The 144,179-nt window shown below is 36.6% G+C and overlaps 1 protein-coding gene and 1 long non-coding RNA gene across 2 annotated transcripts; one reads left to right on the top strand and one right to left on the bottom strand.

Moving 5' to 3' along the window:
• Window positions 1–365: 365 nt before the first annotated feature.
• Window positions 366–1,649, bottom strand: LOC149579635 (uncharacterized). The gene is made up of 3 exons (XR_016359324.1): window positions 1,543–1,649; window positions 1,186–1,296; window positions 366–523 (listed from the first exon to the last, which is right to left on the bottom strand). It is a non-coding gene; the product is annotated as an uncharacterized LOC149579635 (long non-coding RNA).
• Window positions 1,650–43,038: 41,389 nt separating this feature from the next.
• On the top strand, window positions 43,039–106,577 carry LOC149579634 (uncharacterized). Its single transcript, XM_089802355.1, has 23 exons — window positions 43,039–43,095; window positions 43,147–43,362; window positions 43,510–44,151; window positions 44,734–44,957; window positions 45,141–45,221; window positions 45,414–45,548; window positions 45,797–45,915; window positions 48,256–48,558; window positions 48,885–48,996; window positions 49,238–49,343; window positions 49,459–49,569; window positions 73,363–73,526; window positions 73,673–73,790; window positions 97,677–97,901; window positions 102,516–102,706; window positions 102,861–103,028; window positions 103,125–103,230; window positions 103,527–103,664; window positions 103,828–103,992; window positions 104,113–104,325; window positions 105,531–105,725; window positions 105,816–105,887; window positions 106,014–106,577. The coding sequence occupies exons 1-23, from the start codon at window positions 43,039–43,041 to the stop codon at window positions 106,125–106,127; spliced, it is 3,975 nt and encodes a 1,324-aa protein (XP_089658481.1). The 3' UTR covers window positions 106,128–106,577.
• The last annotated feature ends 37,602 nt before the right edge of the window (window positions 106,578–144,179 follow it).

Here is a 144,179-nt window from a genome sequence, read left to right as displayed (position 1 = left end):
TTTGCAGTATCATCCATAAACTGGCATCAAGTAGAAAGTTGAACACAAAAAAAAAAAAAAAAAATCTCACCAGCGTTGAGATAGCTAGCCACAATTTTCAGCACATTTCTTTGGACGAAAAGTTCCTTGATAGTTGCATCCATCTAAGAAGACACCATTGACATGATAAGAAGGTCAGTACCATCCAATATTCTGACCATTTACCCATGCTTGGCCTTTACCCATTGTGCTCAAATCCAATCCTACTGGATCTTCACTAGCTGGTGCATCAAATGTTGCATGTATAGTAATAATTTAAATTTTAATGAAAAATGTTAAATAAAGTATACAAATTGTAACTGTGCAAACCTTTTCATGGTTCCTGTGGTTGCTGACACAATCGTAGATTTAACATTTAACATCAGGAGCATACCTTGTACCATGTTAGTGGCTATCTCTGAGGGACAACTACTCCTTTCATCCATTCAATAGAGGAATGCCCATCTATTGTATGGAGATCCATTGATTCACCTTTCAAACCAACCTGCATGCATAAAAAATTAGATATGCATATACATAGAAAAATATTACAAAATGAGCTAGAGCTGTATTATCAATCATAATAAATCACAAGATTCCAAACAAGCATTTCTCCCAGAAATCTGTACCACACATTTGTAATCCATTCAATACCATTCACCCTTTTACATTTGAACTCCAAAAAAACATCCTTTATGTCAAAAACTAATGCTCATATTCTTGAATATTAAGGAAGAAACTTAAGTTGTTCTAGAATCTGAAGAGAAAAAAATTAAAAGACACCTAGGTCCACTGGTCACAGGTAAAATGTGTAGAATCATCATGTTATTATAATTTACAAAGACATATATAGAAAAAAATATGGTGTTGTTGGGATGTTTGGAAAGAAAAATAATCAATTTCAGTTCAAATTGTGATATATTAAGCAAAGTACAAATATCACCAACTTAGTAGGAAAACACAAAATGACATATTTGATCCAAAATTGATGACTTCAACCGTGTTTTATTACTTATCCATTTGTGCTCTTGAAAACATGTATCATATCTAAATAATTTAATCAATAATTAAAAATTTAAATGTATATAAACTATTCTTTTCTACTCCAAATTATAGTATCCTATTTAAGAAAACAAAATAACAAATTTGCATTACCATGGTTCATACCTAGTAAGACCACTTTTGTATCGACAAGTCTTGTGTTCCCTCCTTAAAGCCACTAAGGGTAAGTGGACCAAGAATCCCTATATTCCAAGATTCAAAATGGGGTCCAATATTCTATAACATAAACAGATAAATCAGGAATTAGTATCTAATGTGGAAAAGCATTATACTATTATAGTGACAACCAGTAATAATATATCTGATTTCATTTCACATAAACAACTAGTGACTAAATTCTTATACATGAAATCAGACATAAAACAAGATACTAGCTTCACTACACCTACTATTTTCACTTCTGCATCTACCAAATAAGACAAAAATATAGAATCAACTACACATATGTGGTTTGAAACAAACCTGTAAACTAACTGTCATACTCAAGAGTGCAATTATGTTTGTTCCAACCCTAAGCTTCACACCGGATGGATATCTCACTTTAGGGTTTTCCTTGCTTCCAAATTGAGAGCTTGTCAAAAGCATAAATCCAACATGAAAAGTCCTCCCAATTCTCAATTTCTATGTCTCAACATCCAAAAACCAAAAACAAAAACACAGACCAAACTAGCAATTATTAATCCACTCTGATTGTTTGAATCAACAACACTAAATTAGAAAACACACTTTGAATTTAGGGATGTTGGATGATCTTATAGCTGCAAATTCTCCATTGATGAAAATGTGCAATGCATCACGTACTGAATCTATAGAAAGAATTGAAAGACCACCATTCTTTATAAAAGGCTCATCTTCACCAACTTCAACACTATACAATACATGATACAACAAACGCATTAATATGTGAAACTGCCAATTTGTGCCCAGCAAAAGAAAACTCTTAGGTTTGAATTGATTCAAGATTCTTGTTTAACAAACTAGATTCGTCAGGTTTGTATTCATTTTCTACTTGTGAAGATGATGAATTAGTAGGTCAGGGTATTCATTGATTCCATATAGATGTACACTTAAAACTTTTCTTATTTCACTAATCTTTTGTAAGATCGATGGCCTTAAGATAGAAAAAATTGCCTTAACACAGATTCATGGTAACGTTGTAAGAAACACACACACCTAAGACATAATAATAGGTCCACCTTGAGACTCAAAGAGCCCTTCACTCTTCATTAAGTCCACAATCTTTGATGTAAAACTTTGCATTGCCATCTGCAGCACTCATCACTTATTCAATATGAGAAACTAGATCAAATATTATGCATTAAAATCCTGTAAAGATACAAGGCATTTATAATTCTTAAAAGTGTCATCATTTCATAGAGAAGCACCTTGAAAGGCTCGTTATCCGTCCTGAAGCTAATGCTAGGGACAAACTTTAACCAAACTAGAAAGCCCCTGCAAATTGATCAACAGCATTAATATCCACATTTAATAAACCATGTTGGGTGTTTGAAAGAAGAGAACCTCGCATGTAATGTAGATTAGTTACAAAAAATTATACCCAAAATTCCATTTGGCACAGATATAAGGACCAATTTGAAGGCTAACATATAATCCTTCCTGTTGCACTGTCTTCACAAACTTTACCAGATCAAATCTCCCCTCAAAATAGTACTACAAAAGCAATAAAGTAATACAGAGTCAAAAATAACTTTAGTAGCTTTGGAACCTGCAACATACTGTGAATCTAAATGCAGCCCTATACAACATGATGTCTTCCTCTCATCAATTGCAATCTACCCCTGCCATTTCATATATAAAAGCTCCACTTATCTTCATTATCTTTAGACCTACATGATGTCTTCAAATCGCTACTACAACATGTGAGTACCTAAGCCAAGTTATGCAAATCTAGTAACTACTACTTAAGGAAACAATTATGGTTTATCCTCACAAAATGATTTAAATATCAAAAGAAGTAAGTATGTGGTTAACGAGTTTCCAATCACTTCTTGGCTATCTAATGAGAAAGAAATAGGCTTTAAAATATACAAGCTCACAGCTATGATTTTAATAACCCATTCATGAGGCTTCCATAGACCTATACACTTAGTAGAAGTGTGCCAAATAACAAAGAGGTAGTATGCAACAAAAAATAGATTGTGCACAAACATAATAAAATGCCTGTTGCCTTATGAATTCAAATTCAATTGTTGAATGACACTGAGAACTTTGTGCACATGTTATAGAAAAACTTGAATGGTGCAAAGGCTTGTGCAGCAGACAAAGGTCTGCACAGAGAATTGAACAATGATCAAAAACCATTCACCCTGTGTAATAGTGCTAACAAATTGTACAGATCATGTAGAAGCTTTATCATTAACACACAAATTGAATTGTTTGCCTGAGCTAACACAAGGCACACAGAAAATTCTAATTGAAAGCATAACAAAAGGGCAATAGATACAAGCGTTGAATTTGTTTGATGTGTATCTATTGAAAAATGTTCTAGAAATTTGCTAAAAGATAGATCAAGCCATACACAAAGGAGAAGCCTTGCCTTGCTCCATTTCTTCACAAGAAGAGCAATAGATACAGAAAGCCTTACCTTGCTCTATTTCTCCATTTCTTATTGAAAGCAGAATAGAAGGGCAATAGATACAAGCCTTGAATTTGTTTGATGTGTATCTATTGAAAATTGTTCTAGAAATTTGCTAAAAGATCAATCAAGCCATACACAAAGGAGAAGCCTTTCCTTGCTCTATTTCTTTACAAGATGCCCTTGGAACTAGATAAATCTAATTTGGTCTCATGAAAGTAGAACCTTATTCCGAGCTACATCATGTAACATGCACATGGATATAATACTTGATATGTTAAAAAATGCAAAGGATAAACTTTGTTGAGGTAAAATATATCAAATTGGAGATTAAATTTCAAGATAAAAAGGAATTCTAGAACTTTTTATTTTGGGTTCATGAAGCTTAGAGCTCAAATGAAACCATGTGGCTTTTACACTAATCTAGATTAATACAAAGATTAAATGGATATTCACATAGGTCTCCCACCCTAGCTCATAATATCTTGCAAGAGGAAACATGCCCATTAATAGAAAGCAAAATGGAGCACACCAAATTTCATGACTGTTCCAATCTCCATAAATATATATGCCTACCAATTTACATTGGTTTTATGGTCACAATTTGAAACTTATAGCTGATGAACCCTCTAAGCATGTGACAAAATGACCCCTTGAACCTACCTAACACAAAGAGCTTCTATATGCGAAGGGAATACCTTAGCTGGGAGGGGGGTTTTCTACAAGCACAAAGGTTGCATCTAACCTTCAATGCAAGCAATAACTATCCAGTTGCCTATATAAGCTTTGATGGCCTCTTTGCCAATTAAGCAACTAAGGAAAACCATTTCATGAAGATTCACTTCACTGATGAACAACAATCCAAATATCCAACATGTTAGGAAAAATATGGAATTGAAATGAGAAATGGATATCCTGGTGGCCAACTAAAAGTAAGGTGAGTGAAAAATCATATACATCAGGTTAAAGTTTTGGTTGTCTCTTGAAATATTGAAATATGGTCAACCTCTAATCCATAAACATTGAAACTTGTTTTTGTTGTTTAAATTTGAATTTGCTAGTTAAAGTTGAAACTCGTTTTATCATCATCACCAATATACTGTGCTACTATAGAAGCAAATTGAGATGTATCTGGGAATAATGATATTAAAATACAAGTTGGTTTATGGAGATGCCAACATGTAGCACACGTCCCTTATGTTGGTTTTATTGGTCATGTGTAAAATTGTACCTAACTGTTTGGATGTATGCTAGCTTTGAAATTTTAATAGTTTGAAATTAAAAGCACTTTTCTCACACATAGCAGTTGGATGTTTACATCTTGTGGAGCTCAGGTAAGAAAAAAATATAGGAACTAATTGTACGCATTTTAGATCTCATGTTGCAAATATAAGTGGAATGCCCTCTTCCAATAAGGAGAGCATTATGTGGTGTTGCCCTATCTCTAGGGCTTATCCTATTAATGAGTACATTTCCATTACAATTTGGAGTATTTCTATCATCCTTAGCCAGTTCTGTGACATCTAATTTCAGAGTTCTGATTTGAGAAAATTGGAACATTTTTTTCTGTTGATTTTTTCCCAGACAGCTCATATTGTTGAAGAAGGCTACGCACCCAGATAGGCCTTTAGTCAAAGAGATCTTAGATTCATTTGGAAGATAATTTCACAAGCTTCTTAAAAGGTGGTTATGGTAAATATTTGCAGCAGCACAAAGGAAGTAATGGCTATCTAAAGTTGGCCTTGTGATCCTATTCTTCATGTACTATTTGTACACAAAATTAGTACAAATTATATATATGTTTCCTCCCACATCTGCATCCAAAAAAAAATCCCTACTTCTGGAATCCGCATTTGAATCGGTAACTTAGCAATAAAGGATGAAGTTGTGTTTGTTTCCCAAACCACAATGGTGGAATGGATACCCCTCCTATCCTTCACTCACAAAATCCCTCCAACGATCCATGCTTGCCAAGTGTGAAGGTCTAAAATACAATAAGGGATGAAGTTGAGTTGTGCTCCACATCACAATGGTGGAATGGATACAATAAGAGATTCTATTGAGTTTGTGTCCCACATCACAATGGTAGAATGGATAGCCTTCCTGAGTAGATTGTGTTACATCCCATTTTTCCATTATGGTCTTTTTTGGGGATTCAAGAACATGAATGTTGAATGATTAAAATGTTGGTTAATCATTATATTAGGAGGATAAATTATGTCAAATGATAAAATTATACCTTTGATGATCTTGTTAATAACAAGCATTATATTTTACAAAAAATGTGTTGATATATTTATACACACGTTATGTTATCCGACTACCATATATCGGGTTAATGCAGTGGATGCAGGAGAAGTGCTTTCCCTGAGTGAGAGAGAGAGAGAGAAAGAGAGTATCTCCAGGAAAAGGGAAGTAAATCCTGCAAAAAATCCATGATCATCAAGAATATGAAATCACACATACTCACACACTGGCAATTGTTTTCTATGGAATTAATATGGTTAACTGTTAATTTGCAAACTGTAAGTGCTTTTTTGACTTCTTATCAAGGTTTGAACTACTCTCCAAATTCTTGCAACAGCATAGAATAAAATTTTGAGCATGTGATTTACTTTGGTACTAAGCGATCCTCCCTATACTACATCTATATCTTCTTAAGAAAAAATAATGTGTGGTTATAACATTTTTTAAGTCTAAAAGGATGCTTTTATGTTTATGAATCTAAGAAACAAAATCATGCATACTTGTTTACGCATATATATTTGTCTTCAAGATTTGAGTAATATATAAATAATGGAAAATCAAATACAACGAACAATCCATTATCTAACATAAACAAAATCAGCCCTTTCAAAGTGAAACAAAGATATCTATAAAAGAATAGAAACTCACCGATTTCAGATTGCCTTTATGTGCTCCAATATGAAGAGGAGTCCAACCCCTGTCATCTATTTCATGGGGGTTGGGCATAGACTGCCTGCGGGTCAACCTTTGAAATGAAAACTGCCTTTCTTGAGGCATAATACACCCAACTCAAATTTAATTTAGCAAAGTGTTCAATTAGATCTCTCATCTTATCGTCTGGAAATGGAAGAGATCTACTAAAACCCCTGAAACTATTATTTGTGACTTTTCATTTTTGCCTAATTTAAAAGATGAAGGAATTTTTCTAATGACACGAACACCACTGCCTCAAAAGCAAGCAAAAGGGAGAAATTGGGGAACACAAGCGACAAATGCAGAAGAAAACAATGTGAATCAAATGCCAAATTAAGAAAACCCTCACACCATGCTCATGCTCTAGCTCCACCTCCTTCGCGCACACTCCATGAAACAATCAAATTGAAAATGATTTTTCATTTCAAAGTTAAGCCCATGTTGGTCAAAATTTTGACCAATACGGGCTTAGATTTTTAAAAAATGAAAATTTTCCTTTACAATCTGACCAATCTAAACCTTTTTGATTGATGGTTGAAATGTTTGGTCGAAAAATGAGGTCAAATGTAGTAGTGACTGAAAAAAGGAAAAGCACTTGGTTTACGTGCATTCAAATCTACTGCTTCTTAAACAAAGTGGCTAAGAGGGGACACAAGGGACTGAGATAATAAGCCCATAACATATTGACTTGGATCTTCCACTTCCCACTTTGCTGCACTTGATGTTGATGATGACTATGGGAAAATTTGTGGGCATTGGAGTGCTAGTGCCAATGCCAATGCTGGTGGAGCCCTATTTGTGGTTCTTCTAATTTACCACTACCTATATCATCTAATATAGATGGTGATGATATTTTGTAAGTCCCATATTTATTTATTTTAAATGATGCCTCACTGTTGACAATTGACATTATTATTATTTAATTTTAATATATATTATAACATTTGAGTTTCACTAATATATCATTAGTATTTTGAACTGAAATACTGCTACAAATATGCATATTTTATATTTTAAATGTTTTTGTATTAACAAACTCAACACCAGGTTCTTTTTGATAAACTCCTCAAACCAGACCTATGAACCTAAACCCAAACCACTACAAATTCCAATAACTCAGATTTTAAGTAAACAATCTTTGAGAAATTATTTCTTTATGTTATGGCCTCATCTTGAGCATTGTTTGCTCTTGTGGGTTTATGCATACATTGTAGGAGTATCTTGCCTTTGTTTGACTTGTAGAAAATTATCTCCCACTCATCAATTGATGAGCTTAAGCGGCTTTCTAATGAATGGCTCATAAGGCACAATATTTGGTGAAGATTTTGCAAATGGGTTTGCAAGCAAAGTGGGTTTAACTAGAGGAAACTTCGTAGTTAAGCGCACTCGAGCTGCAGTAGTACTGGGATAGGTGACCTCCCAGGAAGTCCCAGTGCTTCACCTCTGTGAGCATCACCTAGATTCAATGAGTGCTAAGTGTTCCATTTATTCTCATGAGAGATGGGTTTGGTGAACCAGTACTCATCAAATATGGGTCAATGAGTTTGACTCAAAACTCACACAGTTAAATCCTAATAGTGATATCACAATTTGACTTGTTGTGGAAAAATATCTCCTACTTATCAATTGATGAGCTTAAGGGGCTTTCTAATGAATAGTTCATAAGGCACAACACTTGGTGAAGGTTTTGCAAATGGGGTCGCAAGTAGAGTGGGTTTAACCATGGAGGAAACTCCATAGCTAAGTGCGCTAGAGCTGGAGTAATACTAGGATGGGTGACCTCCTGGGAAGTCTTAGTGCTTCACCTCTATGAGCATCACCTAGATCCATTGAGTGCTAAGTGTTCCATTCATTCTCATGAGAGATGGGTTCAGTGAACCACTACTTGTGAAATATGGGTCAATGAGTTTGACTCAAAAACATGGTTAAATCTTGATAGCAATATCACAATTTGACTTGTGGAAAAATATCTCCTACTTATCAATTGATGAGCTTAAGGGGATTTCTAATGAATGGTTCATAAGTCAAGACACTTGGTGAAGGTTTTACAAATAAGGTTCCAAGTAGAGTGGGTTTAACCATAGAGTAAACTCGGTAGTTAAGGTGCTCAAGCTGGAGTAGTACTGGGATGGGTGACTTTCGGGGAAGTCCTAGTGCTTCACCTCTATGAGCATCACCTAGATCCAATGAGTGTTAAGTGTTCCATTCATTCTCATGAGAGATGGGTTCGGTGAACCACTACTCATGAAATATGGGTCAATGAGTTTGACTCAAAAATCACACAGTTAAATCTTGATAGCAATATCACAATTTGACTTCTGCAAAAATAACTCTTACTTATCAATTGATACGCTTAAGGGGCTTTCTAATGAATGGTTCATAAGGCATAACACTTGGTGAAGGTTTTGCAAATGGGGTTGCAAGTAGAGTGGGTTTAACCATGGATGAAACTTCGTAGTTAAGCGCACTCAAGCTGGAGTAGTACTGGGATGGGTAACCTCCCAAGAAGTCCTGGTGCTTCAGCTTTGTGAGCACCACCTAGATCCAATGAGTGCTAAGTGTTTCATTCATTCTCATGAGAGATGGTTTCGATGAACCACTAGTCATGAAATATGGGTCAATGACTTTGACTCAAAAATCACACAATTAAACCTTGATAGCAATATCACAATTTGACTTGCTGTGGAAAAATACCTCCTCCTTATGGATTGTATCTTATCAATCACTGTTTTGAACATATATTATACATTTTATTAATGCTACCTGTTTATCCATAGGCAATTATGGATTGGAGTGACAGTTGCAAGAAAGCAGTCTTGGTTCATTTCATTATAAAAATAGTTCTTCTTTGGTTGGATCATAATATTCAACTAGCAACCTATGATCATTTTTTCCCATCGACATTCTCAACAATAGAAAATTGTGCAGAATCTTTGTGTAAGTCACTTGACTTTATTTGAATGAAGTTATTATGTAGTTGATCAGATTATTATGTGTTGTTTTTCAATTGATTCTAAGTCTTTCTTATCTATTTTCAATAGTAGTAGTTACATAGAGGGGATGCAGGGATATGCTGATAAACTTAAAAACATTTGGAAAATGCTTCTGTATAGTGAGTAGCTACCTTTGCTCTTTGAAGAGCTATCCTTGAGTTCTGTTTTGTGTTGCTGATGTCATAGACACACCTACACAACCATTTGTGGAGCTTTAGCACAAGAAAATTTATCATATGCAAGGCTTCCTTAAATGCAGCACAACACAAGATAGAATGCAGATATGAAAATGCTTCTTGTTCTAAAATGGTTGCACAAAGTGTTGGATCTGAGTAGCCCATCTACAATTTCATTTTTTTCACACAGGTTATAGCAAATACGATTAAAAATTTGGGATAAAGTTCTGGATGCTTGCTGGGAGACACAATTCGATTTAGATAATATGAAAAGAAGATAACAAGTTCCAATCTTAAAGTCAATATATTAGATCAAAAGATCAAAGCTTGTTGTATAGATAATGATTCTTTTCCTATGTCTATGTATATACATGAGAAAAGATGGGAAAAATTTACAAGAAAGTACCATGAAATTTTCAAATTCTTTTTAGTGGTATCTCCTTTGGGTACTTTCTTTGAGGGGTCTGCTGCAGGTTTTGTATTTTTCCTCATGGTATTGATTCTATTTGTTGACACATAAGGCAGTGATCTACAGTATAGTAGATAAAAGCATTTACCAGCTACACTTAATGCATTAAGAGAAGATTTATTGCAATTCAAGCGCATGCAATAATTTTTATGAGTTGTTTGATTTGAAGGGACATTTGACATTAGATATTTAAGTACTATCTTCCATCCTACCATATATCTTTGGTCTTGGCCTGAAAAATAAAAGAAGATCCAAACTACTTACCTGGATTCTGCTTCGAGTGACCAGCTAGAGAAACCAGAGATTTGATGAAGATCCACATTTATCAAACGTGTAGCTTATTTCCTCCAAATAGAGCTTTGTTTCCTCATCTTGTGAGCAATTCTTTGTTGCTTCATGACCACAATCTTTGAAGTAAAAAAGAACTTGTTCGACATAGAGCGGATGCTTACCATCATGACAAGTGCTTTCACACAGGTGACCGCATTGGAGAAGAGCCCTACAAATCCATCTGATCTATATTGTCCACATCATCTAGAACAATGAGCACCCTAACACATTTCAGACGAGAGGCGAGAATTCCCTTCCCTTCTTCTATATTCTCAATTGATATATTTTGAATACCAAGATCTTCTACTAATTTTTGCTATTTCTTGTGCAATGCACTTGTTGAATCAACATCTCTCATATCGAATAGAAAACTAGACTTTTCCATATCTATGTATTTATTATTAAATAATTGTTTGGCAAGTGTGGTTTTTCTAGAGCCACCCATGCCCCAAATTCCCAAGATTTGCAGAGTGTGATGGATTTTTTGCAGGCTAAAGTGTTGTTCTTTCAAAGTCTAAGAGAGCTTCATCTAGACCAAGTAGATGTTTGCCAACCAAAAATTGAACATTTTTAATTACTGATAGAACATGATTAACAAAATTCTTGAGCACTCTACCAAAGTCACTGAACAAAACAAAACAGAATAAGGAAAATTTCTTTTACCATGACACCTATTCTGAAAAGCATAAGAAAGAGCAAAAAGAGGCACCTAGCGTAAACAGAAGATGACTGATAAGAAAAGAATGAGTGCTGAAAACAAACTAATTACTACTTACTCATCATTATTTATGATCTTGCCAATATTGTATGAAACTCTGCTGATCACGTCCTTCCACTCCTCAACCTTTCTTGAGCTATATCAACCCTTCTTTTTATGCTGCAAGAGTGCTTCAACATACAGTCCCTTGTCATATCAGATATTACTAGGCTGAAGATGGTAGAAAATAGGAATGATTGGGGTACCAATTTTAAACATATATGCAAGTTCAACCAAACACTAGGGGGGTTTTGCTTACTTCTTTGAAAATAGGGCTATGTGGAGCAAAGCACTTTGCATCGCTTCTTGAAGTTCTTTGGGCAAACAATCCCCCAGTTGAAGCTCTTCTTTATCAAGGAAAACCCTCAAACCCATGATAGAGAGGGTATTGTAAAGAGTGGTTGCGAGGGTGTGTTTGACATCGGGGCCATGATGGTTGATAAACACATCGTAGGGAAGCTTTTTACCTAGCTTTGAGGATGAGGAAGATGGAACGAGCTCTTCAAAAGCATTTGTAGGTGGCGATAAAGTAGCCTCTTGAAAGTCATTTATAACCAGAGTAGAGGGAGATTAATGTGGCATGGAATGGGATTGATTTGAACAGAGATTGAAAGAAGAGGAAAACAGGGAAGAAGAAGTAGATGGAGATGAGGCAATTTGTTCAGATGCATTTCTGTGCTCATCATCAGTACATGTGCAGAATAGAGGATTGAAAGAAGATGCATCTTTAATGCACAGAACAAAAGGAGGGTCGCAAGGATGTCTTGGATAACAAAAATATGTTTCCTCGCTCAAACAATCCGATTCTTTGAAATCTAACAACAAGTTGTGATTGCCACAAAAATATAGTGCTCCTCTTGCTCGCAATACAGAAACGCACAACCTATTTTGCTTAGCTAGATATCCAAGATTTCTATCATCATTGGATCTTATGAGGGAAACAATCACAATGTTATTCTCTGAACCCTGAAACCCCAATATTAAAACATCAAACAACCACATTGACAATGAAATAGGGCATCGACCTTTTTCATTTTCAAAACAATATGAAGCCTGTGTTGGTCGAGATTTCGACCAACACGGGCATGGATTTTAAAACAAACATATTTTTCCTTGCATAGTGCGACCAATCTAAACCATTTTAATAGATGGTCAAAAATTCTGGTCGAAAAATAGGGTCAAATGTACTAGTGGACAACTATTCAAAAACTATTCAAAAATTTATATCTACTTGAAGAAGTCATAAATTTCAGCACATAGCTTGAAAATGTATGCCACTTTCACATGCAATGATATGTGTGTGTGTGTGTGTGTGTGTGTGTGTGTGTGTGTGTGTGTGTGTGTGTGTGTGTGTGTGTGTGTGTGTGTGTGTGTGTGTGTGTGAATGTGAAATGGTGGGATTATATAAGATGTCCCCATGACCTAATATTGGTCAAAACTCATGTCAATAGGTACAAATGAATCTTAAAGAGCCTTGTCTATGACAACTTTATGAATAGGGGATATGCATAAAATCTTTAGAGAATATATATATATATATATATATATATATATATATATATATATATATATATATATATATATATATATATATATATATAGGGGTTTTTTTCCCCATAAGTCAAGGAGATTGTATTGAATTGGCATTTGAACTTCTAAATTGGCTCCTTGTAGAGTTACCTTTATTCTATAGGCATCTACTGCACATTTCAAGATCCTTTTTCTTAATGGCAATAGTTGAAACGTGGCTATCAATATGGTGGATGTAGTTAGCGATGTAATCATGGACCTTATTTGTATAATTCAAATTATTATTTGAAGCATTCCCTAGACTTGAAGTATTTCCTTTACCATGAATATGTAATGACTATATTATTAAAGAACAACATGTCATCTAACATTTTGTTCACATTGATGTATTTAAACTTGAAGGTGCTTATTACATTTTTTTTAACATCTATAAGGTGTAAAATTAGCCATTAGGCATAAATTAATCACATTTCATAATATATTCTTGTGAAAATCAATAAATATTTTATTTTAAAAAAATTAGGCTAAGCAACTAAATAAATAAATAGAATATGAAACTAGCCAACACTAAGGGTTTAAGGTGAAAACAATTCTTTTTTCAAAGCAACAGAAATGATTAAGGGGCTTCATTTTAACTTTACCTTTGGTAACCTAATCTTGATTTTACTATCAAGTTTGAAATTAAAACACTCCAATAGACTAAAATATGTTCCATACTCATTCTAGGTTCAATAAATCTATATATACAAAATGATCTCTAAATCTATGGATCTAACCTAATATTCATAGTTTTGAAATTTTATTTTAACATTAGTTCCAATTTTTTTAGTAGATTTAATTATTTATTTGATTGTCTATATTGTTGGAATTCTTTTAGAATAATTGAGATGGGGGGGGGGGGGGGGGTGTGTTGAATCAATTATTCAAGGTCCAGATGTACAAATAAAACTTAACTAAAACTGATATGTTACTGTCAAATCAACTTGTAGAAATGTAAAGCATGAAACACAACATATCCATCAAGACATTTGACACAATGATTTAATGTGAAAACCCAATTTGGAAAAAATCACCAATGACATCCTACTCCTTTTTCACTCTTCTAAAGTGATGTCCTAGTAAAGGCCAACCCTATTAAAGGTTACAATACACACTATTAAATGTGACCCGGTTAAGGGATTTTAGTCACCCTACTAAAAGTGAGCCTTGTTAGAGGGCTTTAGGCTATTCACTTGGAATACCACCTTGTTAAAGGATTTTCCAATGACTGTTAAGTAAACCTTACTCTAAAGGATTTACTCTAGGCTGATACAATTGTTAGAAAGTAATATTAATGCTTTGATCTGATACAACTTACAACCTTACTTGCAGATTATAGATCTCTATTCAGTGCTCAACTATGCTTGGCTTTCAATCTTTGTAGCTCTGACAACTTTTTCACCCTTCAAGAATTCATCCTATTTAAGCCTTCTAGCTTAGTACACCATTGCAGACTTCTTCACTTGGGTCACTTAATGAAGCAAAATCCCTTTTCTTCTCCTTATTAGATTTTTCACATAAAACTCTCTAACTCTTTGCTTCATGACCAGACATTCCTACATATAGGAAATTAGAATATTTTCCCACTCATTATCCATTATCAAAATTATGGTTTTCGATGGATTAGGTAGGATACAATGTATCTACCCCATATCTTGTCTTTTCTAAAAACTTCTCTTAGAATCCGTTTGAATACGCCTCCAAAATGGTTTACATACGCCTCCAAAATGGTTTACATAAGATTCTATGTCACTAGCTCATCAATCTTATCTTCCTCCTAATTCACAAGTTTCAAGAAAACAAACTTGTTAGCTTTTATTGAGCGAATCTCTGATCTTCATCATAATGCAACAGCTCGACATTATCAACCTTCTAATGTTTGACACATACTACGTTACTCAACATCAACTATAAAATCACTCGACATCAATTGGATTTTACTAGTGCTTAGCATCAACTAAAAATTACTCAGCATTTACTAACTTGCTCAACATCCACTAGAATTTGCTTTCACTCGGCTCTAACTAACTTTTTTCTTGTCTTGAACTAACTTTTCTCAACAACTACTATCCACTTGGTCAAGCTTGGCAAAAGAACTTTGTTTAACTTTATTCTTCTAAATTTTCTAAGTGTAGCCAATCATTTTGTAACCTCAAGTAGATCATCAATACATTATGTTATCACTAACTTAATTGATTCTTGTACTTCAATACATAATCATAACTCAACCTTTCCTCTAGGTACTTTTGTTACATCTTGTTGATCAAATCTCTTCATCAATCAACATATAAGCAATTTTCTTACCGACATGTAGCAAGTTTGACATCAGTGACAAAATAATGATTGAAACACATAGTCTTCTTCAACAATCTTTCTAATTAAATGATCTTTTCAATCAAATATCAACAATCTCCCTCTTTGGCATTGATGAAAAACCAAACTGATCAACCAGTCAAACAAATGATGAACATCTTGTTCCATTAGATTAGCTAGGTTAAAATAGTAAGACAATACCAAAAATAAAACTTGTGCTTGAAATTTCTCCCTCTATCGGTAGCTCCCACTTCTGATTAGGTTACAAAGTATAACTCCATCTTTTTGTTCTAATCCTTCTTGTTCTGATTACTTTCTGCTTTCTCCCTCTTTCTTTCTTTTAATCTTTTGATCTTCTGATGGTGTACTCCCTTCATTGTTCCTCTTGCACTTGATTAGTTTAATGTACTTTCTCCCTTTTTGACAACAATGCCAAAGATGTATACTCAACACTTGGCATCTTTAATATATGCAGATATAGGCTTTTATAGGTTCTTCAATTTTCTCCTTTTATCACCTTGCTTGTGACTGATTTGTAATTACTTTAGGAAATTCCTAAAGTAAGATCCATTGCATCAATTTGTATGAAATGAATGTTAACTTGTTTGAGGTAGGGTACTCCCTCTATCTTTTAAATAACCTTTGATAGGGGTATCACCCCTAGTTTACCTCTCAAATACTCATAAGCATCCTTAGGTAATGCTTTTGTGAAGATATCATCAATTTTCTCATTTGTGTTAATATATTCCATCTTCACTTCTTTATCTTGAACCAATTCCCTTACATAATGATACTTGATTGCAATGTGCTTTGTCTTTGTATGCATCACAAGATTTTTTGATATATTGATAGCACTTGTATTATCACAATAAAGTGTCACTGGTTCTGTGATTTCTTCCTTCATTCCCTTAAGTAGCTATTTGATCCATAAAATGTTTGTGCAATTAATAACAACAACAACATACTCTACTTCAATAGTAGATTAGGAAGTACAACTCTACTTCTTGTTAGTCCATGTAACAAGTCGTTTGCCTAAGAAGAATGCTCCTCCACTGGTGCTCTTTCTGTCATCAATGTTTCTAGCCCAATCAACGTTAGTGTAGGCTTTCAGTTCAAACTTTTCATTCTTCTTATAGTATAAACCAAACTCTTTTGTTCCTTTCAAATATCTCATTATCCTTTTCATAGCCATCAAGTGATTCTCTTTTGGATTAGTAGAGAATCTTGCAACTATCCCCATAGCTAATGCACTATCAAGTATGTTGTGTACTACATATTGCAATTTGCCAGTCATGGATCTGTATAATGTTTGATTTATCTCAACTGAATCATCATTATTTGATAGCTTGAGTACTGTCACCATAGGTGTGCTTACTAGTTTTGAATCCTCTAGTCCAAATGTCTTCAATATCTCTTTGACATATTTTGACTAAGTGTTACATACACCATATTTCATCTGATAAACTTGTAATTCCCACAAAGAATTTGATCTCACCAAACATTGACATTTTAGATTCTTTCTTCATCTAATTTGCAAAATCCTTACACAAAGCATCTTATCCTCCGAATATGATATAATCAATAAATATTCTAGATAACAAAATACCTTTTTCTTTATCTATCTTCATGTACAAATTGTTGTTATCATCTATTCTTTAAAATCTAATTTTAACAAGATAAGTATGAAGTCTTCCATACCATGCTCTTGGTGCTTGTTTCAATCCATACAGGGCTTTGTGCAGTCTACATACCATGTTTTTATTATTTTTATCAACAAAACCTTTTGGTTGTTCTATGTAGACTTCTTCTTCTAATATGCCATTTAGAAATGTAGACTTGACATCCATCTGAAAAACTTTGAAACCTTTGTATGTAGAGAAATCAAGAGATAGACATCTGCACCTAGGACCCCTCCACAAAATGGAATTGTTGAAAGAAGAAACAAGTCTATAATGGACTGTGCCAAAACACTCATTATGGAGAAGAATGTTGCTCTAAAATGTTGGGGAGAAGCTATAAGTATTTTTGTATACACCTTGAATCGGTGCAAATCAAGAAAGGTATGCATTCAACACCTTTTGAACTATGGTATGGATATCCACCTAATGTGAAATAATTTAAGGTATTTGGAAGAAAATGCTATATTCTTAAAGATGTTAGGAGTGGAAAGTTTGATGCAAAAAGTGAAGAAGGTATATTCTTTGGTTACTCCACAAGAAGTAAAGCTTACAAGTGTTTAAATACTAACACTAACAAAATTGTGGAAAGTGCAAATGTGAATTTTGATGAGTTTACATAAGTACATGAGGCTAAATCAAAAAAGGTACCTAAAGAATAGAAATCATTTGTATACTATTATGAAGGAATGCTTATTGAAGAAGATGCTACAAATCATGTTGCAAACTCACAACAATTATCAACAACTGCTGAGTTGCATTTAGATGCCAAGTTGCAAAATAAGGAAAATGCACAATCTAACTTTGAGATTATCACACATCAAAGAGATGCTGAAACACCTGACAAAGATGTACACAGTGATACTGAAGCTGAGAGACATAATGTAGTTACAAGAACTAAGCCTAGATTGTCCAAATATGTCAAAAGACATCACCCTACAAATCAAATCATTGCAGACAAAGATGCAAGGCCAATGACAAGAAATAGATTAAGAAGTGAATTGTGTTTGTTAAGCATGAAGGAACCTAAGATAGTGAAATATGCATTGGAATATGATGATTGGTACAAGGCTATGGAAGAAGAAATTCAACAGATAGAGAAGAACAAGACTTGGAGTCTAGTTCCTACACTAGAAGAGATGATTGACACAAAATGAGTATTCAAAAACAAGTTAGATGGGAATCGTGAAGTGACAAGAAACAAAGCAAGAATAGTTTGCAAAGGATATGCACAAGAAGAAGGAATTGACTATGGTGGAACATTTTCTCCTGTTGCAAGAAAGGAAGAAGTGGGAATTTTGCTTGCTTATGCTACATACAAATAGAGGTTTCCCTAAGTTAAAGAAACCATAAAATATAATATGCAAACAATGTTAGCTAGGCAATATGACAAAGTCAAGCTTTAAAAGTAAAGCTTATACCTCTAAGGAAATACTTGAAATTGTTCATATTGACTTGCATGGACCTATTGAAGTGCAAAGCTACAAAGGAGATAAGTATATAATGCTATTTGTTGATGATTACTCTAGGATGATGACAATCATGTTTCTAAAACAAAAATCAGATGCTTTTCAAATGTTTAAGTGGTACTTGGCAAGAGTGAAAAAAGAAACAGGTAAGAGTCTGAAATGTTTAAGATTAGACAGAGGAGGAGAATTCACTTCAAATGAGTTTAAGATGTTCTATAATGTCTCTTTTCATGTTACTGATATTAATCAGATTATCAAAATCAACATGACATGATCTCTTGTGCCAAAGCCATACATCATCAAATTTTGCAATAAGACAAGTAGCATCTTCTATATCTAGATAAAACAACTTACTTCTAGTTTGATTACCTTTTCTAATCAAATTTCCATTTGTATCATATATCTTGGCTGATTTATTTTCAAACTCAACTTTGCATCCCAAATTATTCAATTGTGATACACTTAACAAGTTATAATTCAATCCTTCAATATAATAAGCATTATCACGTGGAATCTAGCCTCTGAGTTTGATAGACCCTTTTTCTTTTATCAAACATAGCACATCATTACCAAATCTTACACTATTTCCATAATAACAAGTTAAGGTAATGAATTTATTTTTGTCTCTAGTCATGTAGTGTGAGCATCCACTTTCAATGATCCATTTATCATTCTTTTTCACACAAGTCATAAGTGCAGTTGCCTCATCCTCATTAGATTCGTCCTTCATTGCAACATATACCACTTCATAATCATTTTCATCAGAGTCATGTTCATCAGCAATGCAACATGACTTCTTGCCTTTGTCTCTATAGTCTCTTCCATCATCTTCTGTTCTATTTTTATGCTTGTTTCCTTCTATGTAGTTCTTCTTTTATGTACATCTTCTAGCAATATGACCAACTTCATTTCAATTGAAACAAATGATAGGTAACTTACCTTTGAACTTTCTTTTTCCTCTATGGAATCTTCTAGCCAACAATGCTTCCAATTGTTCTCAGTCTTCCTCATCTGTGTTACTATCATCGGATGCATACTTTATCTTTCTTTTCTTCTTCTTTTGCTTTACCTCCTCATAATCCTTCAATAAAAATTTTTCTTTGAAAGCTAATTCAATACTTTCTAGTCTGTAGTTGTCAAAATTAGATAACTCAAAAGCAATGAGTCTTCCTACTAGACCTTCAAGGGTTAGATCATTTCCTGATATACATCTTAACTCTTGGATTTTAGATACTCTAATGGCGCACATAAACAACAATGTTTTTAAGACTTTACTTAGCACAATATCATCATCTATTTTACCAATAGCACCTTTTATTGCACTAACAACCTCTTTTATTCTAGCAACATATTGAGGAACATTCTCACCTTCTTCCATTCACATGTCATCACACTTACCTCTGAGGCTCTCTAACTTGGCTCTTTGAATGTTTTTGTCTCCTCCATAGATGGTGTCTAGGGCATCCCACATCTTGTTTGCACTGTTAAGGCCTTTGACATCATCAAATTCAACATAGCTTAGGGAAGAGGCAATCTCCAACATTGCCTAATTGTGTTCTTTCTTTTTCTTCAAATCTTTAGTAGTTAGGGCTCCTGCTAGATCAACATGTTCTACTGCAATGCAAGATTGTGCATAATCTTTGAATCCTCCAAGGTGTAGCTTCATCAAATTCTTCCGTGAGGAAAGTTATCTCTGTTGAGCTTGGGTACCTCTCTTTTTGACATCTTGATCTTTGTGCTTCTAGTACCTTAAAACTAATCCTCTTAAGCAGATGACCTGTAATGCCCCGCCCGAAGATCCTTGGAAATAAGGATGAAAAACAAGTTAGAACAATTTTTTTTTTCAAGTGTAAGTGCACATGATACAACCTACACAAATTAAAAGATCACAATGGAAGACTAAAAGACAACCAAGCACCAACGGATCTCCAAATGCCACTACCAACAAGAACACAACCACGAAAACCACAAAGACCTACCAAGCTGAAAGACATAAGCTGACTCTTGGAAACTGGCTAAGTCTAAAATCTTAAAGCCCTGAAAATTGGCTAAGTTTGAATTTCTGAAGCCCTGATTTTTCCTAAATCTACACCTTAGCTCGTAGAGGTATGAAACCCATCTCAAATGAATCGTCGCATATATTAAAATATATCTTAAATATACGTCAACTTATACTTAAACGATATATTTTAAACCCCGAAGGACAACAACAGAAACCCAACAAACTAAATTTCAAAGGAAACCTCCTGAATTCAAAATGCAACAACATAGCCTTGAAGAACACCCAAAAGGGTATCTAGATCAACTCTCCAAAATGATCGAAACACTAAAAAAAATGCCTGCTATTGGCACGCGCAGGTTTTAACCAAAAGGCGTGCGACACTTTTTACTAAGGGAGGGTGACACTTCTCCCTTACTACGTGCGACACTTCTCAAGAAGGCATGCAATACTGGAAAAGTATCAAGCAACATTTCTCATGAAGCTGTGCGACACTCTTCCAGTGTCGTACGACACTTCTCTAGTAATGCATGCGACACTTTATAGTGTCGTATGACATTATTTCTATGGGCGTGCGATACTTTATCAGTGTCGCACAATGCTGAACAAATGTCACCCATAGAAAATAAAAACACTTAAGGAAACTCAAAAATGGGAAAAAATGACAAAAGAACCTCCACACCGGGGAGTACCAGATCCACAACTCGAGGCCAGAACACTCAAACTAGAATTGAGTAACTGAAATACAGAAAACAAAATCTAACCATCTATCAAACAAGGAAGGGAAAGTACAGAAAGGAAACATCACATTCAACTGAATTAAAAATCGCAATAACATAGAAAACATTGCAATGAGCAAAAAGAACCAAGTACACGATTCCTCCCAATCGTCAATGGCATCATAGGACCATCGTGGGCCCTAGCCATCCCCCGCGCATAACATCCCAAGCCATCAATCAAATCATTGGTGCTGTCGTAATAGGGACGTCACTACTAAACATGCTACAATGTAAGTAAATAAAATCTAACATGCTAGTAGTAGGCATAAGATAAAACTGTAATCAGATAACACCATCTACTACATGCTAATCATCATAATGAGGAAAGCGTTAAAACTAACATCATCTAAACATGATAACATCATAATGAGAGCATAAATCACAAGAAGCATACTCCGTATACCGAAGTACCAAGTGACACATCCAGCTACAGTCGTACTAGGACAATAGACTGTATCTGTACACCAATCCCTAGCAGTGGTGAGGGTAGCTACGCCTCCCAACCACGTGGCACCCATAGGTCCACACCCGCCGTGCTAATGGAGATAGTGATCCAACCGCAAACACACAAAAACACAACAACCATGGCTAACACTCACGCCAAGCAGTATGATGACTGAAACCAAGACATAGACAATGCATAAACTATAGGTCCTGGTCAAACACCTCAATGGGCTTACTATGTAGGGGCTGACATCATGGAGAGTCGCTTGGCATCGACAAGCCCAAGCTCGGATCGTGTGTCCTCAAACTTAATTGGGTGCTCACACATTGTGTCCTCGAACTTAATCAGGTGCTCACACATTTTATTATCTTAAATTTTATTACCTCCTAGTGTTTTTCTTAATTATCACTTATATAAAACTTCCTTTGCCAACCCATGACGTCATGATCGTCGGGCTGCAAAATAGAAGCCCCCTCCATATGCTACCCTACCCTACCCATGCTCATCCAATGATGAGTGCCCGTAGGCATGCAAATTCCCAACCCAACCCCAATGATCATAACTTTCGAAAGTGCTATGGAAGGTCGAGGCTCGCAAGACATCCAACTATGTACGCGCACGTACTCGTGTGTGGCGCACCACCATCACGAAGATCAAATAAAAGGACTGGAAGAGAACACAAAGCAACAAGTCCCTCAACTGTAAACCAAAATTGAGAGGATGGATGCAACATGCATCTCAATGCAACAAAAGATGCAAAAGTGGTCTAACTGGTATCCAAGCAGATCACCCAGGTCCACAAACCACAATGTGCCAAGAAAACTTGATAAAACAGGTCAACATGCAAAATGAGGTAAAAACCCCAAATTTTGAAAAAATTCCAAAATTAAAACCCATTTGGCCCTTGGGTTCAAAAACCCCAAAAATCCAAAAATAAATGAAAATAGACACCATATGCAAAAACGGCCAGCATAGCGACCCAAAAACCCAAAACCCCATTTCAAAAATAGGGAAAAATGTTCATACCCAACCAACCGGGCAGAACTAGCAACTAGAAACAGAGGGGGACACTAGTTCTCAGCCTCCTAACATATTGCTACAAGAAGCAGAAGCTGAAACGGAGCGAAAACTATAAAACGGGAAGGCCCTACCTGAAGGAAAAAGAGGCAGAAACCAAAACCTGCACAATAAAATAAATCACCCACCAAAAAAGTTGAAAATGATGGCAAAGCATAAACTCCTCAAGCCGAATCCAACAAGACCAACCTCGCACAGATCCCACGCTCACAGCTCCCAGAATGAGCAAAACAAGAATCCTTCAGAAGAGGGTTTCCAAATTTGCTCTATAATTCTATTTTCAAATTGTGAAAAGTGATTTATGAAATCACTTTTCTAATACTTATTCACTTTTTGGGTGAATAGTCAATTCTAGAAAATAGCTAGTTGGAGTAGTTAAACTCTGAATTGACCCAAACAAAAATAGGTTATTATCCGCAACGGGATTTCACCTAAGGCAAAGCTGCCAGAAATTAAATTTGAAAAGATTAAAATCCGAAAATCCCAAAAACATAGAAAAACACTTAACACTTTCGCGACAAATGCAAACTTCTAAATGCACAGACACACTCACTGGTCTAGTCACATAATGCAAATGAGTTCAGATTTACTAATCATCGAAAGGTTTTGATCTAAATAATAACAATAAGGGTACGTCGACCATATAGGAACGACATGGGTAAATATGAATAGCTGAATCACTAACTCCATGTGCCACTACCAGGGATATAATTCCTGCACACTAAAACACACGATCAAGTGCAATGGAAAATAATATCATAGCCGAAGCAACATGTATTAAAATACCTATTTAATCCATTTACATCACTCACATTCGCAGAAAGCGTGAAGATACAATAATGAAGTAAATAACCAAAGCATAGAATCCATCTCATAACATAATCAACAAATAGGTCCAATACATCATATAACTAGATATCATCATAGATCTACTATCATCTCAAAATGGCATCCACATGCAAATGTGATAAACTGAATAGTATAGCAGTAAAGCATCTATGGTATTGAATCCAAGTATAACATCCGACCCTCGGGTCATCATAAGGTACAAAATAATAAGAGTATCAAGTATCTCTCAAATCAAAATAGACAAGACATAGACTGCAAACATGAGAGGCACTACATCCTCCCTCACTAGCATAGGCTTACTCCTGGAAGACAGCAAAAAGATAGGGGTATAATTCCCTCAGTCGTGTAGCATCCTCCCAAGTCGCAGAGGTCTCATTGCTCGGGTCCCATTGGACCCTTACCTGCTCTATGTCCTGACCTCGCAAGGTCAGCCTCTGGTGTTGTAGGATACGAATGGGCTCCAAAGTAAGCTGCCCATCCGCTACCTGCAAAGCATCCTAATCAAGCACATGGGTCACATCTGGAATATACTGTCTCAACATAGAAACATGAAAAACATCATGGATGCACGAAAGGCTAGGTGGCAATGCTAGACGATAAGCAACAGGACCAATCCTCTCGAGGATCTCAAAAGGTCTGACAAAACGTGGCGCCAACTTAGAGCCTTTCCCATAATGGATGGGGCTCTTCCTTGGCCGCACTCTCAAAAACACCCTGTCACCAACAGAAAAGTGACGATCCAACCTATGGACATCTACATACTTCTTCTACCTATCCTAAGCAGTAACCAAATGCTCCCTAATGTGAACAACCTGCTGCTCTATATCCTGAAGCATCTCTGGACCCAAAAGAACACGATCCTCCAAACGATCCCAACTCAAAGGGGTACGACATGGTCTACCATACAAGGCCTAAAAAGGTGATATGCCAAGAGAACTATGATAACCATTGTTGTATGCAAACTCGACAAGGTACAAATAGTCCTCCCACTTCACCTACCTATCCAAACATACATGTGAAGCATATCCTCCAGAACTTGATTCACTCTCTCTGTCTGACCATCGGTCTCTGGGTGATAAGTTGAAGTGAAATTGAGCTATGCGCCCAAGGCATGCTAGAGAGATGTCCACAGTGCAGAAGTAAACATTGGATCTCTATCCGAAATGATCCGACGAGGAATCCCATGCAAATGAACAATATCTGCCAAGAAAACATGTGCTACAGAAGAAGCTGTGTAGGATGCTCTCATGGGTGAAAAATGTGCTACCTTGGACAACTTGTCCACTGTCACCATGATACAATCATGTCTCCGTGATGACATAGGCAACCCTGTGATAAAATCAATGGATATTGTATCCCACTTCCATTCTGGAATGGCATGTGGCTGCAAAAGACCCGCCCGATGCTGATGCTCTGCCTTCACTCTCTGGCACTCAAGACATCTAGCAACAAAATTAGCAACATCGCATCTCATCCCTACCCAGAAGTACAACTGCTTGAGATCAACATGCATCTTCTTGACCTTGGGATGTGCAGAATATGGTGCACGATGTGCTTCTGACAAAACTAAGGTACAAAGATCACCCAAAAAGGGTACATAAATATACCCTGAGTGTCGCAATAGTCCATCAAAATTTAGCATATAACCTGAAAATCTCCCCTCAAGGGTGCGTCTAGACTCGATCTCCGCCCTCACCTCCTGATACCAAGTGTCACTAGGAAAAGCCTCCAAAATACGGCTTCGCAAATCCACTCCCAATGACAACACTGATACCCCATGTCGCCTCCTACTCAAGGCATCTGCGACAACATTCTCCTTCCCTTTGATGTAATGAACATCAAAGTCATACTTGCATAGGAACTCCATCCAACGACGCTATCGTGCATTCAAGTTTGGTTGAGTAAAGATATACTGCAAGCTCCTATGATCGCTATGCAACTCAAACCTATGTCCCAAAAGAAAATGCCTCCAATGGACAAGGGCATGCACTACGGCTGCAAGTTCCAAATCATGAGTGGGGTAGTTTAGCTCATGGTCCTTGAGTTTTCTAGACTCAAAAGCAATCACTCGACCATCCTGCATTAACACCACACCCACGCCTTCCAACGAAGCATCTGTGCAAACCATGAAATCACCTATAGGATTAGGCACTGCAAGGATTGGTGTACTGGTCAAACACTCCTTAAGAGCATTAAATGCTACTTCACACTGGTCTGACCAAACAAACTTCTTCCCTTTCCTTTGAAGAGAAGTGATGGGATGGGCTACTCATGAAAAATCCTTCACAAAGCGACAGTAGTAACCCGCTAATCCCATGAAACTACGAACTTCTGAGACATTAGTGGGTGCCGACCAATCCATGATAGCACAAATTTTCTCCGAATCCACTGCAATTCCATCACCAGTGATGATATGTCCCAAATACTTTACCTCTGACTGGAAGAACCACATTTACTCAAGTTTTCCTACAACTGATGGTCTCTCAAGCATTGCAATACCTGACGCAAATGGACCTCATGCTCCTCCTCAGTCTTTGAATAGATCAATATGTCATCCAGGAATACAATGACACACTGATTAAGGTAAGTACGAAATACACCATTCATCAAACTCATAAATACTGATGGTGCATTGGTTAACCCAAAGGGTACAACCGTGAACTCATAATGCCCATATCATGTATAAAATGTTGTTCGATGAATATCAGCCTCTTGGATACAAAGCTGATGGTATCTCGACTTCAGATCAATCTTTGAGAACACTCATGCCCCCTTCATCTGATCAAACAAGTCATCTATCCTTGGCAAAGGATAACGGTTCTTCACCGTCACCTTATTCAACTGTCGATAGTCAATGCACAAATGCAAAGAACCATCCTTCTTCTTTACAAAGATGACTGGTGCACCCCATGGGGATACACTAGGATGAATATGGCCCTTGGCCAATAATTTCTCCAATTGCAACTTGAGCTCACTCAACTCCTGAGTAGTCATGCGATAAGGAGCTCGTGAAATTGGTTCTGCTCCTGGTACAAGATCGATCCAAAAATCAATGTCACGTTGTGGTGGCATACCTAGAATTTCATCAGGAAACACATCTGCATACTCGCGAAGGAGTGGGTGATCATTAAGTGTTACCGTAAGGCTCTCGGCTTCCTCAAGATCACTGAGAGATACAAGAAACAACTGACAACCCTTTCGCACACTCCACTTTAGCTGATTAGCTGTGATCATACGAAGCGAGACTAGTCACTGAACTCCCAAAAGTTCCACCTGCCCACCTATGTCATCCACACACTGTACCACCTTATGATGGAAATCAATATTGGCTTGATGGGTGGCTAACCAATCCATGCCCAACACAATGTCATACGATCCTAGAGGTAGAATACGTAAGTCCATTGTCATGTCCCCTTTTCAAATAATTAAAAAATAATAATCTTTGCTAAGACAGGCAAGCCCAAGAAAGTGAAGTTTCGGAAAAAGGGAGTTAATCTTTGGAAACCGTTGGACTAATAAATGATAATTATTATTAAAATATGTTTCATTAACCTCTCTTGGACGTGAGTTACATTTATGCCCTTTTTAAAGAGGTTTGGAGGCATTTTGGGGGAGATTCCAGACTTGATTTTCGCTCATTCTTTGTTATTCTTCAGAGGCTGCCAAACCTGTGGAGAAGGAGACCCAAGAACGGGAGTTTGCAGGTTTCCAAGGAGACCCAAGAATGGGAGTTTGTAGGTTTCCAGGAAGGCTAAGGATGGGAGTTTGAAGCCATTCCATGTGCATGCTCATACAGAGTTTGCCTTTGTGCTGAACAGTGTAGATTTGTGGGTTTTTGGGTGTGTTTTTTGCATGAGTTTGGTGTTTTCAGTTGAGCATTTCATATCAGTTCTGGTTGCTGCTGTATTTCAGACTTTAAGCTGTTAAAATAGAGCTGAATATATGTATTGGGACGTGATTAAACTTCTGAGATAGTTTATTAGTGTTTTTGTGGTGTTTCCGGGCATTTTGTGTTAATTTCGGGAGCCCGATGAGCATAGTTTTTGTCCTACATTTGTGAGCTGTTGTGTAAAGGCTATATAGATCTAGAAATGTCATTTTGTAGGCTGTTATGCTGCTGAAATTTCTGTAAAAATTTCCACTTTCGGATTTATTAATAACAGGTGAAGCTGTGAAGCTTTTTGGCACTATTTTCGGCATACCCGATTTGGGGTTTCTTGAGAAATTGGGTGGATCTTTGTGATAGCAGTTGTTTGATTTTGAAAATCTGATTAGAAGTGTGAAATACCATATCAAATCTGAAAAGGGGACATTACAGTGGTATCAGAGCCATGATCTTGCCAGCCTGAGGGTTTGTAGAAGTTTGCAGGTCAGTTTTGACAACTACCCAGATCTTGCATTTCAGTTTTGAGAACTACCCAAATCTTGCATGTCATAATTTATGGTTGCATGTTGCTTATAATCAGCTACATGTCAAAATTTATGGTTGCATGCTACTTCTAATCATTTTCATGTTAGTTCTTGGTGAATTTGGTGGTTGTAGAAGTTTGCATTTCAGTTTTGACAACTACCCAAATCTTGCATGTCAGTTTTGTCAACTACCCAGATCTTGCATGTCATAATTTGGTGGTTGCATGTTGCTTCTAATCAGTTGCATGTCAAAATATATGGTTGCATGCTACTTCTAATCATTTTCATGTTAGTTCTTGGTGAATTTGGTGGTTGTATAAGTTTGCATGTCAGTTTTGACAACTACCCAGATCTTGCATGTCAGTTTTGACAACTACCCAGATCTTGCATATCATAATTTGGTGGTTGCATGTTGCTTCTAATTAGTTGCATGTCCAAATCTATGGTTGCATGCTACGTCTAATCATTTGCATGTTAGTTCTTGGTGTTTGAAGAAGTTATATCCTATTGGGGTTACACTCTACTTTATCCAGAATGGACAGGTATAATACAGAGTCTCAGAGGACACGATCTTGGACAATTGATAGCTAGAGTCAAAATAGTAGAAAGGATGGTTATTTAGACATTCGAGATAAACTTATGAAAATAAGCCATGACATGTCTAAACAGTTGGTTGAGCACCACCGTATAAATGACATGTTATCTGACCCAGCTAAGGTGGATAAGTTGACTGGATTTCTATTTGGCATATTTTCTCACAGGACAGATGACACAATTCCCAAGAAGTTGCATGAGGAGTTTGAGAAACTAGCTGATAGCCAGGTAGAGGTCTCAGATTCTACTTTGCCACAGGAGGTGGTGGGAAAGGATATCACACAGATTGATAGTAACAGTCAACTTGATACTCAAATTGAGACAATTGTTTACAGGTCGTCAAAGGGTGATGCCACAGGTATTCAAGATGGTATAGTTACAACAGGCAGTGACTACAATGTAGTGGGTTCAGATGATGATTATGAGGATGTTGTTGTGCAGAATGGTGAGATACCTGGTAGAGATGAGCATTCATGACTTTGCTAAGAAAGAGTACCAGGCACAATTAGATGCTTCATCACATGAGGTTGAGGCTGGTAGTACTTCACATGATTTGTCCAGCCAGCTGAAGGTGAACCAAGATAGTATTATGACTTCATTATCTCATCATGACAGGTATGTGGAGTTAGTTGGTATTGGTCATATTACTCATGTGAGGAGTTTTCTTGAGTTACCAGTTGATTCTAGTTTACGGATATGGACTCAAGATTGTTATATTGGCATTTGGGATTCAGTTGACTGGAGATCTTTAACACTTTTTGGTAGTAGTGTTTGTTTGGGTGCTATCATGGATTTGATTAGCAGATTACACAATGTTGTCTTTTCTTGTGCCAGTATCTTGTCTGATGTTGGTATTAGTTTTTATACACCGGTGTTGGGCTTTGTTCATATATCCAATCGACCATACTTACTGGAATGTGTTGATGATCTTTCATATTTGGCAGTGTGTACAGATGAGTCCCAGGATCATATTGGCATTGATGACATCCAGAAGGATGTAGTGGACAATTTTGAAGACTTAGTTTCTTTGGGTACAGAGGAGTTGGACAGCAGTGCTACAGTTTTTGATACTCTGTATGTTGATATGAGCTTTAGAGTTGATTCACAGGACATGGATGGTAATACTCTAGAGACTAGTAACTTTAAGGATACTCCTTTAGACAGTGCATCAAAGGAGGTTTGTAGGAGACAGTCAAGCCAATGCCATCATGTGTCTAATCAGTTGAGAGTTAGTGACCGAGACATTGCTATCACTTGCCAACATTTTGATGCTGCTCGTCAGTTATTAGCAGTTTATGGATGGGGTTCTCCTACTAGTGATGAGCAGGAAGGAAGTTATCTTTCCTTGACAGAGATCCACTCTTTATGGGAGGCTATTCAGATTTTGAGACAGAATTATATGCAGTTGGTAGCTGACAGAGATTATCTTATGGAGTGGGGTAGTACAGCATATGATGCATTGTTGGCCAAGGAAGATGAGGTGAGTGAGCTTACTGAGCAGCTTGAGGTGACTTCTGAGATTCTTGAGAGTACACAGTTGGCTTTCAAGGAGTCACAGTTTCATTTGGCTAAGGTGACCATGGAGTTAGAGTGACTACAGTCTTTATCTGATTCTATACAGTCACAAGCTATGGTGTTTGGTGATTCGAGGATGTCCATGGCTGAGATTGTCAGAGACAGTGGAGATGGGGATGCATCCATCCTTGATACTAACATTGGCATAATAGGTTCATTCCCACTAGAGTCAGGTTTAGTTGAGTTGGGTATTGTAGCAGATTATTGTATGCCTGACAGGGTGGTGGCCTCTAGTACTGAAGGCACAGAGACTAGAGATGTATCAAAGGTCATGTGTGATGTTGGTGAGTCGACAGTTGGCATGGTTCCTGCTAGTAATACTACTCCCTTGGTGATATCTTTGGAGGTAGTAGTCAATTCCAACATGGTTGATGATCAATTGCAGTTAGTCTCATCTGGATTACAGTCCGAGCCACTGACTGAGATTGGCGCATTCTATCGGCATTACACTGTGAGGTACGCTCATCAATTTACCTTTGATGACCATGTTGATGAGATTATGATACAGAGATGTACTTTGGTTCCTAGTGCTTATCATCAGTTATGGAATAGTTTGATGCCTCGAGATGAGAGTTGTGATGGGCACGACATGGCGACAGGTTCTGTAGTTGATAGCTTGATAATACATGACTTAGAGCAGGAGTTTTGGAGTGATGCTTCAGCAAGTGTTGTTATTGATTCTACTCCTTTGGCTATGACATCTCCTGACTTAGCTAGTGATCAGTCACAGTGGGTTCTATCACTTGTTCATGGTGAGCTGTTGACTGAGGTTGGTTTTTTTAATCAACATTATATTGCAGGGTATGTACATCAGTTAACAATTGATCCTTATGCTGAGGAGTTGATGGCAGAAAAATTTGGTTTAGGTTCCATTTCTTGTTGTTTATCTTGTGATGGCTTTTCACCATCAGGGGTGCATGGGAGTTATGGTTATGAGATAGTGGCCAATGATCTACAGAGTTGTGTTGACTGTAGGAGTTGTACAGTGTGTGGATTCTCCATACTTGGTATAGTTTCATTTGAGAGCATTCACCATTGTTGCAGAGTTGGATTGTACATTCCATATAGGCCAGTGGAATGCATTGATGGTATTTACTATGTTGGTAGTCCACTTTACTTGGGTTTTGATATTCTAAGAGTTTGTGTCTCATGGGTTTTTGACTGTGGTAATGGTGATTTTGGAGTTTGGTTGAGCTATAATTGCCAATTTGATTATGGATTCCTCTTGGTCATATTGCAGAGGATCTTGCAGGAGTCTGTGTTAATTGGTAGTAGTATAGTTCATGACTACATTTGGGATCCAGGAGGATTGATTGGTTTATTGTTCAGCCATTGCTTGAGGACAAGCAATGTTTGGGAGGGGAGGACTTGTCATGTCCCCTTTTCAAATAATTAAAAAATAATAATCTTTGCTAAGACAGGCAAGCCCAAGAAAGTGAAGTTTCAGAAAAAGGGAGTTAATCTTTGGAAACCGTTGGACTAATAAATGATAATTATTATTAAAATATGTTTCATTAACCTCTCTTGGACGTGAGTTACATTTATACCCTTTTTAAAGAGGTTTGGAGGCATTTTGGGGGAGATTCCAGACTTGATTTTCGCTCATTCTTTGTTATTCTTCAGAGGCTGCCAAACCTGTGGAGAAGGAGACCCAAGAACGGGAGTTTGCAGGTTTCCAGGGAGACCCAAGAATGGGAGTTTGCAGGTTTCCAAGAAGGCTAAGGATGGGAGTTTGAAGCCATTCCATGTGCATGCTCATACAGAGTTTGCCTTTGTGCTGAACAGTGTAGATTTGTGAGTTTTTGGGTGTGTTTTTTGCATGAGTTTGGTGTTTTCAGTTGAGCATTTCATATCAGTTTTGGTTGCTGCTGTATTTCAGACTTTAAGCTGTTAAAATAGAGCTGAATATATGTATTGGGACGTGATTAAACTTCTGAGATAGTTTATTAGTGTTTTTGTGGTGTTTTCGGGCATTTTGTGTTAATTTCGGGAGCCCGATGAGCATAGTTTTTGTCCTACATTTGTGAGTTGTTGTGTAAAGGCTATATAGATCTGGAAATTTCATTTTGTAGGCTGTTATGCTGCTGAACTTTCTGTAAAAATTTCCACTTTTAGATTTATTAATAACAGGTGAAGCTGTGAAGCTTTTTGGCACTATTTTCGGCATACCCGATTTGGGGTTTCTTGAGAAATTGGGTGGATCTTTGTGATAGCAGTTGTTTGATTTTGAAAATCTGATTAGAAGTGTGAAATACCATATCAAATCAGAAAAGGGGACATTACATCCATTGTGGTGGTGAAGGTTCCCAAACTCAAAACACAACTTCTAACCAATGAGTCAACAACCACTTTAGAACTCGTGGCTGACTCTACCTGACGCATTGCCACTAGCCCACATCGCTGAACAAGAGATGATGATATGAAAGAATCAGAAGCACCAGAGTCAAACAAAACTGAAGATGAAATACCATGCAATGTACCTGTAGCCTCAACTACCATACCTTGATGCTCAGCTTGACGGTTGTCAACTGCCGCAAAGACTGTGATTCCTACCTGCATCTCCTACAGTAGGCTCAGATCTCACTGTGCCCTTACCAGGACCAGTGGATGGCCTAATCGAACAATCATAAGATTTATGGCTAGGCTGGCCATAAGAAAAACAATTTCCTCCAAAGCTAGCACCTGATCCACGACCTCCCTGAGTAGCACTAGGGTAAGGTGCACTACCCCTGCTGGAATTCTGTTGACTGATATGAGGAGGACGATCCTGCTAAGATTTGTGTCCACGGTTCTGGTTATCTCCTTTCTTCCCTGAGGTGCCAGAAGCTTGTCCACCCTTCTTACTCCAAAGCTTCTTCTTACTCTTACCATGATAACTACCCTGAGAGGGTTCTGATTGGGATTGGCCCTTGCCTAAGGACTGAGTGAACTGAGCATCCTGTCTTGAATTTTGAGCACTTTGGTTTTGAGAACCAAATTTACCACTGTAGCCCCTAGCCACATTGCTCTCAATGATCCTTGCCTTCTCCATGGCAAGAGCAAGAGCAAGTGTCCTCAGTTAATGAGCACGAACATCTCCAATGATGGAGTCTCTGAGACCCCTAACAAAATGTTGGGTGATGAGTGCATCATCATGCCTGTAGCTCGAATACTGTTTCAAAACAAGGAACTTCTTCTCATACTGATCAACTGTCATAAAGCCCTACTTAAGCTCATGGAATTCATCAATGCGAGCTTCATGATATTGAGGGGAAAGAAACTTCTCTCTGAACCTTTCCTCGAAGATCTCCCAGGTGAGATCTGCGACATTGATACCAAGTCTTTCACTCTCTTCACCCCACCAAATGGAACCATGTTCCCTTAGCTGTGTGATCGCACAACGGGCCTTTATGTTGCTCCCATAAGGTAGTAATGAGAAACAAAACCCCATATCAAGCAACCAAGTCTCAGCTTTAAGTCCTATTCCCTGGCCATAATATTCTGGTGGTTTGGACCTCTGAAGTTCCTGCATCATCTCAATCTGAGTGAGATCAACATCATCTTGGCCATGGCCCCTCCAACGGTGCCTTCTACAACTAGGTGGTGTACGAGAACGATCACGCTCATGTTCTTCCTCTCTATGCTCCGAACGATGGGACTCTCCATGATGAGATCCCTCTTCCTAATTTTGATCCTGTTGGCGCTCCTCAACACGAGGGCCCCTCCGAGTAAGAATTTCCTAGAGCACTGGCATCATTGCCCCCAAGAGAGCCTGATTAGCATTGTTATTACCATGTTCTCCCCCTCCTCCTTGTTGTTCCTCTTCATGGTGTTCATTTCCACGGTTACCACTACGGGTACCACTTCAGCCACCAGGTCTACGTGCAGGAGGCATCACTGAAGGAAGCAACAAGATAATGTCAAAACAATCAGGTCACAGCATAAGAGTTAAACATGAACCAAAGAGATATCATATAATAAAACATAATATAACAATACACAACGAAAAGCAAAACTATAGTGGAAGCATAACACAGAGATCCCAATGTTGCAACATGGGCTCTGATACCAGATGTAACGCCCCGCCCGAAGATCCTTGGAAACAAGGATGAAAAACAAGTTAGAACAATTTTTTTTTTCAAGTGTAAGTGCACATGATACAACCTACATAAACCAAAAGATCGCAACGGAAGACTGAAAGAAAACCAAGCACCAACAGATCTCCAAACGCCACTACCAACAAGAACACAACCACAAAAACCACAAAGACCTACCAAGCTGAAAGACATAAGCTGACTTTTGGAAACTGGCTAAGTCTAAAATCCTGAAGCTCTGAAAATTGGCTAAGTCTGAATTTCTAAAGCCCTGACTTTTCCTAAATCTACACCTTAGCTCGTAGAGGTCTGAAACCCATCTCAAATGAATCGTCGCATATATTAAAATATATCTTAAATATATGTCAACTTATACTTAAATGATATATTTTAAACCCCAAAGGACAATAACAGAAACCCAAAAACTGAATTTCAAAGGAAACCTTCTGAATTCAAAATGCAACAACATAGCCTTGAAGAACACCCAAAAGGGTATCTAGATCAACTCTCCAAAATGATCAGAACACTAAAAAAAATGCCCACTGTTGGCACGCGTAGGTTTTAACCAAAAGGCGTGCAACACTTTTTACTAAGGGAGGGCGACACTTCTCCCTTACTGTGTGTGACACTTCTCAAGAAGGCGTGCAATACTGGAAAAGTATCGCACGATATTTGTCATGAAGCCGTGTGACACTCTTCCAGTGTCGTACGACACTTCTCTAGTAATGCGTGCGACACTTTATAGTGTCGTACGACATTATTTCTATGGGCGTGCGATACTTTATCAGTGTCGCACAATGCTGAACAAATGTCGCCCATAGAAAATAAAAACACTAAGGAAACTCAAAAATGGGAAAAAATGACAAAAGAACCTCCACACCGGGGAGTACCAGATCCACATCTCGAGGCCAGAAAACTCGAACCAGAATTGAGTAACTGAAATACAGAAAATGAAATCTAACCATCTATCAAACAAGGAAGGGAAAGTACAGAAAGGAAACATTACATTCAACTGAATTAAACATCGCAATAACATAGATAACATTGCAATGAGCAAAAATAACCAACTAAGTACGTGGTTCCTCCCAACCGTCAATGGCATCATAGGACCATCGTGGGCCCTAGCCATCCCCTATGCATAACATCCCAAGCCACTGATCAAATCATTGGTGCTGTCATAATAGGGACGTCACTACTAAACATGCTACAATGTAAGTAAATAAAATCTAACATGCTAGTAGTAGGCATAAGATAAAACTGTAATCAGATAACACCATCTACTACATGCTAATCATCATAATGAGGAAAGCGTTAAAACTAACATCATCTAAACATGATAACATCATAATGAGAGCATAAATCACAAGAAGCATACTCCGTATACCGAAGTACCAAGTGACACATCCAGCTACAGTCGTACTAGGACAATAGACCGTGTCTGTACACCGGTCCCTAGCAGTGGTGAGGGTAGCTACGCCTCCCAACCCATAGGTCTACACCCGCCATGCTGATGGAGATAGTGATCCAACCGCAAACACACAAAAACACAACAACCATGGCTAACACTCACGCCAAGCAGTATGATGACTGAAACCAAGACATAGACAATGCATAAACTATAGGTCCTGGGCAGACACCTCAATGGGCTTACTATGTAGGGGCTGACATCATGGAGAGTCGCTTGGCATCGACAAGCCCAAGCTCGGATTGTGTGTCCTCAAACTTAATTGGGTGCTCACACATTGTGTCCTCGAACTTAATCGGGTGCTCACACATTTTATTATCTTAAATTTTATTACCTCCTAGTGTTTTCTTTAATTATCACTTATATAAAACTTCCTTTGCCAACCCATGATGTCATGATCATCGGGCTGCAAAATAGAAGCCCCCTCCATATGCTACCCTACCCTACCCATGCTCATCCAATGATGAGTGTCTGTAGGCATGCAAATTCCCAACCCAACCCCAATGATCATAACTTCCGAAAGTGTTACGGAAGGTCAGGGCTCGCAAGACATCCGACTATGTACGCGCACGTACTCGTGTGTGGCGCACCACCATCATGAAGATCAAATAAAAGGACTGGAAGAGAACACAAAGCAACAAGTCCCTCAATTGTGGTCTAACTGGTATCCAAATAGATCACCCAGGTCCATGAACCACAATGTGCCAAGAAAACTTGATAAAACAGGTCGATACGCAAAACGAGGTAAAAACACCAAATTTTGGAAAAATTCCAAAATTAAAACCCATTTGGCCCTTGGGTTCAAAAACTCCAAAAATCCAAAAATAAATGAAAACAGACACCGTATGCAAAAACGACCAACATAATGGCCCAAAAACCCAAAACCCCATTTCAAAAATAGGGAAAAACGTTCGTACCCGACCAACCGGGTAGAACTAGCAACCAGAAACGGAGGGGAACACTAGTTCTCAACCTCCTAACATATTGCTACAAGAAACAGAAGCTGAAACGGAGCGAAAACTATAAAACGGGAAGGCCCTACCTGATGGAAAAAGAGGCAAAAACTGAAACCCGCACAATAAAATAAATCACTCGCCAAAACAGTTGAAAACGACGGCAAAGCATAAACTCCTCGAGCCGAATCCAACGAGACCAACCTCACGCAGATCCCACGCTCACAGCTCCCAGAACGAGCAAAACGAGAATCCTTTAGAAGAGGGTTTCCAAATTTGCTCTACAATTCTATTTTCAAATTGTGAAAAGTGATTTATGAAATCACTTTTCCAATACTTATTCACTTTTTGGGTGAATAGTCAATTATGGAAAATAGCTAGTTGGAGTAGTTAAACTCCAAATTGACCCAAACAAAAACAGGTTATTATCCGCAACGAGATTTCACCTAAGGCAAAGCTGCCAGAAATTAAATTTGAAAAGATTAAAATCCGAAAATCCCAAAAACATAGAAAAATAATTAACACTTTCGCGACAAATGCAAACTTCTAAATGCATAGACACACTCACTGGTCTAATCACATAATGCAAATGAGTTCGAATTTACTAATCACCGAAAGGTTTTGATCTAGACAATAACAATAAGGGTACGTCGACCATATAAGAACGACATGGGTAAATATGAATAGCTGAATCACTAACTCCATGTGCCACTGCCAAGGATATAATTTCTGCACACTAAAACACACGATCAAGTGCAATGGCAAATAATATCATAGCCGAAGCAACATGTATTAAAATACCTATTTAATCCATTTACATTACTCACATTCGCAAAAAGCGTGAAGATACAAGAATGAAGTAAATAACCAAAGCATAGAATCCATCTCATAACATAATCAACAAATAGGTCCAATACATCATATAACTAGATATCATCATAGATCTACTGTCATCTCAAAATGGCATCCACATGCAAATGTGATAAACTGAACAGTATAGCAATAAAGCATCTATGGTACTGAATCCAAGTATAACATCCGACCCTCGGGTCATCATAAGGTACAAAATAATAAGAGTATCAAGTATCTCTCGAATCAAAATAGACAAGACATAGACTGCAAACATGAGAGGCACTACATGACCCTAATACCAATTGTTGAAATTCTTTTAGAATAACTAAGAGGGGGGTTGGGGGGTGAATCAATTATTCAAGGTCTAGATGTACAAATAAAACTTTTCACAACTTAGTGAACCCATAAAACATTTTTAATCATGCATGCATTCATTGTGTGTTAACTAAAACTGGTATGTTACTATCAAATCAACTTGCAGAAATGTAAAGCATGAAACACAACATATCCATCAACACATTTGACACAATGATTTAATGTAGAAAACCAATTTGGAAAAACCACCAGTAACATGCTACTTCTTTTTCACTCTTCTCAAGTAATACCCTGTTAAAGGTGAACCTTATTAAAGGTTACAATACTGATAGAGGGCCACACCACCCTTACTCACTCACAATCAAGAAAGCAACAATATGGAGACCAAAAAAATGCTTCACAAGAAATTTTATTATACTTGAAGATCCTTACAACACCCACAAGATGATATCAAGCTTCTCCTTGAGCTTCTCCTTCCACAACTTCTACTTCTCAAGTTTCTACTCCTCAAGCTTGATTACAAATGATAATAAGCCTTGCTTAAATAGGCACTTCTAACCCAAGACATTAAAAACACAACCAATGTGGGATAAAGGGTAAATACAACTATCTTTAAATAAATATTAAATTCTCACCCAAATACAACTAAGCACCCAACAAATATTAAATACATGATTTATCCAAAACCTTCTAGAATTTCCACCTACACACCTCGATTAATGGAATGACATCTATATTTCTTATTTTTCTATTTTATGCCACCTATGCACCTCGAAAATAGAAATTCCTCTTTTTTTTCTTTTTCTCCTTTTTCCCCTTATATTTATTTATTATTTCTCCTCTAATTTTTGTCACTTTCTCTCTCCTCCATTTTTTTTTTTTTTTTTTCATTTTTTTTTTCCAATAATTTTCCCACGCAAGATGCTCCTGCATCAGACTCCTCTGGTAGATACAAAAGTGTGTCCCACACTTTGACGCCAAAAGAAAAATCTACCACCATCTTCATCTTCACCAAAGGCTTCCACCTCAATAGGGACAACAAAACCACCATGCAAATCTTCCACACCAACATCTCAACCATCCAATCAACAAGCTCATGCATAAGAACAAACTGAACATAATGCTTCATTAGCAAACTCCCATTCACATCAACAACTAGTGAATCCACACCAGCAACAACAAACCCCGCATCAGCAACAACAAACTTCATATCAGCACCAACATGTAGATCTCCATCAATACATGCCAAACTCTCAAAACCAACAACCTCATTGCTCACAACAAGATGCTCTGCAATACATAACTCACCTCCAACAACTGGATCAACCATGACCAAGTGTTCTGCAACATACAAGTCACCACCAACATCAACTAGATCATCCACGATCGAGTGCTCCATAATCTCCATTTCAGTCTCAACCATTTGATCATGAAAACCAACCTCCATCCCAACATTAGCAAGGTTAGGAATATCCTCAGCAACAACCTCTTGTTGCTCTGTAGGTTCTGCATCAGACTCCACAAACTGATCAGCAAAACCATCCTCTTCCACCTTGACCTTCTTTGCTTGATTAGCCAATCTAGCATCTAACCGAGAAATCATCTTAGAAAAATTCCTCTCCACTATATCATGGATTTTCGCAATCATCTTAGGGTCCAATCCTCTTGGAGCCATCTCCCAAGATCTTCGTAAACCCTCTGCAACAAATCCTTCCCACGCTCCTTGTGACAACCTTGAATTGTTTGCAAGTCAGATCGCAACCTGCCACCTCGCACGAACAATTAGGAACCACATCACAAGTCTAGAACAACAGATTTGTAGTCCACCAGCTCTGATAAACTTTGCCCAACCAAGGTCCTGGTACAAACTGCCTCACACTTCGGCGATCTGCTTGTACACTCAGGATCTCCTGCTCTGATACCACTGATAAAGGGCCACACCACCCTTACTCACTCACAATCAAGAAAGCAACAATATGGAGACCAAAAAAATGCTTCACAAGAAATTTTATTATACTTGAAGATCCTTACAACACCCACAAGATGATATCAAGCTTCTCCTTGAGCTTCTCCTTCCACAACTTCTACTTCTCAAGTTTCTACTCCTCAAGCTTGATTACAAATGATAATAAGCCTTGCTTAAATAGGCACTTCTAACCCAAGAGATTAAAAACACAACCAATGTGGGATAAAGGGTAAATACAACTATCTTTAAATAAATATTAAATTCTCACCCAAATACAACTAAGCACCCAACAAATATTAAATACATGATTTATCCAAAACCTTCTAGAATTTTCACCTACACACCTCGATTAATGGAATGACAACTATTTTTCTTATTTTTCTATTTTATGCCACCTATGCACCTCGAAAATAGAAATTTCTCTTTTTTTCCTTTTTCTCCTTTTTCCCCTTATATTTATTTATTATTTCTCCTCTAATTTTTGTCACTTTCTCTCTCCTCCATTTTTTTTTTTTTTTTTTTCCATTTTTTTTTTCCAATAATTTTCCCATGCAAGATGCTCCTGCATCAAATACACACTATTAAATTTGACTTGGTTAAGAGATTTCAGTCACCTTGCTAAAAGTGAGCCTTGTTAGAGGACTTTAGGCCATTCACTTGGAACGCCACCTTGTTAAAGGATTTTACAATGACTGTTAAGTCAAATTTATTCCAAAGGATTTACCCTAGGCTGATACAATTGTTAGAAAGTAAAAGTAGAGCTTTGATTTGATACAACTTACAACCTTACTTATAGATTATAGATCTCTATTTAGTCCTTGACTCTGATTGGCTTTTGATCTTTGCAGCTTTGACAACTTGTTCACCCTTCAAGCATTCATCCTATTTAAGCCTTCTATCTTAGTATGTCATTGCATACTTCTTCACTTGGGTCACTTGATGAAGCATAACCCCTTTTCTTCTCCTTATTGGATTTTTCACACAAAACTCTCTAACTCTTTGCTTAATGACCAAACATTCCTACATATAAGAAATTAGAACATTTTTCCACTCATTATCCATCATCAAAATTATGGTTTTTGATGGATTATGTAGGATACAATGTATCTACCCCATATCTTATCTTTTCTAGAAACTTCTCTTAGAATCCATTTGGATTCACCTCCAAAATGGTTTATGTAAGATTCTGTGCCACCAGATCATCAATCTTATCTTCCTCCTGATTTACAAGTTCCAAGAAAATAAACTTGTCAACTTTTATTGAGCGAATCTTCACTCTTTGTCATAATGCAACAGCTCGACATTATCAACCTTCTAATGCTCGGCACATACTACGTTACTCGACATCAATTGTAAAATCACTCGGCATCAACTAGATTTTACTAGTGCTCGACATCAATTGAAAATTACTCAGCATCTACTAACTTGCTTGACATCCACTAGAATTTGCTTTCACTTAGATCCAATTGACTTTTTTCTCAGCTTGAACTAACTTTTCTTAGCACCTACTATCCACTTGGTTAAGCTTGGCAAATGAACTTTGTTTAACTTTATTCTTCGAAACTTTCTAAGTGTAACTAGTCATTTTGTAACCTTAAGTAGATCATTGATACATTATGTTATCTTGACTGATTCTTGTACTTCAATACATAATCATAACTCAACCTTTCCTCTAGGTGCTTTTGTTACATCTTGTTGATCAAATCCTCCTCATCAATCAACTAAGTGATAGTACTTGAAACATATAAGCAATTGTCTTACCAACATGTTACATGTTTGACATCAGTGACAAAACAATGATGAAACACATAGTCTTTTTCAACAATCTTTCTAATCAAATGATCTTTTCAATCAGATATCAACATATATGAGCTTGTACTTAAGACGCCATTGGGGTTTATGATCGAACTAACAAACAATTTGATCCCTCCTTTTTATTTTAGTTAGACCTTTAGTTTAATCTAATAGTTTTGAATATGAGGGAAGATACAAGTGAAAATGATTATGCTACTTATGTTTAGAAATGCTAATGCACTGTTTTATATTATGCTTTATTGAAATGCGAATTATCTCCTCTTGATATAAGATTTTGAGTATCCTTGAAGGATTTTAGTTTGTCCTTTTGTACAACATCCCAAGTGCCACAATTTGAATATTTCACACTCAAGTTGATGTCTAAAAACTAGTTGAAAGGAAGTCATCATGGACTCACTATTAAGCTAGAATTATAGATCACAATAACAATCATAATTTAAAACTAATTTAGTTTGATACTTTACAAATTTAATGTTAATAAAAAGTAATGCAAATGTAGTATAAATTCAAATCACAAATAAGTAGATACTCTAAAGTCAAAACATATAAAGTATATTTCAACTCTTATACACAATATACTACTAAAATTCTAACTCTAAAATTTAAAGAAATAATCAAAATGAATCTTTGTTGTTTCTACTTATGGAAATCAATGAAAAATGATATGACATCATAGAACTTAAAACATACAAGATATCTCATACAATTACACTACACATGTATTCTAATAAATAGATCTTTAGTACTCTTATTTGAGTGGATAAAGATAACAAAAATGACAACCAATGTGATCAAAATTCATTTTAAAAGAAGCAAGATCAACAAAGAATTAGGAAATAATAAGAAAAAAGGATTAAATCTTCGTTTAAAAGTTAATAAGAAACTATCTAGTCTAGTAATTATAAATATCATTAAAACTTCCATTTGATTTTAATTCCACCAAAAAATAAAAAAATGAAGCAATGCTATCTTCCTTATACTATTTAACTTTTTAGACATCTAAAAAGTAGTAGGAGATAAAATAGGGAATTGTAAATGTGATAAAATTGTAGTTTTGAAATTTTGTTGTGACATTATTGGTCTTCAATTATTTATTGGATTGAGCTTGGTGGTATTTAAGGCACCATTAGGGCCTCTGGTTGAGTAGGAAGCAATTTGATCCCTTTTTTATTTTAGGCAAGCCTTTTGTTTAATCTAATAGTTTTTAATGTGTTGGAAGATACAAGCAGAAATGAAAAATTACTATGCTACTTATGTTTTAAGATGCTAATACAATGATTTATATTATACTTTATTGAAGTACAAATTAGTCTCATAATTATAAACATCATTAAAAACTTCAATTTCATTTCAATCCCCCATAAATAAAAAAATAAATAAATTGAAAATGAAACGATGCTATTTTGCTTATACTATTAAACCTTTCAGACATCTAAAAGGTAGAAGATAAAATAAAATAGGGAATTGTAAATGAGTAAAACCGAGCGACAACTTTTAACAAACATGACCGTTGATATTAGAAAGCTGGACCCCAGAAACTATAGTCTACAGCTGAACGAGGTTATAAGAAATTATTTAATTTGAAAATCGTCAAAAAGAGCCGTTGCAAAGGAATCCGTAGTGCCCTGCTCTTATTCATTACAGGAATTGAATAAGGCAGAGTACACTTGCATTCAACGAAAAACTTTAATTGCAGTGGCAGATAACACGGATCGAAGCCAAGTTATTTGGTTTCTGGGGCTTCACATTATATCGGCTTTCGCGGACAAGAAGAAGAATATGTTCACTGAGGGCCTAGATGAGACTGCTCTCAATTGGGTCCGAGAGGTAAGTATTCAAAACTATCCAAATTCCCTCTTTCTTGAAATTTTATTTTACCTCTCGTTAAACAGGGTATGGAATTTGGAACACCCAGTTTATTTTTCATTCAATTGGTTGATATGCTGATTAAAGGCATTTGATCGAGGCCAACAGGGTGTGGATGTCCAACCCACTTTATATTCGTCTGAGAATATCAGCCCCAACCTTTCGTCTGATCCCTTGATTTATAATGCTTCATCTATTGGTAAGGCCGGGAACTGGGGACTTCCTGCCACAAAATTTCCACCAATTCATTACCGTTCAGGGCTTCTTGACCCCCTTCATTTTTCCTCACATTTGGAGGACAGCGTTGTGTTGGACGTGGATGATGATGAGAGTGTCGGTTCTGCCCCCGAGCATGGCCTTTATTTTTCCTCTGGTGAGGATGGGGATTCCGTGGACTCTGATCTGCAAGAAAACGCTCTTTTGCATCACGATTATCGAGGCAGTGCTGGGCATGGGGTTAATATGACTGGGGTTCATCCAAAATCATCGCAAGAGACCACATATGAGTATAACTGCCGGTATAGATATGATCGACTGCAGAAGTCGAGTCCAGATCCTGTCTATGTGTTGGAATCTAGGAGTGGTCATGGTGGAACAAAGCTGAATGTAGACCCTATTCAACATGGAGAATCTTTGGCCGCATCTTCGGAGGATATTGGAAGTCCTAAGCAATTGCCCAGGGAGAATGAGGAATACTCTACTTTCTATCAGGAAGAGAAGTTTGCAGAAAAGAGGCACGAAGATAAAGAGGTTAGCAGTGGTTATCCTTCCTTTTCTGTTTTCTGTACCTATTCCTGTTGGAGATAAATGTGAGTTTGATTACATCTGATTGCATTTGTTTCCATTAGAAACTAAGGATTGCTGTTTTAAATGTCATGAAATGCTTGGTCACGTTGGCACTGTATACAATTACAAACTTCCAGTTGCTACTTGAAATGCACACATAGAATAGGTTTTGAGGTGGATCAACATCTGTTCTTGATCATGTGGTCATTTGTTTGCAATCACAAACATGCTTTACCATTCTGAACGCCCTGCCAATGTATCAACTGCACACAAAAACTTTGGCTTTGGTTTAATGTTTCTAAGGACAGGGAGCCAATGACTAGATCATTTCAGTGAGGTCAAGCTTTTCAACTAAGAATGATATTCTGTAATATTTCCATGAGAAAATGATCCAAAGTAGAAATCATGAAACCAAAGTTCAAACCATGGCAACTGGAGTGTGGTGTGAAGATCAAGCACTTTTATCATTTTATCTGTTAATTATGGTTAATCCATTAATTTTCATTTGATTATGATTTGCTAGGTTACTTCTATGTTTTTTTGTAGGAATTTCACATTCCTGAACCCCAACCCAGGAGCATGTCAGAAACAGGAACACCAAGTGCACCACCAATGTTTGCACCCGAAACTGAAATAACTGAAGAAAGTGCTCTTAAGATAGACTCAATTCATAGCTGGAGACAGAGGTCAAGAGGGTCAAGCCCACTTCATGGCGTACATACAGATAAAAAGCATTGCAGTGTACCAGAGCCAAACGAAAAATGTATAGGGTAATTAATCAGAAATACTGCATTTTTTCTTCATCATATAATCATAGAATCTAAATGACCAGGTTGACGTGTTGACATGCTCCAAATGAGATGATAAGCATAGAGCTTTGAGTTGAACGGTTAGAGTTACAACATAGTAACAAAGAAAGATAATCTTCTCAATTGACAGTTGTTTATTTTCAGGTCTGCTTGTGAGGAAGGGGAAGTGCGAACTTCGTGCAGACAGACTAATTCCTTTTTAAGTCCCCAAACCTTTTTTGTCAGGTCAGTTGCTTTCTTTTCAAATTACATTCCTTGCTACTAAAGCCATCATGGACTCTTAGAAATTAAATACATTTAATTCATATACATGTATAGCATGCGTCACTGTCTTTGACTGGACTAGTTATTAACTTCACTGCATAATATCATTTGATTTGTGGTGCTTGAGAAGGTGATTATGTTTTTGTATTACAGTGGCCATGGTGCTTGGCAGGCTTTCCTTGCTTATGAAGCATGTATCCGACTGTGTTTGCGTGCATGGGCCACAGGCTGCATGGAGGCTCCAGAGTTCCTTAATGATGAGTGTGCTGTTTTGCGTAATGCTTTTGGGTATGTTGCATTCTTGGAGAGTAATTATGATGAATAATCTTTTTCTGCAATTGTTTCCAACAAGCACAATCACATTATATCACAAGTCATAAAATGAAGGTTTTCTTTGAACTGTCCATGCGTTGTGGGTTTAATGATCATCCCAAACTTGCAATGATTGTTAATTTCTTAATTTATATTTATGGGGGTCTAGCAGATTGCAAAGAGTCTTGTTAATTTGCAAATTTATTTTTCTGGCATTCTTGCAGATTGCAAAAAGTCTTGTTGCAACCAGAAAAGGAATTATTGATGAATGGACCTATTTCTAGTTCTGAGGAGACTGCTGCACCTAGACTCAAAAAATCTGTGGAGAAAATTAAGGTGGAAGGTATGGCTTTGATCTCACTCAAAGCTATGTTGGTTTGCATGGGATTGCAGTGGGTGTTGATAGACATTTTTTTGTGAGTCCTGTTAGGGTATTATGCTTTTTATTAGCTCAGTAGGGATTGAAAGGGCCCTGATCCCTTGTACATGGAGAAATAAGCAATCGGAACAACAGAACAGCGTACAACAGACCACATCATAACACACAAAGCTGGCCAAGCAAAGCATTAATAGGGCTTTTGAAAGGAACCCAAAAACCTTCAAGGGTTATCGAAAGGCCTCTCATCCTTCAAGGGTTTTCTGAAGGAACCTAAACCTTCAATGGTCATAACAGGGGCTAAAAAACCAACTAAAGAAACAACACCTCTCAAATAACCAAGAACAAAGAGTAGAGGGATTTTTCTAAGGTTTTCCAAACCTTCAAAATGTGAATAGAATTGACACCAAACATTACCTAGCTGCATCTGGCATTAAAATCCAAACAGTGAACCATCTCCTTACCAACCCTTCCTCCACCTCAATAGAAGGTAGGGGTTGAAGAGAAGAAGGCAACAAAAGGGGGAGACCGAATAGGCTCCAAACCAGTCTTTGGGCAACCAGTATTAAGGTAATTCCATATTGAGCAACCACTTCCCTCCTTCCAGCAGCGGATCCCTACCTTAATAAGGAGCAGTATAGAGAATAGCAGGGGCAAAATATGCCATTCCCACAACTTAGCTGCCATTAGAAACCCCACCTCAATAGGGGCTTACCAGAGCCTGACCAAAAGAAGCCTAGCCAAGTGCCGGAGAAGCCCAACAGAAAAAAGGAACAACAAAATTCCTAATGAAGCCATACCCTAACCAAAAACACGTTAGTTGAAAACTTATAGCCTCAATCTGGCCGCCAAGAAGAACAGAACCAGCAACAACACCAACATAACACAAGCAAATCATAATATCTAATAGGAAAGTAAAATGATCATGAGGGATACCTAGAGAAAAAAGCTCTTTAAGATAAATATCTGAAACAGCCATAAGAGCTCAAAAAGATAGAACAAGCACCTGCACTGCTTTCCCCATAGTATAATAAGAGAGGTATCCCGAGCTTGCTCACCATTAGCAGCATTCAAAGCTTCCAAGTCCAAAGGGGGAAGGAAAAGTTCAAACCTCAGCGTCCGTGGAGTTCACTAGAAATAACTATTTCTTAAAGGCTCTGAAGAGGGGAGCCATCTTCAATAAAACTTCCCACAAAGCCTTGAAGAATAAAGAGGGAAGAACAATTTATAAAGCTGCCTCTGCAAGCCCAAACAGAGACCAAATCTGTCTGGAATCAAATAGGGGGACAACTCCTAGAATTTTGATACAAACTCCCTTCATTCTCAGAAATTTCAGACCCAGTATTTACATCCAAATGCATCATTAACCCCAGATAAGGATAGGAACTTGAGGCAAAGTCACTAGCTCCATCTTCAACACTACATTGAAGAGTACCTCCAGAATCAGTCCTCCTGCAGCCATTCACTAACTTTTTGCAGATCTAACCATATATAACCTGACAGCCAGCTCTACAATCACTTCAACAGGAACACTAGAGACCCATGCATTTTCTGGCTGCCCCCTAGCAACCATCTCGCTAAACATCAGAGGATTAAAAATTGCTACAGCGGCAGAGGAACCCACATATCTCCCCTTCTCTCATAGCAGCCAGAGCAAGACAGAAAAGGAGGCTACCTCCATGAATCATCCACATTGGAAAACACAGAAAAGGCATTGTTAATCACTATTGTAGCATCCAATTTACTATTTACATGAATGTTATTGGAACCTAAGAACATTGATATTTATTAAGTTCAACAATATTCATTCTCCAAAATCCTATTCTTAAAAAAATTTGATTCTTTTTTTATACATGATAAGTTGTGGAGCAGCTTTATGAAAAATTATGTGTTTTCCTTATGAGTGCGTTCAATATTTGGCTGTTCCCAGGCTTGGGCTATCAAAGAGATGTGAGCTGTTCAACCCTCATTTAAAGATTTGCTGGTTTGCATGAGTTATTGCTAGGGATTTCCTTTCTCTGACTTGCTAAGCATTACAGTATGATAGCATCAGAAATATTAAATCCACAAGGACATTGGATCTAAGAATAATCAACACTATTTATCCTCTTAAAGTCCTATTCCTAATCAGTTCGGATCATTTTCTTTCTTTTCAGATTTTAGTGTTTTTTGTATGATAACATCCAAGATTTGCCTGTAACTTGGGTCAGGAAAAGGATTTTACGATCGAGAGATTTTTAATGCTTTTAAGATATGTATCATTTAGAGGGTGAAATCTAATCCAACTGTATGCTGGTCTGAAAGCAGTGCATAAAGTGAAGATTAAGTTCGGGGTGCCTTCCAAATGCAATTTTCCATGTGCCGGACCAATCCTTGAATGTTTTAAATCGCTGTGTAAACATTTTTCTAACATGCGATCATCTCTTTCGGCTGGATGGGCAGCAATGAAATCAGTTCATGTTGTACCAAATGAACCTCTCCATTCGACCTACTCACAACGTGGTGCTGCATATATGCAAGCTGGAACACAGTATGTACGACAATTATCTGGAATGATAGAAGCGGGTGTGAATACACTTTGCAATACCACACCTTCGGAAACAACACAAGGTACCATTTTCTCATATTACTCTGTAGCATGAAATAAATTTCAGCCTTCATGGAATGCATTGTTCAAAGTCCTGCTTTGCATGGTTTCTTTCCATTTTGTTTTTGCACTTGTGCAATACATTTTTCTGCACAGATCTTCCAAGGTATGTACAAATATTTAATCACACAGTTTAATGAAATTTAAAATGCTTTCTTTCTTATTGTTTCTGAAACATGATAATATATTTTGGAGCATAAACTGCACTTCAATTCATTTACTTCTGAAATGATCAATTAGACTTATCCATGATATTCGGTTGGTGTTGTTTGTAATGGTTTTTATACAGAAACCTTTTCATGCTTGCTTCAGCTGAAGAGCCTAATTGAAGAAGAAACTTCATTGATGCAGCCTGGGTCAGCTGTGTGGATGCAACCAGGATCTGGTGATAATCATACATTGTAAGAGGACTCGCTTTCTCTCTAATTTTTTCTTACAAGCATTCATTCCTTCGTCAGCCTTTTTATTTATTAAACTTTTCTAAATCACATGTCGCATATTCTTTCATATTAATTTGAAAACATGTATTAATTCAAGTAAGTTTCCAAAGATTCAAAAGGAGTATCCGCCTTCACAACTTGCATCATCTTCAATTGTTCCAAGATCTTTGCTTTATTTTATGGTTTGTTTTTCTGGAATCAGTTTTCCTGAGAGCCAAGGAGATGTTCTTATGGTGGAGGTTCAAAATTGCAAGGGGAATGCTTATGGTCGAAGTTGGATAAAGATTACTTCTATAACTGATGATCCAGTATGCCTTCTCTTTCATGTTAATCTTTAGCATTACATTTACTGAAATCTTTTGGAATCCAAACCTTTTTATCCATTCATATGTTTTTAAAAGAGAAGTTTTGTCTTTCTTGCAGAATGATAAAATTCGTTGGTGGCCTTTATACAATGAAAAACATGAATGTGTTGGGAAGGTGCAACTCTCCATAGCTAATATAAGTACCTCTGGTGAAATGAGGTCAACAAAGGTACACAACAAATTCTAGCAACTGCATTGTTTGATCACTTATGCATCTGTTGTAGGAAAATTAAAACCAAACATTATGGAGGGATCATATCAATCAAGCTCAATGGTTTGTTAGATTATTCTTTTCTTCATGAGAAGTTTGCATTTATGTGTTAATATAAGATCAGCAAATTTGTTTATTTTTAAAGAAAAATGCCTAATCTTTAGTAATCTTCTTATATATCTGGAGTTATGATGATTATTTCAACAAGCAAAACGGAAAGATAAAACATTAAGTTTATTCTTCAAAAATAACAAACATCAATCTTGTCAATCTAAAATATCTAGAGGATTACATTGGAGGCTTAGGAGATGGAGAATTGGTGAAAGATAATTCCTTTTGTTGGCTTATTATTCAAGTTCATCTATATAACAGCAATGGGGTATGGTATTTGGTAATTGGAAATTTATTGGAAACTAGTTTATCAGTAGTTTTTATTTTTGTCTTTAGTTCACAATTGTTTCTTTTAGAGACATCTTTGTAAATCTATATAAGAAGTTTTCATCTCCTTTGTTTAATACAAGTACAACATCAATTTAACATAACATGGTATCAGAGTGGGTCAGTGGGGTTTTATAAAATTTGGTGAACTTTTCAATAAACATTTGAGCCTCTTTTGATTTGGAATTTTTTTCTAGAAATTTGTTCAATTTTTTGAACCAAAAATTGTTAGAGGTATTTATGAAATTTTGTGGGTTGTCTTCAAAGATTTTTGCTGAAAAATTGCAAGCTCGGTCGAGGATTTTGATTATTGCTTCTTGGTTTGGGCAAAAGCCTTTGATTTTTGAAGGTCTTTGATTTTCAAAGGTTTCATGTGTTTGCATGTGAGTTGTGCATGTGCTGTTTTACCATGAAAAATCTCGTGTTTCATCGCATGAATGTTTCTCTGATGGGTTTTCATAATTTGTTGGCCTTTGATTTTCAAAGGTTGCATGTATGTATTTGCAAGTGAGTTGTGTATTCTTGCATGTGCTGTTTTACTACGCAAAGTATCGTGTTTTGCAGCATGAATGTTTCTCTGATGGGTTTTCATAATTTTTTCCCTTAAATTATCTGATGAGTTTGCATAATTTTTTCTCTCAAAAAAATTATGATTCTGTAATTTGCAAATTTGCATAGGGTTCTTTTGTGGGTTTGTAATTTTTTTCTCAAAAATTATGTAGTCGTTTTGTAATTTTTTTCTCAAAATTTATGTAGTCGGTTTATAATTTTTTCCTCAAAAATTATATGTTGGGCTTTATTGTTTATCCTAAAAAATGAAGCTTTGCGTTCTATGATCTGTCTGAGATTCTGCTCTCTAGTTTCGATCAATTTTTCACTTAAAAAATCTGCAAAGTTTGCTGGGCTCATCGATATTTCCTCAAAATCATGCTAGTTGTTCTCAGTGTTTGTCTATGTCTCTAGGGAAGAGCAACTTTGTTATCAAATATTAGGTTGGATGATTTTGTAATGATTTTTGGTCAGATATTTTGCTAATTCTAGAAGGACTAGTGGAAGGTTTTCATCTCAGTAACAGAGTTAGTGAGAGGCTCGTCTCTTTTTGCTAAGCATTCCGAAGAATGGGGCACCCTTCTCTGTTCTTTTTGGGATGAATTTTGACTACTCTTGGTCATTGATATTTTGTAGATCCAAGGAGGGTACCCTTAACTAATTATAGAAGCTTATCTATTATCGTAATACCCTCCCTTAATGGTTAATCAACTTAATCTATCCACAACACCATGAATTTGACAAACTTAATAGGACCAAGAGGGCTTCGTGAGAATGTCTGTAGTCTAATTCGTTGTAGGAACATACTGCAAGTTTACTGTCTTCTCTTCAACCAACTATTGTATGTAGTGACAATGAACATCCACATACTTGGTTCGTTCATGAAAGACTAGATTCCATGTTAATTTGGTAACGCCTTCGTTATCAACAAAGTGGTCGGTCTTATTGGTGACATTTGCATATCCCCAAGCATTCGACGAAGTCAAACAATTTCACAACCTGCCTTGATTGTCATTGCTTGTTGCTTCTTACTGGTCCATGTGACGACACCAAATCCCAAACTGAACACATCCAAAAGTTGACTTTTTATCGTCAAGAGAGCCCACCCAATTTGAATCTGTGAACCCACTAAGTCTAGGATTAGAACTTCAAGAGTAAAGAAGTCCAAAATTTGTAGTGCCCTTCACATAACGAAGCACATGCTTTGCCGCCATCTAATGATCAGCCTTGGGAGCTGTCATAAAGCATGAGATGTAGCTGACTGCTAGGTTGATATCAGGCCTAGTAGCAGAGAGGTGGATGAGGCAGCTTACTAGCTACCTATATGTAGTATCATCAACGAGAGGAGAATCAGACTTGGGGGATAACTTGAGACCTTTCTCCATGGGTGTAGATGCATGTTTGCAATCCTACATACAAAATTTGTCTAACAAAGCCTTGGACTATTGCCAAACCTCAACGCTTAGGCAATAATGCATGAGCCCAAAGTCAGTCATATCAAAAGACTGGCATAAATTTTGTTTCATTCCTTGAATCAAAGATGCTGAACTGCCGGTGATGATGAAATCATCCACATAAATTACGAGAAGGATGATGTCACTATCAGTAGCCTTGATGTACAAATTTGAGTCTGAAGAACTTCTATAGAAGCCTTGATCACTGAGGTACTTATAAATTTCATGTACCACACCTGAGGGGCTTGCTTCAAGCTATAGAGTGCCTTCACCAATCTAAGAGTTTGATGGTCTTTACCAATAACCTTGAAACCAAGAGGCTGTGTCAGGAAGATCTCTTCGTGAAGATCACCATTCAGGAAAGAACTCTTGACGTCCATTTGATGGACCTTCCAACCAAACTGTGCGCTACCATGGCTAGGACTAATCTAATTGTGCTCATCTTGCAGTAGGGGCAGAGGTCTCCTCATAATTGATATCTTGACACTGAGAAAAGCCCTTAGCAACTAAATGAGCTTTATACTTATTCAAAGTACCATCAATTTTTGTATTTTGATTTTTTAAACCCATTTGCAATGGGTTTCTTCCTTGGTGGAAGATCAGGAAGGACCCAGGTGTTATTCTTCAGCAACCATGGCTAGGACTAATCTAATTGTGCTCATCTTTGCAGTAGGGGCAAAAGTCTCCTCATAATCGATACCCTGACGTTGAGAAAAGCCCTTAGCAACTAAACGAGCTTTGTACTTATCCAAAGTACCATTAAATTTTGTAAACCCAATTGCAGTGGGTTTCTTCCTTGGTGGAAGGTCAGAAAAGGACCCAGGTGTTATTCTTTAGCAAGCTCTAGCGTTCAGATGTCATGGCCTATTCCCACTCTGGAATTCCTTTAGTCGTGGAATATGTTTGATATTCAAACACACTGTGAATGTTGGGCCATGAGAGAAAAGTTAACAAACTCTGTAGGTTTGCTCTTTCTTTGGGTAGTTCTCCCATTAACGAGCTCATCATCACGAAGATCAACAAGTGTCTTAGCTCACCACTTAGGCCAGGGAGGAGAATGATCGACATTAATATCAGGAGATGCTCTACGATCAGGTTCCTCATCTGAAGAATTTGGATCAAACTTAAGTGAAGCATCTAAAAATCTAGGCGATCTTGTAGGAGTACAGGGATCATTACAGCCGTAGGAGCTCTTGGAGCCCTCCCATCATGAGCCTTCATAGGCTGGTCTATTGGATTAGGAACATGAGAAACATGCATGGATGGTCCTCAGTGCTCATCAAAGACTACAACAAAACTGTATAGGAGACAAGATGTTTCAGTGTCAATCAAGTGGCAGGCTTTGTGAAAACTACTGTATCCAACAAGCATGGGTTTTTGACTCTTGGCATCCAACTTATTGCATGATGCATTAGAGATCCAAACAAAAGAAATAGAGCCAAAAACCTTCAAGTGACTGATTCTGGGCTCGTGACTTGACCAGGCCTCTTCTGGAGTCTTACCTTTGACTGCCATTGTGGGTGATCGGTTCAAAAGATAAACTACAGTGTTAACTGCTTCTGCCAAGAACTTCTTTGGAATATGTTTGTGTTCAAGCATGGATCGAGCCATCTTGGTGATTGTTCTATTCTGACGTCCAATTATACTGTTCTGTTGTGGTGTGTGAGGTGTAGTTAATTGACATTTGATGCCTTGGGTATCCAAGAAGCTAGAGAATTCATTAGAACAAAATTCCTCCTCATTGCCTGACCTAAGTGTAATAATAGATTTTCTAGACTCATTTTCAACTAAAAGTTTAAACTTCTAAAATACAATAAATGCATCTGATATCTTTTTAAGAAAATATAACCACATTTTTCTACTAAAATCATCAACAAACAACAAAAAATACCTGGACCCAAGAATAGGAGTGGCACACCATGAATCACCATTGGTGAAAGGTGTGCGACGTTGCTTCCCAACTTGGCATGCATCATAAACTCCAAGCTGTTGAGTGTGAATCTCTGGCAAACCAAGGACAAGCTCTTCCCGAGCAAGTTGAGAGAGATAATGCAATTGAAGTGCCCATACCACTACTGCCAAATGTGTGCTAATAGAAGATTGCTGAGCAACCATAGCTAAGTCTTGAGAATCACCAGAATCATTAAGTCAGAAAAAGCCATGATCCTCAAGACCCAGTGCAACATAGATTGAGTTGCCTTATCAATGGTGGTACACTGAAGTGAATTGAAGGTGACATCCAACTGTGGAGAATGTCGTAGCGATTGAATGACTAAGAGTAGATTAAGTTCCATCCCTAGAACGTAATACACATCAAGGAAAATGAGATTCCTCCCAGTAGACTGAATCTAAATGTTGTCTTTGCCAACAGCGGTGTACTCTTCTCTGCCACCAAAAATATTAGAATCTAAATAAGGCTAGTAGTTAGTGAACCAATCTTTGTGGTAGGTGAAATGACGAGAGGCACCTAAATCAATATACTAGGCAGACGACTTTACATGATCTGAGGGTCTTTTAGCCATGAAGGCGTAAAAGAAAGACTCTGTCTTCTTAGTGTGCTCTACGTTTTTCGCTTTGGGCTTTGAACTTGATTGCTTAGATTGGACAACTAAGCATTTCCGACATTCAACCTTCATGTGACCAAACTTGTGGTAATAGTTGCATTGAATGTTCTTTTGGGACCTTCTGAAGTGAGAGAAGAGAACTTCTGCTAAGACTTGCCTTTATCCTTCTAAAAATATTTAGCAGCAAAGGCTTGAACTATGGAGGTGGAGTTGGAATTGCTACCGAACTGTTGTTTCCACCGCTTAAAGCTAAAGGGGGAGCTTTCTGAAGCTAGAGCAGAGGACTTCTGTTGGGACTTTCTTTTATCCTTTTGAAAGGATTCAGCAACAAAGGCTTGCTTTGTGGAGGTGGAGCTAGAACTGCTACCAAACTGTTGTTTCTAGCGATCTTGCTAAAGTAGGAGTGTGTAGAGATCAATGAATTTTTGATCACTTGGGTAAATTCCTAAGAGCGATGACCACAATGTCCTCTTCCGCCATTTTACAACCAATGGCGAGCACTTGATCACTAATTTCCTGAATCCTATTCAGGTGAGCTTGGAGCAATGTTCGCTCATCCATGATAATAGAAAATAAAGTGCTCTTCGAAAAGAAAGCTCTTTTTTTCTTAAGTCTCATGAAGATTCTTGAGATGTGTCGATATCTCGGCAACTATCTTGCTGGATGAAATTTGTGAGAGCTGATCATCAGCTACAGATGATTTGAGAAGCATCAACACCTCTCGATTGTTCAGATCCCATGTATCCTAATCAATACCATGGGTAGTCAGACCCTTTTTAACACCCAAAACAATTTGATTAGTATTTCAATATTCAACAATTGCTATTATCCGCTACTTCCAAGTGCCATAATTTGGACCATTGCATTTTGAATTGCTCTCGAGAAAAATATTAATCAAAGATGCTATAGCACATTTTTCAATGAAAAAATGTGGAAAAATGTGAAAGCATGTACTTCGAGGCAAAAAAATGGAAGACCCCAAAAAATTGAAGAGATAACCAGAGAAGAGCTCAAAAAGCCCAGAAAGAATATGCTGTCGATTTTTGGATTTGTTGGCTAAAAAATCGAGGCACTTAGAAAAATTTGATAAGCTAGTTGAGCTCTCAAAAATCCCACCAAGAATTTGTGATCAGAAAAAAATTTCGAGCCCTAAAATTATGGTTTTGAACAGAAACATCCTAGGCTGAAAAAAACTTGAAATCAATGGTGAATCTGCAGTAAAAAACACAGTTTTCAAGTGTGAATATGTTAGTAAGGGTTTTAAGAAACCCTTGGTGTCACTCCTAGCCCTAGATGTATAGAAAAAGTGGATGAAAATGACCATAAAACACTCATGTTTTTCCAAAAACGACTAGAAAAAAATGTGAATATTGATGGTCAATATTCTTGGACAAACCCTAGTTTGAAGCAAATATTTCAAAAAAATAATTTTGAAAAGAGGGTATGATAATTTCAAAAAATAACTCATGATTTGAGAAAAAAATAAAAGAAGTGGCTTTGATACCATACCATGAAGTAATTGGTAAAATACTCGCTTGTTATTAATAGAGACTGAGAGGTCAATATATACAAAAGAATTGAATGATGTTAACTTAGGGAATGATAGTAAAGAATTGAAACATTCTATTCTAGCTAAAAGAAAGGTAAAGAAAGCTAACAAATAACTACATACTAACTAATACTAGAAAAGTACTGATATTTACAATAGATTCTAAATAGATAACCATTAACTAATAATGGAAGCTTATCTATTATCGCAATATATTAGAGTATTGTAATGTTTCTTTAATGGTCATCTTAGTTAGTCTTCAGTTTATTAAGTAGTTTCTATATTCGTCTTTAGTTCACGATAGTTTCTTTTAGAAACATTGTCTTTGTAAATCTGTATAAGGAGTTTTTCATCTTCTCTTTTTAATACAACTACAGTCTCTAACATCAATTTTCCATAACATTTATTACCACCTTTTAATATAGTTCATGGTGGATGTCATGTATGTGACGCAATGACAACACCATGTGAGAGATTTTGTGGTGACTTTCTTAGACTTGTGTGTTCACCCTTTGGATGAGCCATGGTGAATATCATTGGAAGGTGACTATCTCACAATGATGGACATCTGTGCATCTTACCATCGTTGTGAGGTGATGATCTCGATGATGGTTGACATATTGTGAAATGATATCTATGAATGGCCATAATGTTGAACATCACATGAGGTGATATCCATGGATAAGCCATATTGGTGGATATTACTGTTTAGGGGGAAAGGGAGACACTTTAATAGGACTATAGATCAAAGCTTTTCTTGGCCACTAAGCCATTCAAATATGTATGAAAGGGAAAGAGGGGTATTTCCCAATATGATTCCACTTATGATCCAATAGATAAGCTAGAACCCAAAAGAAGGGTGCCAATACTAAATTCAAATTATAAAGAGGAATGCAATACAAGTAAATGTAATCTTTGGCCCTTGATATAATGTTTAAAATAGAATTAAATGCTTAAATAAAGTAAATTTAGATGTTATGTGTATACAATTAGCCCAATTAAGATATAGATCTAGGGTAAAAATATGAAAAGAAATAAAATATAAAGGGCTCATCTTGAAATGCATAGAGGAAGTATTTTAGCTCCAAAACTCATAGATCTGAATTGTTTTTGAATATTCGTCTGCGGATCTCAGTTTGCGGATATCAAAATAAAATGACGAAAGGAACAAAACCCAAAATCTCCACAAAAAAGGACATTGAAGGAGGTCTAGGTCGACTTGGAGGGGTGCCCTACAACTAGGATGACGTTGTCCAACAACTTGCAACTGACTTCTCCAAAAAGCTCCCAAGAAGTAAGTCTCAGATCTTTAAGCTCCAACTGGTATCCTGCAAATAAACACAAAAAAGAAGGGTTTTGTGGTTGGGGTTGTTACAAGATTCAAGAATTGGCAGATTAACGGATTTCTAGATGATTGATTGATTAACAAAGGAACAAATGTGTTCTTTATAAAGAATTATAAGGACATTGTTTCTAAAAGAAACAACGTAGACTGAAGACAAAATTAGAAACAAAATTGAAGATAGGATAGGAAACATTCCTATCTGGACTGAAGAAAAAAGAGACAGGATAGGAAACATTCCTATCTAGACTAAAAGACAGACTACAAACAAGTAGTTGACCATTATAGAAAGTATTTAACTAAGGAGATAATATCTTAATAAAGATATTATAGATATTATCTTAATACCCTCCCTTAATGTCAACGTACATTTGTCAGAACATTCTGAGATAACTGAGACCCTCCCTAGATCTACAGAATGTTGAAACCAAGAAGCTTTGCCAGAAAAGAGCTATGACTAAAAACAAATTGCAATTACAAAACTCCATTTTTGTGGAAAAAACGGTAAAACCTAGAATCTCACGCAACCTTGCGTAGTATATAGACAACATGAAATGGTTTTTAAGGAGAAAATCAACAAACATAGAAAAATAGAAACAGATTCAAAAGGCGAAAAATGCAGCTTCGCCTTGATCAGGAAGCTCGACAACTTGTGCTGTTGGCTTGGTCGGAGGTCGAACGAGTCTTTCTGCCTAGAACAAGCTCATCCAAATGACGATATTCGAAGATGGTTAACATGTGCTGCTTCCAGTGGTTATAATTGCGGCCATTGAATCATAGACTGCCCTCCAACATCAGATTAGTCAAAGATGCCATTTCGAAGAATTCAGGTACAAACTTCAAGACTGAAATTCAACAGGCATGGATTTCAAGGCAAATTCCAGAAGACCCAGAAGAATCAGAGAGTGACCAAGAAGAGAGCTTGAAAAACCTAGAAGGAATCTGTTGTCAGTTTCTTGATCTGTTGGCTTAAAAATCAAGGCACGAAAAATGAGGCACCCAGAAAAATGGACGACAACCCAGTTGAGCTCACAAAAACCCACCAAGAATTTGCAACCAAAAAATTTTTCCAACCCCAAAAATTAGGGTTACGAGTAGAAAATCCAGTTGGCGGCCATGGAGGTCAAAGTTGTAGGGAAAAAAGCCGTTTTCTGGTTAATAAATATTGGGCTTTCTTCAGGAATGGATGTACATGGACGGACGTTGCTAAAGAGGGCAGAACTGATAGCAAAGATTGGTGTAATAGGCGCGCATTTGGAGAAAAATGTCTGCAAAAAATGGCGCTCGGTTCACCAAAAAACGTAACTAAAACAAACTTGCCATTTTTGTTGATGTTTGGTTATGAATAGAGGAGCCGTGATCACCAAAGACTCGCAATGTGTAGCTTAAACCGAGCCCCCATACCAACAGAAAATACGAGTAATAACTGATGCGAATTTAGAAGTTGCAATTTGTAGTGTAGACATTCTCATTGGAAAACCCTAGAACGGTTATAGAGAAAAATGATTTGTAGTGTGATTAGCGATGAATTTCTCACAAAAACGGAAACCCTAGATGGGTTATAGAGAAAAGCTCAAAAATAAATTTGAAAAATTTGAGCAAATAATTTCGAAAGAAAATATAGATTTTTCAAATTATTTTTGGAGTATTGTCTTTGATACCATGTTACAAGATTCAAGAATTGGCAGATTAATGGATTTCCGGATGATTGATTGATTAACAGATGAACAAATGTGTTTCTTATAAAAAATTACAAGGACTTTGTTTCTAAAAGAAACAAAACTGAAGACAGGATAGGAAACATTCCTATCTGGACTGAAGACAAAAGAGACAGGATAGGAAACATTCCTATCTAGACTGAAAGATGGACTACAGACAAGTAGTTGACCATTATAAAAAGTATTTAACTAAGGAGATAATATTTTAATAAAGATATTAAAGATATTAGCTTAATAGGGGTTTGATGAGGGCTTGCCTTGGTCAAGCCCTAGGTTAAGGAATTAACCGTAATTCAGAAATGTAAATGTAAATGACTGAATGACAAGATAAATGTTAGGATTCACCTTGCTTGAAACCCTTGTCAATAAGGATTTTGTATGTAAATGTATTGTAGATCTTGAACTATGAATGCTTCAATGTAGATCTCCTCCTTTGATGGTCAACAATAAGCTTGATCTTGAAGAGGAAATGCTCACAAAGGATCCTTCAATGTTAGATAGAAATCTTCTTGCTTGATTGCTTGAAAATCTTCAATAATTGAACTCCGTGAATGCAAAAGGTAGAAATCTTGACTTGAGAGTTAGAGCTTGGATAAATGAGATATGATATATGAAATTGAAGCCTCCAAGTCTTCTTATATATGAGTTTTTGGGTGGGAAAACAATACAGGCTGATGGGAGAGCGAAATAAAACTAATTAAACCCCCAAGGCCTTTCGGGCCTCGAGCCTTGAAACTGTCGAGAACTAGGTCGACCTTTCTAGTCTAGGTCGACTTGGGAGGACCTTGTCTTAGAGGTCAGGTCACGGGAGCGACAGGAAGCTTAGGCAAATAGTAGGAGAAACAGGGTTGAAAGAGGAAGAAAGAGGAGAAAAAGGGATCGAGCATGGGCACATCCATGGTTTGAAGAGGGTATTATGAAGAGGGAGCTAAAATGTCTTGAAAAGGCAAGTGCGTCCATTTTAAGGCTGTGCATTTAGTCCCCACTTTAGTGGGAGTATGAGTTTCCTCAAACATACGGTAAAGTAGATCAAGAGAAAAAGAGAAAACCTTATCATGATTTAGGAGGAAAAGAAATCATCAAGCCCCCAAGAGACTTGAGTTTTTTTCACATACATAATCATATGAAGAGAGATAAGCACTATGAAGGGGGTGTAGTTACTTGCCCAATAAGGTTTGTGTGCCTTATTGTGAACCACACAAGAAGAAGAAAAAGGGGGAAAGGTCACCGCAAAAAGGGGATGACATTGAATAGTCTACCAATGTGTGTGGCATGCTAGTCAACCCATCGAAGATGAATCAAATGGTTTAGAGAGAGCTCCAAAAAGAGACCAAGTTCCTAGAAACTAGAAGGAAAGAGAGAGAGGGGTAAACATGAAATAACAATGCATAAGTTTGGGTATACCTTCGAAAGCATACCAAGCACTAAAGGCTGAAGTACTGTAAGCTATACACAAAATCTATATTTTATTCCATGGTCAAGGATGAGCAAAGTGTATGCCCCCTCATTAAAGTGATTGCAAACACCTTAATGAGAGTGGTGACTTCAACGGAAGCGTACATGCATCCACTGAATAACATTTCCACTATATGCCCCCAAGAACAGAAACATATCGAGGGAAACAAGCGCATAATTAAAAAGAGAGCATGAAGGGATCTACTAACTTTGGGGTTAGTAAGAAAGATCATATGATAACATGTAATATTATATCAAGTATGAAAATATCATCATTATCCAAAGGAGGTAGAACTATGACACAATGGAGGAAAAGACACATAGAGTTATGAAGAAGAGTCTTTTTGGGCCAATAACACGAAGACCAAAAAGAATCGGTACTAAATAACACGGAGACCAAAAAGAATCGGTACTACCATATTATAAGCAACCAAGAATACTATACAAGTTCACTAGTACGAACAATAGGACAAGTATGACTTAACATATAACAACATATAGAAGAAAGAGATACAAATAGAAGAATGTAGACGATAGGGTGATTACTTTATCCTCTTGAGCTCAACGAAGCAACAGGGATCGTCTAAAGTAGTCAAAGCAAAAACATATAGCAAAAACACATGGGAGAAAACACAAGAACACAAAGACTACCAAGATAAATGAAGTCCACCTCAAGCATTCCATGTGCCCACGCTATCTCGGTCTAAAATTTAGGGGAAGGATGGCGACTCAGGAGAGGAATGACATCCATTATAGTAGGGATCACAACAAGTTCTAAGCAAGGACTTTGGAAGTCACTATGCTCATTACTAGAAGTGATTGTAAGCTGTATAGAAAGCATGTTATGCAAATCATTATCCATATCTATTAGTTCTTCATCACTACTAACATGTTCATCATCTAAAGTATCTTCCATAACTAGATTAATAGAATCTAAAATATAAGCAAAATCATCATGTTTATCCATATGCATAGTGTTACCTTGTTTAGCTTCGACTCATGCATGGTTTGATCAAAGGAAGGTAAAGGTTGAGATGTAGGCTAAGAAGCAAGAGAATGAGCTTTAGCTTGACGGTTCTTGCGACATTGATAGGCATGTTGATTACGAATAGTCTTATGAGATATAGTAGGACGATTAGGATTAACTACCATAGGTTCTGAAGAAGGAAAATCAACAGGTTCAGATATAGTAACCGAAGGAATAGAAGTAGAAGGTAAAACTGATTCTGAAGTAGGCAAGACAAGCACAGGTGAACAACCCTTAGGAAGATTTAGTTCCATGATCTTGGCTACTTTATGTTTTTGATAGTTTTTATAGAGATGGTCATGATGAGTAGTGGTTTTTTTAAGGCGAGATGGCCCAATAGAAATCAATCTCAACACAATCTCTAGGACACGATGGTTTATAAAGAATATTAATAATGTCTCCATCATGAGGAAAATTAAGGCATTTATGAATAGAAGCTACAACTTGCATGGAAGAAAGCCATGGGATACCAAACTTAACTTGAAATTGATTAGAAGTAGGAACAACAATAAAGGTAGTAAAAACAATTGTCCTTGATAGAGTAATAGGTAAAGTGATAGAACCTTGAGGACGATAAAGAAAACCATTGCAAGTTTGAATTCATGCAAGAGTTGTATCATAAGTATCTCTATGCAACCCTTTGTTAAAAAGTTGTTCTTCGATGATAACATTCACAAGAGAGGAAGGATCAACCAAAGTATTACAAGAAGGAATATGAGAAACTCTAGTAGTGATGTAAAGAGGACCATTAGGTGCCTTAAACATATCAAACTGACTAAAGACAATCAGAGGTGTTTGTCTAGGTTCAAGAGGAGAAGAAATCAGAGGTTGAGTTGCTCTAGCAGGAATGATTTAGAAGGAATGGGTAAACGAGAAGGAATATGAGCAACTCTAGCAGTGATGTAAAGAGGACAATTAGGAGTCTTAAACATATCAAACTGACTAAAGGTAATAAGAGGTGTCTCTCTAGGTTCAAGAGGTTGAGTTGCTAACTCAACACGATTTAGAAGGAATGGGTAAAGGGTTTGAATAAGTAAAAGGAACTGTATTATATGAAGGTAATGAAGAAGGAATAGAAGTAGGAGGAATACCCACGGGAAGTGAAAGGCTAGGAAGACCAACACTTAGAGGAGCAGAAAGTTGTGTAGAAGTAGTCATAAGAGGTGGAGCATATGTAGGTATGCTAGAAAGAGTGGTAGAAATTGGAGTAGAAGGTTCAACAGTTGTGGAAGGAGGATTTCCTAACTCTTGAGCACATTTCGTCAAAGACTTACATGAATATTAATAAAGTGAGATATACCATGTAAGATATAAAGGTTATAACTTATTATCATCATCATATTTAACTAGCTTCTTAAGAGCTTCAATAGCAGCAACACTATTGGGATTCTAATTCTTGAGCAAGCCAAGTTTCCAATTTATCCAATTTATTAGAAAGCTTATCAACTTGTGAAGGAGGAACTCTTAAGGCATCATCTTCATCATGGGATGAGTGAGAAGAGTCATGCTCCATTATAGAATTAAGATCATGAGAAAAGATGTGAGTATCATCATGAGTCTTGGGAAGAAAAGGTGAATCATGATCAAAGGAGCCCATGAATCTACGACTTCGCCTAATGGGAAAAACTTAATGAGATCTAACCAGGCAAATGTAATAAAAACATTAAAAGAGAGATCTAACCACATACAAGGTAGTCAAATCTAACTCTATGATAAAGGGGTTCACTAAGAAGGTAAACACCTAAAATAAACTATCTGACTCCAAAAAAGAAGAGGCACAAATTGGGTTCACCAAAATGTTTAGTTGAAGTCGAGGCCAAAGAAGAGAGATTGAGAGATCTAACTCAAAAATTAAAAAAAGAGGGGACTTGTCAGGTTCACCAAAATGTTTAGGTAAAGCCGAAGCCAAAGAAGAGAGATTGCCAAAAGAGGAATATCTAACTTCAAGAAAGAGGGTATTCACGTTGGGTTCACTAAAAAGTTTGGGCGGAAAAGAGAGACACTTTAATAGGACTATAGATCTCTGCTTTTCCTGTCCACTAAGCCATGCAAATATGTATAAAAGGGAAAGAGAACTTCCCAATATGATTCCACTTATGATCCAAATTAGATTATCTTAGAACCTAAAGGGAGAAGGACGCCAATGCTAAATTCAAATTATAAAGAGGAATACAATACAAAGAAATGTACTCTTTGGCCCTTGATAGGATAATGTGTATGCGAAGTTAAACTAAATGCTTAAATAAAGTAAATCTAGATGTTGTGTATACAATAAGCCCAATTAAGATATAGATTTAGGGTAAAGATATGAAAGGAAATAAAATATAAAAGACTCACCTTGAAATGGGTAGAGGAAGCTCCGAAACTCGTAGATCTAAATTATTTTTGAATATTGTCATTGGATCTCGGAATAAAAAAATGAAAGGAATAAAACCCATAAATCTCCTCGGAAAAGGACAATGAAGGAATATGTCGACTTGAAAGTGTGTCCTACAACTAGGTTGACATCATTCGGTGACTTGCAAGTGACTTCTCTAGAAAGCTTGTGAGAAGGAGGTTCTAGATTCGCCTCAGCAGGTATCTTGCAGAGAAACACAAAAAAGAAGGGTTTTGTGTTGGGGTTTGATGAGGGCTTGCCTTGGTCAAGCCCTAGGTTAATGAATTAACCGTAATTGAGAAATGTAAATATAAATGATTGAAATACAAGATATGCTAGGATTTGCCTCGCTTGAAACCCTTGTCAATAAGGATTTTTTATGTAAATGTATTGTATATCTTGAACTAGGAATATAGGGTATCTCCACACTTTGCAATGGATCTAGCATAATCCCATTATGGTGCCATAAATGTAAACGTGCATCAATGAAGAAGATGATGAATGCTTTAATGTAGATCTTCTCCCTTGATGGCCAACAATAAGCTAGATCTTGAAGAGGAGTTGCTCACAAAGGATCCTTTAATGTTAGAAATCTCCTTGCTTGAATGCTCGAATTCCTTGAATGCAAAAGGTTCCAGATCGGTAAGCTTCAACTGGTATTCTGCAAATATACATAGAAAATAAGGGTTTTGTAGTTGGGGTTTGATGAGGGCTTGCCTTGGTCAAGGCCCTAGGTTAAGGAATTAACCGTAATTGAGAAATGTAAATGTAAATGATTGAAAGACAAGATAAATGTTAGGATTCATCTTGCTTGAAACCCTTGTCAATAACAATTTTGTATGTATGTGTATTCTAGATCTTGAGCTAGGAATATAGGGTACTTTGCAATGGATCTAGCATAATCCCATCATGGTGCTATGGATGTAAACATGCATCAATGAAGAAGATAATGAATGCTTCAATGTAGATCTCCTCTCTTGATGACCAACAATAAGCTAGATCTTGAAGAGGAAATGCTCACAAAGGATCCCTCAATGTTAGAAATTTCCTTACTTGAATGCTTGAATTCCTTGAATGCAAAAGGTAGAAATCTTGACTTGAGCAAAAGAGCTTAGATGAATGAGATATAATATATGAAAATGAAGCCTCTACGTCTTCTTATATATGAGTTTTCTGTGGGAAAACAAGACAAGCTGATGGGAGAGTGAAATAAAACTAATTAAACCCTAGAGGCCTTTCGGGCGACAAGCCCCGAAACCATCAGGGACTAGGTCAACTTGGGAGGACTAAGTCGACCTAGGTTGACTAAAATGAAGCCTCTACGTCTTCTTATATATGAGTTTTCTGTGGGAAAACAAGACAAGCTGATGGGAGAGTGAAATAAAACTAATTAAACCCTAGAGGCCTTTCGGGCGACAAGCCCCGAAACCATCAGGGACTAGGTCAACTTGGGAGGACTAAGTCGACCTAGGTTGACTTGATTGCAGAGGTCAGGTCAAGGTAGCCACATGAAGTTTAGGTAGATGTTAGAAGAAACAGGATGGAAAGAGGAAGAAATGAGGAGAAAAAGGGATTGAGCACGGGCACATGCATGGTCCGAAGAGGGTATTATGGAGAGTGAGCTAAAATGTCTTAAAAAGGCAAGTGCATCCGTTTTAAGACGATACAATTACATTTAGAGATATCTATTAACCATAATGGTGGATATCAAGTGAAGTGATACCTATGGATAAGTCGTAATTGTTGATATCACAAGAGGAGATATCTTTCGACTATGGATGTAGCCATTATGGTTAATTATCACAATAAGATGATGTACATGTAATGATAAGAAGGATTTCTCCCTAGCTAAGAAGGAGTGTTGATGTTTGCATTAGGAGGGTAGTTATTGAGAAGGATTTCTCCCTAGGTAAGAGGGAGTGTTGATGTTTGCATCAGTAGGGAAGTTATTGAGAAGGATTCCTCCCTAGCTAAGATGGAGTGTCAATGTTATTGTAGCTTATTGTTGGATTCCTTTAGGCCAACATAGATAACATAATGGTTATGATAATGTAATTATTTTGATAAAATAACTGCGATTATATTGATGATATAATCATATAATTAGTATGTTATTATTGTGGAATAATAAATTATAAAACTATTATATTATATAATAATATATTTATTATTATGTTATATATAATATAATTATTGGGCCATCTAGGATGAGTGGGCGATCCTTGGTAAAGGGAGAATAATTATAAAAGGGAGAATAAATTTTCCCCTCTAATGGTTGAATACACACAAAATAAAAACATTGAGGCTATTGATCTCAAGATAGAAGAGGATATGATGGTCATCACACTGACTAGCTTAGCATTATCCTACAAGCACTTCATCAAAACTTTCAATTTTATGCCAACCAGTGTAGATCTAAAGTATGATGAACTCTGTAATAGGTTCCTGGAGAAGGATAAATGATCTAAAGTTTGATAAATTATGAAGTAGCAACTAGTCAACCACTTAGGAACATGTGTTTACTACCAAAGCTAAAGGCAAAGGCAAAGGCAAGTGAAAAAGACTAGGAAAATTTGAGGAGAGTTCCAAGAAGGTTATCACATGTTATTGTTGTGGTAAGCTTGGTCATATGAAGAAGGCCCCTGTTAAAAAGCATATTGAGAAGAAGTTCGACCCCATGTTGTAAAACATTTTGAGTAGAAGTTTGTTTTCTTTTCACTTATGTCCAAAAGAGTAGTAGATCTTGTCAAAACATCTATGTTAATTTTAGATCTTCTTGACACTTCACACATCGGAGAGATTGGTTTAGGGAGTACATGGCTTGCTCAAATTTAGTGATCTTCAATAATGTTAGTATACAATTTTCAGCAAGGGCAACGTTTAGATTACCTCTCGTGGAGGAAACCTAATGTTTATCAACGTATTCTGTGTTTTGGGCATGGAGCTCAATTTCAAGACATGCCTTGCTCAAATTCAGCGATCTTCAATAGTTTGTATACAGTCTTCAGCAAGGGCAATGTTTAGATTAGATCTGGTGGAGGAAACCTAATGTTTCTCAATGTATTCTATGTTTTGGGCATGGAGCTCAATTTTCTCTTTGTGAGACAAATCATGTGAAAAAATCTAAAGTTGGATATCATGTTTATTGCACATAAGTGTCATTGTATTGATAAGGAGTTGAAGAAAACAATTGTAGTTGGCTTCAAAGATCATGGATTACTTCACCTTGTTAATACTAGAGAGTCTCAAGAGCTTTCAAGGGCTGAGAAGAGTTCTTCAATTATTTCTCTTTGGCATCAACAATAGAAACACCTCAACTTATACAATTTTCAGCAAGGGCAATGTATACTATGTTCTAGGCATGGAGCTTAGTTTGGATATCATTTTAGTGTTATAGTGTTTGTGTATTGATAAGGAGTTCAAGAGTATCGCAGCTGGCCTCAAAGATCATGGATTTGTGCTAAATATGTTTTTTCTATTTGGAGATAATTTCAGTAGGAAAATATGGATGTTTTTCCTAAAGGAAAATTTAGATGTGTTTGATGAACTCTAGAAGTTTAAAACAATAGTTGAAAAAGAGTTAGGATGTTAGATCTATACTCTTTTAATTTGAGTGAATTTTTTTCCAATGAGATCTCCAACTTCTGTGCTTCCCTAGCTTACATTGCTAACAAGAACAATTACAGAGATGGCCCAGTTCTTAGAATATGTTCCTAAGAAATTTTGGGCAGTTCTTAGCAGTGTAGGCTAGGGAAGCATAGAAGTTGGAGATCTCATTGGAACAAGATTCCCTTCAATTATATGACCCAACAATATAGATCTATCATCCTAACTCTTATTAAAGTGATGTTTTAAAACTTCTAGAATTCAATCTTCAACACCTATCATTGATGTTGGATGTTTTCTTCTGTTTATAGATGATCTTAGTAGGAAAATGTATGTTTGTCCTAAATGCAAATCAAATATATTTGATGAATCCGAGAAGTTTAAAACGTTAGTTAAAAAGGAGTCAAGATAACTCATTACTCTTATGTTAGATTATTGGGGGGAATTTTATTCCAATCAATTCTTTGATTTTATGCTCCCCATGTTACACCACTTAGTAGAATGTTGTTGTTGACAGGAGAAATCATACAATTATGAAGATGGTCTTGTTTATGTTGGATCACATAAATGTTCTTAAGAAATATCTAGTAGAGGTTGTGCATATTGTAGTGGAGGAAACCAAATATCAAACATCTGAAAGAGAGCATCCAAAGTCTTGCAACTTGTCATGCAGATGTTTGTGCACCTACAAATATTGGATTAGTCCACATGCACTAGGTATTCTTCTATTTAAAAGTAGACATGTTTGATGAATTCTACAAGTTAAAAGAATTAGTTGAAAAGGATTTAGGATGTCGAATAATTGCTCCTAGGTCAGACCATTTAGGGGAATATAGTTCCAATGAATTCATTGATTTTTTTGCTACCTCATCCTACACCCCTCAATAGAGTGATGTTGGAGCTGTAGAAATGTTCCAGAGATATATTTGGTAGTGTCTATGTATATTGCAATATACCTTCTAAATTGGTCATCAAGGCCCCAAAGGAAGCACGGTCTCAGAGGAAACCAAATATTAGCCACCTAAAGGTTTTTGGATGGACAAAATATGTTTGGATTTTAGATGCAATGAGAACTAAGTTGGATCCCTAAAGTCAGAATTTGATGCTAACATGATAGAGCAACAATCATAAAGCTTACAAACAGAATGATGTGGACACTAATCATCTCACATTCAGTAGAGATGGCTGTTGATGAGGAAAGTGAGACCTAAAGGGAGGGATTCTAATGATTTTGAATTCGGACTAGTGTAATCTCCTAGACATGACATTGTACCCCCTAATTGTTGTCGGGATAATAAGCATCAACATCTAGGTTACTTCATTCCAGGCATTGTACAATGTCATGTCTAGACTTCATTCCAAGCAACCTAACTCATGATAATTATCCCAATTTGGAAAAACGATGGTTCTATTCTCTAGTCTAGGTCGTGGGAAAAGCTCAATAGTGATGTGTGGGACAGTGAGCTTGTTGAGGGTAGATCATCTAGAGGCAAGAGAAAGAATGTATTGAACTTTGATTTTATGGACACCATCTAGAGTGTTTTTTAGCCCCAAATTTATTTAGAGGAAAAAGGGATGCCTCAATGGGAAGAATCTATGTTGAGTATCATGGTTTTCAAGAACAACACTTCGGTTTTGTTAAATCTCATGCCAAGGAAGAAACCTATTATCTCCAAATAGGTCTATAAAGTGAAGTAGTAAAACAATAGGGAAAATTAAAATGGTGACGACTATAAAGAATAGAGAAAATTAAAATATATACAAAAATTTAAAATATTTATACGAAAACATGGATAAAGCATGTACTTATACATAATAGAACCTTAAAATATAAGAATCAACATAATTCCGATGCTAGATTTGTGGTTAAATTTTGATTTTATGGACAACATCTAGAGTGTTTTTGAGCGCCAAACTTATTCAGAGGAAAAAGGGATGCCTAAATGGGAAAAAGCTATGTTGAGTACTATGGTCTTTCTAAGAACAACACTTGGGTTTTGTAACATGGAATGGGCCATCTCAACAATAGTACGATTGTGCCATTCTACAACACTAATTTGCTGAGGAGTGTGGGATGTGGTTAACTAACATTTTATACCATGTGTATGACATAAGTTGGAGAATGCAATAGAACAAAGTTCCCCCTCATTATTTGACCTAAGAATGATTATACTACAACTAGAATCTTTTTCTACCAAGGCCTTAAACTTTTGAAATACAATAAATGAACCTAATTTTTGTCTAGGAAAGTACACCCACATTTTACAATTGAAATTGAATACAAAAAGAAAGAAATACCTACAACTAGTAACAAAAGGTGTATGCATTGCCCCACAAATATGGCCATGAGTCACCATTTGTGAACGGTGTCTTCTTTTGGTTCCCATTTTGACAAGCTCAACAAGCACCATGATGCTGAGTCTAGATCTCAGGTAAACCAACTACAAGTCCCTCTCGAGCCAACTGAAAGAGAAAGTACACATTTAAGTGCCCATATTGTTGATGCCAAAGACTGGCAATGGAAGAAGTTCTAGCGGCCATGGCTAAATTCGAAGAATAATCAGTATCCACAAGTTGAAGAAGACCATGATCCTCAATGCCAACAAATACAATAGTGCGAGTCTCCTGATCAACAATCAAACACATGTGTGAATTGAATACAACATCCAGGTGAGGAGAATTCCACATGATTTGGCTGACTAAGAGAGGATTTAGTTCCATGCCAAGAACATACACATTGAGGAATATGAGATCTTAGAATGTACTTGAACACCGCCCTTACCGACATTGTGTATTCATCTCCTCCAAAAACAATTGAGTTAGTAAAGCGAGAGAAGTCTTTAAACCAGTCACATCAATGAGTAAAGTGACACGAATCACCTGAAGCAATGTACCAGGCGAAAGGCTTCACATGATTTATAGATCTTTTAGCCATCCAGGCAGATTCCTTCAACGTGTGATTTTTTCTAAGATCCTCCCTGCTTCTTCTGTTCATAAGCTAATCGTTGATGACAATCCTTCTTCATGTGACCATGTTTTTGACAGTAATTGCCCGGAGGTTGACTTGAGCCTTTCTCTTGCAAAGGATGACCTTTCGTTTTGTTTTTTGGCTGAGAGTGTACTATAAAATATTTCTTTGTAGAAGATGAGGAAGAACCACTACCAAATTGTTGTTTCCAATAGTGAACTTGCAAAAGCTTGGTATAGAGGTTTGGAAACTTCAGATCAACATTTGTGGAAGTAATGTTGAGAGTTTCAACAAAATGTCCATTAGACCTCTGACAACTATGTCTTCTTCCTTTACCTATTGACCAATTGCCTCCAACTAATCATGGATGTCCTTAATCTTCGTCAAATGTTCTTGTAAGGATGATCTCTCATCCATCATGATGGAGAAAAGTTTATTCCTTAAAAAGAATGCATGACTTTGATATAGAGGTTTTATGCAAGACCTTTGGGGCTCCTGAATCTCAGCAATCTCAACATTTGATTTTCTACAAGGAACCTGTGGAAGTTGGTCAGCTATAACATAACATTTAATGAGAATGACGACTTTATGATTATGCTCATCAAACTTTGTCTGATTTGGATCCGTTGTAGTTGGACGCTGAAGGATGCCCAAGGCGATCTTATCAAGGCAACAATATTTAAAAATGGCCATCATTTGCTACTTCCAAGTGGTTGTAGTTTTTGCACATTGACCTTTCAACATGATGTTGGTCAATGGAGCCATCTTCATGTTTTTCGAAACAAAAAAAACAAGAGACTATGAAGATGGTGATTGCTCAAAATTCTAATACATTGAGATAGGTATTGTCTTATCAAGGCAATGATATTAAAAAATGGCCATCATTTGCTACTTCCAAGTGGTTGTAGTTTCTGCCATTGAAACACTGACCTTTCAACATGATGTTGGTCAATGAAGCCATCTTCATGTTTTTCGAAACACAAAAAACAAGAGACTATGAAGGTGGTGATTGCCCAAAATTCTAATGCATTGAGACAGGTATAGGTTTCAATATTGCTGGCAAAAAAATCAAGGCACAAATTTCAAGACAAAAATGTCTAAAGACCCCAAAAATCTAACAAAGACCTAGAAGAGATCTTAGAAAAACCCATAAAGTATTTGAAATTGAAATGAGAACTCCTCGACACAAAAAATAAGTCATAGAAAATGAGCTACTCAAATTTTTTTGAGACCAACCTAGTTTCGAATTTACAACTACTTTTTAAAACCAACATGAAAATAGAGAGTTTTGAATGAAATCCTAGCCAGTTACCAAGAAAGCCCAAAAAAATTGCAGACAAGTTGCAAAAAGAGAAGTTGGAGAAAAATGACTGTTGTCATTCGTAGAGACGACTTTGAATGAAGTTGCAAATGGTGGATTTAGAGCTGAAAAAAAAAGAGACTCATTTTCTTTTCAAACCTTTGTGAAGATGAGTAATGGTGATTGTTTTTCCAAGCTAGTTGTAGAGGAATCACGTGGAAGAACATAAAAACAATGCCAAGAGAAGAACGCTAGGCATAAGACAAATCGTAGGCTAGAAGAATGTCACTTTGAAATGTATGTTTCTTTTTGCAACTCAAAAATGACATGCGACTTGCATTTCCATCCAAAAAAAAGGCACCCTTAGAAACAATGTGAGTTGCGTACTGAAACTGACGCTCCAATAGACATGATTTGTAGAAAAAAAATAGCCTTGACAAATAAAGAAACCCTAGTTAGGATTGAATATTTTCAGCAAACAAAAATACCTTTTAACAAACCAATAACAAAAAACAGATTTTTTTCAAAAGATCTTTAAAAAGTCTTTGCAAGTTCTTAGTTGAATTTTTTTTCAAAAAAATACTATGGCTCTAATACCATATTACACAAGTAATTGGTAAGTTATTGATGTATTAACAATGAGCAAAGACGACTCAAGAAAGAAGTATCCACTATTTACAAAATAAGCATAAGATAAGATTAAATGCGATCTTTCACCTAAATTTACAATAAAGTACATTATTGAGCATTAAATAAATAATAAAACATTATTTTAATAGTGGATTGACATAGTTTGTTTTTGTATCTATAGAAGAATACTATCAAATGTTTTTTTATTACATGGAAATTGGTGCGGACAAAATTAGGTTGATCCATCTTTAATTTGAACATTTGATCATCTTAGAAGTAGAATTGAAACTTCATTTGAATGGAATTAATGTAACTAGCTTTAAATGAGGTTTCACAAGGATGAAAAATGAACTAGAACATTGCATTCCTCCATCTTCAATTTGTTGCTATAAATCTTATATTTTGGTAATTCAAGGAAACTTTCTTGTCGGATTGTCTTTGATGTTGGAAGGATGATGTTCTTACTAGTAGAATTGAATCTTCACTTGAATTGAATTTATTTAATTAGCTTTTAATGAGATTTCAGAAGAAAAAGGAAGTAGAAAATCAAATATGAAGTTCAGTAGTTTTCTATTGCATAAAATGTCTTTCTCAATATAAAATTCAACTTTTGAATTTATATGGCATTTGAAATGGGTCACATACCACAAAAATTAGCATTATACTAAAAAAATACCCATGAAAACCCTCATTTAAAAAATAATTCATTGTCATCAATAACTAAGAAATAACTCACGTTTTTATTGATACTTTTATATTTGTCATTGGTTGAAGTGTGGTCCTGTTGGAGAAACCTTAGCATATGACTTGGTACTTGAAGCTGCAATGCGGATGCAAAGTTTTCAGCCAAGAAACCTACGTCTGCATGGACCATGGAAGTGGTTGCTGATAGAGTTTGCTTCATATTATGGAGTATCGGACTCATACACTAAGTTGAGGTATCTTTCTAAGACTTTCACTTTGTTTGAATGCATAAGTTTGTTCATTAATCAATTATTTGATTAAATATGTAAATTTAAAATAGTTTACCTATTAGTACTAGTAGTGATGCTTTAGGCATCTAATTCATTTTTTTGATATGTAGGTACCTTTCATACATTATGGATGTGGCCACTCCGACAAAGGATTGCTTTGATCTTTTATATGAATTGCTTGTCCCAATAATAAAAGCTCGGGATGAGAACACTTTAAATAGACAAGAGGTAATTTTGTTAATATTTCAAGCTACAAGTGGTTGCTATTAAGATTTCGTACTTGCTCAAGTACATTAGCATTTTTATTTCCATTATTAGAGATCAAGAAAGACCCTGTTTTCTAGCAGATAAATAATAAGAATAGAAAACATTAAATACATAGAAAAAATCTTAAAGGAGGCACATCATCATTCATTTCTCCATATTTACATACAAGGGGCTTTACATGTAGATTGAACACTTGCAAAAGGAAAGGTTACGCTTTGGGTAGAGCTTATTGATTTGAAATCCCATTAGAAGGAGATCCTAGTTGTAGCACACGAAGATCTATGGTGTTGTGTTTGCTACTCTGTTCATTCTTAGTGGTGTTAGGGCAGAAAACATCTTTTGGTGGGTTGTTTTCCTTCAAATCACGCATGTTTGCCTCACCATAGAGCTATGGTGGTTAAATTTTATATGGTGAGTGTCAATCACTTGGGTTTCTTTGTTGGTAACTACTCCTCATTCTTAGTGGTGGTAGGGCAAAAAATTTCTTTTGGTATGGTAAGTGAAATTTTATACGGTGAGTGTCAACCACTTACTTTTCTATGACGAGTGTCAATCACTTGGGTTTCTTTGTTGGTAGTTGTTAGGGCTGATATGGAGATTGATAGGGTTTCCTAGGAGGACATTTGGATATCAAATGGTAATGCAAGGTTGTTTGTTGCCTTAGGGTCATGTTTTTTGCTCTTTATGTGCTTTAGTGGTCTTACGGCAGAAAACATCTTTTTGCGGGCTGTTTTCTTTCTAGCTAGGCATGTTTGCCTCAGGATGGAGTTATTGTAGTTCATGTCCATATGGAAAGTGTTTATCACTTGGATTTCTTTACTAGTAGTTGTTAGGGTATATATGGAGATCAATTTTGTTTCCTATGAGAACGATTGACTAATCAAATAGTTGTGTCAGGTTGTTTATCACTGTTCCACGAAAACCGATCCATTTTCTATCATTACAGAGCTAGAGAGGAGTAAAGGGAAGTCAAAGACTTAGTATCACCACTCTCATTGTTGTGTGAAGGAGAAATACAATCTTTTGGAGAAATACCTGTAGTTTCTAAGCAAGTTTTACTCCTTGAAGTGTTGCCTGGATCTTAGCATCATTATTGGAACTCCCCTATCATCTATTTCAGTCCATTGCCCTGATATCTCCATTGATGTTTCTAGCCACACACCCTTATCCAAATGGGCTAGAATTCTCTAGCGGCTCCATCAAAATTGATTTTAACCTATGTTACCCAAGGACATGTCCCCGTCCTGAGAACCCCCATCCTTATCCTAGAAACATTTTGGGGACTTGGACGGCTAGGGGACATCCCCACCTCATCCCCCTTTTCTAAAAATTCCTAGGAAATGTTCCACAAACTTGGGGACTTGAGTAAATTCTTTTGGGGACGTCCCTACATCCCGGGGACGATTGGCGATGCCTTGGAAGTCCTTGGGACCTATGGGCATCCCCAATTTTATAGGCAACATCAACACCTATAAAATATTTTCTTTTTTAATTTTAAAGTGGGCCCCTCCTTCCAAGTTCACCCTAATGTGGCTATTACTATTTGGTAGTTAGTTCCTGCTATTTGGGGCCTTCTGATTAATATTTGACAATAGTATGTTAAGAATCATAGAATTTATATTGTTGTTACAGTCATGCTACATGCTCAAAATTATATAGCAGACTATTTGCAAGGTGCTGGCAAAGTTAGAACATGCATCCTTATGTCATTTTCTAGTAATACATCAGTGCTTGGTTGATTTGGGTCCTTTGTGGAAGATACGATGAATATTGGAAGTTGCATCAAGATACTGTCTTACTGTAACAAACCTATATCATGATCAAAATTGTATAGAGGACCTTTTTATATTATATTTTCCGGAGATGTTGCCAATTTCTCTCCAATATTTCTTGGCAAATATCAGAGAGAAGTCGGCAACTTCTTGGGAAAATATCGGGAATTTAAAAAATGACATTAATTTAATTAAAAATGCATTTTTTCACAAAATTCAATAAGTAGATACATGTATTGAGTTAGTAAATGAGTAAACAAACCAAACAAGCTTATCTAGATATATATAAATGCTGATGTAGTCACAAACTCTGAACTCAGAAACAAGCTACAAATAGTAAATACCAAATTGTCTTTGTGAAAATACAAGCAAATACAAATGTTAAGTTCAATATGAAACTAGTCTAACTCTACATCTTCCTCTTCTTCATCCCAATAGTTCTAGTAAAAACTATGGGAGAGGGAGGGGGTCTAGCAGCTCTAGCCATAGCAGTCATTTGTGGTGGTGTTGGCCTTGGTAATGACTCCTCATCATCCTTATCCTCATCCTCACTATCACTGTGCTCACTGTCACTGCCCTCACTGTCACTGCCCTCCTCTTGAATGTCGTCTAGTCCCATTGCAAAACCACCCTCCTCCATAGCCTTCTCTCCAACTCATATATTTCATCCTCAGTGAACAATGAAGGCTGCTCCTGCGTTGTCCAATCGCCAAAAGGATCTATGTCATCCAGATCAAGTGGCTCAATTGCTATTGCCATTACCTTTCTTATGTGCAACTTGAGGTTATAATGCACAAAGACAAGGTCATTTAAGCATTTTTGTGCCAACTTGTTCGTCTTCTTTGTGTGAATAGATTCAAACAAGCTCCAATTACGCTCACAATTAGATGAGCTACAAGGCTGACATAAGATGCGAAGAGTTGGGACATTACCACCCCAATTTTGCCACCAAGCATCTGCAAGATAAATATTAAAGAGTTAGAAAGCAAGATGAGGACAAGTTTTTGTAGCTTATTTATCTACTTAACATGCATGTGAGCGACTCCAAATTCCAAATATTGTACTTGGGGTCTGAGCGTGTCTGCCCCTCTTTGCCAAGGCTGAGGAGAATAGTTTGCCTGTTGCATTTTGATACACTTCCATCTTAGCCATAATGAGGACTCTCACCGCAATGTGAGGTACCATCCTCTGCATTGATTCACTAAAGCCCTCCATGACCTCTCCATTGGGATCCGCATATGATGGAGAGACGCAGTAACAAGGTTTGAGAAAATACCCTGCTACATGAATGGGTTGGTGGAGCTGATTGCTCCATCTCTATCAATAATATCTCATAAGGGCTGAAATTTTAGGCTCTCTCCGCTGTACTTATTTCTTATAGCCTCTTTTTCCCTATCCATGGCCTCATAAAGGGACCCCATTGGGGTTTGTTCCCCATCTACCAAGCGGAGAACTCTAACCAAGGGCTTCACCACCTACAATTGAAAAGTAGAAAACAATTATTAATCAGAGGGTAGGGTTATAAATTAATAATGAAAGACTTGATTAATAATTACAAAAAAAATCAAAATTTGAAGTTTCCAAGTTACCTCCACAATTTTTGTAGCTTGATGAAAAAACTGGATGTCAAACACAATTGCATGCAACACTCTACCCGTCGGCCCTCTTTGAATAACTTGATTGTAGCCATTTTGGACACACAAACATCTGCCTCAAAGGATTCATATGACGAACAACACTTTGCAACATTTAAAAAATCGTTGCAAATCTTGTGACCGCGGGTCTAACCAACTCCTTGTCTTTGGTTTAGTCTCTCATCAAGTGAAGGACCCAAGCGTGATTGTAGATATATTTTGTTATCATCCTTGCTTCCTTTACAACCGGTTTCACCCAATCCAATTTCCCTATATCCATTAAAAGAAGGTCAATAACATGTGATGCACAAGGAGACCAAAAGAATGTGTTATGCTTTTCTTGTAAGATCCTACTCGTTGCCACATATGCCACTACATTGTCAGTTATGATTTCCACCACATTTTCAGCCCCAACTTCCATCACAACATTCTCTAGCATTCGAGCCAAAGTCTTAGCTGTCTTTATCTTGTCCGAGGCATCCAAGTATTTAAGAAAGACTACTTGATCCTTGCAAGAAACTAAAAAGTTGATGATGGTACGGTTTCTTCCATCCGTCCATCCATCTGGAAGTATGGTGCAGCCAAACTCTTGCCATAGGCATACGATACCTTTGCTCTTGAACCACATCTTTACCTCTAGAAACAACATCTTTCAACAATGTATGAGCACAAAATTAAAAAATAGATTAAGTACACAACTTTGATTAAGAAAAATTACTTTTAACAAAAACAAGTAAATTGTAAAACTGTAAAACTTTAAAAGTATTAAGTAGCTCCCACTTAAGGTTGTAGGAGTAGGTCTTGTAGCCCTTTCCCACTACTGTACAACCAGTCACAAAATTCAGAAAATATGGACTTGCTGAAACATTGAAGGAGAGCTTGTTAAAAAACCAAAAATCAGCACATTGAATGTCAAGTTGCTCATGCACATCACGGTTCCATCCAGTATCCTCCAATGATGGTTGTTGTAGTTCAAGTATTTCTATGCACAAAATAACCATCAATAAAAGAGATTTGTGGTCTACTAGAACCAATAGATGTGGAAGTTGAGCCCGAGGACTTGCCATAGGTAGGTGTGTTCCGTATGCAGATCCATGGGCCACGAAAAGAGCCCACAATACCCTCAACTGCTTCTTCTTCTTCATCAAGGGTGGCTGGGATACCTAGTCACATGCCACAACTCACATCATTTCATTATGAATCATGATAATTGTTTTAGCAAAATCATTAATCGTGATTAGAAAATAATAAATGATTCTTAAAAGGAAACATACACATACCTTGCGATTCGTAAATGGCTGCCCTCTTTGCCCTTTCCTTTTTCAACTTCTTCTCTTCTTGGGCACTAAGCAAAGCAATCATCTCCCTTTTTATTTCCTCCGTAGTCACATCACAAATCTTTGTGTCACGCTTTTCTATATCAGCAAGGTGGTACTTCAAATGAGATATGCCTCCACGGATTTGTTTTTCACATTTCATGCATATGACACTATTATGCTCTGCATATGACATGCTACGGGACTATTGGGAGATGCTGCAGCTGACCTAGATGTAGAGAAAGCCATATTTGCTGGAAAATTGAGAATAAAACAAAAAATGTATTAGTCTTTAGGTTTTGAAATTATTGAGAAAAAAAATTATAAAAAGATGTTGTGAGGTCTTTGTATTACACTCTAAAACTGTCAAACATATTAAGTTAGATGCAAGATATGCAAGTATGGGAAGAAAAAAATAAGTTATAACTCAAAAGAACAAATAATTGAGAAACTTACTTGTAGATTTGGATTTGCTTGGAAAGAGCTTTGAATCCAATCCTAATCCATTGGAAATCGCTAGAAATCCTTCTCCTCCACCCAAGATGCCAAACATAGAAAATGAAACAATGAAATGTTGTTTTTTGTAGTTGCAGGTTTATACTGGATGTTGCCCACGAGAAAAGACCAAGTTATCATGAGAAATTGGCGATATATCGCCGACTTCTTACGGCAATAAGTTGACAATCTCGGCAGCCTGATCTGGCGATAAAAACTAGAGTTTTCTTGCTGCTTGAAACTTCTCGCAAGAAGTTTACTTATCGGCTATAAAACAACGATATTTTAATCTATGGTAGTGTGTTTCAATTCGGAAGGTGAGTTATTGTTCTTGTTGCTATTGAAAATGAATTCTACATTATGTTCTTGTGTATATTTGTAATGTCCCCATTTTAGCAGTTGACTAAGTGTGTGTGCGTTAGCCTTGTTCTACATGGTCTCGAGGGCTAACGAAGGGTTTAATGGGATCCTGAAATGTTTTGGCCTAGTCATTTCCAGTTTGGGCCAAAACGAAGTTGATTTACTCAGTTTCAGGCATACTTACTATTTTTAGTAAGTCGGCAGGACACAGTGCAGGTCAATTTTGGTGATTGGATTCGATACTCCTCAGTGAAAGCTTTCCGATGAGCTATCACTCGCATTATTCGGAGTCCGATTGCTAATACATTTTAATGCCTGAAGTTTTATTAAAGTAACGTCTAACTTAATTGTAAAATATTAAATTGTTATTTTAATATTTATTTTATGGTGATGTGTACCCAAGGGAGACATAAGGGGTATTTTAATATATGTTTTATATATTACACATCTTTTATCCCACATTGCCCATATGAGTTGAGCGAACCCTTAAAAATAGAATAAAAAGAAGCATTTGTGGCTTCATTAGGCAGGTTGAATATGAGAAGAAATTGGCGTGTGAGTTGCAACTCCGTTCTTGGCATTTGAGGACGTCTATCCTCTCTTGTAACATTCTAGACGTCATTCCCTTGGGGTTTGGCCTTTGGAATTTTTTGTTATTGGTTTCATTATCAGGTAGTTTAGTTGCATTTCCGGCTACAGGCAGATTTGGTATTTTGCTCATATCTTCTTCACTACTTGTTCGACACTTATGCCGCTTTGAGGGAATGGTATTACGAAGGTAGTGGACTGATTGAAGGACAAAGTATTGTAGCAGCAAGTTCGAAAGCATGGGCTGGAGTATTATGTCAATACTGCTGAAGTAATTAGTGAGTTGTTAAATCTGCCATGTATTTGGTTTTATGAATTCTGAAAATAACATTTTATTAGCAGCAGTTCATTTCCACTTTGCATATTATTGAAGTTTCTTTCTTGTTTATGTTGTATGATACCAATTCTATGCACAAAACACAACAAACAAATAAACGTTTGATTTCCGGAGTTATAAGGGGTTTAAAACATTAAACGGAGAAATAAGAGGTTGCATGCAAACTGTTTGACAAAATTCCTTTCAGCAAATTGGTTTAGTTTTTTGGGACATCCAGGGGTGCCCATTACAGTGGTATCAGAGCTATAAGTCCTGCCATCCTGTGGGGGTCTTATAGGGAATTTGGAACAGCCGGATAGAGGGAAAAAGTAAGTAAAAAACACAGGCTAAGCATTTATGTTTGAGCATGCGACAGGGGTCTTATAATTTCCGCGATACCAAAGCAAGACAAAATAGGATTTCAGACTTGCAAAGCAAACAGTCTAGTACATCCGTACAGGTGGACATTGAATCCAACCATACAGACACAGAGGAGATATTCTTTGATCAGGACAATAATATGGATGACAGGAATACAGGATTAGGCGGAGGCGGAAATGCTGGTCTAGATCAGGGGGAGGTACTGTTCAGACAGTTACTGGATACATTAGAGCAGGGGCAGCGTATGCAGTAAGAGCAGAATAGGCGAATGGACATGATGTTGCAGCTCATGGCTAGACAGATGGGTGTCAATATTAATCCAGGTGATGCCAACAACAGAAACAATAACAACGAGGGAAACAATAACAACGGGGGAACAATAACCATGGAGGCCAAGGAAACAACAATGGTCTTGAGAATAACATTAATGGTAATAATGGACACGACAACAATGGGAATGAGGCTGATAACTTTAGACACGTTGCACGCCCAGCACGGATTGCGAGCTCGAGACCTCTTCTACCTACTTTCCCACTCAGAGATCCGGTTCAACCAGTAAACGAACCGCAGATTACCGAGTTACAGGATCAGTTCAGGAGGGACTGGGAGGCTAGTGGATCGGAGTTTCAGGCGGATATTTCTCTTAGAGATTATATGGACTTGAGGATGAGACACATGCCTAAAGCAGGAGGGAGGAATCAAAACTTTGAGCTGAGGAAGAAAGTTGGAAAACTTTCTTTACCTTATTCTGATGCTTCAGGGAAGATGACTGCACGAGCTTGGGTGCAGAAGGTAGATACATACTTGCAGCTAAATCCTATGCCTGAGGAGGAGGCTATCAAGTATGCGGCTATGCACTTGGATGACGTTGCACATGAATGGTGGCATCATGGCATGGTGACTTTGGGGCATAATCAGATTACATCCTATGAGGAATTCACCGAAACATTGATTGGGAGATTTGACACTAAGGATCCCGAGTTACATTTCAAGGAGCTAGCACAGTTAAAACAGTCAGGTTCTGTGGATGCTTACATAGCCGAGTTTCAACGCTTGTCTATACTTGTTACTGATATCTCTCCTAGGAGATTGGTGGTGTTATTTTGTGATGGTCTTGCTGATCCATTACGAGGTTGGGTGAAGGGACGTGATCCACTCACCTTAGCTGAAGCAACTAAAAAGACACGAGATTTAGCCCCTTCGGTATACAAAGACAAAAAATCGTTTCAGAAAGAGTATAGAAAACCCAAAGAAGGATCAAAAGGACTAGACGATGAAACCTTGAATGAACTTCGAAAGAAGAAGCTGTGCTTCCATTGTAGAGAGCCTTGGGACTTATCTCATAAATGTTCTCTCAAGGCTAAGGCAAATCAAATGGAGTATTTTTCAGCAGAAGAGTCAGAGTCAGAAGGGGAGGATCAGCACTCCGATTCAGATGAGGGTAACACTATAGAGGAGAGCAACATTGCTAAGGATGATAGATCGTTGGCACGCTTGACAGGGGCCCAAAAGGCAATCACATTTAAGGTCAGGGGTACTATCCAGGGGCAGAAAGTGATCTCTTATTGACACTGGGGCTACACATAACTTCATAGATGCACAGTTGGTAGCCAGGAGAGGGTTACAGACAGAGGAGCATGATGGGTTTAGAGTCATGGTGGCTAACAGTGATAAGTTATTATGCACTCTGAAGATATCTAATCTTCGCATCAGGTTTGGAGATGGCTACGAGTTGGAGGATGAGTTCTATGTTGTGGACATGGGAGATTATGATGTCATCCTCGGCATGACATGGATGGCTTCACTGGTTGAGTTCACACTCAATCTAGCGAAATTGGAGATGAGATTCCAGCATGAGGGTAGAACTGTGGTACTTAGAGGACTTTCAGATGGAGGTTGCAGAGTAGTGTCCTTGAGGAGAATGCAGAGACTTTTTCGTCATGAGGACATAGAGTGGGCGGCAGAATGCTACATTATGCCAACTTCACCAGAGCCACAAGAAAAGAGTCATCCACCAAATATCCAGAAGATACTTGATAGACACGCTAAAGTATTTAGCGATATTCCTCATGGGGTTCCTCCTGACAGAGGGATGGAACATGTTATTGAGCTCGAGGAGGGAGCCAAACCAGTTATGATTACTCCCTATCGTCATCCTAAGAAACACAAGGATGAGATAGAGAAGGCGAATAAGGAATTGTTGGAGATGGGGCATATCAGGCCCAGTAAGAGCCCCTTTGCTTCAGCAGTAGTATTGGTAAAGAAGAAGGATGGGACGATGCGCATGTGCATCGATTACAGGGCATTGAATAAGAAAACAATTAAAAACAGGTATCCCATTCCTAGGATTGATGAGCTGATTGATGAGTTGCATGGGGCATGCTTCTTCACCAAAATTGATTTGCGATCCGGATACCATCAGATCAGGATGAGAGCAAAGGACATTGAGAAAACAGCCTTCCGATGTCACTATGGCCACTTTGAGTTCATGGTTATGCCATTTGGTCTAACCAATGCACCTGCTACATTTCAAAGTTGTATGAACCAGGTATTCAGGAAGCAGATGAGGAGATTTGTCTTGATCTTCTTTGATGACATCTTGGTCTTCAGTAAGACCTGGGAGGAGCACTTACATCATCTGGAGGAGGTGTTATCTATTCTGGAGAGAGAGTCATTGTATGCCAAGGAATCTAAATGTGAGTTTGGCATGACTGAGCTCCTTTACCTTGGGCATATCATTAGTGCAAATGGCATTCGGATTGATCCCGAAAAGATTAGAGCTATTGTAGAATGGCCTACTCCCACAAACCTTACACAGCTTAAGGGATTCTTTGGTTTATGTGGTTTTTATAGGAGGTTTGTTAAGGGATTCTCACAGATTGCTACACCCTTGACAGATCTTACCAGGAAAGGATCCTTCGTGTGGACAGGGGCAGCACAGAGGTGTTTTGAGTATTTCAAGCAGGTAATGTCTTCATGTCCAGTTCTAGCTCTACCGGATTTCACGAAGCCTTTTGAGCTTCATTGTGATGCATTAGGTGATGGGATTGGAGTAGTATTGATGCAGGAGAAGCATCCCATTGCATTCGAGAGTAGGAAGCTCCGGGGAGTTGAGAAAAGTTATTCTATCTATGACCGGGAGATGTTGGCCATAATGCATGCATTGGCCAAATTTCGATCATATTTGGTAGGTGGATGTTTTGTGATCAAGACTGATCACAACAGTATTAAATACTTCATGAGCCAGCGTGATCTTAATGACCGGCAACAAAAATAGGTGACTAAATTGCAGGCTTATGACTTTGACATAGAGTTTGTCAAAGGTAAGAAAAATGTGGTGGCTGATGCCTTATCTTGGAGACCTCACTTATGTGCTCTGGCAGAGATTTCAGGAGATTGGAGAGATCGGATTATAGCAGAGTATGTCGGAGATGCTTGGGCTTCTGGATTGATTTCAGGTACCATACAGGATGATCGCTATGAGGTGATAGATGGATTGATCAGAGTTCAGGACAGGGTTTATTTGATTCCATCATCACATTTGAGAGAGGCGATACTGAAGGCATTTCATGATGCACCCACAGCTGGATATCCGGGGGTCTTCAAGACCTACAGGCAGATCCGAGAGCGGTTTTCATGGAAAGGGCTCAAGGATGATGTTCAGAGGTATGTCAGGGAGTGTGTGGTTTGTCAACAGAATAAGGGAGAGCACACATTTCCTGTAGGTTTATTACAACCCTTGCCCATTCCTGATAGGAAATGGGAAAGTATTTCGATGGACTTCATCACTGGTTTACCACGAGTACAGGGAAGGGATTGCATCTATGTGGTGGTGGACCGCTTGACGAAGTTTGCTCACTTCTTTGCTATTCCATCCACTTACACAGCAACACAGGTGGCAGATCTTTTCTTTAGAGAGATATTTAGGTTACATGGGCTGCCCAGATTCATTGTCAGCGACCGGGATAGTAAGTTTATGAGTTTTTTTGGCAAGAGTTGTTTAGGTTGTGTGGTACAGATCTTACACCTAGCACTAGTTATCATCCGCAAACAGATGGGCAAACAGAGATTGTGAATAAATGGGCGGAAGGATATTTGAGGAACTATGTAACTACACAACAAAAGGCTTGGATCAGATGGTTGCATATGGGAGAGTATTGTTATAACACCACTTATCATATGTCCATCAAGATGACTCCTTTTATGGCACTCTATGGTTATGAAGCACCTAGCTTCATGGATTTAGTTTTGGGGGACAGTAGAGTGCCCAATGCCAAAAACTTATTGCAGGATAGTCAGGACATCCTAAAAGTGCTCAAAGAGAATATACAACAGGCCTAGAATCAACAAAAATTGTATGCTGATCAGCACCGAATAGAGCATAGCTTCGAGGTAGGGGATATGGTTTACTTGAGGCTACAACCATATAGACAGTCATCGCTCAAGAAGAGCGGAGCTGAAAAGTTGAAACCTAGATTTTATGGTCCCTACAGGGTGATTCGCAAAGTGGGCAAAGTCGCCTATGAGCTTGAGCTTCCAGAGGGCAATCGAGTGCACAATGTGTTTCATGTGTCTAGGCTTAAGAAAGCCATCGGTCAGAGTGTAGTGCCTTCTGCAAATTTACCCCCTTTGGATGAGGAGGGAAAGCTTGTGTTAGTAACCGAGGCTATTCTGGACACCAGAGAGAGGAAGCTTAGAAACAGGATAGTGAAGGAGTATTTGGTCAGATGGAAAGACCTGCTGGAGGAAGATTCTACGTGGGAGAGTGAGCAGGTTATTCAGCAGGCTGGACTGAGATTGCTTGAGGACAAGCAATTTCAAGGGGGGGGACTGTAATGTCCCCATTTTAGGAGTTGACCAAGTGTGTGTGCGTTAGCCTTGTTCTACATGGTCTCGAGGGCTAACGAAGGGTTTAATGGGATCCTGAAGTGTTTTGGCCTAGTCATTTCCAGTTTGGGCCAAAATGAAGTTGATTTACTCAGTTTCAAGCATACTTACTATTTTTAGTAAGTCGGCAGGACACAGTGCAGGTCAATTTTGGTGATTGGATTCGATACTCCTCGGTGAGAGCTTTCCGATGAGCTATCACTCGCATTATTCGGAGTCTGATTGCTAATACATTTTAATGCCTGAAGTTTTATTAAAGTAACGTCTAATTTAATTGTAAAATATTAAAGTGTTACTTTAATATTTATTTTATGGTGATGTGTACCCAAGGGAGACATAAGGGGTATTTTAATATATGTTTTATATATTACACATCTTTTATCCCACATTGCCCATATGAGTTGAGCGGACCCTTGGAAATAGAATAAAAGGAAGCATTTGTGGCTTCATTAAGTAGGTTGAATATGAGAAGAAATTGGTGTGTGAGTTGCAGCTCCGTTCTTGGCATTTGAGGACGTCTATCCTCTCTTGTAACATTCTAGACGTCATTCCCTTGGGGTTTGGCCTTTGGAATTCTTTGTTATTGACTTCATTATCTGGTAGTTTAGTTGCATTTCTAGCTACAGGCAGATTTGGTATTTTGCTCATATCTTCTTCACTACTTGTCCGACGCTTATGCCGCTTTGAGGGAATGGTATTACGAAGGTAGTGGACTGATTGAAGGACAAAGTATTGTAGCAGCAAGTTCGAAAGCATGGGCTAGAGTATTATGTCAATACTGCTGAAGTAATTAGTGAGTTGTTACATCTGCCATGTATTTGGTTTTATGAATTCTGAAAATAACATTTTATTAGCAATAGTTCATTTCCACTTTGCATATTATTGTAGTTTCTTTCTTGTTTATGTTGTATGATACCAATTCTATGCACAAAACACAACAAACAAATAAACGTTTGATTTCCGGAGTTATAAGGGGTTTAAAACATTAAACGGAGAAATAAGAGGTTGCATGCAAACTGTTTGACAAAATTCCTTTCAGCAAATTGTTTTAGTTTTTTGGGACATCCAGGGGTGCCCATTACAATATTTCAAATTTTTATGTTATTATTTAAATATTACATGCACATTGACAATAATTCCAATTAGTGAATGCGTGCATATTGAGCATTGAGTTTGATTATTGAAATGTTGTATGTTAATGTTCTATGATGTTTAAATGGCATGGTTTATCCATGTCTTCATATGAATGTAATATACATGCAAATTTTGCTATATATATATATATTATATTTTTCCTATATTTATTTTTCCGTCCCCTCCCATCCCCAAAATTGGCAAAAAAATTTGTTGTCTCAAAAACTCGTCTTGCCGTCCTCATCCTGAAAACTTAGGGGAACATAGATTTTAACACATGCCACTTGCAAGGCTTCACAGTTCATATCCTCTCTCAGTTTAGATTGAGTTTGCAATATTTCTTATTCTTATGCATACTATTTAAAAATAAATAATAAAATAAACATATGAATAATATATATAGAAATATATTAATACAAATATGAATATTAAAGATATTAATATAGGTCATAATTATATTCATTTTTATATATGTAAACATATAATTGTATATATTATATTATTGAAGTTTTTATGGATGAACCTCCAAGGACTGATCAACAAGTGTATTGCAATACTTATTATTCTTATGTATATTATTTAAAAATAAATAATAAAATAGATATATGAATAAGATATATAGAAATATATTAATGCAAATATGAATATTACGGATATTAATATAGGTTATAATTATATTCAGTTTAATATATGCACTGTAATATATATATTATATTAGTGTATTTTTTATATTTTTATATATGGACAATCATATTAATATATTTTATAATTAATCTGTACGAATAGAAATGTATTCAATATTCTTTTTATTTCATTGTATTTATTTATTAGTTATTAAAGAAAGCTTGGAGATAAATATTTTATATGTTTCTGTATGGACAAACCCAAGCCTCCATTTTTTTTACCAAACTTGCAAACCCGAATTTGAACTTGTATAATGCATGATGTTTGCAATGAAAAATGTTCCATATAGATTCTTTCCTCAAAAATTTACCCTCATATTAGATTTATGCATCAAATGGAGCAAGTTGTCCAGTCTTAGAAAAGCTAAGTTCCCGCCAAGTCCCAAGTCCCTAAGACCTTTGAGATATCGGAAATTTCTCTATGTCACCAAACCCCTAAGAATGTGTCTGGAACTATAGAACATCCATGTAGTTTCACATCTTAAAACATGTTGAAAATTTCAGGCCAAAAAATTGATGCATTTGAGTCTGAAAGGCTGATTGACACTGTAGTTCAGCTCTCTATGGTTTACATATACTTACTGTTGGTCTTATTGCAACTCAGATCACCACTTAATGCTAAGCGTAGGTTCACTCATTTGCAAGGACGATGCTTCTCTATTTATTCTTATTGGGTATTTAAAGTAGAAACAATGGAATTGATGAAATAAGTATATATTTTTCCAAGGGGATGAAACTCTCTTATGTGGACATGTATTGCTAATTATCCTTTTCTGGCAGTAACCAAGAGTAGAAGGGAAGAAGGATAACACTCCTTATAAAGAGAAATTGGCAGATTGCTAGAGGATGCCTGACATCTTATATGCCTATCAACCTTTCCACTGTGGCAATATTTTATAAATGATGGGAACCTTTTTTTGGTGCAGTCATCCAAACCATTTTAAGCTTTCGATTGTTTTGTAGTCCTATGTGTGAACCTCTACTATTCTTTAATAGCTTATACAATTCAAATTGGTTGGTTCTTTTCTTTCTACATACTAACATAAATAACCCTATGCTCTGGACTACAAACTTTAGCTAGCTTCTACCTTAACGACAACATTGTCAGCCTTTCTAATTCTTCCTTACAATTCTCTTTTGCTGTCTTTTGTAAAATTCTGTTCATTCTTTGTGGTTCTCATTTTTTGCATCTAGTTTGAGGGCTGATCAACAGCATCGCCAATAGCTGATGTTAGATGTTACATGATTGATTTGATTTTAATCCTTTTTTTACATGTTTATTATTTATTATTATTTATGTTTGTAAGTTTATTTGACAAATCCTAAATATTTACTTATAATGGAAAAATGATTTTTTCTTTGTGGATCTTATTTTTTGCATACATAGAATTTTCCAATTCAAATTTCTTCCATGCTAGGGTGGTGTTTAGTTGTGGAGTTCTGTGTCTCCTTTTCTTTGCATTTGATAAGTCCATGATCATCTTGCAAGATCACTTACTACATCTTTACTAATGAAGGGCATCATAAAGGGAATACTCTGATTATGATATTATTTGGTGCGTTGTTATATTTTTTAGCTATTTCACTTGTGTTTACACCATGTTCAGGGATCACTATTGCTTTTTGTAGAACCAAGTCAAACAAGTGACATTGCACCCACAACAGAGTGTTGTGGTGTTTGAGTTTTGAATCTTGGACATTTATATGTGCACCGATAATGAAACAGCATCATCAATAGCTGATGTTAGATGTTACATGATTGATTTGATTTTAATCCTTTTTTACATGTTTATTATTTTTTTATTATTATTTATGTTTGTAAGTCCATTTGACAAATCCTAAATATTTACTTAATAGTTGAAAAATAATTTTTTCTTTGTGGATCTTATTTTTTGCATACATAGAATTTTCCAATTCAAATTTCGTCCATGCTAGAATGGTGTTTAGTTGTGAAGTTCTGTGTCTCCTTTTCTTTGCATTTGATCAGTCCATGATCATCATGAAGGGCATTATAAAGGGAATACTCTGATTATGATATTATTTGGTGTGATGTTATATTTTTTAGCTATTTCGCTCATGTTTACACCAAGTTCAGGGATCACTATTGCTGTCTGTAGAACCAAGTCAAACAACTGATATTGCACCCATAACAGAGTGTTGTGGTGTTTGAGTTTTGAATCTTGGACATTTATATATGTGCCAATAATGAACTCAGGCAACTCAGGCAAATTCCAAGATCATTTATGTGGTCTAGAATAGAGCTTTAATTTCAGTTCCTTAACAAATTTAATTATCATGAGAAGAAAAGGAATGCAGGTATGAATTAGAATGTGCACAACTCTTTACCCCAAAGCCATTAGCCATGAACTCTCACTGGTTTTGGTTAACATGGAAAACTTCAGAAACATTTATTGCCAGATCTTAAGTGCTTAAATACAGTTGTCTTGCATACCCAGGCATGCAACTTAGGGAAAATACTTTCATATAATATCCCACACCACTTCATTTCTCTAAGAAATAACTAAATTTGGTAGTTAACTTGCCTCCAGTATTCTTACCATGTGCAGGTATTTATCTATGGCAATTAATCACCCGAAAATGTGCTATTTCCATTTGTAAGAGTTTAAGTAATTTCCTTTTGTAATAATCTGAGCTTGTTGTGGTAAAAGAAAATCAAACTGGGATTAGAGACATTTTGTCAAATGGTTGGCATGTATCCCAGGTCTTTAAGTTTTGATACTGCTGTAAGAAATCAGACTCTAGGATATACAACAATATGACAAAGACTTTGCAAAACAATGTGAAATTCAGGAAACAACAGTGCTGGATTATACTATTCTCTACTATAGCAGACTTATGCAATAATATAACTATCTGGAATCATAGAGACAAAGACTAATTGTATTACAACATGCCAGCTTATGTTTATACCACTAGCACAAGTTTCAAACACAATGGAGTGAATAAGTGGAACCTGGTCTAAAACGCATAGAGCTGGAAGTATTCACTGCTGCTCACAGCATGCCTCCAATGGCTAAAGTTCTGGAACTGTCAACTCCCAATCGCTCCAACACTCATCCTGATTTACTGGTATCAGACTTAGCGTCATGTTTATAGCCCGTGACCCCTCTATAAGTGCAGATGTATATGCTGTAACCAATATATTAACCGCTAACTGTGCCGTCTCTTATGCTCCCTGTGGATTATGGTGTATACTTGCTGACTGTAATATGCATTGCTGAAGGTGACCCGACTTCCACGTAGGCTCAGTATGCAGGTTTCTCAACCACATTAAACTCACCACCGTCGGCTATGGATATCTTCTAACCTATTCTCTACTATAGCAGACTTATGCAATAATATAACTATCTGGAATCATAGAGACAAAGACTAATTGTATTACAACGTGCCAGCTTATGTTTATACCACTAGCACAAGTTTCAAACACAATGGAGTGAATAAGTGGAACCTGGTCTAAAACGCATAGAGCTGGAAGTATTCACTGCTGCTCACAGCATGCCTCCAATGGCTACAGTTCTGGAACTGTCAACTCCCAATCGCTCCAACACTCATCCTGATTTACTGGTATCAGACTTAGCGTCATGTTTATAGCCCGTGACCCCTCTATAAGTGCAGATGTATATGCTGTAACCAATATATTAACCGCTAACCGTGCTGTCTCTTATGCTCCCTGTGGATTATGGTGTATACTTGCTGACTGTAATATGCATTGCTGAAGGTGACCCGACTTCCACGTAGGCTCAGTATGCAGGTTTCTCAGCCACATTAAACTCACCACCCTCGGCTATGGATATCTTCTAACCTTGAATGTTGTCCAAGTATGAACTGTCTCCTGATGTGCTGCACTCACTGATTACTATAACCGACTTTCTTCTGCTATACTTATTCTTGCCGTCAAGCTTCAATCTCTCATAAACCTTCAAAATATCAATTCTGACCTGTACGTGCTAGTTACTTGTAAATATCTTCAATCACCTCTATTTTTGCCACTGAACTTCCACTTCTCATAAGTCTTCAATGTATCAATATGGAAACTCGGTTTTGCAGTGCAATGTGAGATGCTAGGTTTGCGTCTAGCCTCACTATTCCTCCTTAAGGGGTTTCGTCCTTAGGAAGTATCCAATCACAATAAGCAACCTTTTGGATTTGTATAATAGCATATATTCATTCTGTCAATCCCAATGTAGCTCCACGCTTTTATAACTTCAATATGAGGGAAGACAAACAATTAGGCAATGTGGGATTAAAAGCCAATTTCGTCTTTTAGTCACTTCAGTGACTTTATAACTTTATAACATTGAAATATTTAAATAAATCACTTAAGTCACTTAAGCTTTAATATCTCTTGAAATACTTGTCTGATTGCCATGCCATCTAAAATAGGAATCTCTCCTCATAATTCGCCATGTGACCAAATACACTTTCTAAAACTAGAAAGGGTCCATTTCTATTACCCTTGACTTACTATACATAGTAAGTATGGAAAATGGAGTCCAAATGACATCGAACGAAGGCCAAATCCATAAATCGCTAAATGTTGCAGATGAATCAATCCTCAGAAGACTCTCTAACCATCCTCATTAGCCTACAAGGATCCAATATTAGGCTTATGCCTGAAATATTGATGTTGACAACCAATGGGGACATTACAGTCTTCCCTTCTCAAGATTGCTGCCCTCAAGTAATCTAGCAATAACGGTGAACTCCAACCTCCACCTAGATCCCAAATGAAGTAGTATTTGGCACCCTTGTTAACACTAAACCAACTGCATACCACTAACATCATCAGGACCAACAACATTACCTTCAATGTAGCACTCAAAACTTGTGCTAATGATGTAGGAGTTAGAATATCACCATAAGAATTCCCCACAAGAAATATCTTCATCCTAGTTCTCACCCATATAATATAAATTGGACAGGAATTCAAATCAATAATCCCTTGAAGAGACATAGCTATAGGAGAACCATATGCACTCATGCCAACTGTATCAACCATAGATGTACCCACGTCAAAATCTGTGGACACAGGAATGTTACTAATTGCCCGCAACACAAGACTGAATCTTTATAGATGGTGAAAACTGAGCCCAACTCCACTCAGGTGAGTGATCAACATCAGCCTCAAACAATAGATTGTCATAAGACCATGTTGCATCCATGTCAAACGTAGGACTATTCATCAAGTGAACATCAACACTTTGTTGATCGATAGTATAACATGACTCTATCACTACATTGCTCACCTCATTAACAATAACAAGTGTACTACCATCAGAATATACATATACATCCACTTGCATATTGCTAAACTCCTCATTGGATAGCTCAACCGACACACAAGTGACTTCTGATATGACAGTATCATCACATGTTCCTACTCTCACTATCGCTGCATCGCCATCAAATACATGATCTGTGGAACTCATGGCAACAATTGCATCATCTGACTTGACATAAATCCTCATCACATTCCACCTCAATTGTGCTTAACTCATGCAATGTCTCATAAGAAATGTCTTGCAAATCTGAAGCCGCAACTGTATCATAACCTTTTGCTCTTAGAAAAAGTGATATCATTCTCTGCTCAAATCTCGGCTTTGAAATCAGATGGGTCATCCATTTGTGGTTTTGATTCATCTCAGTCACTAGCACATCCAACTGTTTACCAATACCTTCTATCTCATAATCTTCCTCCATTAGCGGAGAAGTATGTCCTCTGCGGGTGTAATGAATACCAAACCTTTTGTCACCATCCATGACACTGAAAACCAAGTTTCACCTGTGGGACAAGAGAAAAGTGACAAGCACTCCTCACAGTATAATGTTGATAAAAACTCCCAATCTCTGTTAAGGGCTCATTGTCATCAAATTGGGAATCAAAAGATGGCTCCAATCTCTGACTTTGAATTATTGGTCGGGTAGGATCTTGGGTAACCCTCTCAACAAGCCCAACCACAAAATCCCTATTGGGAAGCATTGTAGCCAAGGTCTCTACAATCTTCCTCACCTATTGTTGAATAGCACGAGAGCCTTGAATGAGAGCACCCTCAGATATACTGTATGAAACCTCCCGCAAATCCAAGCTCTCAAGCAAATATTCCTTGAATGACTCAGTACAGTAGAAATTATATGTGGAAGCATCAATCTGCTCCCCCAAAATCCATAGCTGATTTCTCTGAAAATGTGACAATGCGAACTGTCCCATGCTACCAACTGTATGAAAAGAAGAAATAGATTCACTTCTAGTAGACGGAAGCAAATCACCATGAGATCTCGTTTCCACTGATGCTCTCACTTTCTTTGTACATACTACACTCATATCCTAGACGAATGTGTTCACCACATCATCACGTCCCTCATCCTCAACTGTAGAAGCAAACTCATCACCAATCACAATATGTAACTGACCAGGGTCTGGGGCTATTGTTGATTGTACCCATTCTAACTCCACGGTAACCTCACCCAACTGTGACTGTGACTCCTGAAGAACCGAGTATACTGAAGAGAGTCCATCGTCATCCCAAGCTTCTGGGTGAGCTCAACCACCTCCTCCTCTTTTCCTAACAACGCCTCATAGCAAGTGGTACCCCACTCCAGAAGGTAATCTCTGTCATCAACCAATTGAGAGTAACTATGCTTCAAGATCCTAACAGCCTCTCGAAGTGCATGAACCTCTGCTAGGGAAAGACTACTATCACTGTGCTCATCTGACACGAGGGCACCCAAACCAGATGTAGCTAGCATATGCCGAATAACATCATAATGATCAAGAGATGAATAAATGCCACTATCACTCACCTTCAGCTGATACATCACATGATGCCTTTGTAAACCCTGACTCTTATGCAAACTCCATGTCTCACTAGCTGTCATGTGATAGGAAATTGAAATTAGAACCATCCACCACAAGATCACTCATATATGTGCTATCGTCCTTGCACAAACAACTCTGCATCCGAGATACAACTACTATGTACCTCAAACAACTCCCCCGAAGAAATAGAAGCCCTTGCAATCTCAATCTCCACACATCTTAGCGTCCATCTCAATAGTAAGATCTTGTAAACATTGATTCTGGGACTCATCCAAAATCTCATAAGTCGTCACCCAATATGTGACAAGGGGTATTGTACCTGGTGCAAATTGTAACATCATCCAACAAATCACCAGAGGTGTCCACACTGTTTGCACCCCCCTCACCTAATAGAGTCTTAATTGTTGTCAACTAACTTTGCACACATGACTTGAATCGATAATGCTAGAGCACGAACCCACATCTACTAACTTTGCTATAACACCCAAATCACCAGCATCACATCTAGGTGACTCTATACATGCATCAGTCCCACTCGAGAAAGCAACTGCCTCTTGCATTGGAGCAACACTATGACAACTCCCATACAAATCTCCAATAATAATTCCCTCCTCAAGAGAGCCGGAAGTATCAGTAGTAATAACTACATCAAGTGTTTTTGCACTAACTGCAACAACTCTAGAGGCCTCAACATGTTGAAGCTTAGTGCTGCTATCCACGAAGGGTACTGATACATCTACTGATCTCTGTAAAAAGGGTCCACCATCAACATTGCAGATAGGACTAGTAGGTCTCATACTAAATACAGGTACATCTGTATCATGGACACCTGACGAGGAAAATTGAAGCTTCCTTCCTGCAACATCGAAGTTGGCTTTCTAAAGGCAAAAACTATATACTTCACTGTCCTCTCAACTATCTTTGGATCCGACAAGCTCTCTGCCAATCTCTGTTGATGAAGCTTAAGTCTTTCCATACTCTCCTGCAAAGCATTCATTTTCGTGCTAAATTCCGCATTACTCCACCAGCTTCTAGAACTACCAATCCTCATATGTCTGTCCATAGAAAAAGAAAGCTAGAGTGCTGGTTACTCCCGATGCAATAGCAAATCTGAACATAAAAATTCTTTCCTACTGTCACCGCCAGTTCATATAAAACGTTCTTGTTATTCTCCACTGCTTGTTACCTCTGCTCTGAGGGATTTCTGTACTGTATGAAATAACCCGTGAGAATGAAGAGTTAAGTTCACGCCAAGTTTACCATGTTTCATCTATGAATTGATCATCCTCTTGTCCGCTAACTGCTGCTATGACGTGTACAACTTAAGCACCATTTTCAGACTTATAATAGCACCTGAGGATCAAACTTTTATCAAACATAAGCACTCAAAATTTCTAGGATATAATATGGAAGCCAAAAATATATTAAGAACACAGATTTGCAAATACCTGTGCTTCTTTGTTTACTCCAATCTGATAGAAATTTGAGAATTGTAAACACCATTACTCCATTTGTAACACCACAGCTAAACTTTGAACGAACATTTGACTGTACCCAACAGGATGGCAGGTTTGTGGCTCTGATACCACTGTAATAATTTGAGCTTGTTCTGGTCAAAGAAAATCAAACTAGGACTAGAGACATTATGTCAAATGGTTGGCATGTATCCCGGTTCTTTAAGTCTTGATACTGCTGTAAGAAATCAAACTCTAGGAAATACAACAATATGACAAAGACTTTGCAAACTAATGTGAAATTAAGGAAACAACAGTGCTGGATTATACTATTGTCCACTATAGCAGACTTATGCAATAATATAACTATCCGGAATCATAGAGACAAAGACTAATTGTATTACAACGTGCTAGCTTATGTTTATACCACTAACACAAGTTGCAAACACAATGGAGTGAATAAGTGGAACCTGGTCTAAAACGCATAGAGCTGGAAGTCTGCACTGTTGCTCACAGCATGCCTCCAATGGCTACAGTTCTGGAACTGTCAACTCCCAATCGCTCCAACACTCATCCTGATTTACTAGTATCAGACTTAGCGTCATGTTTATAGCCCGTGACCCCTCTGTAAGTGTAGATGTATATGGCGTAACCAATATATTGACTGCTAACCGTGCTGTCTCTTATGCTCCCTGTGGATTATGGTGTATCCTCGCTGACTGTAATATGCACTGCTGAAGGTGACCCAACTTCCGTGTAGGCTCGGTATGCAAGTTTCTCAACCACATTAAACTCACCACCGTCGGCTATGGATATCTTCTAACCTTGAATATTGTCCAAGTATGAACTGTCTTCTGATGTGCTGCACTCACTGATTACTATAACTGACTTTCTTCTGCTATACTTATTCCTGCTGTCAAGCTTCAATCTCTCATAAACCTTCAAAATATCAATTCTGACCTGTACGTGCTAGTTGCCTGTAAATATCTTCAATCACCTCTATTTCTGCCGTTGAACTTCCACTTCTCAGAAGTCTTCGATGCATCAATATGGAAACTCGGTTCTGCAGTGCAATGTGAGATGCTAGGTTTGCGTCTAGCTTCACTATTCCTCCTTAAGGGGTTTCGTCCTTAGGAAGTATCCAATCACAATAAGCAACCTTTCGGATTTGTATAATAGCATATATTCATTCTGTCAATCCCAATGTAGCTCCACGCTTTTATAACCTCAATATGAGGGAAGACACAAACAACTAGGCAATGTGGGATTAAAAGCCAATTTCGTCTTTTAGTCACTTGAGTGACTTTATAACTTTATAACATTAAAACATTTAAATAAATCACTTTAGTCACTTAAACTTTAATATCTCTTGAAATACTTGTTTGATTACCTTGCCATTTGAAATAGGAATCTCTCCTCATAATTCCCCATGTGACAAATACACTTTCTAAAAATAGAAAGGGTCCATCTCTATTAGCCCTGACTTACTATACATAGTAAGTATGGCAAATGAAGTCCAAATGACATCGAACGAAGGTCAAATCCATAAGTCGCTGAATGTTGGAGATGAATCAATCCTCAGAAGACTCTCTAACCATCTTTATTAGTCTACAAGGATCCAATATTAGGCTAATCCCTGAAATACTGATGCTAGCAACCAATGGGGACATTACATCTTTGCATGCATATAATCTCATTTATTAAAAGTTAAAAGCCACTTGTTTCCAAATGTATAATGAAGTTTCCACAGCTTACTCCCGTAATAACTCAGCTAGCTAATTACAGAAAAGGTGTTTTAGATGCCTGCTTTACTAACAAAATCTTGACTCCTTTTACTTCCTCTATGAGATGTATAGTATCTACTATGTGTAACAATTTGAATTGTATGAATTCCCTCTCCACCAACTTTCATATGTATAATTCTTGTCTGCGATGTGTCCTATTATAAATGATTATCCTACACAACATGATTTGACTTTTTGGTTGCAGAAACGAATGTTGGCTGAAAGTGAAGATCAATTGGAACATCTTCTTGCCATGGCTTTTGAGAATTACAAGTCTCTAGAAGAATCGTCACCATCAGGTTTAGCTGACATGTTTGGGCCAGCTACTGGTACTGCTGCACCTGCATTAGCACCTGCAGTGCAAGTATATACTCTTCTTCATGACATACTTTCTCCTGATGCTCAAGCAACTTTGAGGAACTATATACAGGTACTGTATTAACTCATTTTATGCATGCTAAAAAATGGCAAAACCATAGGAGAGACATTTGTTTCAAAATATTATTTCTAATATCATCCTGTATCCTATTCAGTTACTCATTGGCTTGGCTCTTTGTTTTCCTATAATGACAATTTATAGCAAGGGGTCAGTGATTTATCTTTTTTTTTTTGACTGACTAAGTTTGTGATAATCTTCAAGAAACACTTCTCCAAGTGTTGTACATGTACGTATTGTTATAACATTACAAGGAAATACAAAATGAACCTGTTAAGCAAGACTCACCCTTCTCTTATCTCTGAGGACAGAGACATTTTTTGCATAAATACATCTTTTTTATGTACCTTGGAGAGCATGCTTTTAGCTTAAAAACTTATTGTAGATTCTATCATTGGTAAACACAGAAAGGGAAAACCTGATATTATTACCCTAATTATATCTAAGAAATTCAAAATACATTTTTGATTTTCTCCTTTTCCCTATTTTCGTATTTCATTACTTTTCTGGCTTTGGAGTGTAGGTAACATTTTCTGGCTTCTGAGACATTTAATGCATGCATCTTGTTTGCTTACCTTTGAGAGCCTGCTTTAGCTTAGGCAATATTTGTTTTAGATTCTATCAATGGAAAACCTCAATGATGTCAAACTCAAAAACAAAGCCCTATTTATACCTTTGGAATTCAAACTACATTTTTGACTTTCTCCTTTTTTTCCCCTATTTTGTATTTCATTACAAAAATCATTGGAGGTCTCTTCCTTTTTTATATATAGTAGCTATGGAGTGATTTTGACATAAATCCATTTGGCACCTTTCCACAAGGCCCTTTTAGCTTTTTTGGACTTGATTTTCATTCCATCAATCAGACGTAGCAATGTTGCCACTTGGGGGGGCATTTTTTGAGCCTTTTGCATCATTTTTCAAACTCTGTTCTACAACTGTCCAATATGGTCAATACCTGTTAAGAAACAATGCATTCTTCAAATAGTTTTAAATGGTCTTCATCATTTGTAATTTTGTATCACTGGATGTCAAAACATCCAAGTTCTCTCCTTAACCGTCATTTATTAGTAAGACTGGAAGTAAGACAGTTTCATTCTACAGTAATATTGTAAAGTTCAGTTTATTTCTGAGCTTATTTCTACAATAGTTTTGTGCATTGATATTTAAAATTTGCAATTCTTGTATACAGTATGAACCTATTACAAATTAAAAACATACAAATGTACAATTGACTTTTGGCTGGAAAGAAAATGCAACTAAACTTAAAAGACTTTAGGTGGATAACACACAAAAGAAACTGTTTATTGAAGGAGTAACACCATAAAACAAGGAAAATAGGAAAACAGCGGAAAGGAAAAATAAAAAAGATTAGAAATGGCATTTTGGAAATAGCTGTTTAAGTAGGTTGGGTGCCAAATGTATGTTTGGAACACATTTAAATATATAGATAAAACAGATAATTAAACTAGACAGAAAAAAATGGTCAACAATAGAGGATCTCTAACAATTAAACAGAAAGATACTTATAAATGTACAAATTGTTAAGAAAAGATTGCAATAGTACAAACCACTAAGAATTGGAAAGAGGGAAATTTCTGGTCAGAAACTGTCGGCAGACATACAGAGTAAAGACTCACAAATGAAGGGAAAAGATAAAGAAAAATTAAGCAGTAAAGAAACTATTATTTTGCACCAAGTGTTGGAAAATGGAAAAATGAGATTCAGAGTTGTGTTTATTAGTGCAAAGACCCACAAATGAAGGGGAAAGGTCAAGAAAAATAGAACAGTAAAGAAAGTATTATCTTGCACCAAGCATTGGAAAGTGAGACAAGGGTAGGCTGAGGGTCAAACTTCTGGTGAAAATGTCAGCAGACATACGGTGTCTAATGCCAAGGCTTACAAATGAAGGAGAAGATTGAAAAAAACCAGTAAAAAAAGGTGTTATGTTGCACAACAGTCTGGAAGAGAAAATATGAAACAATAAGAAATGGGGGTTTTAAATATTAATGGGTAGGGTCCAATTTCTGCTGGAAAATAGTTTGTTGTAAAAAAGCCTATAACAAGCTGAAATAGAAAAGAAAGTTTTGCTAAAATCCTGTGAGACTGGAGAAAGTGTCAAAAAAATGCTGGAATGCCAGAGACATTAATACACCTCTTCTGTCAGTGGAAAATGTCATTATAACAGCTGAGGGTTTTTTATAGCATATTTTCAATGTAATTGAAAACTTGAATGCTGTTTGGATTTCCCATGGAAATACTTACGAAGTGTTAGAAAAAATAGGAGCCCATAAAGCTGCAGACTTCAAGGAATCAAACGAGGAAACTATCAACCACAAGAAAATCAAATGCAATCATATGAATTTCTATTGAATTGGTTGAGATGCTCATATAGGAGCAATGGGTGAGTATATAAAGTACTTACCACCTAAGAGATTACAAACACAACCAATGTGGGATAAAACGAGGAGAGAGTAGGTATAGCTACCCTGCTACAGATAATAAATACCTGATGTAAATTATGAATTGATTACAAGCTATCCTAAGTACACTTAATTACCTCTAGACTAGATTATGTTTGCTCCAACATGATGGTGGTTCCTAAGGTAGATGCTTTCTAGTAAATGACTAGTTCCAAACAAACATAGATCGCCTATGGGATTTATATGGAAAACACCACTAATGATATGAATCCATAGAGGGCTTATGTAGAATCCCTTATTATGAAGAGTTACATGCCCCACAATTAGAAAGATAATTTATGAATTAGGCTTTATCTGAGTCTATCATGAAGATGGGGTCTCTACCTTCAATAGAGTCTATCTGGCAATGATAGGTGAAAAATCTCGAGCATTCAGTCCAAGTCATTAACTTGAACTTAACTTTTCATGTGCAAAATATTAAATAGGGATGGCTAGGGCCTATATCTGGTGGAGAATTTCTTGTATAAAGGAAAAGTTAAGAAGCCTTGAGACTAGAGATGTCAATGCTGAAATCTGTAAGGGACTTTGATAAATCTCTTGAATCAATGGCTAATGTTGGAATAAGCCATTGTATTATAACAGTTTTCAAGCTAGTTGGGATTCACAGAGGAAATATCATTGAATTATATGTATCCAGTCTAACAGGAACTTCCCAAAACCATTCGTCTTTAGGATAGAGAACTGTTATTCCTAAAATCAGACTTTGTCGTTGAGCAAATACACTTGCAATAGAAGCTGTCTGACAGTTATATCATATATGTATAAATCTAGGCCTTATCATCATTTAGTGGCACCCTGGGACTAATTACAGTCTCCAGAGAAATGTGAACAATGCTGCAAGTGATTGCTACTCATTATAGGTCCAAGTCTTAGCTCTAGATTTTATGTACAATGTATACAAACTGCTTTTGGTTACATAAGATTCACAGATATAGGGATATAGGCATGTTCTGGTCAGATACAGCATGATAAATATAGACAGAAAACAGAAGGAATAGCTTAAGCGATTCGTAGAGGAAATCTCTTTGAATATATGGATCCAGAGGGGTTATTAGAACCGTTCATCCTCAAAGAGAGAAATATTCATAGAATTCAGGCTTTATCATTGATGATGATGTACTTGCAATAGAATCTCTCGAAGTGATTGGCAGAAAAACTAGGAATAAATGTGTGGAAGACACCCAAAAAAGAGAGCTTTGTGCTTGAGCAGTCATCATACTGCTCACGACAGCCTCTATAGAATTTTTTAAAAAAGCTGCAATTGTTTATTCCTCAATATTAACGGTAATCTTTTATATACATAAACTTTAACTGTCTTTGGTTTCACAAGATCAAGATTGTCTTTGGTTGGTTATATCAAGTAAATTTTGAAGGATATGGGGTATATAATAATCTATAGCTTCAGGGGTTTAAAAAATATAAATGACATGATTATACAACTGAAAGGGTACACCATCATTCTGAATATTGTGAGGAGATCTCTTTCCATGCTAGTATACTTTTGGGAACTACTGTATATCACATTTTTCAATATCAACGTTTCCGATCATACTCCAGTATCCGTCATCAGGATGAGAGAGATTCAAGGATGCTAAATATGGCAAATTGCAAACTCAGCCAAAAAGCTAGGAGAGAAAAAAGGACACATGCAGTCCAAGAGAGGAGGACCAAGGAAAAAAAATTAAATACAAATAAGCGCGCGCGCGCACATACACACAGAGTACAATTAACAATATATACAAAGAATTCAACAATAAACAGATTAAATAAAAAGTAAAAACAAAAAGACTATATTACATATAAAGCACTAAAACCAAAGTGGCTAAGTGTACATTACAAATAAAATACTATATAAATTGAATGTACCAAATAAAACATTGTTATTTTTCCATCATCATTTTCAATAGAGTCACCGATATCCTAAGATGCTCTATGCGCAAGATGTCAAAGGTCCAGTTAGCTGCACTTTTTGTTTGATGTTGAGAGTTTTGTATTGCATTAGGCAGTGAATTCTTATCCACTACTTTTTAGTGCTTGTGACTTATTTTTTATTTGCTCTAAAGGGATTATAGGATCAATCCTGTGAATAAGCTTAATAAGTTATTCTTGTGGTCTATATATACAGATGGCTGCAAGGAAAAGATGCAAGCGGCATATGGCAGAAACTGATGAATTCATAATGAGCAACAATGATGGATTTTTGATGGATTCTTTAACTACATCTACAGCTTACCTGAAAATGAAAGCACTGTGCATGCACATTAGAGATGAAGTGCACACTGATATTGCAATCCACAATAAACACATTCTACCAAGGTATACATTGGGGTTGTAACTTGTGCTGTTTCAAAGAATTTGCTTGTAATTTAAAGATGAGAGGTTTTGTCTTGGTGCTCATAACATTTTTCAGCCTTATATTTCTGAGGTGCTGCATGACATATGTGTTCTGTTTTGTGATTTCTTTTTGCAGTTGTATTGATCTCCCAAACATAACTGCTGGTGTATACACTGTGGAGGTGTGCAACAGACTACGGGCATTTCTTGTTGCATGCCCTCCATCTAGCCCTTCAACACCTGTGGTAGAGCTGCTAATTGCAACTGCTGATTTCCAAAGGGATCTGGCATCCTGGAATATTTGGTACATTCAATTTAAAAAGAAAGTGATCTATATTGTTGAATGATAAATGCTCTTCTTTTCTAGAATTAACAATTTAGTATTATATTCTTATTGCAGTCAAATAAAAGGAGGCGTGGATTCAAAAGAATTGTTTCATCTGTATATTGTTCTATGGATCCAGGACAAGCGACTTTATCTGCTTGATTTTTGCAAGCTTGAAAAAGTGAGTTGCGCTTATTGATAATGTATGGTTGTATGGATCTCACTTTGTGTGCAAATGTGTATTTACTGACTTTAGGAAGCCTTTAGTAGGCAGAACTCAATGTAGTGCTTCTTGTGACTTTATATAGGGAAGTTCAGAAGTATTCATATCAGACTCATTAATTTTTATACTTTTAAACCTGATTTGTTGAATTCTGGATTCACTAGTTGCAGTCTGCATAAAATAATCCTTGGATTTGAAGAAGAAATTCCGATGACATGTAATACTAACATTGTTTGTATATCATTTCACTCTAGGTTCGTTCAATAGAATCAATGACACAGCACTCAACATCACCTTTTGTTGAGGAAATGTATGAGCGCATCAAAGATACTTTGAATGAGTATGAGGCAATTATAAACCGCTGGCCTGAATACTCCATTGAATTGGAAAATGTATGTGGTGGGAATTTTTGTTGTAGATGTCCAATATTTCAATCTGTAGCTGAAACAATGTATCTTTTGGTTTCTTTTGTACTTGTGGTCATTCGTTTTTATTTTAGCTTTTGAATTCACCTATTTGGATCTGAATTAACTCATGATATTTGTTGATTTTAAGGCCATAACAACCATAGAGAGAGCAGTAATGAGAGCATTGGAGAAACAGTATACTGAGGTCTTGACTCCATTGAAAGATGGCATAATACCAAAAAAATTTGGTCTACAGTACATGCAAAAGTTAGCAAGACGTAATGCAGTATGCCTCTACAGTGTTCCCAATGATGTAAGTTATTTTCTCTTTTGTATATTTTTGGTTTGGGTGTTGATCATGTATAGGTTTGCCAGTGTCACAGAAAGAAATTTTAGATCTGCATGGCTTTAATATTTGTTCTTTGATTTGCAGTTGGGTTTATTTTTAAACACCATCAAGAGAATCCTTGATGCATTGCATCCTAAAGTTGAGACTCAGCTCAGGTCCTGGGCATCATGCGTGCTAACACCGGTTGCTGGCGATAAGAAACTGGTGTTTGGAGAGCAGCTGAATGGCATTACAGTGATGTTGAGAACTAAATACAAAACATTCTTGCAAGCCATTGTGGAGAGACTTGCAGATAATGTATGTGCCAACTACTGCTATGATCATGCCAGAAGAATTTTGAAAATCCAGTGTTTGTTTTATTTATATTTTGATATTGATCTACCTGAATATGCTTTATGGGTGGAGAAACTGCATTGCTGCAATGTTTCCTGAAATAATTGTGTCTGTACTGTGATTTGGCTGCTTGTATTTCAGTGAATGCTACCTGTGGTATTCATTTTGATCTGGCCAAGCTTTATCTTCTATTTGTTTATGCTTTGGTCTGTTGTTGAATCATGATGGATCATACTGATCTTTGTCTGATTGCAGTTTAATTTTAATGAATGCTGCTGCTAATGGTTTCTGTTCTTCTTTGTTTGGTTTCTATGTGTTCACTTGTCTAATTGTTTTGTGTGATTCCTTGTTCTTTCTTAATCATCTGGCTGCTGAATCATCACAATGGTGATTGTGTATTTCCCACAGTTGCTTATATTGATTTTGATCTACTTCTCGCTTTAATGAATGCTGCTGCTAATGGTTTCTGTTCTTCATTTGGTTTCTATGTGTTCACTTGTCTAATTGTTTTGTTTGATTCCTTGTTCTTTCTTTATCATCTGGCTGCTGAATCATCACAATGGTGATTGTGTATTTCCCACAGTTGCTTATATTGATTTTGATCTACTTCTCGCCTTATCTTAAACTACGCTGAAATGTTATGATGGCTCAGCTCACTCATATCACATTTCAAAAAAAAATGACGGTCCACTTCTATCACATTTCAATGATTTGTGTTCATTTTGATTTGGCTGCTATGCAATGATCTTTCTAAATGTGTTGATTTGGCTGACATACAAATAATTCTCTATATGTTGATTGCTTGTGTATGTAATGATTTAATGCTTTTTGTTCATCTTGATTTTGGCTGGCATTTGATCCTTGTCTATGTAGTGCTGACTTTGGATGATCTCTCTTTGTGTGTTGGTTTGGTTGATTCTATATGTATGGTGCCAGTAATGCTAGATGTTTTGTATTCATCTTGACTTAGCTGAGATGTGGATTTTTTTTCTGTTTGTTTTGGTTTGTGTGTGATATTGCCATCTTATTCTCTATTAAGTATCACAATAGCTCTTCTGACATTGTTATAAGACTTATGGGGATGTGTCAGCAATACAAATAATTTGTGTTCATGTTGCTTGGGCTGATTTTTAAGTATTTAACAAAACTGCTGCTTTTACAAAATACAGACGCATTTACAACGCACAACGAAATTGAAGAGAATTCTTCAGGACACAAAAGAAGCAGGTGGAGAAAATGAGATCCGAGAAAGAATGCAGCTTCTCAATTCTCAGCTCACTGACACTATTTGTCAGCTCCATTATATATTCGACAGCCGGATCTTTGTAGCTATTTGTCGGGGCTTTTGGGATCGCATGGGACAGGTTACTTCTAATGGCCTGCACTATTTATGATCAACTCATATCCATTGGGTCATTTGTAATAAGACTAACTTCTTCACTTTTTGGTAGCAGGATGTGCTCTATTTCTTGGAAAACAGGAAAGAAAATAGATCTTGGTATAAAGGTTCTTGCTTTGCCTTGGGGGTAAGAATTTTATTGATGTATTTGATTTGGTCCCTTATATCTATTTAATTGGAAGAGGAGAAGGATTTTTTTGCATGTAGATGGAACTGACAATGCAGTGAATTCTGTGGTGTCACTTTTTTTCAGATTCTAGATGATACCTTTGCATCTCAGATGCAGAGATTGCAAGGAAATGCTTTGCAAGAGAAGGATCTGGATCCACCGCGCTCTGTAATGGAGGCACGCTCTATGCTTATGTAGGGAAACACCACATGCTGCAGATTCATCAAATCATTATTACCTCTAGGAATTCATAAGATTTTATCTACATGTACATGTCTGCATCTATTCATCTGTCTCAAGAAAATAAAATGGGATTCTTTCAGCTGTTCAGGAGGATTATAAAAGAGATCTCAAGAAGCTTGTTACGTATTCATTCTTTCATTCTTTCATTCTTGGAAGGTTGGGTTCATGAACAATAATAGCAGAAGACACCTTCATTTTTATTATTTCGAGATCAGCCATTCATTTGCATTTTGTTCTGCACTGCCAATGCCTTGAATTAAGGAGAAGGTAGCATGGTTATTGAAGTATTTTCAATAATAAGAGGGAAAATTCTTTAGCTGTATCAATCACTGTTACAAATTATATTGTAAAGGACTATTGTTTTTTCAAATAAAAAGCAGAGAACTCAGAAGCTTGTGTCCTGAAGCCAAGTCCCCATTAATTGGCTACATTTCTCATATTTGTTACATAGCTCATAACTATCTGATCTGGTTAACTTATTTAGAGGTGGTCCAGTAGGTAGCATTGTTGCTTAATCAATGTGTTGCCAGTAGTTTCTTGAATTGTTAGAATGCCTCCAATTTTCCACGTAAGGTTGTCAATAACATTAATTTTGGCTTTTGTTTTATTCGAGTGCAATACCTCTCTATTTCGTAGAATGCATTAGAAAGGTTGATCTCCTTTGAACATTCTCAGCACTTTCCATCCTGTTGATGAATCACAGAGTGCAATTCAAAACATTGATGTTTAAAAAAACTTATCAAGTAAATTCATAGTATGATTGTGGGAATCTGAGAGCATTATAAAATTACTAGGCATTCTAACTTATTCTTGTATGCACCCTAAAATGGTCGCCTAGACTATGGGCTCCCATTATTCAATTTATCAAATTTTCTGAATCGATGGTTTGCAATATTTTGTTAAATCAATTTAAATCAATTTCCTTGCTCAAATTCAATTATGTATATTTCTAAGTTTGATCATTTTATCCTAAGTCTTATTTAATTAAAATAACTTGTTTTCTTTTAATTAAATAAAATAAGTCTCCATTTAATTAAAAGAAAACCTCTCTTTTAATTAAATAATTCATCTACATTTAATTGATTAAGAGAAAAACCCCTCTTTTAATTTAATTAAATATTTTCTATTTAATTAAAAGAACTTGCTCCCTTTTAATTAAATAAAATATCTCACTTAAATCTCTTTTTGATGAAAAAGGAGTTAAAACAAATATTTAATTAAATAAATATTTTATCTACACTTAATATGAGACTTATCTTCGTCCTCTCTCCACTTTCTTCTCAACCACTTCACTTTTTTTATTGGTGGATCTTTATTTCACATGGATCATTATTTCTCCACCCTTGATTAAATCTTTTTCCTCTCAATCTAGATCGTCCAATCTTCTTTATAAGGGAGACCCCTCTCCTCATTTTGGAGAGACACTCATTATTATTAAAGCTTTTGTGGAGAACTTCTATCTTCTTGTCTCATTCTCTCTTGCATGCATGGCTTCCATCATCATGATCCATACTTTGATTTTCATGTTAGTTTAGATCTTGCATTGATAGATTAGATCTTACTTTCATTGATTAGATTTCATTTCTTGCATTGTTTTGCATTGTTATCATTTAGATTAGTTTTTCATTTTCATTTGCATGCATATTAGATCATTGAATCTCTTGTTTCATGGTGTACTTGCATGGGCACAAACTAGGTCAGACTGAGGGCCTCCATTACAAACCCCTGCACTCCACGAATAGGGAGCTATGAGTCGCCATTCGAGACCTCATTTTTGAGAAAATTTGAATATAATGACTCATAGAAGTGTGTCCACATTTTAGGCATACATTTTTGGCACCCACCGTGGGGCAACCCACCTTTGCTTGCTACTTTTTGTGCAAATCTGTTTGTAGACTCAAAGAAACCCTAGATTTGAAAGATTTGATCATATCTTTCAAACGGATGGGTATTTTGATATGAATTTTTTTGTGTAGGGCGGCAATATACCCAAAAAGCTTTGGTCTAATTTTCAGATTTTTTTAAAACATTTTCGATCTTTTATGATATTTTCTTGATTTTTCATAAAAAATCATTTTCGGGCGTAAATACATTTTTCGAAAAAATTTATAGTTTTAGAAAGCTCTCTGAATTTTAAATAGAGTTGGTTCTTTGTGTTTTGATTTTAGAGGTCATATTAGGGGTCAATAATTCGATTTGCAAAAATTGGTCTGTTTTGACAAAATGACTCTCTAGGGCACAAATTAAAAGATCTTTTCAAAATTTTTGCATTTTTGGAAAGCTCTCTAATTTTCGACAGGGGTTACTTTTCTGTATTTTGAATTTTGGATCCAAATTCATATCATGTAGATCCAATCTTTATGACTAAGTCAAAAATCAATTGAAAAAAAAGGCATTTAATGAATAGTTTGCATTTCATTTTTACAATGAATCAATGCATAATGTGGGCTTTCATTTGGGTTACTTGTTGATTATCATCACTCTTAAAAATTAGATTTTCAGATCTAACCTTGGTTTTGCATGAGTTGACATATATTGCATATCTTGTGTTTGCTTGTTTTGTTTATTGCTTTGTTCGTTGCGAGCGAGCGTTCAAGCGTAAGAAAAAAGTACAACAAAGAAAAGACGTGTTGCAAGGATTACTAGGTATTTTGTTTGATCTCTAAAATATTTAGATTTGGGATTAAAATTAAACCTCTCATGTGTTTGGCTTGAGTGTTTTACATGCTTTCATAAAACACATTTCAATTGATGCTCTTAATGGGAAATGAATGAACATAGATTTGCTTTCATACAAGTTTGTGTAAGCGAATGCTTGTGTTTAAACCTTAAGTAATTCTTGGTTCCAATATCAAATATCTCATTAAGTGATTGAGGGCATGGATTCATTCCTTGTTTACATAGGAAGTTGAATGCACCACTTTGTGGACTCACTCTATGTTTACTTGGAAAGTTAAATATTCCATTATTCAACCCTTTTTCATTTGTGAGTAGTATTGATTAGCAGTCTTAGATTACTTGTGATTGATCTAGATTGCTATCTTGGGTTATTAGACTCACTAATCCGTCGGCCCCTCATTTCTGCCCCATGGTTGCACGATCAACGCCACATTAAGGGGGAGGGGTCTATAGGAAAGAAGCGTTAATTGCTCCACTAGGCAACCCTTTTGTGCTTTTTGGAACTCACTTGTTTTTTAAGGTGTGGACTCACTTTGAGTTGGTGTGAAGAGTTAAATGTTCCACTTTTGGACTCACTTTGAGTTTGTGTGAAGGGTTAAATGTTTCACTTTTGGACTCACTTCACATTCTCTTGAAAGGTTGAATGTTCCACTTTTGGACTCACTTCGCATTTACTTGAAGAGTTAAGTGTTCCACCTTTAGTGCTCTAAATACTTTTGATAGTGAATTACTTAGTTTTTATTTCTAGGACGCCTACTTGGGGATTTCATCACCCCTTGGGATGACCTCAACTCTTATGTTCCGACGGAGTATAAATATCGAAAGGTGAATCCAAAGACACGTCTCTTGGGAACTGAGTTTGATATCACTCTTGGCTAAGCCTCAAAGAACTTTATACCTTTGAGAAGTGAATGAGGAGATTTGGGTTACCGTCTCCCCTCGGCTGTGTGATTTTGGATTCTTCTCATCTACAGATTTGGGCCTCACGTACCTTGCATATATCGAGGAATCCTTTTAGAAAGCCACATATATCCTTGTAGACAACTTGATAAGGTGTTGTTGTGTTCTAAGTGCCTACTAAGACATTGTCAAGAACATACACAAGTAGAACCTTTAAGGAGTAGAAATACTAAGTCACTATACTTGTTCATGCGCAATGTTGCTTTGCCCCTTACTCATTGTTTGAAGACTGTTTGCTTGAGATTCTTGTTTGCGATCTTGTGTGCTTGGTTCATGATAAAGAATCTATTGATACATCTAGTTGGATATTTAAAATGAACAAAATTTGTGTTCTTGAGTTGAGACTTTACGATCGAATAACTTTGTTATCCCATTATTTTTAGTCTCCCTAGGTTGGTCCTATTTGGATTAGGCTACTTACCCCATTGTTAGAAGCCTTTTTGCACCTTAGGTTATTGTGCTTTGACCTCTTGATTTAGTAGTCATTGATTTCACAAGAGATCTTGTTTGGAGTTGGCGAGTTAGAAACCGTCCTTGTTGAGAAAGATATACACTTGGATCCTTTGATATTACACTTGGAGAGTTTTAGTAATCTCTTGTCCATTCACTTTCATAAAAAAATCAATTTTAATTATTTATAATTTGGGTAAATCATTCTCCTGGTCCATATGTGCTAGGGTATTCACCCAAATTTGTGAGCACCTCTGTGGCAGTGTTGGTTTATGCCTATTGCAAAATTCTATCTCATCACATCTCTTTTGGACAAGTTAGTGCTTTTACTATCTTAGTTTGGTACCAACGTTTCTTAGGGTTATCCTATCAATTAGTACTTTTTCTTTCATGCTGGTTACAACAAGATATCAAGTAGATCAAGGAAAGAAACCTCAAGTTGTCTTTAAACAATTACCTCTAGTTCAAATTTGTAGAAGACATAAGGGAAAGGAACCTATGTCTATTCAGTCACCTGAGAGTATTCCAGAAGTTTTGTGTGACCCTAGTGGTGATCTTATTGAGTTGAGTACACCCTTAGCATCACCTCATTCAGCTATGGATATGAGTTTTACAAGAGCTCCATACAAGAAGAATCAAAGTAGTGAGTATAATGTTGACATTTTGAGTGGTGATCCCACTCGTGGAAGTAGACCAACTTCACTCCTTATTGAGGATAGGTATTTGGATGCACATCAAAGGGAAGAGAAAAGTAAACATTATGCATATCAAGAAGAGGAAGCCCAACATGATGATCAAATTGGTGAGCCTTCTAGTGCTTGCGTGAATGCAACATTTATTGGTAACTGGTTTAGACAATCAAGACCATGTACACCACTCATGACACCTTTAGGTTATGCAAGTGGAAGACTCAAAGCAATTGATCGTGAAAGAAAAGCCCTTCTAGAATAAAAAGCTAAGAAGGAAGAACAATTTCAATGCCTACAGGAAGAAAGACAAGTTATTATTGAGATGGAAAGAAAATCTCGTCAAGAAGAACAAGAATTTTTCAAGACTTCACATCTTGACAATCAATTCAACAATGTGCACATTGGTGGTGGAAACAACTCTCCCCCATCTACCCCTCCCAAGACTCCACAAAGTGGGAGATATTCAAGAACATCTTCACAATCTCCTGCTCCTAGAGGAAGGCAAACTTCAAGACATGATTATTATAGGAGACCAACATCTCCTAGAGTTTCAAGAAAACCTTCACAACAAGCTCATCATGGTTCACAATATGGAGGTGGCAGCTCCAAATTTGAATATAATTCTTATGATTTCATGGCTACACCACAAGATCCACATTTTCAGCAACGTATGGAAGCATATATGGACCAAAATAGAGATGCATGCTTTCAACATTTAATCAACAAGGGTGCTAAGGTCCCTTACAACTTTGATGTGGATAAAAAGATTCAAAAGCATGATCCTTCCATGAAAGAATAAATTTATGAATTGAAGAAACAAATGAAGCAAATATCGGCACCCAAGAATTCTTTTTCATTTGATTCAATTTGTCCAAATCCTTTTGATAAGAGTGTTGATATGAAAGATTTTCCTAGAAAAGTTGAGATCTCCCAATATGATAAATATGATGAAAATGGGGATCCAAATGATCATGTGCGTCAGTTCTATACTATGAGTTTTGAGTTTCATCATGAGGACTCATATCTTATGAGATTATTTCCAAGGAGTCTTAAGGCTCAAGCCATAGAATGGTTTACCAAGTCTCAAGTAAGACTATGTCTTAAACAATTTGATTACCAAGTCAAACTGTTAGACAATCTAGGGTGTCCTTGTCTTGGAAAGGAAAGAATGAAGTTGGGATTGCTCGTGATCAAATGGTGGATGGGTAAGTCATGACTTATAGGAAAATAAAAAACTTGGGTTAAGCCCAAGAGGCTCGACAAATTCCAAACCAAACTTGACATTGATCATGTTGAAGATTGTAGTGGTGATAGAGATCTTTATGTTTGATTTTCTATATATTGACTATGGATAGTGGAAATTTGATAGCATTGTAAAGTGAGTGTCATACATTCTATCCAATTTATTCTTATGTTTCATATCCAATGAAAAGACATTTATATTATTTAACAAAGCTCAACAAAAAAAAAAAGGCCCAAAGTGTCACTATGAATTTTAGGATGTGATGGAATAGAGACTATGGTGACTTTGACAAAAAAACACAATGGGCCATTAAGAACAAGTGGTTAGACGTCTTCTCAATTAAAAGACCAAGTGGTTAAATATTACAAGATAGGTAAATTTTCACTATGGATAGTAGAAATCTGATAGCATTGTAAAGTGAGTGTCATACATTCTATCCAATTTATTCTTATGTTACATATCCAATGAAAAGACATTTATATTATTTAACAAAGCTCAACAATAAAAAATCGCCTAAAGGGTCACTTTGAATTTTAGGATGTGATGGAACAGAGACTATGGTGACTTTGATGAAAAAACACAATGGGCCATTAAGAACAAGTGGTTAGATGTCTTCTCAATTAAAAGACCAAGTGGTCAAACGTTACAAGATTACCTTTCATTTCCAGCATCACTTGTCCAAAAAGAGTACTTATTCATCACTCTCTCCAAAGTACAAGTATTCTTGTATCCTTTTGGTTTTTAGGCTCCAATATTTGGATAGAAAAGAGTCAAATGTTAATGCTTCATTGTCGTGTTATAGTTTTTCCTCCCAGGTCTTGTTTTAATAACAAAGGATATCCTTCCCAAATCTTGAAAGTATAATTCGTGTTGTGAGGTTTTCACACCATTGCCCCATTGCAAATGGGAACCCCCTCTTTTTATAGTTGTTTGTAGGTGTAGGCTTAGGATAGATTAGTAGTATTTTTAAGTCCAAGTCTCAAGTAAGACTATATCTTAGACAATTTGATTACCAAGTCAAAGTGTTAGACAATCTAGGGTGTCCTAGTCTTGGAAAGGAAAGAATGAAGTTGGGATTGCTCACGATCAAATGGTGGATGGGTAAGTCATGAATTATAGGAAAACAAGAAACTTGGTTTAAGCCCAAGAGGCTTGAAAAATTCCAAACCAAACTTGACATTGATCATGTTGAAGATTGTAGTTGTGATAAAGATCTTTATCTTTGATTTTCTATATGTCGACTATGGATATTGGAAATTTGATAGCATTGTAGATATCTTTATCTTTGATTTTTTTATAAGTTGAAACTGGGACAATATAAAGAGGGCTTGACAAATTTCAAATCAAATTTGATATTGATCTTGTTGAAGATTGTAGTTGTGACAGAGTCTCTATCTCTAATTTTTCTATATGTTGAAATTGGGAGAATACCTTTGTATTGCATCACTAGCTAGAGAATATATTTGTGGCGATATAAGATAAGATAAGATAAATCCATTAATGTCCAACTAATGACCACCAAGAGTCTAAGGGACTGGGAGCATATAACCAAAGAAGCAATGGACAACAAGACATCAAATGGTGTCTGGGAAAGAGCAAGCGAGAAACAAAAGAAATAAAGTAACAAAGTAGCCAACAAGGAGGCAAGAACAAGGGATCCTTTCTCTATTGAAAGAAATCCAACACCAGACAAGATGGATATGGATAGGAAGGAACTCTAGTCTATCGTTGTGAGTTGCTGGAGTGGTGCTGCTAAAGAGTAATATTAAGCCTGGTGCGAGGTCTCATTGATCTGAAGTGGCTAGCCATGTGGGTACTGGAGGCACTAGAGGCCCGCTTCACCACCTGCATCAGAGACAAGTGGGAGAAGAAGGTAGTGATAAGGGGCTCATCCGAGGCCTTCTAGGGGATCAAGTGCTCTAGTGTGTGGTCTCGAAGTTGCATCTCCTCCATGAGATAGAGTGCTAGATGCCTCTGATCCATGTATGTGAAGAAAGCCTTGAGGGACTCTCTGAAAAGATAATAAAATCTCCCTCTAATCCCATATTAGGTCAAGCAATGGAAGATGAAATGGGTCTCAGTCTCAACCTCATACAAGGAGCACAGGTCACAGATTTGATCCTCTTTGCCCATATGATGATCAGGTTGGATCTGTAACCGGTGGGAGCCAACTTTGAAAAATCCAAGGGAGATGCATAAGGCATGACACCAACATCATGACAAGTAGCTAGGTCATGTAATAATCCCATCAGTGATAATCAAGAAGTGCACAACGTAAAAGGCCATCATAAGACATAATCCCCCAACTAGGTTACTCCAGGTCACAGTGATATACTATTTGTAAATGTCTGTCCTAACATGCCCATTCAATTCCTATTGTGATAGGAGGAGATGAGTGGGAGCATCCAATAAAATCTAGAAGTGATGGAGGTGGTCAATATTAATCCTGTGGATCTCAACAAAGAGGTCACCTAAGCGTACCAACATCAACCTCAACAAAGAGGTAGCAATGACAACAGAGGAGCAATAGGCCAAGTAAACATATCTGTGACGACCATTCGCAAAATCCGTAAGCCCACGAAGCCGGTGAAGAAACCAAACCAAATAAAAATGGCACCCAGTCTAAAAGGATGAACCTCAAATTCTACCATAAAAATGTCACAGGGGATGAATCTATGACATCTGATAATGCATCAAAGAAGTAGAGTTTAAACATGCTCAATAGATGCCCAATCTGAGTCAAGAAGAGACAATCCCCATACCACTAAACCATAAAGCATTATAGTCTAACCAAGGAGTCCAAAAGGGACAACTTGGGCATCGTGTCTTGGAAGTGGTGTCTGAAGCATTGTCTCTCAAGCATAGCAAGGGAGCACATCCCCTTGTTAACTCTAGGTTGGATGGATGAGCTTATACTGGAGCAATGTCCTGAGAACTTGACACCAAGGTACGTGTAAGAAGAGGCAATCTCAATCTCCCGTCCTTGAAAGTAAAAGTGCAAATCAGAGCTCTTAAGTTGGTTAAATACCATAACCCAAGTCTTACTCAAGTTCACAGTTAGTTGCTACAAGTCATATAAGGAACCCAAACCATCTAGGAGCCTCTAAAGACTCTCGGGAGAGGGTGCTAAAAGGGCCACATCATCAACATAAAGGAGAATGGAGATCAAAACCTGGAGTAAGTAGTAGCCATCATCTGGGAGTGAAGACTCTCTGAGAAAGGTCTCAAGCTCATTTATATAAATGCCAAATAGTATGGGGGAAAGAGGGAAACCCTATTTCACCCCAATAGTTCTCTGGATAGGAGCCGAGAAATCCTTAGGAGTCCTAAACCTACCCACAATGTTCTCGTATAACCTCATAATAACTATCAATAAGATCTTTGAAATCTCGATGTCTTTGAGCCTTTGGAAAAGGGCCCTAGAGGGACGATGTCACAAACCTTACGAAAGTCTAGGAAACAACATTAAACTTTCATAGAGCGGTGTTGAGCCTCCTTAATAATAGCCCATAACATCATGATGTGGTTCATGGTTTAGTAACTTGCTTGAAGCCCACCTTGGCCTCTAGCTCTACAAGCTCTCCTACCAAGATTTCTAGTAAGAATAGTGTTCAGTGTTGAGGCATAGAGCTTGGCAAAGGTGTGTCGAATCATGATAGTCCTATAGTTTCTGTGGTTAGAAGTCAACCCATACTTGTGGATAGGATAGATCACATGCCTTGACTAGGAGTCTAGAAAGCCATTGCAGACCACTCTGTTAAAGAGTGTGGGAAGAAAGGAGCATAGCACCAAGGTGCCAAGATTGAGGAGCTCAGCCTGAAATCCCTCCTCGTCAGCCATCCATCTCATGTATTTGATGGCCTCAATAATGTTGGAGGCAGTGGGTGGGTAGGGTGAGGTGAAAAGGTGGAGGTAGTGGGTGGGCAGGGTGAGGTGAAAAGGTGGAGGTAGTGGGTGGGCAAGGTGAGGTGAAGGGGGGTTGGCTAGGGATGTTGTACAAAGTGGAGGCATAGGGGGGGGGGGGGTTAGAGCCAAGGGGGAATAAAGTGTTCTAGAACAACTTGGGATCTTGTAAAAGCGTGGCACACAAGGAGCATCACTAGGAATTAATAAATGAACATTTCTTGGAGCAAAGGAAATGACAATAAGTAGGATGAAGGTTGGTGAAAGTAGCAGAGCAAGTCTCAAAGGTCGAGCCTAAGTGGCAATGATAAGACTTACAATCATCATCGAACCATTGGTTCATAGGGCATGTACTATGATGCTTGGAATGAAAAAAAGGACGATGGGGGATGGAAAGGAGAGTAGTATCACAATTGTTAGCAAGTCAAACATAGAAGTAGCTTGGTCGAGCTCAAAGAAGCTACTTGGGGGAAGAAGCCATCTAAGATGGAAGGTGAAGAGGGTAGGGTCACTTTCAGGGAAGCAAAAGTGGGCAAGGGTGCAGGCTAGAGCAAGAGGAGGGTGGGGGAGGGGGATGAGGGGAGGTAGGGGAAGTTGAGGGCGGGGTGAAAAGCTAAGTGAAAGGGTGAGGAGAGTGTGATCGACCAAGGGAAGGTGAGAGAAGGAGAAGTTCACCTAACTCAACCTAAAATTCCAAAAATGATCATGCATTTCACTCAAGTAAGCCTTGCACTTAGCCCAATCATTATGAGATTTATGAAACCACCCTTGCCACCCTTATCTTTTTCATATTCATACCCAACTTTTTGGACACTCAAGTGTTGTGTTTTAGCCCAACTAGGGCTTGATTTTCACAAGCATATGGTGATCATGCCCAACTACATCAGGATTTCTGATTTCAATGGAAAATGCTAAGTGTGGGTAAGCCATGATTAATCATTAAATGGAAGTTTATGTTATTGATTAAGGGAAAGAATAGATAAAAACATTAGAATTTTGTTTAAAGTTAGATTTAGCCTAGCCTTGAAACCTAGACATATCAATAAGTACAAGCCTTAAATTCCCAAAGTGCGAGCATGCTTTCAACATGAAAACCTAAAACTATTGAGGAAGCAAGGGCATTTTAGGTTGAAGATCAAGTCGGATGTGAATCTAGGTCATTCATCGAGGCATCAAAATGAGAAAATGCAACATCAAGTCTATAAGTCAAGGATAGAAGAAATTATTATAAACTTGAATCTCCTTCAGAAATCAAGCTCAATTTGATGAATCTAGCTGCATAAAACACTTCCATCATTTCTAAAGTATAAGATCAAAGTCAAGACATTAGGAAATTATAGATATTTCAAGTACATGTATGTATTCAAAGTCACAACAATAAGACATATTTCAAGGTGAGTGTCTTCAAATAAAGAAAAGAACAATGAAGAAATTTGGGAATATGAGTCATAACAACAGATTGGGACTTGATAATGCTGAGTATCAAGAAATATTTCCTCATTACCAATGAGTTAATCAAGTTATAAAATAAGCATGTGCAAGTGGCCCTCATTGATCTTCAACCAATCAAATCATACCAAGTGTCCTAATGGAAGAACTCAATAATATTACAGATATTTTCATTGAATTTGCAAAAAAAAAAAAAAGGTTAAAGGAAATTATCTTCTAGAAGAAGACATGGTGTAAGCTTCTGTAGCATTTTATTATTGACCTACTAATTCGTGTCTTCTTTAATAAGTTTCTACTTAACCTATTTTGTCATTGGTGTTTAAGGGTATCACAATATTTGAATTGATCCACAAAGTGTTTCCCTCAAAAAATTGTTCCATCATTTAATGCTTATAGTTGGTAGTTATCTTAGGACTATGTTGAACTAATACACCCTTGATCTCAAATAATTTAGAGCCCTTTATTGTACTTGAAGCCTCTAGACAAGGTTAACTTAAAAGGGGTATAGACTTAATGAAATTATTGTATAATACTTCCAAGATTGTTCACAATTCATCATTGGTCTTCATGGTGGATTACTTGTATCATATAGGATTATTGCATGGTTAGCATAGGATTTTGCTAATATTGAGTAGACATAGTTTAGTTGGATAGAAGTAATTGTGAATCAAACAAATCACAATAACCATACCACTAGAAGTTTGTTGATTGCAATTTTCCCTTGCATGGTCAACTAGAAGTTTAATGAGATTTACTTTGATTATTGATGGTGTTAATGTAATATTAATAATTTAAAAATCTTATATGCACCTTGGGACATCCCACTAGCTTGGTGGAGTTAATGACAAGATCAAGCCTAGTGGAGTCACAAATACATTCACATCTCTTGCATTCTAGCAGTAGAATAACTTTATATACCTTTATCACTTTGTAATTTTTTTGGTTTTAAAAGTCTCATATTTTTGATACCAACATATTATATCATTACAATTGAGTGAAATTCCACAACTTGAAGGAACCTTAGAGTTGTCTTATTTGATCATAATCCATATATATTGTTTAGCACATGAGCTTTCTTATTCAAGATAGATAGAAATTTGGTGTTTCATTTGGAAATTTGAGTATTTGAGTTTGCATGTTGAGGTGGTCATAAAACTCACATCAACAATACTTGGCGCTAGGAAGGCTTAGCCAATGTTCAATCATGGAACTATCAACAAGTATGAGAGTTCAAAATTGCACTTGAGATTTGATAAATCTCTTCAAAAGTTGAAAAATACAAACAAAAAATGAGAAAATAAAAAATAAAAAGTGTAATTTTTTTAGGGAAAAAGTGAAAATATTTCTTAGTGGGCAAGAAACAATTTCATGGTCAAGTTTTCCTCAAGTTGACATTTCTTGATTTCTACATGATTTTTATGCACAATTACATTCATGAAGTTTATCTGAAATTGCAACACTAGGAGAGTGTATTATTTATTTGACAAAAAAATATGAAGAGTTGAATTATTTGATTCTTTGTGAAGGGTGGAGTTGGTTTTACAAAGGAGTATGTTCTTTTGGGATGTCTTAAAACCAATCGCATCTATTGAGTTTGATGATAGAGCTAATGTAATGTCACCACTATCAGGGTTAGTTTGGGACAAGAAATAGTTGCAAAATAAATGCTAGAAAGTAAACATTAATAAATCTAACTACACTCTTCTACCCTTTATCTTAAACCCCAACCTTAAAGGCATCTCCAAATTGGGTTTCCTAACCCTTAATTATTCCACTGTCTTCCCTAAAGTGCAACCCTTAAGTTTCTTCTTGGACAAGACATTCTCTATCCAAGGCCAATCGCATATACATATATTGACATCATTAAAATATTCTGGCACATGGAGATTATTTATTAATCCTAGTCATGGTATTCAGATGGAGACGTTAATGCCTCTCATAACCCATGATATGAAATCCTTAAATTTGTATGGTGTCAGTTCAATGGACTGGCATAATACTATCCATTCATATAGGGTTACTCATCTCTCACATTGGCACGGGAGCAATTCATACAAGGATCTCACTTCCTAGAGTGACACTATGAGGTTCCTTCTAGCTATTCATATAGAGATGACTTCTGACTCTATACTGACATGTAGCCATTCATATAGATACACACATAATTTTTAAACTAGCATTATAGAATTTAATTAATTAGATTTATAAAAAATCATAATATAACACACCAATCATCCTTAGCACTAATAATGTTTACTCAAATACTACCAGTATTCTTCGTTAATCATATATGTATTTCAATGATATTTAAGTACCTCACATATATCTATTATTATTATATTAAATGATGTAAATAAACTAAACAATGTACCTATTGTGGTTTCACAATGCATGCCCCATTTCTTATAGAAACAGGGACCCCCTATTTGAATTTTCCATACCCACACTCCTATTTTGGAGCCTAGGTCATTCTGGAACCTCCCAAGGGTCCAAGGAAAATCCTAGTGTTAGATTGGGGAGGTATGGGGAATCAAAAAATAGGAGAAAAGTGTGATTTTACTCTTAATGTGCTTCAAGTGCACACATGTGCACCAAGTGCACATATGCACATTGCATCCCACTCTAAGGATGTGCACATGTGCACCTACGCATGTGCGCAACCTAGGAGAGTGCACACCTATGAAGGTGGGCATCGACGTTGGTGCACACTAGGTCTAGGGTCTATATAAGACCTTGACCCCCTCCACTCTTCTCATTTTCATTCTTCCCCCCTCCAAGAGTGCACCATTGCACCTCATCCAACTACGCTTCCCCTGTTCTCCTCTCCTTCCTCCACAAGAACAAATACTCAAGGTTAGAAATGTAATGAAGATGCACATATGTATACCTTCACTCTAACAAAGCTTAATCTAAAACAATTAAAAAAATAAGAATCCCTAGACCTAACGAAGGTGCACACATGCACACATCCATGAGGTGTGTACGTGTGCACCATCCCATATAACTAAAATAGTAAAGGAATAAAAATGCACAAGGTTGATGCCTTATGAAGGTGCACACATGCACACCTCCACTCTTTTTGAAGAAGCTTAATTTACCCCCCCATATGCACTGTACATGTGTGCAATTGCGCAATTAGGCCTTTTTAAGGCTAATTATGTGCACTAGCACACCTATAAGGGTGTGCTAAAGTGCATAATCAAAAATTTTGAGGCAGGGGAACCCTTTTTGTTGTTCTTTGCATGATTTTGACCTATTTGGGAGTGAGCTAGAGTTTTTTTAAGGTCAATTTTTTACCTTTGAATTAACTTTTACCTCTCTTATGCAGATCAAATAACATCTTTATCCTCTTCCATAGAGGAGAAAATGGCTCCAAAACCAATCACATTCAAATATCAAGGGGCACCAAAAAAGTCAAGTTTTCAAGATGGACATGTGGAGATTACAGTACAAAACTCATACACATAGATTGGAACATATTCATCACAATTCGCAATAAGTCGTAGGAGAGGTCTGCTATAGTATTGACACTCATCTGATTAGGCCTTGTGAACACAACATCCCATCTGATGTCAATTCAATCCTCAGAATTGATAATGACCCTTACAGAGCACTATGTGACTGAAGAGAAGGTCGTAAAGAGTGTCACAGGAGAGATAGTCTTGGACCTCAGACCCCAGAACATAGAAAAGGTGTTTCACCTTCCAAGGGTAGACCAATATCTATAGATAACATATGATAGAGTAGAATGATGGTATTAAGAGAATAAGAAAGAGGCAAAGGAAATAGTGCAATCATATTCCCTAATTGAAAGAATTCTAGTGAGCCGTAGAGTGGGCAAAGTGGATATGACAAGGGGATATATGAAGGATGATATTGGATATGTGATTGTCCTATTGAGAAGAGTCATGGGTCTCCCAGTAGCTAGTCACCTTTAGACTTGGATGATCTACTTCATTGAAACCACTAGAATGACAAAGATGCCAATTGATTGGGATACCATCCTAAGTGACAACTTGGATGAGAAATAAGTAGTTGTTAAAGCCAACCCGTGCTTCTATATGATATCATATATGGTATATTTACTGACTGCTAGAACCATGGATTATCCATGCCTTTACAAAAAGGGAAGCATGCAGGATGCAAATGCTTGGCCCTATGTGGTATATCCATAATTGGTAAAGAAGAAGCTCCCACTACAAAGTGTGAATGACAAGTTTGTCTTTGCAATCATTAGGTTCATTGAAGGTGACTATGCCAAAATAATGTCAACAGAGGTAGCAGGTAGAATAATAGAGATCAACACCTACTACATTATGTTCAATACCTTCACCTATCTTTGGGTAGCTGGTACTCTACTGTGCCTAAAGAAGCTCCCAAGATACCCATTATATAGACTTGTACTTCTAAAAGTTTGTGCACCAACTCACTTCTACATATGACAGAGTGAGAAAATAACACAAGAAGAAATGGATTTGGCCCATCAAAATTGGTGCATTCGAGGTGAAGCAGAATCATGATATTTCCACCTTCAATTCTTAGTGGGATCGATATCCCTTAGAAGAGTACAACTCTCCTCACCCATTATTTGATAACATTGGGATGGTCCAACACCTGATTCAGAAAGAGCTCTTTCATAAGGAAGCATTAGAGGATCATTGGATGAATGCTATAGATGAATATGATGTCCGTATAAGGGACTATTTTAGGGCGACTCTATACTTAGAAGAACAAATGCCAAAGATGAAAATTCCTCCCAAGGTTGTGGAAAAGGATACCCCAGAAGTTATAAATCCTTTATGCAAAAGGGATAAAATCTATGATCAACCAATAATGAATGCTTAGATATACTAGATAAGAATGATGACATAGCTCATCGAGCTAGGCATATAGTAGAATGGATCTGGAAGCAATTTCAGATTGATCCAGTTTCTCAATCCATACCCCTACATTCCACAACAAGACTTGGAAAAGGTAAAGGTGCAAAGGTTACTATACAAACCTTCCCCACTTAATCCCCAGTAAGGCCAGAAACATTACATCAGCATGAGTGGGAGGTTGAGTACTTCAAGGTTGAATAGGGAATGAAGAGGAAGAGGACACCTCCTAGGAAAAAGAAATAAGAAGCTTAAGCTCAAACACCTCCACAATAGGAAAAACCTAAACAAACTGAGTCTCAAACATAAGAGCTAGTACAAGAGCCTCTGGAGCAAGCATAACAAGAATATTTAGAGGAGTAACAAGAAGAGGAGTAGAGGGTTCCACCAATGAAAACTATAGAGGAAGAAGCCTCCCTCTCAGCTCCAAAAAAGGAAAGAATTGAAACAACTATGGCAGGTACATAGAGGAGGAGACTAAAGAAGAAAAACACTTTGTCTGTATAGGTTCTTGAGACCATCTTAGAAGTTGAGGCTGAAGAAGAAGAAGAACAAATAGAATTTTTTCCCTTAAGCCCAAGGATCCACTTGGAGAAAGCCATAGAGGTAGAGAGGAGAAGAAGCTCCACATTGACACCTCCATCTTCTCCAAGAGAGCCTATCCAAGTGTCGACCTCAGAAGATAAATATAGAAAATGGATAGTAGGGATGGAGAGTGAAGGAACTAATAACTTTGACCTATCTAAATTTGATTTTATGCTAGTGGCCACTAAGATGGTGGGAGAGAAAATTAGAGATACTCCCACAAGAGAACCCTTAGGAGAGGATTAGAACCAATTTTCACCTCTACCTCAAGGACCTTTTGGTATTGCACCACTACCATCTTAAGATTTGGCCATTTTGGATAATGGGTCAGTGAGTCCACTTCCTCCGATTACCCCAGTAGAAGAAGAAGAACAAGCAAACAAGGATGGGGAGTTCTTGCAATAGCTGCATGCTAATGAAGTATCTGAGGAAGGGAAAATTCTTGAAGAACCTCAACAAAATACTCAAGATTTAGAGGTTGGGACATTAGCCCAACAAGATACAAAGACTCCTTCTAAAGATCTTTGACATGAGAAGAATCTAGAGAGAAGTGAAAAGTGAAAGGAGCTTACTATAGAAATAACCTCTTTAGTTAAGTGCATGTCACACATGGGTACTACACAAGCATGGCTAAATAGGGAGGTTATGTTTTGTCAAAAAAGGCAACTAGACATGACAGCTAAGGAAGGAATGAAGTAGTTAGTAAAAACATTCAACATGCCTAAGCCACCTAAAGGTGATACATGAACACTAGCCTTCATAATGAAGAACCAAGATTATAACCTACTTGTACATGTTTCCATTCCTCCTCCTCATGTCGACACTGAACAACTGACTCTGAAAGATTATCAAATGAAGGAGGCCATGTTGGGAAGCCCCACTATGGATACAACCAAAATGATGATCACTACAGGCACGGAAGAGGTGTTCAAGCACATGGACCAAGATGAGTCAGAGTTGATAATGTTGTGGAAGAAAAATGGGCTAATGAGAGGCTACTTGAATGAAGTTGTGGGCCCCGTTGACCTAGAGAATCCAAAGATCACTCATGAAGCGACACTAGGAAGAAAAGGAACAATAAAGTAATTGGATCCATTTTTGGAAACATGTTAGCAATGGCATGCCATTTTGAATAGAAGAGAGTGCAAATAATACAAGATAATATTAACCTATTGCACCACATCTAATCAAGTGACAACAAGATGGTTTCCATAGTGAACCAAGATTTTGGGCTGATGAATGAAGAACATACTTGGGACAAGGACTTTCAAGCATTAAGATCAATACAAGGTCAAAGGTATTGGATGTTGATGGAGGTATATACTGTGGAAGAGCTAGATAAACTTGATGATTGGATAAAGAATATTTTGGTAGGTAATAAATTTATGGAGGAATTTCATGAAGAGATCCAAAAGATTAAGGATAAAACTCAAGAGCAATTTTTGGAAATTGAGAGGTACTACAATGCCACTTGCCTTGAGAGTTTTGAAGATGAGTCTAAAACCAAGATTTTTTTGGGTACAATCAGTGGTCCAACAATTTAGAGAAACATTTGAAAATGCTTTGTTAGATGATGACATAAGACAAGTATTCAAGACAAAAGAGGTATTGTTGGAGCTAGACACCAAGATTGAGGATTTTTCTAGTACTCAGATAGAAGTCAGTAATTACTGATAGCTAATAAAGGATAAGTATAGAGCTCTAGATTGACTAGAAGCTAATCAAGTGGTTGAGATAATAGAGAATTTTAAGAGTAAACATTCAGACATCATTTTGGTGTAAAGAGGGAAAAAATCCAGATGCTAGAAATTTAGTTTTGACACTTAAAAGAATTTTAGATTTTTGGAACCTATCACCAAGGTGTGTAGGTGCACTTTTCACAGAGGTGCACCAATTTTTTTGAAGAAGCAACAATGCACTAATAATTAACTGCCAATTCCTAATTTAGAGCATTCCATGCATCTAAAACTCAGTTTGACAAGACTTCAACTTGCAAAAATGCCTAGAGAAGGTCAAGATTCCATTTTTAGAACTTCCAGAGACTCCTAGATTATCTTACAACTTCCTTCTTCTTATCGTGTCATTCTTTTTTTTTTTTTTGTGTCATGCAAAGGCTCATGCACCCATTAATTGATATAAACAAGGGAGGAGACCTACTTACCACCATTTAGAGAGTTAGTTTAAAATTATATTTGTTTTATTAGTTTTTAGCATAAATTTGCATTTTAAGTTTTCTCACTTCTAACAAAAAGGGAGGAGATTTCTTATAAATGCATGGATGTAATATGTACTCTAGGCCATTATTTTGATGCAATAATATATGCTATTAGTGTTCTCATTTTGAGTGTAGTTATTTTTGCCAAAGTGTGTTCTTTTTGTGAATGCATGTTCATGAATAATAATGGAGCCAATGGTTTTATTGTGTTGTTATGATTGTGTGACCTTTTAGTTTTGGTGTTTGCCTTGTGTTAACAAATTCTTGTGATGTGATGAATTGGAGAAAGGATAATCTTTGTTCTTGCATTACATCTTGTCTTGCATGAGCGGACTTTACATGGCCTTGTGATTTGATGAAACTTGACACATATCTTAGTTTATATTGAGTTCCCATCAACAATTGCATCAATGGAGTTGAGGAAGTGCTACTCCTAATTTCATTGGTTTCCTACCCAGTCCTTTTGATGATTTAATTCATAGATGTGTGGTTACCTTTATTTATGTCCATTAGGAATTTCCCTTTTCAAGTTATTTTCTTTAATCTCTTGCTACCCTATCTTTGTTATTTTCTTTTCTAACACTCGGTTAAAATAGGAATTCATATAGTTGCATTGGTAAATTGCATTCATCATTAAAAATGAAAAACCAAAAATGTATCTTTTTTGTGGTTATGCTTCAGACAATATTAGATCAAATAGATTATCCAAAATTGGTTTGAACCAACAAAGACCTCTTTGTGAACATACAAATTTATCTTCAATTGAACAAATTTTAGTAGATTGTAAGACTGCTCAAAATCTTGGAGTTGATCCTCAATTATCTTTACAAGAGAGGAGTTTGAAAGGATTCTTGTTGTTCAACATCATGAAAAATGATAGCTCAACAAAAGTGGCCCTAGAAGGAGGGCCAAAAACCATTCAAATAAGAAAAATAACTTGTGTGAAAAATTTGTGGTCTTTAGAAGTTCATAAATTTTTTCATCTATCATTGTTAGAAGGTGCACAGGTGTGATTTTTGAAGAGGTGTGCTTCTCTAGAGGTGTTCTTTTCTAGAATTGACACAGACTAGAAGATCCTAATTCACCATCTCCATTTCACCGAGCTTTAAGTTCTTCACTCAGTACACATGAAATCCTAGAACTTAGTCATTTTTGCAAGGATCGTAGTGATGAAGGATTACTAAGAATTCTACCACTTCCATTTTAAATTTCATCATATCCAATTCTACCTTTGAACCTACCTCAACCTATCATTCCATCTAAACCTCCACCGATGGCCTTCTTTGCAAATGTGCTAGATTCACCAATCAACTTGAAAGGTGCACCAAATGACCTTCCCAAGAATCTTGAGAAATTTTTTCAGAGGTTCATCTATGGAGAAATATGAACAACTGATGACCATATCAAGGTATTCAAAGAAATCTGCAATTAGAAATAGATCCAAGAAGCGAATGTGGTCCTCCATTTATTCCCATAATAATTGGGAGAGGTTTCCTTTAATTGGTACATGAATTTACCACCAAGATGCATCCAGAATTGGGTTGTATTTGGAAAATTATTACAATTTAAAACACTTATCAACCTGATTGTGATACATCATTAGTTCATATCAAGAAAGACAGATCTATCAAAAACCATACAGATCCATCAAAAACCATTTCATGATTCAATCATCTCTTTCACATGGTGTACTGCAAGTTGGAAACACCCAACACCATACCAATTGAAGCTGCAATCCAGATTTATCTTAATGCTACAAACCATCTTACTGTTATTTTCCTAAGAAGACTGCCTGCTGTAGACATAGAGATATTGGAAAAAGTCTTCTTAGAAACAATTACCTTTACTAAACAAGCCAATCTTAATGGAGGAGGATTCATGGTCCTAGCTAAAGCTACCACAACAATACCAACATATCTTGCTAGAGTTCAAGTGATGCTTTGTCAATTCATTCCAATAAATCCAATTCCACTACAATAAGCACCAATAGTATTAGTTCTAGCCATAACTTACCTAGGATATGATCTCCCAAAAGTTGCTTTCTTTGAATAGAAGGCAACAACATCTACTGAAGCAAAAAATAATGTTGCATCTAAGATTGGCCAAATGAAGACCATGTCTCAAATTACTAGTGAGCTAACTCATTTGATGTTATCGCAAGGACAAAAAAATTCCAAAAAACAAATGCGGGTCCTTACAACAACAACTATGGTCATAATTACAACAAGAATTTCAGTGGAAATAACAATGCAAGGAACAATTTCAATCCTCTAGATCACAACAATAGTGTCCAAAGATAGAATCAACAATGGAACACCTGTCCAAACAAAAAAAACATGCTTGCTAATAACAACAACAATTATTAGTTTTTGGATGATGACTCATATTTAAATAGAAATCAAGAAGTGAATGAAAATTCACAAGGTAATAACAATGAACCCCTTGTGTAGTTCAATACCATGCCACTAGAGTCTTGCAATTCTCCATAGAATCACAAATAATTTAGTTTTCCATTCAGTCAAAAATTTGATCCTCAACCAGAAGAGATGCTTCCTTTTCAAAATGATAATTGAAATATTTACAGTTTCTAGAACCAAAGGGAACCCATGACTAATGAAATTCCTCCCGTGTTGCAACCAACTTCCTTGGATCCAAGAGAAAACAACAACCTAGTACCTACCAGAGCACCCTATGTTGGACAAAAAAATAAAAACCAAGGGAATGTGCCTATAATCATGAAGAATCCTACATGGACAACTGAAACATATAGAACAATGGAAAATTTAAAGAGAACGAAGGCCAACATGTCCTTGTTCGATATGATACAAAATTATACTAATTAGAGGTAAAAAATATTGAAGACTCTTGATCATACAAAGGGAATGCTTAATACACCACCTAACACAGACCCTCTAAAGATAGTGTCACAAAAAGTTAACACTTCTAAAGCTATGTCGACTGCAAATAAGGACAAGGCTAAAGTGGCTCCTTTCTTTCTTAGTCTTAGAATTTTCAGAAGAAACCTTCACAATTATCTTATTGATTTAGGAGCTTCTTGTAATGTCATGCCACTTTTGATAGCTTAGAGGGTAGGAGTCACTTTGCAACCTTCAAATTAGACAGTGAGGAAACTAGACAAACAAAAGCAAAGGTTACCAAGGTATTGAAAGATGTTCGAATATAGTTAACTGTAGACCCCCAAATTCAAGACATCATAGGCATAAATGTGGTGGAAAAAATGAAAACATATGGATTGCTATTGAGTAGAGAATGGAAGAAATGCTTAAGAGGGTGGTTCTCAATTGATATTGCCCAACTATGGTTACCTTGGAAAGGATTGAATAATCAAATCAAGATAGACACTAAGAAAAAACTAAAGATGATGATCACATAATAAAATGCACCAAACAAGGTAGCATTTCTATAGTTAGATTTAGGATCTTATAAGATGATGGATCTCAACATAACTTCATCGAAGAAACCAAACAATATGAGCATAAAATCCGTGATCTCTACCCCAAAAGAGGAGATTGTGACTCAAATCATAGACAACATGGTTGTGAATTTACAATTCTTAGGTGAGGAAGAAGACCCAAATGTTTTACTCCTTTCAAGATTTTGTAGGCTTCAAAAAATTAATCATTTACAATTTGAGTGTTCACATTTCCAAGAAACAATTGCTCAAATACTGACTCAAATAATGTTCTTAAAAAGTGATCAAGCTCCAAGGGAGATACAAAAGGAAAATTCAAGTTCCACATGCATATTTAAATTCATGGATTGAAATTAAGAGGAAAAAGAAGATCTCTAGGCATCATATAGTGATACCTGTTTAGATGGTGGAGCTTTGTCTTGTCCCCCACTAGGGATAGTCAAATTCCTAAGGAGAAGGAATTTCATAAAAGGCCAAGGCTAGACCTCATTAGTTGTTCATCCTAAGCCAAAATTTGATAAAATCACATAATTGATTGGGGAGATTCAAGATCAACAAGGGAAATAGACAACCCCCATATAAAAGATAAACAATGACAACTCACCAAGTCCACTATGTGAAAGATTTTAATAGATCCTAAAGAAATAGCCCTTCAAAGTTCAAGTGAAATAAAAGCTTCACACAAATAAACACAACTATAGAAAGCCCAAAGAAGAACCAATTTGGACACTTAGGTTTGACAATTCTAAATGAAAATTAGGAGCCAGTGTAGGTATTGAAATAATTAATCCCAAAGGTAAGTCATTTTATGCTGCATATCATTTACAATTTAGATGCACTAGCAATGTTGCAAAATATGAAGCCTTGATTCATGTACTTCTCTTTGCATTGGTGAAAGGTGTCAAAGACCTCATAATTGAAGGAGACTCCTAGTGGTGATTAGATAGGTGGAATAAATATACTCTTGCAACGATAGAAGACTAATTTCTTATCAAAAAAGTGTATGGGATTTGATGGAAGATTTTCAGGCTTTGAACATAAATTCCATCCCGAGAAGGAGAAACATGGTAGCTGATGCCCTTGCAATTTTATCCAGTGCATTACAACCCATTGAAAGAAAAAAATTAAAAAGATTTTATGTTGAATTGGTTCTTCCCCATCTATCCCAAATTACATTATGAACTTTGAAGTCTTCCAAGATGACCAACATATTCTTGAGTTCATTATGTGCAATGGTCTTTTTCAAATGACAAGAGATTGATGATACTCTCAATGATAAACCTGAGGACAATGAGCTTGAAGATGAGGATGAGATTATAAATTTGAAAATGAATACTATTCCTAAGGGGATGGTGTATTTGGAATTCATATTTGACCGAGATGAATTAACACATAGTAAATGATCTATTGAGGAAAAGGGAATTGAAGAATGTGATTAATATAATTTGGGTACAAAAGATCCTAAGATGGTAAGAATTGGAAAGGCTTGTAAGCCTCAAGATAGAGAAAGTATGCTTCAATTTCTTATAGGATAAAAAGATGTCATAGCATGGAATTACGAAGAACTCAATATGTATGATCCTAAAATGATCACTCATGATATTCTATTGAAACTGGATGCCAAACCTTTTCATCAAAGGCAAAGATTGGTGAATCCTATTATTGAACCATTAATAATGAAAGAGGTCCAAAAGTTGCTTGATGCTAAAATTATCTTTGCAATCCAAAATTCTACATGGGCTACTAACTTGGTTCCAGTAAGGAAAAAGATTGGGGAAATTTGGCTTTGCATAGACTTTCACAATTTAAACTAGGCATCCTAGAAAGATAATTATCCTTTTCCCTCACTTGATGATGTATTACAAATTGTGAATGGGTCAAAAGTGATGTCTTTTATAAATGGATATTTAGGATATAACTAGGTGATGGTAGATGAGGAAGATAGGTTATAAACTAATTTTACAACAAAATGGGGAAGCTTTGCATATAGAAGAATTTCCTTTGGATTGATCAATGCAGGAGCTACATTCCAAAGAGAAATGGATGAAGCATTCAAGGGGTAGATAATTATCTACATGCATGACTTAAATTTCTTTTCAAAATATAGAACTCACATTTCTGATTTGAGACAAGTTTTCAATAGATGTCAGAGATATAGCATATTGCTTAATCCTAAGAAATGTTCATTTGGGGTCACAGAAGGAAAGATTCTAGGTCACATTATTTCTATAGTAGGGATTGTTGGAATTACAAGTGGGAAGATAGTAAGCTTCTAAGGGGGGGGGGGGGGGGTGTGATTTAGGAGTTCAAACTAGGACCCATGTAACTTTCACCATTCATTCATCACATGCATTAATACATTGAAATAACATGTAAAGTGTATGCATCTAAATCATGTAAACATGAAATCAACACACACATAACACCAAATATGATTACTTAGAAACATTCCAAGTGAGAAGGTAAAATTGGGGTGGGGATGACACCAAAAATCTTCACTATTGAAGCAATAAAGTGTATCCAATGAAGGTTACAATGATTTGACCATGAATCATGGTCTGCCCTATGAAAGGCCTACCCTGTTAAAGGCTTACAAAGATTGTTAAGTCCCACCTTGTTAGAGGATTTCAAAACCTTGTTAGAAGTATGCCTAGTTAAAGTAATTCAACTTACAATTAAGTAAGTATCATATTAAAAGATTTCATAGAGCTTGTTAGGACTACTCTGTTAAGAGATTTAACTATAATCAACTATTAAAATGTCTCAGCATAGATCTTGCAATTGGAAATTGCTTGCCTGATGACATATCACCTCTACACAATCTCTAATTGATCCTTCATGATCTGATGTATCAATGTTGTATCCTTCTATCCTCTATTCTTCTCTAACTAATTCTACAATTCACTCTTACTTCTAAGTCACCTTGAATGCTCTACAAACTGTATTGTTTTCTCTTCCAATTCAATCGTTCACCCATCATACACTACCATTTTATTGTTAAGAGTTTAGGGCTTCATCCTCCTTAAGAAGACTCTATTGGCTTAGGGTTAGGTATGAATCTATGGTTGAGATTCATCCATTTTTCCACTTAAACCTTCCCATTTTCTAACTGGCTGCATGTAATTGCATAGGGAATCCAAATATAGATTCGTCCTTATCTTCAAAAGATCATAATCTATCCTTAAGTTGGCTCAGAAATAGTTTACATAGTTGTTTTTTCCATTACAAACAAATATGTCAAAACTATGTCACTTGGCATATGAAGTCACTAATGCTTGGCATGCACTATATTTTTGCTTCTAACTCAGCACCTACATTACTTGACATCCACTGTTTACTCGATACTTGAATCACTTGGCATGGTCTATCTACTCAACACTTGAGTGACTCGGCACATGAGTGACTTGGTTGTAATTGTAACTCAGCATGGTCTAATATTTACATTTTGTGCTCAACATGTATTACTAGTTCGACATGAATTGAGTAAATAGGTTAAGTGTGTTGACACTCACTTGTCAAAACTAATCTGAGATCAACAATCTGCTCCTTTGACATGAGTGTCAAAAACACTTAAATATACAATTATTTTCCTTAACTTCTTGAGTATAACATATCCATGACTCGGCTTATATACAAAACTTCAAACTTCTACAATAACCTATATACCTCAAAATTGATAATCCCCCCCAAGTTAATGTGTCTAATTTGTATCCAAAAATGTGTGCTCCTTTCTGACTTCAATGTGCTATATCTAATACTCTATCATTTGATATGCTTTGTCTTAGCTGATATCTCTATCTATTTGCTACTTAAAATGAATCTCCAAAAATGTATATCACCCCAATGATATAACTCTTCTATATGTTCCCTTTTTTATTTCTCTTTATATGATCTATATAAACCTCATTATTCTCCCCATTTATTGTATCTCCCCCATGGTATATTTCTCCTTTCTCTCCTAAATCTCCCCCTTTTTCTTTATTCCCCCCCACCTTTTTGACACTTATGTCAAATGGGTTATACACTTATAGTGTTTGTCCAAAAAAGCTTTATGAACCTCCATTATGATTTTGAGAGTTGCATCCCAATTGTCACATGCAACATCCAATGACTTCATTTGGATTGCAAGCTTGACAACAAGGTGCACTAGGCCATCTAGAGTAGAAAGATTGGGGTCTTTCTTCAGTAGGGTCTCAGCATAACCTAGTCCCTTATGCAATATCTCCATGTGTGGGGTAAGAGATGCCTATATATATGTCAATTTGGCTCTTGTGCTAGCCTCATATGCTGTTAGTACAACTAATTGACTTTGTGTCTGAAGCAATGTTCTGAAATGCTTCTCACTTTGAGCTAGGTTTTGAGGTAGCTTAGTACCTACTATGTTGAGGTTTCTCTACAGACTCAAAATATGGCTCTTGGTCTCTTGAGTGAAGAGTGTAGGATCACATAGATTTGTACAATAAGAATATGTTCTCAGGTACCTTCTTCACCTCTTCACCTTTCGTTACCAATGTAACTTGAGTTAGTGCTATTTAACTTGATATCTTCTCATTCACCTTTCCTTGGAATTTTTTCTTATACCATTCTAAAAGTTTTGTAGTAGTATCAAGGTCTTCATTAGTGGCCTTTTCCACTATATCTGTGAATTGTTCTATTAGTGGCCTGGTCTCTTCAAGAGTTGGTAGGATGAATGCGCCCAACAAGGTGCCTTTAATATCTTGCAGAGCTTGCTTCTACCTATGTTCTCTCTTGAGCATTTCTTGATGCTTTTTCTTCTCTAAGGCTTGTTGTACTATGCCTATTTGCTCTAATGTCATTGTGTCATAGTCAAACTTTGGAATTACAATTTCTTCATCAAGGTTTATGTCTCCATAGTGAATTACCTTATCAACCTTTGATGAACTAGGGCTTGGCACTAAAATTTTCAATGGTATGGCTTCTATGCTTGGCTTATAAAGAGCCTGTGTAGAAGGACTGCCAAATGTTGGTAGAGTTACCAATGCTTGGATGAATTCGTATTCCTTCACCTTAGGTGTTTACTCATGTTCTTCAGGCTTGGCCTGACCTAACACAATGACTTGAAAAACATCTTGTTCCTATGCTTGAGGTATAGATGAATCTATCTGTCCTATTTTTTGATATTGTCCTATAATATCTTTATCTTCTACCTGCTTCTTCTCAATAGTATCAATTTTAACACTTGTGTCAACCTTAGTAGATGTGTCTACTAATTTTTGAATTGGAGGTTGAACACTAGTAGCTAAAGGGATGAAAAAAGGTGGTTCTTGTGTATTCACCTTTTCTGTTGTGACCTCAGTCACTATCTTTTATAACTCATCTACACTAACCAAAACTGGATTTTCATAGATTTTTTCTTAGAGTGTAGATTGGTCTAGAATCTTGTTCAAATCTTCTGCAATAAGTGGATTGATTTTATGAGCTGAAGTATCAACAACATCCTTTACAATTATAGTCTTAGTAGTTGCTCTTATGTCATGAGGGGAACTGAAACTCGATACTTGTATGTCCTACACACTCTCTTCATCTTGCTATTGTTCAGCTATTTCCTTGTCATTAGTTTGTTTTTTAGTTTCTCCCCCAATTATATCATCTTTCTTATCATCATTTTCTTTGTCATCATCATTGCCCTCATCCTTATCATCTTGTTTACCCTTAGAGGGATCAACTTCTCCTTATTTCACAGTGGTCAACCCATAGATAAGTTTCCATATTTGGGTTGATTTCTTGACCACATCTTCAATATTATTTTGAAGAATGCTAAAGGCTCTACATTTAGGTGTAATTGCATATCTTCTGATAGCCTTAGCAATCTATCCTTTTTTATCTCTAGCATCACTTCAGCTAATGTGGTTTCTCTAATCTGTTTCTCCAAATCTAAAGAGTAATGCCACTTTTTCTTAACAATATCATATAGACCTTTTGGTATTGTTTTCAAAAACTCTAGTGGAGTGTTCATAAACTTAGACATCATGGCATACAATGCCTCTTCCACTTGATTCTTTTCTTCTTTCCCAAGTTTATCAAAATCAATATGCTTCAAACTAGATAAATCTGCATTGCTTTTGATATTTTCACAAATTTTCAAGACCAGGTAGGGGATTGTGAATTACCACTTTAAATTGGTTTCTTTCATCTGATTCTATCCTTTCCTCATCTAAATATGGTTGTGCAACATATTTTCTTCTTTGTTTCTTTTGCACTTGGCCATCTTGCTTTGTCTGCTTGGTCTTTTCCTTGGTCTTCTGAGTTGTTGCTCATATGCTGGCTCTAGTTGTAGGAGCTATTGGCTTGGTTGGGTTTGGTTTGACAATTTTCTTTGCATTTGCCATTGGTTGAGCTTTAGCCTTTCTCTTCTTTGGCTCAGCATGAGTAGGTGCTTCCTTAGCTTTCTCTCCCTCAACACCTTCTGTTTCCTCCTCTTTCTTATCCTCTCCCATGCCTTGAGTCAATTCAAGAGGTTCATGTGCTTTTGCTTGTTCTTCCTCTTCATCCTCTTCTTCTTCTTCCTCTTCTTTAGCTCCTCCAAATTTAGATTTTAGCTTCTTCACTATCTTATCTTTCTTTTTGAGTGTGGAGGCAATTTTCAAATCCATAGTAATATTTGACTTTACCATTTCATAGTTGCCAAATATCTTTGGACTTTTATCAATTTCTTCTACTAGGAGTGCTGTGATGGCTTCTAAAACTTCATCAACATTGATTTCATACCTAAGCAACCTTAACCATCTCACCCTTGGTGTGGCAACATGCACAAAAGTGTAATTAGCATCAACAAGAAAGCATATGTCATTATAATGTTGTTCAACCAAATAAATTGGTATCCTCATTCTTTGTTTCATTGATTTCTTAAAGTCTTCAAAATAGCTTGTCATCAATGTTTCAAAATTTTCTCCCATCTGCTCAATATACTCATTGATCTGCATTGTAATTGACCCATTGGTCTTCCATCCTATAGTACCAAAAGAGGGAAATGTATTGTATACATAAATGAATATGAAAACTAGTATTGAACCAAATTTGTATTGTGCACTCTTGGTTTTCCTAGATAGCTCCAAGATTTCCCATCGGTTGTTGTAGTTGTAGCTCTGCTAGATCATAAGTATGGTCTTTCTTTATAATTTTTTAGCCAACATCCATAGCTATGTAGGTACACTATTCAATCTACTAGATTGATAGAATTTATGATAAATTACCCTTACAACAAAGTTTAGCAGTGGATCAGTGATGGTGTCTATGGTCATACCTCTTTTATTCCAAATTACTCTAGTGTTCTTCTCAATTACTTCCTTGGAGTCACTTTTGAGTGTCTTTGGCCATAGGGTTGGATGCCCAATAACCTTATGAATTATTCTTTTGGTGATTTTGATAGGTCCTCTTTCCAACCATAAAGATCCATCATGAATTCTGCTTAGCACAATTCTTATCCAATCAATTTTAAACACATTCAAAAAATTTAGGGCTTGTGTCAAACCCTTTTTCTCCACAATTTTGTATTCCTCCTTCAAAACATCATTCTCACACAATTTTTCATATGCATCTCTAATTTCCATATCTCCCATTCTCCTATTTTGCAACTATAACATTTCCTAACATCTTGCACCATGATAATGTTTAGCGAGATCATTGACAAAGTGTTAAAAGTATCTTGTTTATAAGTTATGATAGGAATGACTTTAGATATGGGTTGTTTCAATTCATTAATGACAAGCTAGACATTCAAAACCTCTTTGCCTTCTACATTTTTGAACTAGATTCCATTTTGTCATCCTAGGGTTTATGCAAAAGTAAACTATGTAGCTCGGCTTATGATAAATACCTTATGAAATCTGTTGAACTACTGTGAGATTGTTGTTGGATTTTCTACAAATGCTTTGGACAAGTTTTTGATTTTCCTTTTTCTCTACTTACTCTTGCTTGAATTTGAAATGATGAATAATGAGTAGAAATCAATCATATACCCTTCAAAACCCTTGCATTTAATGCTTAGTGCTTATATGGTTGTAAGCTTGGCATCAACCAAATTCAAAATCACTCTGTATCTATTTGATGTTTCCATTACTCAACAACTACTATGAGTTTGGCATCAACCAAATAGTCTGGCAGCTTGACATCTACTAGCATTCCATTCAACATACATATGAGACTTTTCATGCTCGAAAACAACATGAAAAACTAAAAATTTTTAACTTGAATTTTCAACAACATCTTGCATCTTCATTCATGCTAACGTAGTCTTTTCATTACTATCTCCTTTGGAACTAATGTATGATATAACTCTTAAATATTAGTCTCACATAACTCTTCATTGCCTATTTTGATGAGGTGTGATCACTTGACCCATTGGGTGAAGTGATCTCTTCTCTATTTGATGTGCTTCAAGTATCTTTCTTTTTCCATGTCTTGTTCATCTCATCTTTGATGTGTTCAACATCTGCCTTTCCTTTTCCTTTATCAAATTCACAACTTAGTGCCTTTGACCTAGTTAAACAATGTTTGTTGATGTGACCAATCTTCAAATAGCTAAAACATGTAGTTTGAGTCAACCACCTTTTTTAATTACTACTAAAGTGTGTCCTAATACAATTCTCAAGAATATGTCCATATTCTTGACAATAGTGATAGCTATATCTTGTATTATAATCCCAATTATAAAAGTTTTCACTATTTCTTACGTTTGTTGGCTTGTTTGATGACCACATGGATTTGGATCTGCATTCAAAAGCTCTATGTCCACACTGCTAATAGTTGTAGCAATATCCTTCAAATCTTTGCTTATGTATGGTCTTTGTTTTGCATTCATGTGCCTAATGACCTTGTTTTTTGCACTTATGAAAATGAGTCATGTTCTTAGGATTGACATTCTAATTTGTATTCTTTCTCTTGCACACATTAGCGGTATGTCCTTTCTTACCACAATTATGAAAAGTAGGTTTGAAGTTCTTACCTTTGATGTTCCTTTCTTTAGAAACTATGGATGATCCTCCTTCTTTAATGCTCGTGTAGCCCAATCCTGATGTATCTTTGTTGGATCTAGGGGATCTCAGTAATTGCTCAAAATATTTGATGGCTTCATTTGACTTGTTGAGACTTTTAGAAAATTCCTTTTCTCTCTTTAGGTCACTCTGCAATTGTTCATTCTGTAAATTTAATGTAGTTATCTCAATATCCTTGACATTCAGTTCATAGTTGGCATTTATCATTTGACTTAGAGTATCCAACTGCATGTTGGAGATCTTGGTTAACTCTGTTGACTTTTTTTCCAATCTATTTTCTAGAACTCTTTTATCTTCTTCAATCATGGCTTTGTCTTCCAAGGATTTCTTCTTCTATTCAATCACCTCACACAGTAGTATAGCTTTTGATTCTTGCTCTAGCTTGAGGTTTCTTATTTCCTTAGTTTGGATTTTGTTCTTTACCATTAGATCTGTAACTACTACATCAAATTCATTAGAGTGACCATCTACTAAGAGCTTCATAGTGTCTATCTCTTTGTATAGTGTGTCATTCCTTCTCTTCAAGGATTTCTTTAGTTCCCCTCTTGCCTCATTCAGTTGATGTAGTATGAGATGTATTTCAATCTCCTAGTTCTCAATAATCTTTCCCATCTTGTAGACTTCCATTTAAAGATATTTCCTCAAAGCTACAAAGCTTCTCTTTCAGAGAACAAGGCTTTGATACCAATTGTTGGAATTACAAGTGGGAAGAAAGTAAACTTCTTGGGGGGGGGGAATGAATCAGGAGTTTAAACTAGGACCCATGAAAATTTTACCATTCATTCATCACATGCATTAATATACCAAAATAACATGTAAAGTATATGCATCTAAATCATGTAAACATGAAATCAATCACACACATAAACTCATATATGATTACCCAGAAACCCTCCAAGTGAGAAGGTAAAACTGGGGTGGGGATGAAACCCACAAATCTTCACTACTGCAGCAATAAAATGTATCCAATGAAGGTTACAATTATTTGACCATGAATCATGGTCTGCCTTGTGAAAGGCCTACCCTATTAAAGGCTGATAAAAACTATTAAGTCCCACCTTGCTAGAGGATTTCAACACCTTATTAGAAGTGTGGTTGGTTAAAGGACTTGAACTTACAATTAAGTAAGAACACTGTTAGAGGATTTCATACAACCTGTTAGGACTACTTTGTTAAGAGATTTAACTGAAATCACCTGTTAAAATGTCTTATCATAGATCCTACAATTAGCACTTGCTTGCCTGATGAAATATCACCTCTACAAAATCTCTAATTGATCCTTCACGATCTAGTGTATCAATGCCGTATCCTTCTATCTTATGTTCTTCTCTAATTGATTTTTCAATTCACTCTTATTTCTAAGTCACCTTGAATGCTCTGCAAACTATCTTGTTTTCTCTTCTAATTTGATCATTCAACCATCATATATTCTCACTTCATTGTTAAGAGTTTAGGGCTTCATCCTCCTTAAGAAGACTCTAGTGGCTTAGGGTTAGGTATGAATCTATGACTAAGATTCATCCATTTTTCTACTTAAACTTCCCATTTTCTAATTAGCTACATGTAATTGTATAGGGAATCCAAATATAGATTCATTCTTATCTTCAAAATATCATAATCTATCCTTAAGTTAGCATAGAAAAGGTTTACATAGTTGTTTGTTGCATTACAAACAAATATGTCAAAACTGTGTCACTTAGCATATGAAGTCACTGATGCTTGACATGCACTATACTTCTGCTTCTAACTCGACACCTGCATTACTCATCATCCATTTTTTACTCAGCTCTTGAATCACTTGACATGGTCTATCTACTTGATGCTTGAGTGATTGGGTACATGAGTGACTCAACACTCATTGAAACTTGGCATGGTCCAATATTTACATGTTGTGCTCGACATGTATTACTAGTTTGGCATGAATTGAGTAAATTGCTTAAGTGTGTTGGCACTCACTTTTCAAAACCATTCTATGATCAACAATCTAGCCCTTTGAAATGAGTTTCAAAAACACTTAAATATACAATTATTTTCCTTAACTTCTTGAGCATAACATATCCATGACTCGGCTTATATACAAAACTTCAAAACTTTGCAATAACCTACATACCTCAAAATTGATAACTCCCCCTAAGTTAATGTGTTTGATTTGTATCCAAAAATATGTGCTCCTTTCAAACTTCAATGTACTATATCTAATACTCTTTCATCTAATATGCTTTGTCTTAGCTAATATCTCTATCTATTTGCTACTTAAAATGAATCCCCAAAAATGTATATCACCCCAATGATATAACTCTGCTATATGCTCCCCTTTTTATTTCTAGTACTTGTGAGTCCATATTATGAGTTTCCTTTAAAAATATACTCTTTTTCTTCAGAGCACTCATGTGGCAAAATTCTCACTCAGAAGAAAGATAAAGAAGATGAGAGACCCATCACATTCATGAGTTGTCTGCTAAAGAATGCTGAATTAAAATATTCCAATCTTGAAAAAAAATCTTTTGCCTTGATAATGGCAATTAATAATTTTTTTCATTACATGCTCAATAGTGAGGTATATGCTATTGTGCTAGACCCTACAGTCAAATCATTACTAATGCAAAATGAGTTAGGTGAAAGACAAGGAAAACATGGCTATATTGCAAGAGTTTGATTTGGAGATTCAACTAATGAAGCTAGTGAGAGGACAAGGGTTGACCAAGATGATAGATGATAATTCAAACTATATTGATAATCAAATTTGATTTGATGACAAAATAAGAACTCAAAATAAACAAAAGGTCATAGTGTCTCAAGTAGACATTGATCAAGGAATAATCATAGATGTTTGGTATCAAGATCTTGTCTACTATACTTTACAGAATCAATACCTTGAATGGATGAATAGTTCCCAATGCAGAGGACTCAAAATGAAATATGAATCCTATATGCTTGAATATAGGAAACTTTATACAAGAACTATGAGGGAATTTATTTGAAATTTTTGGGATGTGAAGAAGCAAAAGAGCTATTGGAATATTATCATGATAAGTATGGCATGAGACATGGATCAAAAGAGGTTGCAACTCATATGATTTTGAGATTAGGTTACTTTTGGCCTACAATCTTTAAGGATACATTTGAACATGTACATTCTTGCCACATTTTGTAGACAAATTCTAGCAAGGAGAGACATCCAACTATGCCACTACAACCAATATTCAAGGTACATCCATCTGCTAAGTGGGGATGGACTTTATTGGATCAATAAAACCACCATCATCAACATGATATAAATTTTTTCTCATGATTACTAACTATTTCACATGTTGGAAAGAAGCTAAGACTTTCATAAATTGCACAACAAAAGTAGTTACTAATTTCTTATAGGAGCATATTGTTATTGGGTTTGGAATGCCATTTTTCATTGTATGTGACAATAGATCATCTTTTGCATCAATATTCCTTATCAAATGGCGTTAGAAAATTAGGTTATAATTAAGTTCTCATAAAATTACTATCCCTAAGGGAATGGTGTGGCTGAGTCCACTAATAAGAACTTTATCATAGTGATAAAATGTTTGCTAAAGGAAAACCCAAAAGATTAGCACACTCAACTAAAATATACATTATGGATAGACAGAGTTAGGATTAAAAATGCTTTGGAAACATCCCCTTATCTACTCATCTATGGACAGGACCCAATATTCCCACTTAATCTGAAGATTCCCATGTTGAAATTTATTAGTGAGTATGCTAAGGATGTAGAGAAAGTCTAGATTAGATTGCTGAAACTCTTGGAATTGGACGAGAAAAGAAAAAAAACTTTAGAGCACATGTTAAAACATCAGGCTATCATCAAGTGGTGGTTTAACAAGTGAACCACAATCAAATCTTTTAGAATATCTAACCTTGTTCTCCTAGGGGAAATGACAAAAGAAAAGCTAGAGAGTCACACTATGTTTTAACACTTGTGGAATGGCCTTTATCAAATTACAAAATTTTTGGGAGAAAATAATTTTAGGCTAAGTTCTCTACAAGGGGAATTGTTCCTATTACTAGTCAATGACCAGTTTTTGAAACATTACTTTAAGGCCTAGAGGTGGAAAATAATAAAATAAATAAAAAAAGAGAGAAAATTATGCAAGTGTGTTTACTTTATGGAAGTGTGTTTTTTTTTCTTTCAGTTGTGTGTTTTCTTTAAAATTTGTCTTTCTTTTCTTGTTAGTTTGGGGGTTAGGTGCAATCAAAATTTTTTCTTGATGCATCCAATAGATCACTCTTTTTGGTTTCAACTTTAGGGAAGAGTTGTTTCTTAGTCAAAGCATTCAGATGATTTTGTTTCTTTTACCAACTAAAAACATAAATGACTTGTAGTTGTAAAGGACTTCCAGTCTTAAAATCAAAGTTGCAGATTGATAGCTCTCAACACTTTACAAATTTAAGAATTGAATATCTTGGTGATTTTCAAATCTAGATTGACAGTAGTAAGGAAAAATTCAAACTTGCTAGTTTAGACAAAGGGTCTCTTCACCAAACTGCTAAGACCACTATTTGGCATGAGAGTTCCCCATGAGCTTATCAAAAGAGGTATGTAGGGGTTATCAAACTAGAATAAATCTAGGAAATGACACCAATGCCTTGGCCACATAGTTTAAGCATGGTTAGGGTACAAAAGAAAGAAAAATAATTACAGATGTTATTAAATTTAAAGATTCCACAAGATCCTCAAAGGTAATCAAAATGAGGAGATATGCATTCTAAAAAGGCTATCCTATTCTATGAAAAAAAATGCTTCAAGGAAGAGTCAAATGGAAACACATGAGCTTTGTGAAGAAAATAAAAAGAGATTACCAAAGACTCAAAATGAAAAATTGATTACTCATCAAGAGACCTCATAACAGATTCTATCATCTGGTTAGATAGTGATTGATAAAAAAGTTTTACAAGGATTCCTGATGAATGGACCAGTACAAAAAAATATTTTCTCCAAGTTGCTAGAAACTCATGATAGACTACACCTCATGATTTTAGAGGAAATGAATAAACTGAGCACATATTGAGCTTGAATATTTGAGATTTTGAAGAATTTTGACTACTAAGGGAGTTGAATGCTACTTGAAACATTTAGAATTTAGTTGTCTCTTGACACAAGTCAGAAGAATGCTTGTTGATGAAGAAATTACTTTGTCATTTCTTCCCTTTCATTTGGGCTATTTGTTGTGGTTTCACAATGCACACCATATTTCTACTAGAAATGAGGACCCTCCTATTTGAATTTTCTATACCCAGGCTCTTAGTCCAAAGCTTGGGTCATTTTGGAACCTCCCAGGTGTTTAGGGAAAATCCCAGTGTCTGACTAGGGAGATTTGGGGAATTAAAAAAATGAAAAATGTGAGTTTTTGCTCTTAATGTCCTTCAAGATCACACATGCACATGTGCACCAAGTGCAGATACTATATTCCACTCTAGGGATGTGCACCTACAAAGGTGCACATTAGTGGGGGTCTACACTAGGTTTAGTGTCTATATAAGACCTCAACCCCCTCCACTCTTCTCATTTTCATTCTACCCCCCTCCAAAAGTGCACCACCACACCTCATTCAACTATGCTTCCCTCACTTTCCACTCCTTCCTGCATAAGTACAAACACTCAAGGTTAGAAACCTAATAAAGGTGTGCACATGTGCACCTCCATGAGGTACTCACATGTGCACCTTACCATATAACTAAAATTCTAAAAGAATAAAAGTGCACAAGATTGAAGCCTTATGAAGGTGCACACATGTGCACCTCCAACCTCTTTGAAGAAGCTTAACTTAGAATCCCCTAGATATACTTTGCATTGCACATGTGTGTACCTTTCCAAGGTGTGTATGGGTACAACTACACAATTAGCCCCTTTTAAGGCTAATTTAGTGGACTAGCGTACCTATAAGGGTGCACTAGGTGCATTGAAGTACATAATAGAGAATTCTAATGGGGAATCTTTTTGTTTTTCTTTGCATGATTTTGACTCATTTGGGAGTCAGTCAGATTTTGTTTTGGGTCAAGTTTTTACCTTCAGACTAATGTTTGCCTCTCTTGCATAGATCATATGACATCCTCATCCTCTTCCATGGAGGAGAAAATGGCTCCAAAAATGATCACATTCAAATATCAAGGGGCACCAAAAAAATCAAGGTTTCAAGATGGACAAGTAGAGATTAAAGATATATAACTCATACACATAGACTGGAACACATTCCTCACAATCTGCAATAAGAGAAAGGAGAGGTCTACTATGGTATTAGCACTCATTTGGTCAAGCCTTGTGAACGCAAAATCCCATCCAACATTAGTCCAATCCTCTAAACTAATAATGACCCTTGAGAAGCACTATGTGATTGAAGAGAAGGTTGTAAATAAATCACGAGAGAGATAGTCCTATACCTCTGATCCCAGAACATAGAAAAGGTGTTTCACCTTCCAAGGGAAGACCAATATCTATAGATACCATATGATAGAGCAGAGAGATGGTATCAAGAG

The sequence above is a fragment of the Cupressus sempervirens genome, chromosome 1 (genome assembly GCF_028749045.1).
Source record: "Cupressus sempervirens isolate cs-2001-9-10 chromosome 1, ASM2874904v1, whole genome shotgun sequence".
Lineage (NCBI taxonomy): Eukaryota > Viridiplantae > Streptophyta > Pinopsida > Cupressales > Cupressaceae > Cupressus > Cupressus sempervirens.
This window is presented reverse-complemented; position numbering and strand designations above follow the sequence as displayed.

What these genes read in the sequence shown, in the direction of transcription:
- LOC149579634 (XM_089802355.1), top strand. Translation starts at nt 43,039, where the DNA reads ATGACCGTTGATATTAGAAAGCTGGACCCCAGAAACTATAGTCTACAG. An exon ending in GTTTTGCGTAATGCTTTTGG is followed by an intron (nt 45,549 to 45,796) that starts GTATGTTGCATT and finishes GCATTCTTGCAG; the next exon opens with ATTGCAAAAAGTCTTGTTGC. An exon ending in GGAGAAAATTAAGGTGGAAG is followed by an intron (nt 45,916 to 48,255) that starts GTATGGCTTTGA and finishes GTCTGAAAGCAG; the next exon opens with TGCATAAAGTGAAGATTAAG.